The sequence below is a fragment of the Monodelphis domestica genome, chromosome 4 (genome assembly GCF_027887165.1).
Source record: "Monodelphis domestica isolate mMonDom1 chromosome 4, mMonDom1.pri, whole genome shotgun sequence".
NCBI classification, from domain to species: domain Eukaryota; kingdom Metazoa; phylum Chordata; class Mammalia; order Didelphimorphia; family Didelphidae; genus Monodelphis; species Monodelphis domestica.
In genome coordinates this window covers 369,315,606-369,437,501 of record NC_077230.1, presented here as the reverse complement: position 1 = coordinate 369,437,501, position 121,896 = coordinate 369,315,606, and the positions used below count along the sequence as shown (strand labels likewise).

Sequence of the window (121,896 nt, the reverse complement as noted above, 5' to 3'; positions counted from 1 at the left end):
AACTCTCAATAGCACTGGCTATATCCCATGCCAATAATACTGCCCCATCACCTCTGGCTCTCGGTTTCCTTTAAGACTAAGCCAAAATGTCACCTTCTGCTGGAAGCCTTTCGGGATCCCATTCCGCTTGTCCTGTGTTTCCCGTCCATGCACATAGTTATCTGCCTGTCTTCTCCCCCATTAGAGAGTAAGCTCCTTGAGGCTAGGGACCTTTCTTTGTAGCCCCAGTGCCAAACTACATTCCTGGCACATAGTAAACAAGAAATGCTTCTTGATTGATTCACATACACAGGTACCTTTGCTTTAAAAATCACACATCTCATGACAGGGCAGCTAGGTGGCACAATGAACAGAGCTTCGGGTCAGGAGGTCCTGGGTTCAAATTTGACCTCAGCTATGTGGTCCTGGGCAAATCACTTCACCCTAATTGCCTAGCCCTTGTCACTCCTCTGTCTTAGAGTTGATACAAAGACAGAAAGTATGGGTTGTTTTTAAGAAATCATCTCCTGATCTGACCAGTTAATTTCCTGCTTTCCCTGAGGAAATTAAGGAAGAGGAGGCACTTAAACTTGAGCTTTAGGAGTGAAGAGGAATTCAACCAGTGAAGAAAGGTGGGAGGGTTGGCGATAACCAAAGGTCAGGAGGTGGGAAAATATATCGAGTTTGAGGGACAACTAGTTATCTCATTCAGCTGGAGCTCAGGACCCAGGGAGAGGAGGAGGAGAAGCTGAAACCGGAAAAGTTAGAAACTATTGCCTAGTGGGTAGAGAGCTGCCCCCAGAGTCAAGAAGACCTGAGTTCAAGTACTCCATCTGACAACCTAATAGCTGTGTGATGCTGGGCAAGGCACTTAATCACTCAGTCTCCCTAAACAACTAATAGAGGAAGCTGCAGAGGAGATGTGATGAAATCCCAGGCATGGCTAAAAAAAAAATTTTTTTAAGGGATCTGCTAGGTCGTGGAGAGCCCTGGGTGACGGCCTAAGGAGTTTTTTAGTTTTTATTGGGTAGATAATAGGAAGCCATTCCAGAGGTTTTAAACGGAGAGTGACGGGACTAGTTTTTTAGTTAAGCCAAGGCTGAGTATCCACAGAAGACTGGCATAAGGTGAAGCTGGAAAAGCAGAGAGCTATCAGAAAGGGCATGAGGTAAGTGGAGAGACCCCTTGACTTAGCACTAGAAAGTCTTGAGTTTGAATCCTGCTATGTGATCCTATGAGATTACTTGGGGTAGCTAGGCAGCTCAGTGGATAGAGAGCCAGGCCTGGAGTTGTTGGGAGGACCTAGATTCAGATACTTCCTAGCTGTGTGACCTTGGACAAGTCACTTAACCCCAACTGCCTAGCCCTTGCCCTTCTTTCTATCTTAGAGTTTTTCTAAGTCAGAAAATGCCTCCTTCTGTACATCTTCCATAGCACCTAACGTGTTGGAGACTTTTCTTTGACCCATTCAGTAACATTCCTCCCATGGCAGTGTAGTCTGCCCATCATTTTTTGCCCCTTCTTCTTTTGGGATCAGGAGGTCTCCATTCACAACCCCACTCAGAGAGGACCCTGGTCAGATCCCTTCTGATGCTCAGATCTGGGTTCCACAGTTTAAGAAGGATATTGCTGATCTAAAGGAGACCCTAAACAGAAGGGCAAAATGCTCACAGTGAGTTCATGCTACATAAGGAGAGATTGATGGAACTTGGGATGTTTAGCCCAGAGAAGAGATTGAGAGGTCACATGACAGCCTGAACAAATGAGATTTGTTCTGTGTGACCATAGAGCAAGGGAAGGTAAGCTGCAGAGACAGATTTAGCCTAGATTTTTAAAAAACCCTTACCTTCCATCTTAGAATCAGTACTGTTTATTCTAAGGCAAAAGAATGGTAAGGGCTAGGCAGTGGGGGTTAAGTGACTTGCCCAGGGTCACACAATTAGGAAGTGCCCAAGGCCAAATTTGAACCCAGGACCTCCCATCTCTAGGCCTGGCTCTCTGTCCACTGAACCACCCAGCTGCCCCCTAAATTTAACTTTAAATAATCTGTGGACTGCAATTTTGAAATGAGTCAACAATATATGGCTTCCATAAACCTTAAGTTTGGGACAATGTCCTTTCCAACCAAAGAGCAGAGCCTAACTTTAGCAGTTTTTAAAAGTTAAAAGTCAAGTAGGAATATAGCAGGACTAGCAGGAGACAATGTTTTCAGATAGAAACACATTGAGTATATATAAAAAAAAGATACCAAATATTCAGAGATTCAGAGATAGAGTTGATCCGGAGCTCTGATCAGTGTCGGTAGCAGCATCCACTGGATATGGTACCAGGATCCCTGAAGCAGCTGAATTTGAACTGAGAGCTGAGAGTCACACAGAGACAAATTAGATAAAGCCCAGTTCAGGACTCTGAGGGCACTGGCACTTACAGCACAGTTACAGAGCCATGCACACGTGAGGGAACTTCATGAAGATTGCAGGAAATGAGAAAAGGACTTCTTGTAACAAACAGCTGTGAATTATTCCTTTACCACATGGGTTGCCCACGTGTGTACTTCACTGCCATTGTACGATAAATTGAAACCTTCTCTCCCTGCCGCTGACCTTTTGTGTGTTGGGAATACGTCCTCCAATTCTGGGGAATTGTTTCGTTCACAACTGTTCTTGTTGTGTAAATATCCTTTCTAACAGCTAAATCTGATTGTTTATCAATGGGAAACACTCCAGTGGGGGCTCAAAACAGACAAGAGAACCCTAAGAAGGGGCTAGAACTACATACTAATATCATAATCCAGTCAATCCCAACCCTGAATATTGAGTGACTTTGTCTAGGAAAACATTTTTATTTTCAACATGTCTCTCTCAACTCCTAGCTGAACTACTAGAACTAGACACAATACTAGAACCCAAACACCTACAACTCTGAGGAGGAGGTAGAGAAGAAGACAGTCCCCTAATCTTACATGCAAATACAAATGGGAGTTGATTAAGTAACCTAAGAAGGTGCCACATCAGGAAAAACATCCTAACAATTACTCAAAAAAGAAATGAGGGGGGCAGCTGGGTAGCTCAGTGGATTGAGAGTCCAGCCTAGAGAAGGGAGGTCCTGGGTTCAAATCTGACCTCAGACACTTCCCAGCTGTGTGACCCTGGGCAAGTCACTTGACCCCCATTGCCTAGCCCTTACCACTCTTCTGCCTTGGAGCCAATACACAGTAGTGATTCTAAGATGGAAGGGAAGGGTTTAAAAGAAAAAGAAAAAGAAAAAGAAATGAGCCTGCTTTCCTCATCTGTAGAAGAGGGACTATAATACCTGTAGTATCTGCTTGACAGGTATGGTATAAAACTCAGAGACGATGGTCTATGCCAAACCCTTTGACAATCTTTATAAAATTTTTATAGTTCTGAACTTAGACACCATGTGTAGAGTTGAGCAGGAAAGGAGGACTGAAACTATGGGTCTTTATTATATAAAACTCATATTTCCTTTTTATTATGTACAAGATTCAACCTGTAACTTTGAAAGCTGTCCTGCTTGTTGACTTGGCTTTGTGGAGCTTAAATTGCTATATAAAAGCCAGTTGTTCTATTCTGGGTACATATAAGTCTTTGAACCCCATCCACGTAGTTGAATGTAGCTCCTTGAGTGCAAAGACAGGCCTCACCTAGCTCAGTGCCTTCTAGAAAACAGATGTTGTTGTTCAAGCATTTTCCCGTTGGGTCTGCCTCTTTGTTGTTTAGTAGTTTCCAGTCCTGTCTGCTTCTTTGCAACCTTGGCAAAGATGTTGGTGTGCTTTGTCATTTTCTCCTCAGCTCATTTTACAGATGAGGAAACTGAGGCTAACAAAGTTAAGTGACTCGCCCAGGGTCACCCAGCTAGGAAGTGTCAGAAACCAGATTTTAACTCAGGAAGATGAGTCTTGGTGACTCCAGGGCCAGCATTCTATCCTTTGTGCCACCTCGCTGCAAACAGATACGTACTGTAAAGTAGGATACAAAGGCTTTGGAAAGCCTAATAACAATAACTCTCTGAGACGAGCCTCAGAGCAGGGGCTGATCTATATACGTTGTTTCCTCTTGGCCAGTTCTCTATACCGAGGAAGTCCCAGGTTCTTTGAAAAAACATAATGATCCCCATAGAATAGGAACTGTATCCTATTAATAACAGGTCCGATTCACAGAGCTTTAAGACTGGCACAGGGTTTTACACACATGATCTCCTTTGGTCACGGATACCAATCACAGGCTGGGAGGCTTAGCTGACTTAAGAAAGGTCCAAGGGGTGGATATCAAGTTAGGGAAGTGAAAGTCCAGGGCTGGGACTAGGAAGGATACATGAATCCAGTTCTGGGTGTTCAGCTAGGCGAAGCTCTCTGGATTGACTTATCGGAGGCATCTGGGGGGGGGGGAGGAGGGGGCTGCATGGTGCCACCCTTGGTGCCGTTGCTAAGCTGCCCACAGCAAACATCAGAGCTGGCAGCCCGATAAGCTACTCCCCAACTGACAGACTTCTTGAGGCAGCAGCTGGTGTTTCTAGAGTCTCCTCCCCAGGAATAGTTCAGAGGTAAGTCAGGGGATGACCACCAACATCTAAAACCAGCCTTTTCTGTTTCACGCCTTACAAGGTCTTATTTTTGCCAGTCTAAGCACCGGGCATTTATCCTGCCCAGCCTTTGACTAGACAGAGAGACATAACTACAAACAGGAGCCCAGAGGCATAGGTTTAAGCACGGCCCCAAAAATGTGGGCACACAAGCCCTCTGGCACCCTTGGGCATCCTCTCACACCGTTTTCGACTTCATCCCTCTGTTTAAAGATATTTTTGACTCATTAGCTGAGGAATGCTGGGAATTTACAGAGACCAGTCATCAGGAACAGACTCACTAGCTCGCACAGATTCACAATCCCTCATACATTGAGCCTTCACAGACCCACCAGCACACATAGACATACTATCACACAGACAGACCCACAATCCCACTAATCCTCCCAGAAGCCCAGTCATGCATGAGCACTCCCCACGTGGTAAAATGGATAGAGCCCTGGGCTTGAAGTCAAGAAGACTGAGTTCCTAGAGACAGGAGGTCCTGAGTTCCAATCTGGTCTCAGACACTTCTGTCTGTGTCTCTGGGCAAAGCACTTAACCCTGTTTGCCTCAGTTTCCTCCTCTGTAAAAAAAATGAGCTGGAGAAGGAAATGGCAAACCATTCTGATATCCTTGCCAAGAAAACTCCAAATGGGGTCACAAAGAGTCAGATGTGACTGAAAACTACTGAACCACAGCACTCTATCCCAAGTAGACCTACAGTCACACACAAGACCACAAAGGGGAAGCTGGGTAGCACAGTGGATCTAAGGGTCTCAAGAGTTTCTGGCTTCAAACTTGGCCTCAGATACTTCCTGAGCAAGTGACCTTGGGCAAGTCACTTAACTCCAATTGCCTAGCCCTTACTGCTCTTCTGCCTTAGAAATCTAAGACAGAAGGTAAGGGCTGAAAAAAAAGAAAACAACTAATACCCATTATAATCATATCATCATCCTTGGACATGCTGTCCTAAACACGGATTCACAATCTCACACAGAGGTGCACACCCTTATGCAAGTACACTGTCATCCATCCACCCAATCACACTGTACCTCACAAAGGCACATACACACACATGAGCCCACTCTCTTCTTTTTTTTTTTAACTCTTATCTTCTATCTTGGAATCAATACTGTGTGTTGATTCCAAGGCAGAAGAGAGGTAAGGGCTAGGCAATGGGGGTTAAGTGACTTGCCCAGGGTCACACAGCTGGGAAGTGTCTGAGGTCAGATTTGAACCCAGGACCTCCTGTCTCTAGGCCTGACTCTCAATCCACTGAGCTACCCAGCTGCCCCCCTCCTCCCCACTATTTTAATAATCCATGAGCACTCACAGATCCTTACAACCTGGGAACCATTGCTCTTCATGGTTTGAAGCCTGGGACCCATTAACTGTTTTAAAATATATATTGCAATCACTATATTTCCACATAAGTGGTTTCCTTTGTTTGATGGATTTAAAAACATTATTCTGAGAAAGGTTTCACCAGCCTGACTGCCAGAGGGGTCTCTGACAGGAAAGAGTCAAGAACCCCTTGTGTGGATCTTCTTCCCTGGCCTCCCAGTCAATCAAGATTACTTTGCCCTCTCCCCCAGCCTGTGCCTACCCCTGCCAACCTTTGTAAACTGGCAGCATTCCTCAGCTATTGAGTCAAAAACCTCTCCAAACAGAGGGATGAAGTGGAAAATGGGCAGATCCCAAAAGATGACAAATGGTTCCCAGGATTCCTTAGGGGGGGTGGGAGTCGGGGCATTGTAAGGCAAATTCCCCAAGTTTCTGTCCTTACCAAAGGAACTAAACATGACCCCCATAATGGTGCTCATGGGGTTGGGTGAGTACAGTTAAGACTTGGGAAATGATAAAGGGCTGAGTAAAACTTACAAAAGTCTTTTGGGGGGAGAGAACCCCTCCCAAGGAAAGGGGGTATCTACAATGGAACCAGCTCCACAGAGCATCTCCTCACTCTCCAAACTAATGCCCTTTCCCCAATTCTATTCAGTTCAGCAAACATGAACCACCCAGTATGCAAAGCACTAGTGATACTAAGTAAGAGAGGATACAAGACTTGCTCTCAGGGAGCGTACAGTCTATAAGGGGGAATGGCACATCGAATAGGGGCTAAGTATTAAATGCCATGGCGGTGTCAAGGAGGATGACAACAGAAATGATCAAAGAGTGTGAAACAGGTTCAGAGGAGGGTCTTAGGCAAAGTGCTCTGAGGAATTCAAGGAAGAAGGAGAAAGGAAGGCTTCTTGGAGGAAGTGGCACCTGAAATGGCTTTTTTTTTTTAACCCTTACCTTCCATCTTGGAATCAATACTGTGTATTGGTTCCAAGGTAGAAGAGTTGTAAGAGCTAGGCAAAGAGGGTCAAGTGACTTGCCCAGGGTCACACAGCTGGGAAGTGTCTGAGGTCAGATTTGAACTCAGGACCTCCCATCTCTAGGCTTGGCTCTCAATCCACTGAGATATCCTGCTGCTCCCTGAAGTAGGCTTTGAAAGAAGGAAATAATGTCAATGGACAAAGATAGGAAGGAGCAAAGGTATGGAAACGGGAGAAGGTAGGACCGGAATTGAAATGGTAAATAAAGCACCCATGAGTATGCGTTTCTTATTCACCATGAAATGGTAAAGAACTCCAGTTCGGCTGGAGCTTGACAGCAGAGCAGTACAAAATTAGGTTTCAGTGATGAGTTCGAGATAAAATGTGGAAGGCCTTGAATGGCAGAATCAACACATTGTTCAGTGGGTAATGAATGGGAGGGTCATGAAAGATGTTTGAGTAGAGGAGTGATGCCTACCATCATCATTACAGGGAACTTTAATATAAGGAAACTTATTCTACTCACACGATTTATTTAGCTCTTTTTAGAATGACAACCTTAGCTTTATAGAATCCTCAGGGGCACTAAGAGTTTAAGTGACTTGTCTGGGGTCACATAGCCAGTTTGTGTCAGAGACAGGATTTGAACCTAAGTCTTCCTGTCTCTGATGCCAGCTTTCTATCCGTTTGCCTCTCAAATTGATGTTAGAGCAGGATATTGGATTATTCTGGCATCAGTGGAAAGGACAGATGGCAGAGGAGATTCTCAGGAAGTAGGGAAATAGGTTAAGAGTAGATTACAATAGTAAGAGTTGCCACTAGTATTGATAGGAGGCAGCTAGGTGGCATAGTGGATAGAGCACTAAGCCTGGAGTTAGGAAAACCTGAGTTCAAATCTTCCCTCAGACCCTTACCAACTGTGTGACCTTGAACAAATCACTTAATTTTTGCCTGCCTTAGTTTCCTCAATTGTAAAATGAAAATAACAACAGCACCTGCCTCCCAGGATTGTTGTGAGAATCAAATAATATGTATAAAGTGCTTATCATAGTGCTTGGCACATAACAGATGCTTAAGAAATATTTCCTTTCTTCCTTCCTCAGAGGGCAGGGATTTGAGAGTGGATAGATTTGGCAACTGGATAGGAGGAATGAGAGAAGGGGAAGATGACTCTGAGGCTAGGAGCCTGGGTGCCTGGGAAAACAATGGTGCCCTCAAGAGAAAAAGAAGGGGTGGGATTTGGGGACACGATTCCAGTTTTGGACAACTCGAGTTTGTGGGACTCCACAAGGTTTTTATGAGATTCAAATGAGATGATCTTATCAAAGCACATTGTAAATTTCAGGGTTGGATCAATGCCAGTTATCGGCATCATGAGACGGGCAGAGATGTTCAGGAGGTGCTGAACAACTTAGGACTAGAACTCAGGGGAGAGGGTAGGAATGGAAACAGAGATTTGGAAATCATTGGAGCTATGGGAGCAAATGGGATCACCTAGGAAGAAAGTAGCAAAAAGAAGGAAAGTTGGAGAACAGAACCTTAGAGAACACCCTCATTTAAGAGGAAAAAGCTGATGAACTGACAAAATTGTCAGGGTAGAGGCCCTGACGAGAAAATAATGCCAAGTTATGGCAGCCAAGGGAGAATAGATCAAGAAGAAAGAGAGATCAAGAGTCCTTGTTTATTGTTGTTGTTGTTGTTATTGTAGAGATGGAATGTCACATATAATTTCAGCCTTTTAGGATAAGTTAGTTTTACTGAACTCTCCCTTCACTTTTTTCTTTATTCTTTATATTTTCTTATATATATTCTTTTATATTTATTATAATGGCTCTCTGAGAGAAGAACAAAATGATCTTGTTTTTATGGGCAACCTATAATCATCTACCTCTCTACTGATATATTAGAAAATGTAATGAAAAAAAATCCCAAAATATAAAAACATTTTAGATGGCTCAGTAACTAGAGAGCCAGGCCTAGAGATTCAAACGTGGCCTCAGACACTAGTTGTGTGACCCTAGGCAAGTCACTTGACCCCGATTACCTAGTGAGTATGGAGTCAGGAAGTGGAAAAAATCAATATAGGCAATAGCTTCCAGGAGTTGGCAGTAAAGGAAAGGAGGGACATAGAAAATAACTTGAAGTTATTGGGTCAAGGATAAGGATCTGTGGTTGAAGATTTGTGTTTGTTGATTTCTATTTGATTTTAGAATATGGAGGATATGAGAATATTTGTAGACTAAGAAAGCAATAGTGAAAGATATTGTAGCAAGAGAAAAAGGAAAGGGATGATTGATGGAGCACAGACCTAGAACAGGCAGGAAGAGATGGAATCAAAGTCACAAGGGAGGGGATTTAGCTTTTTTTCTTTTCTCTTTCAAGAAGGAAATCCATATTGTCCTCTGAAATGAAGAAAGCTGTAAAGGATGAATGAGGACAATAAGATTTTCAGAGGAGGGAAAAGAGGGGAATTGAGGGAATTCATGTAGTCCAGCCTCAATTCTCTCATTAAAGCGGCTATCGAAGACACTTGCTTAGAAGGGAAGGGAGTAAAATTGGGGTCTAAGATGAGAAGTTTAGAATGACTGCTTTGGAGAGTATGACGGGGATTTCATAAAAGATGACTAAAAGGATTGCCAGGCAGAGGTGAGGGCCTAAATGAGAGGAGACAGCTTAAATTCCCAATGGACCTGACAGAATGGTTTCATGACTCCTTCCAGCAGTGCTCAGCTGGACCCATGTGAGTGAGGATTAGCAAAGTAGAAACTGCTAATAGGAAAGAAACAAATGATTTAAGGAGAGAAATCAGGAAATGATTGAAGTGACTAAGGCTAGGGGAAGGGGAGGTGAAGCCAGAATAAGCTCCCAAGAACAGAGAATAGAGAGATTAGGAATATGAAGAATAGGTGTGGGAGAGGAGCTAGAAAGAAGTGGTGGGACAGGATGGTCAAAGAGGAAACTTCAGAGGTCCACATCCCTTCAGTGACAAAGAAAATGTGGCCGGCTCAATATAAGCCCCTCACCAGGCTTGCTGGGACAACTAAACTTGCATATGGATGTGGACAAATCAGGCCCCAAGAGGGCAGGTAAGGGCTAAGGGCTTGGTTAGCATCATGTTCCCCTTTCCTATTAAGAATCCATCCTCATCCCCATAGTGAGCTGAACATAAACCTGAGGAAACACCAAATCCCTCTTTCTCACTGAGTAGAGAATTGTATCAAAGGAAGGAAACTCAGACGAGTATATTCTAACCTGTCCCTGAAGCATGAATTCTTCACTATGATAGCTGGACAAGTGGTCATTCAGTATCTTCTTGTATCACCAGTGATGGGAAACTCACTTATTGGTTTGCTCTTCTTAGATCTGTAGCTTAGCCCTCGAGAGAATTCCTTTAACTTGGAATCACTCCTAAAGACTTAACAAAATGCAACCCATGCTCCAGGGTCCCCCAAAATCCTTCGAAGGTGCTTAGGATCTGAGAGTGATCTAGAGAACCTTCCGAAGAAGGTCATCCTCTTTTTGCCCTTGTTTTACTATTTTATCGCCACTTAAAATTTACTTTGGGAAACTTTCACATATACCTCAAGCATAGCTTGTGTCTTCATATCCCCAATGTGATTTAGAGAGTCCTCAAGTATATTCACATCAATAGATGCATATTTTGTGGGGCAGCTGGGTAGCTCAATGGATTGAGAGCCAGGCCCAGAGATGGGAAGTCCTGGGTTCAAATCTGAACTCAGATACTTCCCAGATGTGTGACCCTGGACAGGTCCCTTAACCCCCATTGCCTAGCCCTTACCACTCTTCTGTCTTGGAACCAATACACAGTATTGATTCCAAGACGGAAGGTGAGGGTTTTAAAAAAAATAGATGCATTTTTTGTAGGAAAACTTTTCACTACACAAAGGAGAAAAAAAAGCAAATGATGTAAAGGATTCATAGGAACACACACACCATTCATTGTATCTTTTTTTTTTTTGTAGTTTGAGGGTTTATTTAACACAAAAATGTGTAAAACATTTCAGTAGTTTTTACTCCTCAATCTAGCATTGGATTAGATCTTGATGGTGAGCTGAGCTGCTCTCTCAGCAATGGCTTTCTGAGCAATGCTGGCACACTAAGTTTTGATGCACATCAGGAGCAATTCAAACTCTTGGAAATCCGGCACCAAAAACTTCCTGAATCCATTGGCTTCTTCTTGCTTCCATAACCAATGCTGGGCATCAAGATCTGGGCCTTGAATCATCTTCACATTCTTATCAATGTCTCTTGGGTAATGCCAGTTTCTCTTGATCTTGACCCATCTGACTTTGCATCAGATGAACTCTTGGATCATCTTCTGGCAATCTTGGGCTTCACAAGGCGTCTGAGGGTGGGCATAATGCCAGCAAAGAGACAGCTGTTTCTGCCATGGAAGCACTGAAAGAGAGGAAAGCCCTTTTAAAAAAAATTCATCTTAGACACTTCCCAGCTGTGTGACTCTGGGCAAGTCACTTAACACCCATTGCCTAGTCCTTACCACTCTTCCGCCTTGGAGCCAATACACAGTATTGACTCCAAGATGGAAGGTAAGGGTTTTTTAAAAAATTCATCTCAGAAGCAGTACTAATTATCAGTTCCAAGGCATCAGAATGGTAAGGCTAGGCAATGGGGGTTAAAGTAACTTGCTCTGGATTACATAGCTAGCTAGGAAGTGCCTGAAGTCAAATTTGAACCCAGGACTTCCCATTTCTAGTCCTAGCTCTCAATCCACCTAGCTGCTGCCCCTACACCAAATTTCTTTAAACTGAATTTACCCTCTAGCACTCTGGGTGAATCACCAGTGACTGGTGGCTGGCTTTTAAAGGGAAGGTGGACAAAAGTGGCACAGGATGGGCAGGCATGTGTGGTTTGGGATTTGCATTGCTAGGGAGGACTACTGAACTGAGATCAAAGATACATTTAAGTATTATACTTGAAGAGGATCTAAATGACATCACTGGTGATCTGTTTTGATTGGAGCATAAATTAGATTTAAGTGAAGCAGAATTGCCCAAAGTCATCATCAACCTCTCTTCCACTCATCAAAGTCCAGTGGTAAGACAAAAAATAAGATGACTGGTGATGGCTTGGGACGCACTGGTTGATCTTGGATTTTTTGATGCCTAACCAAGCTCTAAATGCTCCACAGCATCCACTTCTACCATATTTTTGGCTATTGAAACAAACTGTTTCATCTACCCATTCCAATAGTAGTAAGTCTTCACATGCTTGAGAAGAGTGGTAAGGGCTAGGCAATGGAGCTCAAGTGACTTGCCCAGGGTCACACAGCTGGGAAGTGTCTGAGGTCAAATTTGAACTCAGGACCTCCCATCTCTAGGCTTGGCTCTCAATCCACTGAGCCACCTAGCTGCCCCCTTATTTTTTTAGTTTGAGGCTTAACACAAAAAAGCGCAAAGCATTTCATTCATTTTCTTCCATCCTTTGTCTAGATTGGTGAATTTGATTGGGGCAGTGGGGGGAAAGGGCATGGCAAACTGCTCTCTGAGCAATAATTTTCTGATTCCCATAGGAAACATTGTGAGATTTGAGACCCTGGTTTAGCCTGACTTCTGAGATGTGTGGCCACTGCACATGCTACAGCTTGGAGCCACAGGAAAAAGCTAGGTGGATACCAGAGGCAGAAAGCAGCCCAGAACAAAAGGGATTGGCAAGCACTCAAACCAGTTACTAGATTTCCCTGAATACCCCATATTCCAGTATTTAAACATTTGCCAATATGCCAGTTTCCCCCAATAAATCTTTCCTTGTAATAAAGTCAAACAGGATCAAAACCCAACTAAGAAAGAGACATGTCTACAGAACAAAGGGATGCCCATTTCCTTCTCTTCTATGACACCAAGATGGGTGATTTTAGTTTCTCCAAGTCTGGTAGCGTTTTATTTTCATTGATGTTAAGGCAGCCACTGTGTCTATGTCTTTCCATACTCAAATGGACTGGGGATCTCATTAACTTTGATGACTACAGATCACTACCTGCCTGGCCACTGGTGCTCTAGACTCCTGTCTAGACTCTCTCACAAGCTCACCCCAATGGGGTTGGCCACTGCTCAGGAGTCTTCCTGGCCTTCTACCAATGGAGCTCAGGTGACATTCCTTTTTTTCCCTCACCCTAACCACATAAGTGCTTACACATACATTCTCCCTGATGACATCCTTTACTCTTGTTTTCTTTCCAGTCGTATATTATCACACATGTAATCAAACCCAAGTCCAGGGATCTTTCTATAACACCATGTTCTGCCTTGGTGTGACCCTGGACAAGTCATCTACCACCTCAATGCAAAAACTGGAGTTTCCCAGGGTGATGCCCAAGGTGTGTTTTTCTACTCTAGAACTCTGCCCAGCTTTTGAACTGGAGGTTGGGAAATTCCTCAGATCTATGACAACTGAGACCATGAAAGAGATGTCCTGGAGTAATGAATTCCCCGCACTTACTACCCACTGGGTAAAGAAATCCTTAGAATCAGGGCCGGACAGGACCTCAGAAGGCTGCACCTAAACAATACCCTCCATGGCTGGCATCACCTCTGAGAGGGTCACTCCAGTTCAGAGCTTGGTGCCAAGATGTCCTGGCATCAGTCATCTCAGCAACATTTGCCATTTTAGCCTTATCTGGCCGGTCAGGCAAAGGGAGTTCTTAGGCGGTCACTGAGTGGGGGTAGGGAGGAGAGGCAGGGAGGTGGCACCTTCTCCTCCCCTTCAGACTCCGGAGTGGAGAGCCCAAGGGTGGAGCCTGAGCTGTGAGGGGTGGGGCGAGGAAAGCATGAGGGAAGGGGAATGGAGCGCGGATGCGGATCCGACCATCCCTCCGAGTTCTCCGACGTTCCCCAGCCAACCAAGGAAGGCATCAGGAGGAAGAATATTGAACTTGGAGACGGGGAACCCTTTTTTTCTGACTCTGCCACTCATTTGCTGAGTGACCTTGGGCAAGTGCTTTCCTGTGGCTGTGCCACGGCTTTTTGTAAAAAAAGGCGGTTTGTTTTTTTCAAAAGGACCCTTAGAGAAGACCTCCAATGTACCCTCCGGCTCTACGACCTATACCTTCCCGGCCAGACGCCCCCAGCCTAGCGTCCCTTCCTCCACATTCCCCACCCACCCGGGGCGGGCAGCGCAGGGCAGAGCCGGCTGGACAGTCTGGGCCGGCTGCTCTCCGCCCCCTGGGCCGAGGCCAAAGCTGGGAGCCAAGTGGGCGCGCCGCCGGGGGAGGGGAGCACGGGAGGGATCCGGTGTCTCGGGGCTGCAAGCTGGTATTGCAGCTGGCGGCGAGGCGAGGCACTGGCCGGGATATTAATAACCCGGGGCTGCAGCTTTCCATGAGACCCTCCCAGCCATGGCCAGCGCGGAGGAGCCCCGGGAGGGCGGCCCCAGCGGGGAAGAAGCTGGAGCCGCTGCTGCTGGCCTGGAGAGGTAGGACTGGCCCGTGGGGAGGGTCTGCCGCGCCCGCCCGCCCGGCTTTGGGGAGAGGTCGGCGGGATTAAGCCTGGAGCTAAGGAACCTGGTGGCCGGCTTCTCCCAAACTGCTGTCCGTTTCTTCTTCGTCCCTTCTCTCTCGCGCCCCCCACCCCACCCCCCAAGAACCCGACTCGAACCGTTAAACGTCAGGCCCCGCCCCAGAACGTGGGGATGAGCCGAGCTGGGCTGCTTGGCTCCCAGACGCCCGGCTTGGGGGTGGGGGCCGAGAAATCTAGAAAAGCCGACTTAAAGGCAGGGGCGCCCAGCCTAGGCCAGGCGGCTTTGGAGAAGGACGATTCCTTTCTCTCAGGCTATTAGCGGGGCGGGGGTCCTCTCCCCAAAAGGGAGTCTGTTGTTTCCAGTAGATATGAATCATCGAATACAATGAATGCAGGCAGGCCAACTATCTGGGCTCATACTGTCTTTTAGGCTTAACTCTGCCCCCCTTTCCCTTTCCCATCCCCCCCCCCCCACAATTCTTCCACACAAAAGCCGTGACCCTGGGGCCCTGAATTAGTGAGGTACTGAAGGAATCCTGCTGCTCCCCAGGACCTGGCCTCTGCCAGTAGCTGTGGGGAAATCACACTAGTTGTTGCTTTGGGGGCTCAGGGTCTTTGCTTTGGGGGGGGGGCGGGAGCGTTGAGGGGAAAGCCTGGGTCCTACCTGTGGAAAGGGAGCTTCAGAAAGGTTTTAACTGCTCCCTTCCCCTCTTATCAGCCAGCCAGAACCCCAGGAGGCCAAGCTTCCGAGGAGGGGTTGAGGGGAGGACTGGGGGGCGCCTCCACCAAGACACACAAGCTAGAAAATCTAAGGGCTGGGCAGAGAGGAGAGGGGCAACCTGAGGCCCTTAGAACCCCAGGAAGCTCCTGCCCCTCCTTCAGTGCTGGGCCTGCTTCTTTAGGGAAGAGAGGAGCAGCTGGGGAAAAAGCTTTTCTGGACCCTCAGTTTATGCAGGAAGCCAAGTCCTTAAAGGATTAATCCATCCTTCAGACACCCCTGCCAAAGGAGAAACACACTGACAAGGTATTGAATTGAAGAGCTGGAAGCTAATACAGTCAGCTCCCAATTTATCTCCTGGACACAAGTAAATCCCAGACAGCAGATAATCCACAGGCCTTGCATGAGGTAGACAGAATTAGTAAGGGGTGGCGGACAGAGAACTAGTTTAGGTGCCAGGAAGTTCAAGCCCAGCCTCTGGCACATTTTGGCTGTGTGACCCTGGGTAAGTCCCTTAATCTCCTGGTGCTCTTGACTCTAAATGGCAGTGAAGGAGCCATTCTTTCTACCAGTGACATCAGAGGGCCTCTCCTTTACCTTTCTTTTCTTTTACACCCTTACCTTCTGTCTTAGAATCACTACTGTATATTGGCTCCAAGGCAGAAGAGTGGTTAAGGGTTAGGCAATGGGGGTTAAGTGACTTGCCCAGGGTCACACATCTGGGAAGTATCTGAGGTCAGATTTGAACCTAAGACCTGGCTCTTAATCCACTGAGCTACCCAGCTGCCCCTCTCTTTACCATTCTAATTGCTCCTCATTCCATTGTTTCAGTTGTATCCAACTCTTTGTGACCCCATTTGGAGCTTTCTTGGCAAAGATCCTGGAGTGGTTTTCTGCTTCCTTTTCCAGCTTATTTTTGACAGATGAGGAAATTGAGGCCAACAGGGTTAAGTGATTTGCTCAGAGTCACACAGCTAGGAAGTGTCTGAGGCCAGATTTGAACTCAGGAAGATGAGTCTTCCTGACTCTTGGCCCAGCACTCTGGGCCTATTTTGCCCTCAATTCAACATTTACCAAGTGCTCACACAGAGCAAAGAGCTGTGTCTTGATGTGGGAAATTAAACATCAAAATTAGTTTGCGTTTCCTGATCTCAAAGCTGAGCAGGAGAACTCAGGAGGAGTTCGGTGAGAAGAGCCAGCCTCACGAAGAGCATCACTGAGATTCATCTTGAAATCAGAAGGCCCAGATATTGAAAAGAGGAGTGAACGGTTTCCCCCCAAGTCCTCCTTCTCAAACTGCTTCGAATTAACGAGGCCATGCCAGAATGTATTCTGTGTCCAGACAGCAACTCTTCCTATGTTGAAAGGTGGCCCATTGGCGTACTGGGCCAAGGACAGGCGGGAACCATCAGATCTGGTTCCGGTCCAGACGGCTATTTACCAGGTGTGTGACCAATCAAATCCTTTCCCTTTTCCTGGGCCTCTTTCTTCACCTACAAAATAAAGGGATTGGCCCCTTCCAGGCCTAAGGTTCTGGGAAGTTGCTGGGCCCTCCTGCACGAATCTATCTGAACAACCTGTTGGGGCCTCAGCTTTAAGGTTTCCTCAGGGGCTGATGAAGGGCAGAGAAAAGGGAGTCCCATGGAAGAAGCCGGGCTACAGTGGTAAAAAACAAGAAGGATCTTGACAAGGAATTTGGAGTAGAAATGGTGAGGATTTATGGCCTAGGCACAAATCTTGAGTTGAAATTCACCTTTCCACACCAGAGGTATTATGGCATAGTGAAAAGAACAGTGATTTTGGAGTCAGAAGATCTGAACCCGAGTCTCAGTTATGCTGTGTACAGGGTGTCCTTGAACCAATCACTCCCTCCTCCCCCATTTGAGTCTCAGTTTCCCAATCTGGAAAGCTAGGACGATGGATTAAGTTCCACTGGGCTCCTAACATTCAATGAAATACTTTGCTATATAGGAAGTTCATTTAGGTGTTAAAGAATCTATAAAAAGAAAACAAGTTCATTCTGTATTTTCTTGTCCCTTCTTTCCAGCCTCAGATATTTACTAGCTGTGTGACCCTGAGCAAGTCCCTTAACCTTGTTGGCCTCCCTTTCCTCATCTGTAAAATGAGCTGGAGAAAGAAATGGCAAACTATGCCAGTATCTCTGCCAAGAAAGCTCCAAATGGGGTCATGAAGAATTGGACATGACTGAAAAGTTGTAACAGTGTGTGTGTGTATGTGTGTGTGTGTGTGAGAGAGAGAGACAGAGATAGAGACAGGGACAGAGAAGAGGGAGAGGGAGAGGGAGAGAGAGAGAGAGAGAGAGAGAGAGAGAGAGAGAGAGAGAGAGAGAGAGAGAGAGAGAGAGAGAGAGGAGAGAGAGGAGAGAGAGAGAGGAGAGAGAGGGGAGAGAGAGAGGGAGAGAGAGACAGAGAGGAGAGAGACAGAGAGAGATGGAGAGAGAGAGAGAGGGGAGAGAGAGGAGAGAGAGAGAGACAGAGACAGAGAGAGAGAGGAGAGAGACAGAGAGAGACAGGGAGAGAGAGAGAGAGAGAGGAGAGAGAGAGAGAGAGAGGGAGAGAGAGAGAGAGAGAGAGAGAGAGAGAGAGAGAGAGAGAGAGAGAGAGAGAGAGAGAGAGAGAGAGAGAGAGAGAAAGTCACCAGAGAACCAGAGGTCAGAGTGGCATTATCAATGCGTCAGAACCCACTCTGCCCTCATACATAAAATCCCATTCTTAGTATGGCTTTCCACAGACCTCAGAATTCTTTTTTTGCAGAGACTCAGGGGCAGAGGACAGTGCTTCACTCCAAGAGAAGAAATTTGAATTTCTGCAAAAAGAAGAGGCTGTGAACCCAGAGATGACCCTGTCCCTCCAGGGAACCATGCACCTAGAGGACATTCTCTACTTTGGAGCCACAGATGATGCTGATGACACACTGTATGTAGAAGAGACTCTGAACTCAGAAGAGGAGGGTGAGCCAGAGGAGCCTCTGTATGTAAGGGAGATGGACACTCCAGAGGAGATGCTGTATGTGAGGGAAACAGTTACCCCAGAGACGCCCCTAAACCAAGAGGAGACAGTCCCCCCAGAAGAGACACTGTATGTGAGGGAAACAGTCCACCCAGAGAGACTGAAGCAGGAAGAGACAATTACTCCAGACAAGACCGAAAGAGATGAGCCGGAGATGCTGAACCCAGAGGAGATAAACACACAGGGGGAGAGAGCAAGCCCAGAGGAAAACCTTGCCTCCAAGGAGAGCCTCAGTGTCGAGGACAGCCTGAGTCCAGAGGAATTGGAGTTGCTGGAAGGCCGTTTCCAGCAATGCATTGAAGCTGTATCCCAGTTGGAGGAGGAGCGGGACCGTCTCATCCACGAGCTGGTGTTGCTTCGAGAGCCGGTTCTACAGGAGGTACAGAAGGTCCACCAGGACATTCTGGCCGCCTACAAGCTACATGCCCAGGGGGAATTGGAGTGCGATGGGCTAAGGGAGGAGATCCGGATGGTGAAGCAAAAGCTGTTCAAAGTGACAAAAGAATGCGTAGCCTACCAGTACCAGCTTGAGTGCCGGCAGAAGGAGGTCGCCCAGTTTGCTACCTGCCAGGACGAGCTCACCACTCGCATTGCCCAGCTATCTGAGGAGCTGACACAACTCAAAGATACGTACGAGAAACAGAAAGGCCAGTTTCGGCAGCAGCTAGAAGCCCCCCGGGGTCAGGGGGACAGCCATTTTCTACAGGAGAGCAGGAGGCTCTCTGCTGAGTTTGAGAGTTTTATGGCGGAAAGCCGCCAGGGCCTGGAAGAAGAGTATGAACCCCAACTTATGCGACTCCTGGAGAGGAAGGATGCTGGAGCAAAGGCACTGCAGAAAACACAGGCAGAGATTCAGGTGATGAAGGAGGCCTTGAGACCGCTTCAAGCAGAGGTCAGACAACTCAGTTTGCAAAATAGGAACCTGGAAGACCAGCTCTTGCTTGTGAGACAGAAGCGAGATGAGGAAGTACAGCAGTACAAGGTAGGCCCACCAAGGGTGAAGGGTTGTTTAACCTGGAGAACTGAAATCTGAAGGGGATTTACATATTTTTAGGATCATGGAGGAGGGAGCATCTGTTTTCCACATATATGGGAAAGCACTAGGGTTATTAAAACAGCAGGAGGGAATGAGGTTTGATATCAGGAGGAAAAAAATACTCCTTGTATTGTATCGCTAACACAAGTTTTGGAATTTCCTGACCTGGGGATTCCAATGTGGTTAGAAAATGAACAAAAGTGGTGTAGGCGAAATTGGGTATTGAGGCAGCAAAAATAGGATGGGATAGGATATATGGGGATTTGTGGAATCTGTGCAGTAGGATTAGATAACACCTAGAGGGCTCTTCTAAGCTTGTCTCTATAAAGCACTTTCTGCCATATTGTTCTGATTTAGTCAATTAATTCACAAGAATCATTAAGTGCTTATTATATGTAGGAAATTGCTACATCTCAGAGATATATTTTTTTAAGTCCCTGCCCTCAAGAAGCTTAGTTTTGAGAGCCAAGCCCTTGGTCTCCCAAAGTGCAGGTCTTTCTGACTAGGTGGAGTGGTCAGGCGAATAAAAGATGAGAGACGACTGAGTGCATCATTCAGTCGTTCTGCCATAGCAGGAGGGTTCATTTATTTTATAGCTTTAGTGAGTACATACTTTTCTGGCACACAATCATTTTTCAACATACATGATCTTCTACAGATAATTGGATATGTCACACATTAACAAATCACTTAATCAACATTCTGTGATCATTCCCTGTGTTGCTACAACAGAAGGATTTGTGATGGAGATGAATGACTTGGACAGAGTAATCTGGAGGTTAGTTCCTCCTGATCTGTGGGATGACCAGCTAGGAGAATCAGTGTTGCTTTTGATCAGCTTTCACAATCAATTAAATTACTTAGGAGATGGGTAACAAAACATTTCACAGCTAGGTATGGGGTTACAGGGTAACTTAAGACAGACCAGAATCAGGAGTTTCCTCAATTTCCAAGTTGCATTTTTCTTGTGTTTCATTAAGGCACCCTGTCGATGTTGCCTGATTATTGTAAGCTTAACAAACCAGCAAAGTGTGTCAGTAACTGTGTTTCTAGAGAAGTGATGGATTGAGGCTTGTGTGTTTGTCTAACAGTGGGTGTGGGGCCTCTGAGTGTACCTCTGCTAAGAGGGAAAAGGGAGGGGTAATGGGTGATGATTTTTGGGTTTTAATTCTGTGAATGTAATCTTTTTAGGGTAATAATCCAGGGGGTTAAAGTGGGGTATATGTGGGCATATGTGTGTTAACCCTGTACATGTTTGCTCTTATGTTATTTCTCCTGTGCTGGGAAGAGAACAATAATCATAACAATTTCATTAGTAAGGGAAATTAGAGGGAGAAGTCACACAGAAGGGGGTTCAGTGGGTGCCTCATCTTTTCTGAAGGCTGTTCTGCAGCCTTCATCATCCCAGATTGCGACTCTGACAGGCAGCGGGGGTATGATGGCTTTCCACAGCTTACATTTTATTTTCCTTATTTTTTAAACCCTGACCTTCTGTCTTGGAATCAATACTGTGTCTTGGTACCAAGACTGAAGAGTGGTAAGGGCTAAGCAATGGGGGTTATGTCAGCCCAGGGACACACAACTAGGAAGGGCCAGATTTGAACCCAGGACCTCCCATTTGTAAGCCTGGCTCTCAATCCACTGAGCTACCTAGCTTATATTTTAATGGGGAAAACATCATGTAAAAGTATCCATACATACGAGATAATGCACAACAGAGAAAATAATCTTAATGAGAAGACTTAGCTAGTAGCTTTGGGGACCATGAAAGGCCTTCTGGAAAAGGTGACATTGTCTTGAAGGAAGCCTGGAATTATAAGGAGAGGAGGGAGAACATTAGAAGCATGGAAAAGACCCAGTGAAAAAGGTCTGGAGATAGAAAAATGGAGTAAGTATCCTTTGCAAAGACTAGCAAGTGGCTCTTTCCTTGCTGGGCAGCTGGCATGAGGAAGACCTGACTCACCTCTCTCCATGCAATCTGGATCCATCCTTTCACCTGGAGTGATCCACTGAGCTCTTGTCATCATGACTGAACAGATGACCCTTCGAGGTATCCTTAAAGGTCACAATAGCTGAGTGACCCAGATCGCCACCACTCCTCAGTTCCCAGACATGATCCTGTCTGCTTCCCAAGACAAGACCATCATCATGTAGAAGCTTACCAGAGATGAAACAAACTACGGTATCCCTCAGAGGTCATTCACATTGTGTCAGTGATGTGGTCATTTCCTCTCATGGCCAGTTTGCACTCCCAGGCTCCTGGGATGGCACACTAAGGCTGTGGGACCTCACAACTGGCACGACTACAAGGCGTTTTGTCGGTCACACCAAGGATGTGTTGAGTGTAGTCTTCTCTTCAGACAACCGCCAGATTGTTTGGTTCTCAGGATAAGACTATCAAGCTGTGGAACACCCTGCGTGTCTGTAAATACACTGTGCAGGATGAGAGCCATTCAGAGTGGATGTCCTGTGTCCATTTTTCACCTAACAGTAGCAACCCCATCATTGTCTCTTGTGGCTGGGACAAACTGGTCAAGGTCTGGAATTGGCCAACTGCAAACTGAAGACAAACCACTTTGACCACGCAGGCTACCTAAATACAGTGACAGTTTCTCCTGATGGCTCTCTCTGTGCTTCTGGAGGCAAGGATGGTCAGACCATGCTGTGGGATCTTAATGAGGGCAAGCATCTATATACTCTGGATGGTGGTGACATCATCAATGCCCTCTGCTTTAGCCCCGGTCGCTACTGGCTCTGTGCTGCCACTGGGCCCAGCATCAAGATTTGGGATCTAGAAGACAAGATCATTGTGGATGAGCTAAAGCAAGAAGCGATCAGCCAGCAGCAAGGCTGAACCTCCCCAGTGTACCTCCTTAGCCTGGTCTGCTTATGACCAGACTCTCTTTGCTGATTACACAGACAATTTGGTGCCGGTGTGGCAGGTGACCATTGGCACTCGGTAAAGGAGTCAACCATAACTCAGATTTTGAAATAAAGACCTTAATTTATGCCTTTTGAAAAAAAATAGCAAGTGGCTAGTCTGCCTTTATGATAGAGTACATGGAGAGAAGTAATGCATGAGAAGACTGAAAAAAGTTAAGTAGGGGTCAAGTTGGGAAGAGCTTTAAGTGCCAAACAAAGGAGATTATATTTGATCCTGGAAGTAGTAGGGAGCCCTTAGAGTTTATAGAGTTGTGGGGAAGATGAAGACACGTTGTGGTTAGACCTATGCTTTAGGAAAATCATTTGGCATCTGGGTAGAGGATGGATTGGAGTGGGGAGAGACAAGATACAGGAAGATCAATTAGGTTATTGCAACAGTCCAGGGGAGATATGACAAAAGCTTGAATTGGGGTGGCAACTGTGTGAGTAGAGTGAAGTGAATGTACTGAGAAATGCAAAGGTAGAACAACTAAAATTTGTCATTGGTTGGATGTGTGGTGTACGAATGAGGAGTTGAAGGGGACACGAAGGTATTGAACCTGGATGACTGGAAGAATGGTGGTGCCCTTGATCAGTAATAGGAATGTTCAGAAAGGGGTGTTTTTGGTGGGGTTGGGGGGACATGGGTGAAAATCTAGTAAAAGAAACTGAGAATGGTTAGACATGTAGAAGGAGAAACAAGAGAGAGTAGTGTCATAAAAACCCAGAGAAGAATACCCAGGAGGAGAAAGTGATGAAGAGTGCCGAATACTGTAGAAAGATCAAGAAGAATGAGGATGAAGAAAAGGCCATTCAATTTGGCAATTAAGAAGTCATTGGCTGTGGAGAGCAGTTTCAGATGAATGAGATCATTCAGAAGGCAGAAGATTTTAAAAAGAGGAAGATGAGAGGAAGTGATAGCATATAACAGCCAATATTATTAAGGCATTTAGCTTAGACTGGGAGGACTGATAAAGGATAATAGCTAGTGGAGATGGTTGGATCAAGTGAGTACTTTTTTTTAAAATCCTTACCTTCTGCCTTAGAATTAATACTCGGTTTTGGTTCCAAGGCAGAAGAGGGGCGAGAGCTAGGCAAAGGGGGTTAAGTGACTTGTCCAGGGTCACACAGCTAGGATTTATCTAAGGCTAGATTTTAACCTTGGATCCCCTGTCTCTAGGCCTGACTTTCAATCCACTGTGCTACCCAGATGCCCCCAAGTGAGTACTTTTTTAAGAAGGAAGGAGAAAGTGGGTTTGTGGCTAACAAGGAAGGAATCAGTAGATATGAGAGAATGACAGTTAAAGACAATCAACTGGAGAAGATGGGAGGGGATGGGACAAAAATGTAGAGGAATTTGTCTTGGAAGGGGAAGGGCCACCTTGACATCAGACGGAGGAAATAATGGGTGATGATATCAGAAGGAATGTGAAATGAAAAAGGGAGAACTTGGCAGACGGCCTCTGTTTTTTTTCCAGTGAAGTATGTATGAGGCAAGATTCTTAGATGAGGAGTTGGGGGATAGGCTATGGGAGAATTAAGAAGTGAAGAAATTTAGAACAGCCACCATAGTGAGTAGAATAGAGAATCAGGGAGAAATTGAAGGACCATCTTGTTGCAATGGATCCAGTTGAGAAGAGATCACATAAATTTGCAATGGATCCAATCAGCTTCTTTTTCTCCTGGACTTTTTTCCAGCTGCCAATGACATACGATCAGGAGTAAAGAAGGCAGATGGTGGGAGTAATCCAGGTTTGGCAAGGAATGATCAGTGACAGGATAAGGGAGTTAGAGATATGAGAGCAGCATATCATAATAAATAGCATTTATATAATGCATTAAAGTTGGAAAGCACTTTACAAATATTCTCATTTTATCTTCAAAACAACACTGGGATGTTGATGTTATCAGCCCCATTTTACAGATAAGAAAACTGAGGCTGGCAGAAATTAATTTTCAAAGGGTTACATAAATAAGTATCTGAGGCTAAATCTGAGCTGACATCTTGATTCCATCCACTATACCACCTAGTTGCCTTCAGGAAAATGTAGAGCTGAACTGGTTATAGGAAGGAGGGAAATAGTAGCCAGGTTGGAAGTGATAGTCTGGGAAAGTTTTGAGGGGTAGGGGATTTTGGGGGGGACACAATGAAAACCAAAACCAGGGATAGGGGTCCCATTGCAAAGGAAAGCTGGAATGATGAAAACTATAATGATCAGATAAAAGTTCATGAAAAAAAAAGTTTACAAGCAGGGAAGTGAGTGATGATAGCAGGTTCAAAGGTATGAACATCCATCCCCATGTGTAGCTGAAAGTGGAGTGGAAGAATAGGTCTTGGAAATTGTGTATGAGAACTTGGGAAGTTAGGGTATTTGTATAAACATCAGTTTACATTAAGAAACCCCCTGGTATGAGGCAGGAGTTGGGCTAGAGAGCAAGACTGAGAGAGGCACTTAACTCAAGGAGGAATGAGGAAAATGGCCTGGGATTTGGTAGATAAATGGCCAATGGGGTTCTGAATCAGGTGAGATATATATCTATATCGATATCTATGTCTATGTCTATATCTATATCTATATCTATATCTATATGTAGTGTGTGGACCTCAAAAGAGAATTGATTTGTGAAGGTGACAGAGCCTGAAAGTGGCATTGGGAACAAAGGGTATTCCAATCCCTCTACTATGAGCTGATAATGGAAAGGGTGGCCAGGGACGTGGTATCATCAGAAAAGATCCAGGTCTCAATGAATGACAGAAGATGGAAAAAAAGATGGAAAAGTTTAAAATGAAACAAAGCTTAATTATGGATCAGGGACAAGCAAGCTGCTCTGGAGTGGGACATCAAAGTGGATAAGAAGAAGGGAGCAAGGGGGCAGCTGGGTAGCTCAGTGGATTGAGAGCCAGGTCTAGAGATGGGAGGTCCTATGTTCAAATCTGTCCTCAGACACTTCCCAGATATGTGACCCTGGGCAAGTCACTTGACCCCCATTGCCTAGCCCTTACCACTCCTCTGCCTTGGAGCCAATACACAGTATTGATTCTAAGATGGAAGGTAAGGGTTTAAAAAAAGAAGAAGGGAGCAGATTGTTGGAGTTGGGGAAAGGAATTTGTTTTTCCAGAGCTGGGAGTTCAGTGTCACCAGAGAATAGGGAGAAGGTAGGGGAGCAGGAGTATGCTATCCAATGAAGAATTCTCCCAGTCAGAGCATTCCTGGGAGGGGACTATTTGGGTCATTAATTCCGGGACTAAGGACAGGCATTCTCATCAAGCTACCAGGTTCCTAGAAGGCTCTTCTGAGCTAGCACCACTTCCCCCTGCTGGAATGAAAGCTGCATTACAGGAGATGCTAAAAAGGGATCAATAAACACAAGGTTGACAACCTTCCAGTGAACTGTAGTGCTGAGGACACTGACTACACTCCTCCTAGGTGATTTCTGCTAATGCTCTTCCATTTCAGGGCTACCACTCCTCCCACATGTACACTTCCCCTACCTCTCCTACCGGCTCCCCTACTTTACAAGGACAGCATTGCCGCCCTCCCAGTCATCCTAGAATGAGTCCTCCTCCTCCTTTAGCATTCCTGCCTTTTCCAGTCAGTTGCCAAGTCTTTTTGTTTCTACCTTATCTTTTCCTGTCTCTCCCATCTCCTCTATTCCCACAGCCATCCATTAGTTCTTTTAAAAAAAATTTTTTTTTGGGGGGGGGAAGCTGGGTAGCTCCACGGATTGATAACCAGGCCCAGAGACAGGAGGTTCTGGGTTCAAATGTGGCCTCAGACACTTCCCAGCTGGGTGACCCTGGGCAAGTCATTTCACCCCCATTGCCTAGTGCTTACCGCTCTTCTGCCTTGGAACCAATACACAGTATTGAATCCAAGACGGAAGGTGAGGGTTTAAAAAAAAAAAGCCCATTTCAAATTTGAATCCAGGACCTCCTGTCTCTGGACCTGACTCTCAATCCACTGAGCCACCCAGATGCCCCCTTATGTTGTCATTTCTTATAGCACAATGGTATTCCATCAGTGGTATAGCGTGACTTGTTCAGCCATTCTCCAGTTGATGGGTATCTCCTCAGTTTCCAATTGTCTTACCTCTTGCTTAGCTTACTGTGGTAGCCTCCACATTGGTTTGATCCTTGAGCCTCTAAACTAAATAGAAAGCATGTATCACACAGCTAGCTGCCTACAGGCAGGATTACAGCATCACCTTGCTCAGAAAATCTTAATCCCTGTTACTAGTTACAGGATAAATTCCAAACACTTCAGCCTCCCATCCAAGCCCTTCCAATTTGACTCCAGCCTTAACTCTGTGCACTCTATGCTCCAGCCAAAGCTTGCTGTGTGGCTTGCCGCCCCCCACCCCCATCTTATCTTGCCCTCTCCAGCCTCTGCCCCTTTGCATATGATTTCCTCCCTTTTATCCTCAAGCCAAGCCTGAAATGGGTTCCTCTTTCTCAACCCACCCAGACGCTTCAAGGTTCAGTTCCTATGTGCCTTGACTCACTCGTTAATGAAGCATTTGCTGAGCTGGCTCATCTCTGTTTAGGGCGAAGGTGTGCCACCTCTTCCATGCCCCATTCCTTGGTCTTCTTGGTTAAAAGGCAGCCTCTCCATGAATTACTGGTCATTGTTCCACTTTTCTAGGCATTTAATCACGTTTTGATTTGTACAGTAGTTATTTGTGTAGGTCTCAAAGTCCTTTCTAATCCACCAAACTGTAAGATCTTTGAGGGTTGCATTTTATCAGATCTCCAAGTCTTTGCACAGAGTAGGTACTTGTTGAATCACTTCATCAATACATTTTTATTTTAAACCCTTACCTTCCATCTTGGAGTCAATACTGCGTATTGATTCCAAGGCAGAAGAGAGGTAAGGGCTAGGCAATGGGGGTCAAGTGACTTGGCCAGGGTCACACAGCTGGGAAATGTCTGAGGCCAAATTTGATACATTTTTACCAAATAATCTTGTCTATGTTTATGGCCTGGTGACAGATCCTGAGAATACAAAGAAGTGTTAAAAAAACGTCTCTAAAGGGCTTGGATTGAGTTTGGTCAAACAGAATACCTATAAGATGCCTTTATACAAAAGGATTTCAGAGCAGGAAATGACTGAGGGGTTGGGGGGGGAGGGGTCTACACAATTGGGAAGTCTTTGTAGTAGAAACAGTGCTTGAATTAGTTGGTAACTGCAGGACATGAATCAGACAAGGATTGGGGAAGCAGCAGAAGGAATACACATGGTATGTTCCATAACAATGAACCAATATGACTGGCTCAGGATAACTGGTGTGGAGGGGCACTGGAGAATAAAGGTCAGAGAGACTGGGAGGACACAAACATTGAAGAGCCTTCTGTGATAGTCTAAAGAGTTTAGACTTTATCTGCAGGGCAATATAGTAAGCCACCAAAGACTTTTTTTTTTTTAAACCCGTACCATCTATCTTAGAATCAATTGGTTATGGGGGCAGCTGGGTTGCTCAATGGATTGAGAACCAAGCCTAGAGATGGGAAGTCCTGGGTTCAAATGTGGCCTCAGACATTTCCCAGCTGTGTGACCCTGGCCAAGTCACTTGACCCCCATTGCCTAGCCCTTACCACTCTTCTGCCTTAGAACCAATACACAGTATTGATTCCAAGACAGAAGGTCAGGGTTTTATTTAAAAAAAAAAATCAATTGGTTCCAAGGCAAAAGGTAAGGGTTAAGCAACTGGGGTTAAATGACTTGCCCAGGGGTTACACAGCTGGAAGTAAAACATTTTTTCTCTATCATGAATTTTTTTACCCTTATTGTGGATTGGTAAGGCAATTTGGGGGTGACTTGCCCAGGGTCACACAGCTAGGAAGAGAAGGTTTTAGAACAGGTAGTGCTTTAATATGATAAATCTGGTAGCAGTTGTGCAGGATAAACAGAAAGTGGCCCTCAAGCTATTGCCTCAACTCTTCCTCACAATAAAAACGCTTAGTTCTTTGTCAGTGATAAGGGTTTCCTTCGTCTGCATAATTGCTTGAAAGATATTTTAGTAGGTAGACTAAGACATAGAAAGAATCAGTACTCTACAGACTTAGATTTAATGCTCCCGGATGGTTGGGGGATTGGGCATGTATGATGCCAAGAACAATCAGGTATTGAATAGCTTCTGAAATCCAGGCAAAAATCCCCCACTCAACAAATATTTGAGTGCTCAATGTGTGTGATCTCCTGGGAAAGGTAGAAAAATGAGACTTGGTGACTGTCCTTAAGGAGCAGGCAGGTGGCACAGTGGACAGAGTTTAGAATCAGAAAGACTGCTCTTCTTGAGTTCAAATCCAGCCTCAGACACTTACCAGCTGTGTGACCCTGGGCAAGTCACTTAACCCCATTTGCTTTGGTTTCCTGATCTGTAAAATTAGTTGGAGCAGGAAATGGCAAACCACTCCATTATCTTTATAAAAAAAAATAGGGTCATAAAGAGTTAGACAGGACTAAAATGACTGACTAAGCAACAAAATACTGCCCTTAACAGGCTTAGAATGTAATAGGGGTCATTAGATTTTGCTCTTCCTCATCTATATGGTAGGTACTAAAAATGGTGTGTGAAGTGCTGACATCAGATGAGGGAGTTATCTCTTCTTCCAGTTTGGGAGATTAAGGAATGTTTCATGGAAGTGGTGACTATTTTACCTGGGCAGGATAGAGGCAGAGAGCATGGCATCAAGGAGTAAAATGCTCTCTCTACCGCTATGGACTCATTGCTGTATCACAGGTGCGGCACCAAGAATGGCGCAACCAGCCAATATTTTTGGCCCTTCTAAGGGCAAGATGGACCAAGGCTAGATTCCTATTCTGTTAGTCAGAGTATGTAAGAACAGGAAAAATCCCCAAGATAATCTAATGCAACCCCTTCGATTTTGAGAGGAAAAACTTTTAAGCCGAGAAAATGGAAGGGCCTCGGCGTCAAAGTCTGAGGATTGTGAAGTCACTGCCCTTTGAAAATACACCTTCCAGCCCCCCCTCTGGCCTGGGTCTGATCTGGCCCAACAGCTAGCCTGCTGAATGGCTGACAAACACCTCACTCACTTGGCGATTTCTCCAGGCTAAGCTGACTTACTCAGTTGCTGCAGGGATCTGGTCAAGGTCTCAGATAGTGTTATGGGAGAGTAGCTTCTTATTACCGTCAACTTAAATTAATTCTTGGACAAATTCCCATAAATTCCTGGCTCAGTAGATGTTGCAAGTGAAATTCAGTTCAAATGCCTGCAAAGGCCACCATCACAAGTGTTGTTTTGTAAAAAATCCTTGATTTCTATCTTAGTATCCATTCTAAGACAGAAGGGCAAGGGTTAGGCAAACGGGATAAGTGACTTGCCCAGGATCACACAACTAGGAAATATTTGAGGCCACGTTTTACACTCAGGTCCTCCTGACTGCAGGCCTGTTGCTCTATCCACTGCCCCTCATCACAAGTATTTATTAAGCTACAACAATTCAGTAGCAAATAGTAGACAATTTATTAAGGTCAACAATAACAATTTATTAAGCTTTAACAATTCAGTAGCAAATAGTAGACAATTTATTAAGGTCAACAATAACAATTTATTAAGCTTTAACAATTCAGTAGCAAATAGTAGACAGTTTATTAAGGTCAACAATAACAATTTATTAAGCTTCAACAATTCAGTAACAAATAGTAGACAATTTATTAAGGCCAACAATACAGTAGCAGATAGTAGATACTCTCTGTCCTCTAAGGGTCTAAAATGTAAGACAGAGCTGAAAGCAACCCATAAGAAGATCCAAAGAGTATACAAACCACCATCTCAGAATCTTGGAATTCGAAAATATCTCAGGGGCTTTCCAGTTAACTCCTACCCACCACACTCATATGGCTTATCACTAAGCAACAAAGACTCTCCTGCTGACTAGTCTTGAACCATGTACTGCCCGAGACGTGCAAAGTGACAAAATGGCAAAGACTTTGACTTTGTCACTAGCTAGCCATGTAGCTTCAGGCGAGGCCCCTCACTGCTCCAGGTCTGCTTCTTCCTCTATGAAATGAGGAAGCTGGACCAGAAGGTTTTTTTTTTTAAACCTGCACCTTCTTCCTAGCATCAGCTCTGAGACGGAAGGACAAGGACTAGGCAAATGGGGTTCAGTGATTTGCTCAGTCACAGTGTCCGAGGCCAGGTTTCTACGCAGAGGTCCGATGCTTTATCCACTTAGCCCTCTACCTGCCCCAGCAGTTTGAAGGGTTTATCACAGACCCTCCAAGGCTTTGATGCCAACTCCCTTGCAGACAGAGGTCTGTGGGACCCAGTAGAGAAGCCCAGTGGAGACTCGGATTCCTCCCTAGTCATGCTCTCTCCTAGGCTCATTAGAAATTCTCTTGGCTCTCCCCTACAGGAACAGATGGAAGAAATGGAAGACAGACAGAGGCATCTGAAAAGCAGGGTACAAGTTCAGCAGCAGAAGAACAAAGAGATGGAGGAGCTAAGGATCAGCCTCACCGAAGAGCTCTCTATTTATAAGTCAGTTTTCACCACTACTCAAAATTTGTCCATAAATGCTGGCTGAGGGGGTGGATGAGGGAGGGAGCTCAAGGGGAGGCTTGTGAAGGATTGCTTTTTTTAGGGGAATGATTTTTTAAATTCTGGTCATCTGCACTCAGATGAAAACCGGCTTTGTGTTTTTAAAGGGCCATGCTGTCCCAGAAGCCAGAGCAGCTCGAGGCACCCACTGATCAGGGAACTGGAAAGGAGACACAGTCTCAAGGTGATTTCTCTGGTGGGAGATCAGTGCTTGCATCCTCTGACTGCTAACCAATTTAACAATACTAGTTAGTGTTGCTTTGGATCAAGAAGCCTGTGTACTGTTATGGATGTCTTTTAGATCTTAAAGACACAGGCATTCTAGATGCTCAGCTCAAGCCATACACAACCGAGAGAAATGAAGTCACAGTCCAAGATGCCCCTCTGTCATGACTCAGGTCATTTCTGTTTGGTACACCAGAATCACTGTCTTTAGTTGGGACACTGAAAAGTTTAAGAAGGAAAAAAATCTCCAAGTTTTGTCCCTCTAAAGAATTTTCAGGCAGCTGGATGGCTCAGTGGTTTGAGACCTAAACCTAGAGACAGGAGGTCCTAGGTTCAAATCTGGCCTCAGATACTTCCAAGCTGGGTGACCCTGGGCAAGTCACTTAATCCCTACTGCTTAGCCCTTACTGTTCTTCTATCTCAGAATCAATATTGATTCTAAGACAGAAGACAAGGATTAAAAAAATTTTCCCCCCATCAGGAATATTGCTCCAGGAGAAAATAACTATTAGAGTCATTGTTTTCCCCATATTCATTAAATAGAACCATATAATTTATAGTAGAAGCAAGACAAGTTTTGCCATCTATAGTGGCCAAGGAAAGGGTCAGATGAATGAGATTGACATTCAAAAAATACCACATAAGGACAATATTATTTACAGGCCAAAGAACATGATTATTTAAAATCTGAGCCAACTGAGGCAGTCTGCTACTAAGCTACTACCCATTCTTTTCCTAATTAGTGACAAACTTCAAAATACTGGATATATATGAGGAGCTCAGACTTTTCATTATAGCTTAGGACTCAGTAAACACCTTCTAAGAGAATTTTATTTCATAGCTGACAAAACTGAACCATTTTACCTTGTGAAGTCATAAAGAACCAGTTATCCACTTCGATATGTAGGTCCCAAATTGAAATATCCATGACTAGTCATTTCACAGTGGCCTAAACATCATTTTATTTATTTTTATTTTTTTTTCTATACACTTCTAATCCTTTAAAAATTTTTTTATTTAATTAGTCAATTTAGAACATGGTTTTCATATTCTTTCCCTCCCCTACCTCCACCCCCTTCCTGTAGTTGATGCGCAATTGCACTGGGTTTTACATGTGTCCTTGATAAAAACCTATTTCCATATCATTGATATTTACACGAGAGTGATCCTTTACAGTCTAAGTCTCCAATCATGTCCCCATCAACCCACATGATCAAGCAGTTGTTTTGCTTCTGTGTTTCTACTCCCACAGTTCTTCCTCTGAACGTGGATAGTGTTCTTTCTCATAAGTCCCTCAGGATTGCCACTAATGGAGAAGCCCATTAAATTCGATTGTACCACAGTGTATTAGTCTCTGTGTACAATGTTCTCCTGGTTCTGCTTTCACTCTGCACCAGTTCCTGGAGGTCATTCCAGTTCACATGGAGTTCCTCCAGTTCATTATTCCTTTGAGCACAATAGTATTTCATAACAATAAGATCAGATACCACAATTTGTTCAGCTATCCCCCAATCTAAGGGCATCCCCTTATTTTCCAGTTTTTGCCACCACAAACAGCTCAGCTATGAATATTTTTGTACAAGTCTATTTCCTCTTTGGGGTACAAACCCAGCAGTGACAGACAGTCTTTTAGTGTGTTCCAAATTGCCCTCCAGAATGGTTGGATCAATTCACAACTCTACTAGCAATGCAATAATCCACATCCAACATTCATTACTGTTATGTTAGCCAATCTGCTAGGTGTGAGGTGATATCTCAGAGTTTTGATTTGCATCTCTCTGATTATAAGAGATTTAGAACACTTTTCCATGTGCTTATTAATAGTTTTGATTTCTTGATCCGAAAATTGCCTATTCATGTCCCTTGCCCATTTATCAAGTGGAGAATAGCTTGATTTTTTGTACAATTGATTTAGCTCTTTATAAATTTGAGTAATTAGACCTTCAACAGAAGTTTTTGTTAGGAGGATTTTTTCCCCCAATTTGTTGCTTCCCTTCTAATTTTGGTTGCATTGATTTTGTTTGTACAAAACCTTTTAAATTTAATGTAATCAAAATTATTTATTTTACATTTTTTGATTTTTTTCTAACTCTTGCTTGGTCTTAAAACCTTTCCTTTCCCAAAGATTTGACATGTCTACTATTCTGTGTTCACCTAATTTACTTATAGTTTCATTCTTTATATTCAAGTCATTCACCCATTCTGAGTTTATCGTGGTATTGGGTGTAAGATGTTGATCCAAACCCAATCTCTCCCATACTGTCTTCCAATTTTCCCAGCAGTTTTTGTCAAATAGTGGATTTTGGTCCCAAAAGCTGAGATCTTTGGGCTTATTGTAGACTGTCTTGCTGAGGTCACTTACCCCATCTATTCCACTGATTCTCCTTTCTGTCTCTTAGTACCATATTGTTTTAATGACCACTGCTTTATAGTATAGTTTGAGATTTGGTACTGTAAGGCCACCTTCCTTCACATTTTTTTTTTCATGATTTCCCTGGATATCCTTGATCTTTTGTTCTTCCAAATGAACTTTGTTATGCTTTTTTTTTTCTAATTCAGTAAAAAAGTCTTTTGGTAGTTCTATGGATATGGCACTAAGTAAATAAATTAGTTTGGGTAGAATTGTCATTTTTATTGTTAGCTTGTCCTACCCATGAACAATTAATGTTTTTCCAATTGTTTAGCTCTAGTTTTAATTGTGTGGAGAATCTTTTGTAGTTGTGTTCATATAGTTCCTGTTTTTGTCTTGGCAGATAGATTCCTAAGTATTTTATATAGACTAGGGTGATTTTAAATGGAATTTCTCTAATTCTTGCTGCTGAGATGTGTTGGATATATATAGAAATGCTGATGATTTATGTGGGTTTATTTTTTATCCTGCAACTTTGCTAAAGTTGTTGATTATTTTGACTAGCTTTTTGGTTGGTTCTCTTGGATTCTTTTTTTTTTTTTTAATATATTTTATTTGATCATTTCCAAGCATTATTCGTTAAAGACATAGATCATTTTCTTTTCCTCCCCCCCACCCCCCATAGCCGACGCGTAAGTCCACTGGGCATTAGATGTTTTCTTGATTTGAACCCATTGCTTTGTTGATAGTATTTGCATTAGAGTGTTCATTTAAAGTCTATCCTCTGTCATGTCCCCTCAACCTCTGTATTCAGGCAGTTGCTTTTTCTCGGTGTTTCCACTCCCATAGTTTATCCTTTGCTTATGAATGGTGTTTTTTTTTTCTCCTGGATCCCTGAAAGTTGTTCAGGGACATTACACCGCCCCTAATGGAGAAGTCCATTACGTTCGATTATACCACAGTGTGTTAGTCTCTGTGTACAATGTTCTCCTGGTTCTGCTCCTCTCGCTCTGCATCACTTCCTGGAGGTTGTTCCAGTCTCCATGGAACTTCTCCACTTTATTATTCCTTTGAGCACAATAGTATTCCATCACCAACATATACCACAGTTTGTTCAGCCATTCCCCAATTGATGGGCATCCCCTCGTTTTCCAGTTTTGGGCCACCACAAAGAGCGCAGCTATGAATATTTTTGTACAAGTCTTTGTGTCCATTATCTCTTTGGGATACAGACCCAGCAGTGCTATGGCTGGGTCAAAGGGTAGATATTCTTTTGTCGCCCTTTGGGCATAGTTCCAAATTGCCCTCCAGAATGGTTGGATCAGTTCACAACTCCACCAGCAATGAATTAATGTCCCTACTTTGCCACATCCCCTCCAGCATTCATTACTTTCCTCTGCTGTTATGTTAGCCAATCTGCTAGGTGTGAGGTGTCTCTTGGATTCTTTAAGACCATCTGTAAAGAGTGATAGCTTGGTCTCCTCATTGCCTATTTTAATACCTTCAATTTCTTTTTTTTTTCTAATTGCTACTGCTAGTGTTTCTAGTACAGTGTTAAATAATAGAAGTGATAATGGGCATCTTTGTTTCACTCCTGATCGTATTGGGTAGGCTTCTAGTTTATCCCCATTGCAGATGTTTGCTGATGGTTTTAGATATATACTATTTATAAAGAAAGGCTCTTCTATTCCTATACTTTCTAGTGTTTTCAATAGGAATGAATGTTGTATCTTGTCAAAGGCTTTTTCTGCATCTATTGAGAGAATCATGTGACTTTTGTTGGTTAGCTTCTTAATCTGGTCAGTTATGTGGATGGTTTTCCTAATACTGAACCATTCCTGATATAAATCCCACCCTTGCCATCTCTTGCTGGAGCCTTTTTGCTAGTATTCTATTTAAGATTTTTGCATTCATGTTCATTAAGGAGATTGGTCTGTAGTTTTGTTTTTGACCTACCTAGCTTTGGAATCAGTACCATATTTGTGTCATAAAAGGAATTTGGTAGAACTTCTTTGCTTATTCTGTCAAATACTTTGTATAATATTGGGATGAGTTGTTCTTTGAATGTTTGATAGAATTCATTTGTGAATCCATCTGATCCTGGGGACTTTTTCATAGGGAGTTCTTTGATAGCTTGTTCAATTTCTTTTTCTGACATGGGGTTATTTAGGTATTCTATTTCTTCTTCTGTTAATCTAGGCAATTTACATTTTTGTAAATATTAAATCATATCACCTAGATTGCCATATAATTGGGCATAGTAGTTTTGAATGATCACCTTAATTTCCTCATTAGAGGTGATATCTCCCTTTTCATCTTTGATACTGTTAATTTGGTTTTCTTTCCTTGAAGTATCTGAGGCCAGATTTGAACCTAGGACCTCCCATCCACTGAGCCACCCAGCTGCCCCCTTCTTTCCTTTTTAAAATTAGATTGACCAGTAGTTTGTCTATTTTATTTGTTTTTCCAAAGTACCAGCTTCTAGCCTTATCTATTAAATCAATCATTTTTTGACTCTCAATTTTATCAATTTCTCCTTTAATTTTTAGGATCTCTAATTTAGTTTTTTGTTTGCAATGTTTTTATGCCCTAGTACATGGCCTATCTTTGTGAATGTACCATGTGTTGTGAAAAGGTGTATTCTTTTTTGTCCCTATTTATTTTTCTCCACATAACTACTTTTTCTAAGACTTCATTCACTTCTCTTCCCTTATTTTTTGGTTTGATTTATCTAGTTCTGATAGAGAAAGGTTCAGGTCTCCCTCTAGTATAGTTTTTCTCTCTATTTCATCCTTGAGCTCCATTAGTTTCTCCTTTAGAAATCTGGATGCTATGCCTTTTGGTGCATACATGTTGAGTACGGATATCTCCTCATTGTCTATATTGCCTTTTATCAGGATGCAATTACCTTTCCTATCTCTTTTGATTATATCTATTTTTACTTTGGCTTTGTCAGATATCGTGATTGCGACACCTGCCTTCTTTTTCTCATTTGAGGCCCAAAAGATTTGGCTCCATCCGCTTACCCTTACCCTTAGTGTTTCTATCTTCCTCATGTGTATTTCTTGTAGACAATATATGGAAGGATTTTGGTTTCTAATCCACTCTGCTACTAAACATCATTTAAAAAACTGGCCAATAAATGCTATTATTGCATGCTTAAAGAAAAAAACAACCTCATTTGGGGTTCCTTACTGCTTTGTCCTGGGGCTGTTTCACTATTTTAATAATTGTTCTTGACAATTGTTCAGTAATGTGAGTGACTAAGATTTCATTCCAGATGGAGAAGCTGAGGCATAGAATTCCCTTAACCAGTTCTGGGTTTATATATAAACAAGCATCAATGCCATTCAATTCACTTTCTAATTAAGCTGACAACCTTGAAAGTAACTTTTTGAGGCTTTTCCTGACCCACACTTTCTACAGATAAGTTTGTTTTTGGAGTAAACCACTTGTGCATCTTTTTATCACTAAAGAAAAATGATCTAGTCAGCTGATTTTTACTGGGGTTATTGGTGGCATTTTATCATTGTACACGACTCATCTATATTTCAAGAACATTTAAGAATCTATGTTAATTCTTAAGGAATAAATTGCTAATGGTAGAACCGCAGATATTCTAGCTAGATGAAGGAAGATTAATTTTATTCAAGATATCTTTTGCTGGACACAAGAGGCCAGTTTACAAGTAGCAGGTGATTTTTTCCATAGAAACATAACACAGCACCCTCTCTCTTTTTTTTTTTTTAAACCCTTACCTTCCGTCTTGGAGTCAATACTCTGTATTGGCTCCAAGGCAGAAGAGTGGTAAGAGCTAGGCAATGGGGGTCAAGTGACTTGCCCAGGGTCACACAGCTGGGAAGTGTCTGAGGCTAGATTTGAACCTAGGACCTCCCATCTCTAGATCTGGCTCTCAATACACTGAGCTACCCAGCTGCCCCCTCCTCTAACTCTTAACATACCAAGAGCACTACTAACATCTTCACAGACTGCAAGGATAGCTGGTCCAAGGCAATTTCATCTGTGTATTTCCACTCCAAGGGTACGGCTTCAGTCTTAAGAGTTAATTCATTAGTGTTTCACTACATTTTATTTCACTTTGTATGATGTATTATTCTAAACCTGCCTTTCTCTCAACTTTACAGGAACTGTTTAGAAATCTATGGCCGACTCTGTAACCCAGAAACAAAAGACAAAATCTCTTACTGAAGGAGCACTAAAGCCTCAGTGGACGTTCTTTTCTTTGCAGCGAAAAAGAGAATGTGAGGGAACCTGGTAAAATGGGCCATCTTGTGAAAGGAATAGACATTGGCCTATCAGTTTTAAAGAGACTTGCTGCCCCCTGCCAGAAGCAGAATACCAGACAACCCTCAGCTTATAGGGCATAGAGCTTATTGCATTGAAGAATGGAAGCTCCTGCTGACTCGTAGTAGACTCATGTACACACTATGAAAAGGATACATCAACAGTGACTAAGTTTAAGCCTCCAGTGTTCTGGAGCAGAAATTGTTGCCTTATTTTGACTCAAAACTCTAAGCCTTTGTAAGACAGAGCCAATGTCAACAAGGCAGCCCATTTTAAGTTAAGTGGAGTTTTAAAGTTTGATTTCTCTGTGCCACAAGTGTCTGACTTTAGAAATTTCTCTTAAAGCATTTATAAGGGTGCTGCAGGCTCCAGTAGCTTTGTTTCCTTATTCATATCAATAATTTCCACTACACAGACACGTCATCCTGAAAATAAGGGACCAATCACAGTTTTGAGACCAAAATGGTTTAAGGCCATTTGGATTTGGAGAGTTTTATCGTCATGAAGACAACTGTGGTACAAAGTGATGCACTTGGCTAATAAAACAAAGGTATCTGGAATACTATCTGGTATTATAAGGTCTTGGAGATTAAGACCATCACAGCCTATTATTATATATCTGTCAAACGCAAGTCCCATTGGGGAAAAACCAAAATGTTCTAGGAGGGCTAGCCTCTCCTTTATCAAATTTAACCTTTTTTTCCCCTGGAGTGCTCTCTCTCTCTCTCCCACTTTTTTTTTTAAATCCTTACCTTTGTCTTAGAGTCACTACTGTGTATTGGCTCCAAGGCAGAAGAGTGGTAAGGGCTAGGCAATGGGGGTCAAATGACTTGCCCAGGGTCACACAGCTAGGAAGTGGCTGAGGCCACATATGAACCCAGGTCCTCCAGTCTCTAGGGCTGGCTCTCAATCCACTGAGCTACCCAGCTGCCCCCTCTCTGCCACATTCTTAAAGATCCATGTATTTATTTAGGGAAGGATGAGCAATAAACTTCAAAACAAAAATATGGCAAAACTGTATCAGAATAATGCAGGTCCTGATGATACTTTGCCTGATGTCTCTTCATTTACAGCCATGAAAAGCTGAGTGTTTTTCTAAAACCAAGTTTGTGTCTGTCAGATTTTAGTCCTTGATGAACTCTAGGTATAAAATAAAAACCCACAGCTATTTTTATGTAGAAAAACAATTTATTCCATCATAAGCACTTACAGTTAGTCATGGACAGTAACAGGCTGCTGGTTGGACAAGTTACCCCAAAAGATGTCGTAGAAAACGAGTGGTCATGGACTAATTCCGTTAGTGTGGGGTTTGTTCAAAAAATTTTTTTAAAGAAAGGAAAAAAAGAAAGAATACCATTCAGAATTAATTTTAAAGTATGTCAGCTACCAGTTGCTTTGTTTTCAGATTACTGTGCAGTCTACCAGGGGTACATCTGTCAGGTAAGAACATATACCTTCTTTGTAACCTGGTGGTCCCAAGTTTAAAACAAAAATTCACAGAAAGCAAAGAAATAATATGAAAACATAGCTCAAGAAATACACTAGAGAGCAAAACTATATGAGAAGGTGAACAAAGATATTTTGTAGGTACAGCTATAAAACATTTCACATGGCTGTTTGTCCCCCCTACCCCCATCAGATGAGAAACGGAAGGAGACACTAAACAGTCACTAGGGGAAAAAAAATTAAATACAACAAAAAAAATTTTCACTAAGAAATTTTGACCAGGTACAGAGGAAACCAAGGGTAGCCTAGAAGGTTAGCCATGCCAATTTTAGTCTCTGAATTTCTCTATAAACAAGGGAAACAATTCAGACATCTTACAATGCTAATACCTCAGTGGCTCAGACTCCTCACTTGGATAGAAATACTATCCCATTCTAATTTTAGTTAAATTAGCCTGAAAAACTTACAGTTATAGCTTAGGAAGAAAAAAATACTCATGGTCCATTTTCTGTGGCTAAAATCAGATTTTTGAGCTGGATTTGCTCATAAAAAGTTCTTGGGGGAAAAAAAATATTAAATATGGGTGTGTGGCTCTGCTGAGTCAAGCCCCCCCCTTCACCTCAGTTAAGAGTGAGATCACTTGCTGTCTGGGTTAACTGGTGCCTATAGAAGGATGTCTCGACAAAACATGTCTGTCTCAAAACCAGTGTTGTCAATCTCAGTTTGGGAAGTAAGGGGAGTCTAAAAATCAGCACCAGTGCAGACAAGTCTAGGACCCCTGTCCCTCTGGATCCACACTTCCTTCAGGGTCTTCATCATTGTATATGTTCTCAGCCTGTACCACCAACAACAAAAGTCAGAACACAGACCACAGACATTCGAATACAAGATTTTTCTCAAAGACAAGCTTTTCATTGAAATGTATCAGGTTATTTTTGTAACCATGGGCTTCACTAGTTTTCAACTGGCAGTCAATACCTTCAAGCCTATTTATTTTTACAGGTATTACTATAAATCTCAATTTAGAAAGCAGGTGAAACAAGGAGATACTCATCTGCATCCCAGAAAGATACTGTGCTCCAGGGCAGCTAGGTGGCTCAGTGGCTAGAGAGCCAAGCCTAGGGGAAGGGAAGTTCAAATGCGAAATCCTATCACTTAACTCCAATTTCCTACCCCATATCACTTTTCTGCTTTGGAATTGAAAATTAGTACTGATCTCAAGACAGAAGGCAAGAATTTAAACTTGAGAGACCCTCCTTATTTCATGTATAATCAAAATGGATTAACCTTCAACTTTTAAGGGATCCATTGACTGGATAAAGTAAGGCATAATTCCATAATTACAGACCACTTAACTGGGGCCATAATCTACACCCTGCAAAGACAGGAGTTTTATTTCACTACTCAATAGTTTTTCAATATATTCAATAAAAGGCACTTCAATTTAGAGTGTTTACTACTACAACAATGTTTTCCATATACTAAAGGTTTGTCAGCAATATTTTCATTAGTCCAGTCTTTTCAGACTGAGGCATTAAAAACTCTGCCAAGACCACAAAGTTTGTTGGTGCCTGGAAAACAAGTCTAATATTCCAGGCTTTCTGCCTCTAGCTACTGGACAGGTAAGTGATAAAGGTTTTCAAAAAGACAAATAGAGACTTAGCTCACTTACCCTGCCAACCTACCTGACTCCTCTCTTCCCACCCTATGACCAAGAGAATGAAAGGAAAACACTCACCATTTGCCAGACTTGCATGATATTGTCTTCTGATACAGAACAAATAACCCATGGTTCATTTGGGTTCCAGGAGAAATCAGATATTTTGGCAGTGTGACCACCATGAATAAACTGAAGAGAAGGAAAACAAGATGTTAAAAGCAAAAGCCCAGTTAATGACTAGTTCAGAGTACTTCAACTTCAGAAACCTACCAACAATTCTGGTGGGCCATCTTCTGCATCTTCTGGGGACTGCTCCTCTCCAATTTTACTGGAGGAAGAAAACAAATCAGAACAAGCTTCATATCACATAGACATGTAATTGGAAATCCACGTGAATAGCACAAACCGAAGTAATCCAAATGATGTACCTCAAGTCCCAGACGTTCAGCCTTCGGTCAGTGCCGCTGGAAGCCAAGATAGTTTCATTGTGAGGAGACCACTGAACCTGAAATGAGGCATACAGGAAATAGAAACGGTAAGGAATAGAAACTTGGTAGTGAAAAAAAAAACAATAAACTCTCAAGTTTTCTAAATATCTTTTAAATAGAATAATAGAGATGATTAAATTTGGTCAGGATTTTGGAGTTATAAGGTACCTTAAGGGACATCTAGTCTAATCTTCACTGTTTTTGTTAAGATGTCTCAGGCATGTCCAACTCTTTGGGACTCCAATTGGTAAAGATATTGGAATGGTTTGCCATTTCCTTCTCCAGCTCAATTTACAGCTGAGGAACTGAGGCAAACAGGGTTAAGAGACTTGCCCAGGGTCACAAAGCTAGTAAGTGTCAGAGGCCAGATTTGAATTCAGGCCTGGCAGTCTATCCACAGAGCCACCTAGCTGCCCCTCCTCACTGTGCATGAGGGAAAAGGAAGGGGGAATGAAAGCCTAAGTGGTAAAGTAACTTATCCAAAGTGACATGGGTAGCAAAGTGGTAGAAGTGAGATTTGAACTCAGACCTAACTCCAAAATTCAAGTGTTCTTGCTATCACTCAAGACATTTGAAGTCCTTCCCCATATACCTTTTTCCAGTCTTATAGTACACTACTTCCTTTGTTCTTTAACAAGTTTTTATTAAACACTAAAATCCAAATCTATGCCACATGTTGAAGATACAAAAATGAAATCAAGCTAAGATATATAAGAGAAAGGATGTTAATAAAAAGGAGAAATTAAAATAAAATGCCAAGAAAAACTTGAAGAGGGAAAAGAACTCCTAGCTGGATGACCTGTGATCTGTTTTGGTGGCCAAAAAAAAAAAAAAAACCCACCAGCTAAAAACATGAATGTAGGGGGCAGTGGATTAAGGGCCAGGCCTGGAGGTCCTGGATTCAAACTTGACTGTAAATACTTCCTAGCTGTGTGACCCCAGGCAAGTCATTCAACCATCATTGCCACTGCCTTGGAACCAATACATAGTATTGATTCTAAGGTGAAAGGTCTTAAAAAATAAAAAATAAAAACATGGGATCTACAGAAAGACAAAAAGTATTTTTACATTCAAAAACACATCAGAGGTCTTGTGTTTTAGTCTATATAATTTTCTTTGTTAAAAAAAAAAAATAGACCAAATGGCTACTCTGTGTTCTATTAGTCTTACAACTATAATTTATGGAAAATAATGAGGGCTGGAGTTGTTAAAAAATGCTTCATGAAGGAGTAGGGCTTCATCTGGCACTTGATGGAAGGGTAGAAAAGCAGGTTTAATGGCTCGGAAAAGAATTCACTCACTATACTAGGTTATGGACTTAAAAAAGAATGGTAAATATAAATTGGACAGGCATCATGGGACTAATTCATAGGCAAATGATCCTAAAACCTTAACAGTAGGCAATAGTGAATGAACTATTACAAGTTATTGTTGTTTTATGTGCACAATGACATTAGACATTATGGTAATAAGAATAATGGAGTTGGAGTCAAAAGACTTGGGTTTGATCATTTATTACTCGCTACCTGCGTATTTTGGGGCAAATCCCTTCATGTTCACAAGCCTTAGGTTTCCTCAATCAAATAAAAGAAAAAAAGAAAAAAAAAGAGTTGGTCTAGGTAATTTCTAAGGCCCTTTTTTCTAGTTCTAAATCTATGATCCAAACATGTTTATGGACTATTGATCAGTATTGCTCTGAGAACTAGACTTTAATTTACTTTAAAAAGTGCTTTATACACAGTATCTCAACAATTCTGAGAAATGGGTACTACAGGCATCATCCTCATTTTAAAAGAAAATAGGAAACTCAGGGATTAAATGACTGATTACATGTGCCACATGAATCGGCACAAAAATTCTTTGCTATTTCTTCATTTTATTTTTCTAGGTTATCTGTTTTTATTCATTTTCCCTCTGTTTCTGCTCTGTAACTGCCCTGCAGTATTAGTTAGAAATGAAACTTGGCTTCTCCAGCATTCTTTTCTCAACAATAGGCTGGTTTTATCCTCTCCAGGCTAAGAAAAGTGTGAGGCTAGAGGCCACATCTGACTTGCTTCAAATGTTTCAACCTCTGTCTACAGCCATTAATAATTTATATTTATATAGCAATTAATGTTTATTTATCCAAATGGGTTCGAATCTCTAGCCATCACTTCACATCTGGATTTATTCAACAGCTTCCTCCTTTGCTCTTTTCCCTTGGGTAGTTCCACAGGAAATAACAATTAAGCCAAAGCCCTATCCCTGAGGAAAAAAGCCTTTTGAGAAATTATAATCACTTCTACTGCTTATAAACAACAACTTCAAAACAAAAAGAGCATAACTAATTCCAATACAAATGCAAGCATCCAAATCTGACCCAACACCATTTCAAGAACCTGTCATCTCACTGGTTTTAAATAATCCTTCATGACACAGACTTTGACTTCTCTAGAGGTTAGCAGTCTGTCTTATAAGAGTCACTGTAGGGGGCAGGTAAGTGGCTGAGTGGATGGAGAGCCAGGTCTAGGATCTGGAGGACCTGGGGTTCAAATTTGGGCCTCAGATGCTTCATAGCTATGTGACCCTAGCAAGCCACTTGACCCCAATTGCCTTTACCACTCTTTTGCCTACAAATACATAGTATTTATTCTAAGACAGAAGATAAGGGTTTTAAAAAACAAAACAAAACCTTTGGTAATCTCTTCATCACAATGAATCAACAGCAAGACTTTGTAGAACTAAACCAGAGCTTTGCCTTTTCAAAACACTTTAACAGGGAACTAAAGTAACAAAGCTCCCCAGGAAAGCCCTCTGCAGGTTTATTTATGTGGGATAAGAGAATACGACTCTCGTTCACAAGTGGAAAATTTCCCTTGAGAACACATTTTGTTATGCAAAGTTGGAATCAGAAGATAGATCTACTTTTGTTACCTAAAATCCAGGAAAGATCCCCAGTAGTAAAGTGATTGTTCTTACCTGGAATATTTCATCCTTATGTGACTCAAAGGAATGCAACTTCAATTTCAGATTTCTAAGATCCCACAATGCAACTGTCTAGATATATTAAAAAAAAAAAAGCAAAGAAATAATTTCACAAAAAGGGGGAGGAGAGGAGACAAACACAAAACCAAAAAAGTCTGCATTCCCTAAATATCTAAACGCCTATTTATTCAACACAGGGAAATTTGGAAGAATTCATTCTTTGAATTTAGGTAGGAAAAATTAAAAAACAATAACAAAAAACCCCACATCTTACCTTATCAGCTGATCCTGTGGCAAGAATGAACTCACTATAAGGATTAAAAGAAAGACAATTTACTTCAGCAGTGTGGGCATCCACTGAGTGGCTTGGTTTAGAAGTATTATTTGACCGTGTGTCCCAGCTAGAGCCAGAGGGAAGAAACAAGAACAAAACAACAAGTTTAAGATCACCTAATTTAAGTCTAAGTTATTTAAATGAGAGTAAATGAAAAAAATCTATTTACATCATAAGTTTCTGATCATCAGCAACTGATCCAAAGAGAGATTCATGGAGGAGGTGCCAAGAAACATCTTCGACTACTGCTGTGTGTCCTGTGAATATGGTCTTTGCATCCACTACTTTGCCTTCCTTTGGAACAGCACTGATGTCCCACAAGCAGATGGTCTTAAAAAGTAAAACAAACTTTTAGATAGAAGGGACCTCACCACCACCCACACTCCTCATAAAAACCCAAATGATTAATCCCAGTGGCTCACTACAGGAAGCTTCCTGGGGCAGGGAAGATACTTACATGATCATCTGATGCACTAAGCAAGTGTCCACTGAGATTTGGGTTCCACGACAACCCATAGCCCTCTTTTTGATGTCCACGGAGGCGCAAGTCTGGATTACACTCCCCAGAAGGGTCTGCAAAGGGATAGAGAAATTAGTCTATTGTCACTTTAAGCAAAATCACCATGGTCAAGAAGCTCATTATTTTTAAGAGAGCTTCCCATTAAGTTTATATTCTAATGGAATTACTATCATTCTCTCTATTTTGGTTGAAGAACACCCAGACCAAATATGAAATGCATATGTAATGGAAATTATCAAGTCCTTCCAACTCTAGAAGATACTTTTTTAAACAGAAGGGAAGAATCTCTACCCACACACTGAATACAAGATGCTAAATCATGCAAAAAAAATAATTAGCAATTAGGCTAGATTGAAAGGAGCAACATAATCCCATAGTGATTCATTATTTGGAGAATTTTCCTTTGCCACTAGGCATTTCTCTCCCAGTTGAACGCACAAGTGTGTCTATATGGAAAAGAGTATATACCTGGCTTTGAAGGGTGCTTGGTATAGTCAAAAACAAGGACATCACTGGATGGAGTCTTTGTTGCAATGATGCAAGGATTCTGGGGCATATAACGTGCCCTGTTCACTTCTCCTTCATGGTTAATCTTGATTTCAATTTCAATTTTCCCGCTAACTGAGCCAAAGCCTCCAAATTCTGTAAACACAAGAAAAACTACTAGGAGGATGTCAAAGTAAGAAGAAATAGCATACATATGCTAATCAAGGATATCAGCAAAGTGCCAGTATTATGCTAGAAATATTCAGAAAAATCTTATTGTTAAATGTGGAAAATTAATCATTAAAAATCAAGGATATCAATACTATAAATTTTACTACAAAAAGGCACTTAAGAAATCACATGAAAACATTCATGAAAAGTTGTGAACCACTAGAGAAATATTAGGTATTATTATTGTAAGATATTAAATCTAAAGAATGCTGGGCATATAAGAATTGCTATTAAAAATTATTACTTTCAGGGGTCAGTTAGACACAGTGGATAGAGCCAGGACTGGAGACAGGAGGGTCCTGGGTTTAAATCTGGCCTCAGATACTTCTAGCTATGTAAGGGTTAACACACACACACACGCGCGCGCGCACACACACACACACACCATATACATACATACACGCACATATAAAAATATATATAAAACACACGACTTCTCCCAATAATTCCAATTTTCTGATTATCTTGAATTTCAATTTGTGCTTTCTGTTTGAAATTCTAATCATACATCAAATTACAAAAATAAAAACACTGCTATACTTTTCTTTTTTCTTCCTAAGGGACAGACAGAGGGCCGACCTGCAGCCAGGAAAACCTTGGTTCAAACTCTGGCCTCAGATACTTCCTGGCTATGTCCCTGGGCAAATTGCTTAACCCCAATTGCCTAGTTTTCACCATTCTTTTGCCTTGAAACCAATCCATAGTATTGATTCTAAGATGGAAGGTAATGGGGGGAGAGAATAGGGTTAACCAAATTTGCTTTTGATCCCAGAGCCAAAGTTTTCCAGCTATTAAGTGAAAACATAAACATGACCCAATCAATATACTTCAATCCATCTCTGAACTCACTACCATGGAACAGAACTTATCTATGCATTCTCTCATATAATAGTAAAAAAGCCAAAAGGGGAAAATAAGAAGTAGTACTTCCACTGTGGAATGGCTTAAACAAACTATGATGCAAGAATGTAATAGAATTTTATTGTACATAGAAAAAATGGCAAATACACAATATACCCAACAGCAACATAAAGGGAAAGAATGACCACTATAGAATTATCAAAAGTGAATGTTGTGAAGATCCCCCATCCCACATCATTCCAAGGAGGCAGAAGTGTACAAGTATAATGCATTACATGTATTTTTAGATTTTTTTTTGATGTATCAATCAGGTATACTTAAAATTTTCCTCTTTAAAAATAGTTTATTATAGAATTGTTCACAGAAAGGGTGCAAAGGGAATACTGAAACAAATTCTGATGATGTAAAAATACCTCAAAAGATATCAGTAAATTATCTTTTTTTTTTTTAAACCCTTACCTTCCGTCTTGGAGTCAATACTGTGTATTGGCTCCAAGGCAGAAGAGTGGTAAGGGTAGGCAATAGGGGTCAAGTGACTTGCCCAGGGTCACACAGCTGGGAAGTGTCTGAGGCCAGATTTGAACCTAGGACCTCCCGTCTCTAGGGCTAGCTCTCAATTCACTGAGCTACCCAGCTGCCCCCAGTAAATTATCTTTTGAAGAGGAAGAATATTTCTCTCTATAAGACCAGAGGATGGCCTCTAACATATTGGGGAGACCATCTATGGCAAATGAATTTTGGGACAAGCACACACCTTTAATACCCATGCATACACATCCTCACACAAGGTTAGGCCAGGCTTACTGCCTCTCTGAGCAAAGCAGATGGATGCAGAGGAATTCTTTTCATGTTATTGTGTAAAGTCCAATTGTACACAGGCAGCAGAATGAGACACATACATGCTACCTCATACAATTTTGGGAAATTAGCCTACAATGCAAATTTTATTGCCTGATACTATTTAAAATATCTTACTACAAAATATTGATGTTTAAACCATACAGTTAACTCAGCAAAAGTATCTTAAAAATTTTGAGTAGGCATCAAAGATAGTCATTTGTATAAGAAATCTTTAGGCAAAAGGATCATACCCAATTCCGAATCTATAGAATTCAGAAAACTTAACCCAATTTCCTCAATCAAGAAACTGAAAAAATTGAGAGCCCAGGCCTAGAGTACAGGTAATCCCTCCACATCACACAACTTTCTCCATTGTGGTTTCAATATAAAAAACTAAAGTTTGGTGAGTTTTGTAGAAGCTGTAGATGACATGTGAAAGTCAGCAGATGACACTGAAAAACTTGAGAAACTCATTTTTACTTAACATTGACCTACATATAACCTAAGACCAAATACTTAACTCATATCTTGGTGCTGCAAATGCTCCATGAAAGAAAAAATTCAGACTTTTCTGGTATAAAGGGCCAAAAAATTTTATGTGGATTTTTCAGATCATGGGGGCACTGTGCCCTTGTGATGTGGAAGAGATACCTTTATTCTGTTATATAGATATCAAACCAAATTTTAAAAAAATACATGCAACCCAGATAATTTCACATTTTATAATGCTTGAAAGTTTACAAATCACTTTATATACATTATCACATTAGATCTGCATAAATCTATGAAGGAGAAATTACAGGAGTATACTATTCCTATTTTATAGAGGAGAAAACTGAGACAAATTAAGCAATTTGCTTAAGTCACAAAGTTAATGTGCACTGGAACAAAAATTCCAACCCAGATCTTCCTGACTCCCACAATTCCAAACTCATTCTCTCACTAAGTACCTATTCTGTTCAATGTTCTGCTAGGACTTGTAGTGATAGAATGCAGCATACCTATACAAGATACCTACACTGAGGAAGTTAGCTGGGGCAATAAAACAAAAACATAACATACTGAAACAATGACAACAGCTCAAGACTACAACAGTGGCAGTGCTTGTCATTAGGCAATATATGACTTGCATTTCAAAACCTTCAGTGCTAAAAACCTCTCCAATTAAAGACAGTAGATACTGTACAATCTCCAAAAACTACAGGCTCCCCTCATACCCCTCATGATTCTGGTTGCTTCTACAATTCTCAAAGGTCAAGATGTAAACAGAAGTGTCACTCACTTCTCCAAAACTTAACCAGATTACAATGTAATGGGGAAATACTTGACAATGACAAAATAAAAAGAAATTTTAAAATGACAAAATAAAAATATAGTACAACATAGATAACATTAATTTGTAGTTTTCTAAGTCAAAATGCTAGTGCTGGAGGGATCCTTTCTCTTTGAATTTGACATCATCCTTTGTAGAGGACACTGAAAACAAGAACCATTCCTCATCTCCTACTCCAGTCAATGATTACAGGAGCCAGGATGGAGGTTATTGGCCAAAACTTCATTATTCTAACATGGATCATACAAAGGGATACACACTCCAAAAGCTACCAAATAGTAGGGGAATGGATAATTTATATACTGTAGTCACATCACAGCTACTTCTTGGAAGAAAGGCCCTGGAGGGCATACTATGATTTTCTGCATTATGGAGAACACCTGTAGAATGACATTAAGTTGAGAGGGTCAGAGTGCTTAAAAACAGAACTACTGTTCCATAGGAAGCTAAAGCAAAATAACTATTGCTCAGAAACCTTAAGATTCTTATATTACCATTTTGCTTCCAGCTCTCCCTTAAGGAAAGTTCTTACATATTCATAATATCTTAAAAATAATTAGTACCAATGCATTTTGAATTCTACTCAAGTGTCAATTATGCAATTTTTTGGGGTTTTCTTCAAAATTTATTATTAGTTTACTAACTAAATAATCAAGAGAACACTAGATGATGACCTAAAATCATGATGTCAAAAAAGGGAAATGGTTCATATCTGGAAAGGTACACTTTATCTGGTCTGAAAATTTCCACCTAAGCTCATATACACTATTTTCAGTTTATATTATTTTATTGTGCACCCAGGCAGCTTTCAATACAAACACAGGCATTCTATTTTATGACAGAAGTAGAACTTCAGCCCGTCTTCACATTTTCATTGCTTTCACATTTTAAACAACTGCTTGCTACCATTTACCTGAAATTGAAAAGTGATCAAGCAGGCTTTGACCAATCATTCTATCCCCCATTAATCAATTACAGGACCTTGGAGAGAGAACAGAAGACTTCAACTGGTTATTCTAGAACCATAATGGCGAACCTAAAGACATGCATGCCAAAGATGGCACACAGAGACCTCTCTGTGAGAACGGGCAGGCCCCTGATTAGGCCTGCAAGGAGCCTGGCCCTGCTCCCAAACACAGGGGGTGGGACATTCTAGCCTTCACTTCTAGCCTCTCAGGGGCTTATCTAGGCCAGCCTGCCCCACCCCATCCACCTTGGACAGCCAGCCTGAAGCCCTGCCCTGCCCTCAATGCAGGGGTAGGTGGGACATTGCAGGCAAGGGGCGGGGCATGGCACATGGTCCCCAAAAGGTCCATCACTGGTTTAGATGATGGTAAGGAGCTACCCTCCTTAGTGCTCTCTAATAAGCTAGACTAATTGTAAGGAAACCTCAACCAGAACCACCAAGGTATCTTCACTGCCAGGATAACCTGCTTAAGACCATAAGGACAATGAGAATCAGTTTCCTCTCTTTTAAGCCTCAAGCTTATCCTAAAAATCTCACCAACTTTAATGGTAGCCTAAACTACCACTGAAAGCTAAAGATTTTGTTCTGTTACCAGTAAAACACACGTTACCCTTCTAGCTTTACAAGGCTCTAAATAGTATTTAGTTTAAAATTTTTAATGAAATAGAAAAGCTAAAACTGACCAAAAAACCCCACACATTGGCAAAAAAACCCCCAATAACCCAGAACACTTCAGTGTGTATGTGTGCACACACACACGTGTGTTTTAAAGACACATGATTTCATCAGCATGTATACTCCCTTTACCATAGCAGATTATGAGTCCTCCACACTATTTCAATAGTTCTTATGAATGTAAGCTACAGCCTGCCTCCAAATACTCATCCTATGGTGGCCAAAGTTCTGCTGAAGATTTTGCCCTTCCTTCTTCCTAAATTCCCTCTATCCTTCGAAGGTACCATTAACCTAATCACCAGGTTAATAATGTTGGTCATCCTCTGCTCTCCCTCAGGTACCAACATCCAATTAGTTGCCACGTCTTGCCAATTCTACCTCTCCAATCAATGCCTTTCATCCATGCCCTTCTTTCCACTCAGAACTACCAAACTAGTTCAGGGATTCTTCACTGTACTATTTTAAACGCCTCCTGTCTGGTCTTTCTGACTTCAGTTTCTTTCCTCTCTAACCCATCCTTCAGTCCTACTATGTCATTCTCCTACTTACAAAGTTTCCATTGCTCCCTCTTGCCTCAGGGATAAAACAGAAAGTCCTGTTTGGCATTTAAAGCCCTTTGCCTTCTGGCTGGCTCAGGCTTACTACACATCATTCCCTTTCACACACCCTATGTTCCAGCCAAACAGGTCTTCTCACTGTTTCCTGTACATGGCATCCCACCTCCCTTCTCTGAGTCTGTTTTCCAGGCTGTTCTCCATGACTGCAATATTCTCTCCCTCCTCACTTTCTACTCTCTAGCTACTCTCAAGACTTAGGGAGTTCAAGTGATACCTTGTATCTGAGGCCTATCTGTAATGTGCTAAAGTCCTTTCTGGCCCTCTGACAAAATTACTTTTATGTTCCGCATTGGTCTGTGTACGTTTCCCTTAGGAGAATGTTACCTCATTGATGGCAGAACTTCTCTGATTTTGTCTATATAATCCCAAGGTCCAACACAAAATAGGTACTTAATAATGCTTCCTTAGCATTGAATGAATGAATGCACACTTAGCTAATTTGGCCCTTTGATAATTCAATATAAAGCCATTAGGAATTGAACTACAATGGCCTACTTTTCAAGAACTCAACTTCCATACCCCAATGAGAAACTGGAATAGAATTCCAAAAACCAGGGGGAACAAAGGAATAAAAAAGCAAGATGAATAAGTAAAAGGAACTAGGAGAAACAGAAAAACACTTAAGCCGTTATAATACATACAGGACTACAAAAGTTCAAATTTGGCAGAGTTAACTGCCAAGATGCACTTAGAACAATTTTCAGGCACATCAGAAAACAAACCTGCTTTGGCCAGTGGCCCATGATCAAGACATACACAGACCTTGATCAGAGTTCCTTTTGCCCCTGGCAGTACTCTGCTAACCAAAGAATCAAAAGTCTAGTTGCACAATTATTTTGACAAAAGAATGCCTAGCAAACAACTAGAGTAGAAAGTATATGTCTTAGATGAAAGAACTGCTTATGATTAATACACATCTATATAGGAAATATTCAACAAGTAATTTTATTCAAACAAGAGATAAGGGAGTTTGTAAGATCTTCAATGCTTTGCCAATGATTCAATTTCTTCCTTTTCCAAGGGAAAAGTGTTAATATAATGCATCAGAAGTACTCAACATCTTATGACCAATAAGAATCATATAGCTGAATGGCTGACTTTTAATGAATGCACACTGTCCTTGCCTTATAAACTTAATTTCCTTCACACAGAATAGTTCTTTGTCATAGAGATTATGAATCCATGGCACCAACAACACTTCTGCACCATTTCATTAGAGGCATCCTATCCAAAAACACATTTCCATCATATCTCCGCTATTGTTGGAGGCTTGATAACATAAACTGGAAAGAAAACTAAAGCATATTGCCTTGTACACCTCAGGGGCAAAATAAACACCTAAGTTGAATGAATAGAAAAAATTCAAAAGAGGTAAAAAAGGTTGTCTGCACACCTACTAACCCTTCCCATGTTGCTAGCAACACCATTTAACACAAAGAACCCTGAATGGAAGTCAAGATATCTAAGTTATTTTCTGATTCGGGCATTTTTAAATTTTGATGAAGTCTAATTTTCTCTTGGCCAAATTGTTTTCATCTGAAAAACTGGGTTAACACTATCTGCCCAGCCTACTTCTTATGATTGTCCCAAGGTTAACAATTTCAAGAATTTTTAAAAATTTATGTATTGCACAATGCAATATATGCTACCATTAGTCCAGACCCATAAGCAGACAAAAGCAATCTAAACATAGTTCCAACTCAATGGCCTTCTCTCAACTGCCACTATCATGCCAGGGCTGGTATTGGCAGGGGTCAGTTTTATGATAGAGGAACAGGGTCAAGCAAAGTGAAGATACTTAACACTTTTTTCTCCATTGTAAACCAACATGGATACAGTATATTTTGCTTTCCTAACCTAGAGTAACTAGCATATCTTGTTTTAAACAAAAGTAGCCCTTTTATTAAGTATGTTTCCCACCACCTTTGCAAAAACTCAAGAAACAAAATTGCTGTGAATCTTACCTCCTTTTTCACTGTCATAGTGAGAGGCATCAAACTGAGCATCATCATTGGGGAGCTGCACACTGGCTATCACAAGATGATTCTGTTCATCAGATGTGTGTGTACCCAGGACAAGTCGATGAATGCTGAAATCTTTCCCTTCGGGTCTGCAATAGCAAATTGGGTTACTAAATTATCATATTGCCAATTATATCCAGCTAACCCTGAGCACTGGATTACTCCAACCCTTTGTAGCCTTCATTCTTATATGTGCTACTCTAAGGTGGGGGAAAAAATTATGCAACTGTTTTCACTAAGTCCTCTACAAAGGTGTTACACAACCGTAACTGGGTCTTCATTGCTACCAGGCAATCCTACTATCATCCCCATTTTATAGATCAGGAAACTGAGGCTTATAGAAGTTAAATGAACTGCCTGTGAGTATATAACTAGTATAAAAAAGCAGAATGTGAAACCAAGACACTGATTCCAAGTCCAATATTCGTTCCACCATTCTCTTCAAAAAGAAACTAAATTAGCTCTAAAAGAAACAAGATAGATAAAATTTTTATGATCTATAACTTTAGGTACTCTACTTCCTCAGAATATTGATGACAGACAAAGGCAATGAGCTTTGTGGTTATGCTTCTAATAAAGACTAGAAATATTTTTTGAAAGCTGGGTAAATGTAAGCACTATCTCTGTACATGGAAGCCTCCTGGTCAAGTGCTTTATAGATTATTCAGACTTAAGATTTGGAAAGGACCTTGGAGATTGTCAAGGGATCTTGGAGGTCTTTTTAGACCAATTACTTGTTTTATAGATGAGAAAATTATACAGCTAATTTATTTGCCTATGGGTCTCAAACAAGGAAATAGTATGGTTACTTTAATTAGGTTCTTCTCACTACAAATCCACAATTCTTCCTAAACACACACACACACACACACACACACACACACACACACACACACACACACACACACACACACACATACACAAGCACACCATATTAATAATTTTTAAAAAGTGAATAATCTTATAAAACCAAAAACCCCAACACATATACCCAAATAAAAAAGTAAAAAATCATGTTTTCATCTGCATTCCTATTCCAACAGTTCTTTCTCTGGAGCCGGATAGCATTCTTTTTCATAAGTCCCCTAGAATTGTCCTGGATCATTGCATTGCTGTTAATAGCAAAGTCTGTCACATTTGATTGTTTCATGATATTGCAGTTACTGTGTATAATGTTTACCTGGTTCTGCTTATTTCATTCTGCATCAGTTCACAAAGGTCTTTCCAGCTCTTTTTGATATCATACTGTTTATCACTCTTTACAGCACAATAGTATTCCATCACCCTCATATACCACAATTTGTTCAGCCATTCCCCAATTGAGGGACATCCCTTTAGTTTCCAATTCTTTGTCACAACAAAAAGGGCAGCTATAAATATTTTTGTACAAACAAGTCCTTTCCCATTTTAAAAAATCTCTTTGGGCTACAGACCTTGTAGTGGTGTTACTGGATCAAAAAATATGTATTTTTTTACAACCCTTTGGGCATGATTCTAAATTGTCCTCTAAAATGGTTGGATCAGTTCACAACTCCACCAGCACAGTGCATTAGTGTTCCAATTTTTTTGCCACATCCCCTCCAACATTTATCATTTTCCTTTCTGACAGGTGTGAAGTGGTACCTCAGAGTTGTTTTAACTTACATATCTCTAATCAAGAGGGATTTAGAACATTTTAAGACATGATTATTGATAGCTTTGATTTCTTCATCTGCAAACTTATTTGACTATTTATCAACTGGGGAATGACCTGGCAAATCCACTGTTCTTACATTTACACTCTACTTCAATTTGCTACTACCTTCATGTGACTACTCAGCTTACCAAGAAAATAAAAGCCATAGTATTTTCTCTAGATTCACAAACTGTTCACAGTAGTGCTAACTTGTGGGCAATTACCCAAGCTATCTTGCCCATATCTTTCTACATACAAGAACTGCAAAGCAATGACTAGTCACATATACATAAATAGCTAACCAATTTAGATCAGGTTAGTGTGGAATAGAGTGCTGGACACAGAAGCAGAACCTACCCTCAGAACATTACATTTAATCTCACTTAGCCCTAGTTTCCTCTTCCATGAAGTAGGGATAAGAAAAGAATTTACCACATAGGGCTATTGTCAAGATCAAATAAAATCAACAAACATAAAGCACCTTGGAAGTCTTACTATTGTTATACCACTCCCCGATTTATTGGGAGAAGAGGGACATATCTCTACCCCTTGATTGATAGGAACCTAACTGGAAAAAAACAAAACTAACAATCACAGACCATATCCTTAAATCCTAGGTGGTATAGTAAATAGATGGGTGGAGCTGGAGTCAGAAAGACCTGGTTCAAATCTAGCATCAGACCCTGGATAAGCCACGTATCTGCTTCAGATTCCTAATCTGTAAAATGGAAATAATAGTACCTACTTCCCAGGTTTGCTGTGAGGGTCTAATGTGATAATATTTGTAAAGTTCTTTGCAAATAGTCAAGATGTTGTTGCTGAGTAGATGTGTCCCACTCTTCATGACCCCATTTGGAGTTTTCTCAGCAAAGTTACTAGAATGACTTTCTATTTCCTTCTCCCGTTTATTTTACAGATAAAACTGAGGCAAACAGGATTAAATGACTTGCCCAGAGTAACATAACTAGTAAGTGCTGAGGCCAAATTTTAACTCAGGTCCTCCTGATTCCAGGTCTGGTGCTCTGGTCCATTACACCACCTAAAGACCTATGAAGAAGCTATTATTTTTATTATAATCCTGATGCCACTCCTAGTCCTTTTAACCATTAAGATACTCAAATCACCTTGTTACATCTGGAAGCCACTGTGCAGTCAGGCTGGGCCATTCTAAGGCATGGGTCATTACTAAATCATAGAGAAAAGGAGTATTTTTTTTCCATATTTTATACTCCTCGTTGATCACTCGTTCTTCTACAGCATCATCAAAGGCTGCTAAAAAAAAATAAATGAATGGAATTAACCTCTAGGTATAAGTACATTGAAAAAAGCACACACATTTTCCCCACCCTGGGGCAGCTTGAGGGGGATAGGGATATCCAGCCCCCCTTGTAGAACGTATGAGCTCTCCAAATCTTCCCCTTTTACAAGAGCAAGGAACTAACTCCAAGGGTCATTTTATAGGTTTAATGGCTGGAAAAAACTTTTTGCAAATTGAATTCAACCCTCCCTCTTCCAGAAGAGTAAACTGCAGCCCAAAGAAGTGAAGAAAAAAAAAAGGAATTGAGCCAGTTTAAATACCCAAATATTACTTTGTATTTAATACAAGAAAGCACTAAGGATACAAAAGTTAAAAAAAAATCTTTCGGAAGCTAACATTCTAGGAGGGCAAGGATATAATGCATATAATTAATGAGATAATTTCAGGTTGGAAAGAGCATCAAGAGAACAGGAAAAACCTTTCAGTTCTACTATGTAGATACAGAAATGTCCACTTCATTTGGTGTTCGGAATGAAACTTTTTTTTTTAATGAAAGCTTCTCATAGGAAGCAAGAACTTCATAAGAAGTCAAGAATTCGAAGATATTTAGTTGAGCAAAGTACATTTTAGGCATAAGCTGACACAAAAGCATGAAAGAGACGAAATATAGAATTAAGAGACCAGCAAACAGGTAAATGTGACTGCAGCACAGATGCTTAAGGATTAAATTGAAAGATGTTTGAAAAGGTTAGGTAAGTGCTGGAGTAGGTGGAAGAGACTGAAACACAGTGAAGTATTTTTTCTTGTTTTATTTTTTTTAATTCTAGAGGCAACTGGAGAGACATTGGAGTCTTGGGCAAGGTAAGATTCACAATCACATCTGTATTTTAGAAAGAGATTTAAAGAAGCAGATAGGGAAGCTTGAATGAGAGTTCGTTCTACTCAAGAGGAAACACTAGAACCCAAGATCGCCAGCACTGCACCCCCCCCCCCCAAGTCCTATCCCTGCGCCTTACAAATTAAGCCACTTGCCCAAGGTCACATAGCCAGCAGAGTAAGCAGCGCTTCGAGTCGGGGTAAGTCCCGGCTCCGCGGTGGCATGGGCATGTGTTCTAATCCTGCCTTTACTACTCGCTACCTCGATGAACTTGGGCAAGTCTCTCAGTCGGGAGCGGCCTCAGTTTCCCCAACTGTAAAATGCAGGGAATGAAATGCGCTATCGCCCAGATCTCGTTCCAGTGCACCCCTCCCCCCCCAGCCCCAGGTGGAACAGCGTCGGTTCCCGGCCTCCTTCCTGGGAATAGACACGTAGAGGAGGCGAAAAGGCCTGCGGGACGATGAGCTTCCCGCAACACTGGGGAGGGCCGGGAGCCGCAGGGAGGGAGGACTTCTCTCACACCTCTGCCTCCGTGAGTCAGGGAGGGCTGGCGTGGGCTGCCGCGGAGGCCCCCTCCCCCGTGCTCAGCCCCCTTCCCTCCCTTGGCTCCGCTCACCTTCCTTGTCGGCCATGGCGGGCGGAGAAGCTGACGGACGGAATGACGGGCGGAGGGGCCAGGGGCTCCCGGGGTCGCGGCGCAGCGATGGGGGGGGTGAGGGTGAAGGGGTGGGGGGCGGGGGAGGGCTCGAGGACGCTCGCTCCGCGCGCGCGGCCTCTATTGTTTCCTGCCGCCCCTGCGTGTGGCACGAACCGCGCACCTTCGCGCCAACGCCGGCCAATCGGAACCGACCGGAGCGAAACGGGAGGGGAAGGGGAGGAGGGCGCTCCGGAAATGGCCAATCAGAAAGCGCGTCGCCGCCGCGAACCGGCTCCGGCATCCCCCTCCCCACCACGGTTTAGCACCGCCTCCTCCGCTCCCCGCGCGGTCGGGTTGCGGGGATTAACGAGCGCGCGCAACCCGGTCGCCCGGGAAAAACGGTTGGTGGTCATGTGACCACCCATCAGGGGGTGGGGGGAAAGGGGAAAGCTGGAAAACGGAGAGGCTCAAATCTCCTTTGGGAAGCGGCCATTTTCCAAAGTGGACGTCCACAAAGCTCACTCGAGGTTCTCTCTTTGACCTCCTTCGACAGAAGAGATCCAGGATTTCCCTCCATTGAGGCGAGAGGGAACCCTTTACTGAGGGAAACCCAACTTCCTTTGGGGCGAAGGCAACCTCGCCTAGACCCACAGTTATGTAGAGGCTGGGGGCTAATTCAGCTCCCACTGACCTCCCCTCCACTCCCCCCCTCCCCCATCAGCTCCTCACTACTAAGTGATAGTGTCTAGGATTAGCGGCCGTAGCTAAGGTGGATGGCAAGAACTAATGCCTGGCCCTTTAAGAGCCCGCATCGAGGGGAGGGGACTCCGGGCGGAAGCTGCGTAGGTGAAGGACGGAAGTGGAGTCTTAGGTGTAGCAGTCATGGCGCAGGATGGAGAAGACGAGAGGGACTACAATCTGAATGAAGAGCAAAAGGCAATCAAGGCCAAATACCCCCCAGCCATCCGGAAGTACGAGTGTGAGTGCACTTTATCAGGTTTGGGCCTTGAGGCAGCTGCTGCCATACAGAGGGGGGCCGCCTTTGGGTGGAGAACTGGCTACAATGGGAGCTTCCTCCTAGATTGCTTTTGAATCTTATACTGTATCTTACTCCACACCACTTTTACAGAGGTGGAACTTGAGGCTCAGAAAGGGCCTAAAGTCATACCGATAGGATTTCCGGAGCCCACACTCAAGTCCAGCATACTGCCCCCAACAGCGCACTGTCAGAGTAGTCTTGTCCAAATTTACTGCTATCTATATGACCATAGACAAGTCCCTCCCCCGTTTGAGCCTCAGCGTCTTTTTCTGTAAAAGACTAGATCTTAGGATTTTAGATTTGAAGTCATAAGAGCCCTCAGAGGTCATTTAGGCCAATCTCATTTTACAAATGCTCTAAGAATCTTTCAAGCTTTACATTTTCTGATCTTCAAGAGCCCTTCCAGCTTTAAACATTTACTGAGTGCCTGTTGTGTGCTAGGCATTCCTGTAGATACTACCCGCCACAACTTAATCAAGTTGAGAGAAAAACACTGTAGAACAACTTGAGTTCAGTTTTTAAATAGCATAAAAACAAGTAGGTTATATACTAGGAGAAATAAGGGTATAGATACTAACGTTAGGCCATCAAAGTCTTCCCAAAATAAGCAAATCTTCATTAATGAATAGAATGACACAGTAGAAGAAACATGATCTTCAAGCAAAGGACATGAGTTTGACTCATTCTCTGCTACTTATTTATCTGTGTGACCTTGAGAAAGTCACTTAGCCTCCCTGATTCTCAGTTTCCTTAACTGTAAGATTCTGTGACCCTTTGATCCATTAGTATGGTGTATTGAATGGAAAGAGTTGAAATTAAGATTATTAGTCTTAGAGTCAGAAGTCTAGACTCAGTGAAAAACTGTTATCCTGGCAAGCCTGAGAAAGCAAACAATATAATACCCATTATACATATGAAGCCATGCAAAACATTTCTATATTAGCATTGCTTTACAGAGTTTCTTATTTTTAAAGCTTGAGGTTAAGTGGATTATCAAATATAAATGTGTATACTATATATTTAAAGTTCTTTTAGTGTATACTATATATTTAGGTTTTAGGCTGAGTCACAAGATCATAAATTTAAAAGTTAGAAGGGATTTCAGAAATCATTAGTCCAAACTCCACTTTGTAAAGACACAGGGATCCGGAGGGTTGAACTGACTTGTCCAAGGACACACAGGAATTAGAGATCTTTGCAAGCAGAGCTTTGAACCCACATTCTTTCTATTGCACTTATAGTACTCTACTATTGTATTCCCATTGTAGGGGATACAAAATGAATGAACAAATATTCACTATATACAAAGGATTGTACAGGTGTTTTCCTTTGAAGAGTTTATAGTCTAGTGGGGAAGCCAGCACCAGTAGGCATGAAAGATTAGAGAGCATTATAATAAAATGTAATTGAGTGTTAAAATTGTAGGTTGCTACAAGAGTTCAGTGAAGAGGGAGATCAATGAAGACTAGTCAGGGAAGATGTCTTGGAAGAGGAAGAGTCTGATTTGGGATGGAAAAGTTTTGACTAGGCAAGAGGAAAGGAGAGAGAGCAATCCAGTTGAGTGAAACAACCTGATGGAAAGCAGAGAAATGAGCAGGGGATGTCTATGGGATATTGTAGAAGCTAGCTAGACTAGAAAAAATGGTACCCTTTGGTAAATAATAAGGGATAGGTAGGATAGATAGAACCTTGAAAGCCAATGAAAGCAGTTTGGATGGAAAGTATGTAATAGAGTTCATGCAATATTCAATAGTCAGCCCAGGAGGAATTACATTCTATGAATTTCCTCTCTCCCAGTACTTTTAAGTGGGAGAAATATGACTAAAGAAACCCTCTAGGGCAGCCTTACTTAGGAAGGAACATAAAAGTCTTTATACAATGTAAGGTTTATAGAGGAGTGGGGGAAATATCCAGTGTCTTGACTTTTCCAATTTGATTAGATGAACATCTGGGTTATTTCTTTAACTTTAGCTAGCTGTCTAGACCATAGCACTCTTTTGCCTTAGAACCAATATTAAGTATTGATTTTAAGGCAGAAGGTAAGAGTTTAAAAAAGAGAAAGTAGTGAGGACTTGGCAATCTTGGCATCAGGGTTAAGTGACTTGCCCACAAGTCTCACAGCTAGAAAGTATCTAAGGTCAGATTTGAACCCAGTCCTCTTGACTCTAGTCCTGGGGCTGTATCCATTATGCTACCTAGCTGCTTCTCCAAGCACCATTTTTTAAAAGCAGTTTGGCAGTGAATTAATTGTAGAGTGACTTGGAGAGAAGAGAAGCATTAGAGGCAAGAAGAATAAGTTAATATGATAATCTGGATAATCATTATGACACATTTATGTAGCTAAATGCCAGCTATTATGTAATATTTTGAGTTTTCTAAAAGACAGACTAATGAGGCCTAGACTAGCTGATGATAGTGAGAATGGAAAAGAAGGAACAGAAGTGAAAGATACTACAAATTTGAATCTCAGAACAATCCAGTAAAGTATATAGAACAGGTATAAACCCCAGAAAGTGAACCACAGAGGTATTAAGTGACAATCAAATTTATACAGATAGTTAAAGACAAAATTGAGTAGAAATGAAGTCTTTTCATTCCTAGCCTAGTGCTCTTTCATTCTGAAGGAGCTCCAGCTTGAAACCCCAGACTACTCTTGGAATTTTTAAAGACCATTCCTTTTCATCACTTCCTGTGACTTCCTTCCATTTTGCGTGTACCAATTACAGCTAAAGCTTTGCTTAGGACTGCCCAGGGGTTAGTCAGTAGATTCTGATTCATCACTCACTATCCCACATGTGGGTCACAGACCTCCCCCATTCAAGTGTAAGTGGGGAGTATACCTTTCTGGTGATTAAGTCTAAAAATGGGCAGGGGAGAGTTAATCCCATCTTCACAATTCCCAATATGCAGTTTTACCTACTGTTCATAAAACAGTAACAAAAATTATTCCTATTCTTTCCTCTAATTGTAACTATTAAGCTGTTATAAATATATATTGTTTCGTTTCTATTTTTGTGTCTCATCTTTGAGCAGAACTCTTTAGATACAGTAGAAATTGTATATATCATATCATATATACATATACATATACATATAGTATATCATATAATATATGTATGTTTTTGTTGGTATATGGATATATATCTGTATACAAAGGAATATTACAAGTACTTTGTAAAGTGTAGCTTTGAATGCTTTTATGAAGATCATAAAATATATAAAATCTGGTTTCTACTTATACAAAATTTTTATTGTTCAGTATTTTAACTATCTAAAAAAAAGCAAAATTTAATAAAAGCTTTTCACTAGTCTTCCATGGTAAAATTGTAATTCCCTGAATGATATTGTACCCAGAAGTAAAATCTAATTTTCCTTGTTGGGGGAAATTCAACTATACTCTATTAGTTATACTAGTGTATACTCTACTATGTTTTTGTTGTTTACTAATGATAGGAAATTTCACTTGGTTAGATGTCTTTTTCTTATTGAGAAACAAGTAATTTCTTAGATACTCTCTAGATCACAGAGAAAGAGCATAATTGCTGCCATTTCCTTTAGGAATTGTCAGTTATTTTAGTTCCAGACTTGACTTGTTAAATCTGATAATACCAATTTTAAATTGAATTCATAATTTTATCATTGCAGATTGGCATCTTTTCACAGCAACCTATAGTTTTAGAAAGTTACCTAGGGAACTGAATTTAGTTCCTTGCCCCAGCCTAGAACTTGAACTCATCATGAGGCCAGCTATCAGTTTACTATACAGTACTTCCTGATACAAAAATAACCAGATGGATTTAAACCTTTATTAATAACTTTTTGTACAAATTGGTAAAGAGTATGAAAGATGTAATATTCTGTTAGTCTTCATAATAATGAACCAGGTGTAATTTTTATGTCTTATATGAACTTCAAATTTAGGGTCTCATTAGTATTTTTCCCTCCCTTAGATCTGGATCACACAGCTGATGTACAGTGAGTATTACTGGAATTTAAGGACATAACATTGCTGCGTGTATTCCTTTGAAAATCTACATTTAAATTGCAACTAAAAAGGAGGTCCTTTATAGTCTACTTTCATCCTTTTTTCTCTTATCTAATTTGATTCCTCTGGAATAAGAAAGTGGTGGTTTCAAAGCACTGACTGTCAGTGCAGTTTGTCTTTTTGTGCTTAGGCTGGTCTGATATCCCTTTGCCCTGAAGTGATTCTTTTGCAGGGGTGACTTGAACCCATTTCTATAGGTTACATGCTTGGGGAGACACGTTGGAAGAAGCATTTGAGCAGTGTGCAATGGCCATGTTTGGTTACATGACAGACACAGGAACTGTTGAACCGCTACAAACAGTTGAGGTGCAAGCAGAAGGTAAAAATGCACTTTTCTTTCAAAACAAAGGCATCTGAAATTTGGTTAAATATAGTGACCAACTAGTTTCAGAGCCCAAGGCAATGTCACCTCCTTGGCAGAGGTGAGAGGCTAGGGGTATAGAAGATGCACATTTTGCTAGACATGGCCATTCTTTCTGATGTGCTTACTACTTTTTGCTTCAAGGGAGGGTTCTATGGATCGGGGAAAACAGTAAGCATTTAGTAAGCATTATTAAGCACCTACTATGTGCTAGCACCAAGCTCTTCACTTTGATCTTCAAAACAACCCTTTGAGGTAGGTACTATTATGATCTCCATTTTACAGTCGAGGAAACTGAGGTAGACGGCAGTTAGTGGCTTCCCTGGGATCCCACAGCTAAAAAAATGTGTGTCTGAGGTCATATTTGAATGGCTGTCTTCCTGACTCCAGGCCCAGCACTTGATGTCCTCTCTGCCGCCAGTTGCTTTACATGCTCCCTTGGTGGAATATATTGGGAAGCATATTGTGGTAAAAAACCAAAAGGTATGAGGCAGCTAGATGGACAAGTTCTAGCTGTATGATCTTGGGCAAATTACTTAACACCCTTATTGCTCATCTACCTTGGAACTAATACTTAGTAAGGGAAGGGTTTTTTTGTTCTGTTTTTAAGGCACCATTAAAACTTTTTTCTTCTAGGAAAAGTGCATTCTTCAAAGAGTGAGTTGCTATAAATATGGCATTTTATGTTATTGAATTTTTTTTATGATATAAATGAGAAAAAAGCTAATCAGCCAAACATACTCTTTCTTTCATATTATGTAGGCACAGATAAGTAGTTTGTTGCTGTTTTTTATTCAAGGTAGAAAATGTGGAAGCAAGAGTTGCTCTTAAGTAGTTTTGCCATTATCCATTCATTGACTGAGCACATGTACTGTGCTAGGGTCTGGAGAGAGGAAAAGATAATCAAGACATTTATAATCTAGCAAAGATGCCCCATACATCATTATGCAGTACTATATAATAAATATATAATAGGCAAAGTGAAAAATATAAGATGGGTACAATCTACTTTGTTAGGACAGAGGAAGGAAAAATCATTTCTGAATTTGCGCAACAGTAAATTTATAACCCTTTCTGGTTTGATTTTTGTAGGAGATGACCTACAGTCTCTTCTCTTTCACTTTTTGGATGAATGGCTTTATAAATTTAGTGCCAATGAATTCTTCATACCACGGGTAAGCAATAATCTTCTCTGTTCCTGAGCAGAGGAATTTTTATCCACTGCACAGAATCTCAGTTGGAAATTACCTCAAAAGCCATATTGTCCAGCCTCTACACCAGCACAGATATTTGTGGTTATCCAACCTTGATCAGAATGTCTACAGGGAGGGAGAAACCTGTACTTTCTAAGAAAGTGCATTCTACTTTTGGAGAACTCTTGTTAGGAAGTGCTAGTTAATATCAAGCTTAAGGTAGCCTCTGCAGTTTTAATTCATTGCTACAGATTCTGCTGTCTGATATTTCTTTACAACACAGATGTTTTAAGAGCCTTTCAAATACTTGAAGATAGCAATCCTGTTCCCTGAACCTTTATTTCTCCAAGCTAAACATCCCCAATTCCTTTAATTAATGATCACATGTCATGAAATCACAACTTTTCACCTACCTGCTTCCTCTGCGGTAGGTACTCTTGCTTATCAAAAATCTTCTTAAAATATGATCTTCAGAACTGAATCCAATACTTCAGGTGTGTTCTGACTAGGGCACAGTACAGCATTAACTATCACCTAATTCTGGACATTGGACCTTTCATAATGCTGCCTAAGATTACATTAGCTTTATGGATGCCATATTGTACTGTTGACTCATTTCAAAATTGCAGTCTATAGATTGTTTAAAGATAAGCTTAGGGGGCAGCTTGGTGGCTCAGTGGATTGAGAGCCAGGACTAGAAAGGGGAGGTCCTGGCTTCAAATTTGGCCTCAGACACTTCCCAGCTGTGTTACCCTGGGAAAGTCACTTGACCCTCATTGCCTAACCCATACCACTCTTCTGCCTTGGAACCAATACAACAACGTATTGATTCTAAGATGGAAGGTAAGGGTTTTTAAAACAAATAAAGTTAAGCTTACTCAGACTATGTAAATATGTAAAAAAGGTAATAAATCAGAAATTATCTTAATTTTTACTAGAAACATTTGCTTTTCCCTGGTTACTTAACATTTGAATTCCTTTCGCTTGAAGGCAAGGTTCTGACAACCATGGTCACTTTTTATCTAGAAATGTTAGTATTGGGTAATTCAAACAGACCTTCTTCTAATCTTTCTCCTTAGGAAGTGAAAGTACTATCTATTGACCAAAGAAACTTCAAATTACGATCAATTGGGTAAGTTGAAAAAGCCTAGTTTTGTTTTGATTGCTCTTTTGTTCTTATATCTTACTTTCCCACTATGTCTCTGATGGCCTCTTTTATCTAGAAAGCTACCTGTTATAACAGAGAATAGAAGAGGAAGAAAAAAGCAGTTCAGTGAAACAAACTGAATTTGGTGTTAAAGGCAACATTCTATACCTATTGAAAAGAAGGGGGGAAGTATTTCACATATCTTTTCTTTGAGACCAAGCTTATACCAATCAGTAAGCATTTATTAAGTGCCTTTTATGTGCTAAACAATGGGGATAAAAAGAAGGGCAATATATATAGTTCCTGCTTTCTAGGAGTTCACAGTTTAAGTGGTGAGACAGAATGCAAACAGGTTGGTAAAAGGAAGTGATAGGCTAAAATGGAAATAATTGTGATATGTCACCAGCATTAAGGGCAGTCAGGAAAAGCTACAGGTATATAAGCTAGGAAGTAGATAAGGGAAAAAAGAGAATTCTAGGCTTGGCGGAAAGTGAAATACATGAAGTATCTTCTGTAAGAAATAGCCAGAAGACCTTTGTCATTGGATTGCAGAGTACTTGGGGGTAAGATGTAAAAAGCCTGTAAAGATAGGAGAGCAGGCTATAAAGCATATTGAACTCCAAATAGGATCTTCTTTTTGGTCTTGGCAATGATGGGGAGTGGTTGGAGATTATGAAATGGGGAGTGAGATAGAGGGACCAGAGCTGTGATTTTATTGGTTTAGGGAACTCTGATTAAACTCTCATATCAAAGCAGGTGCAGTACTTTATGTGAGCTGATAGTCTTAGAAAGCATCTGTGATATGTAAGAGGTCAAGGGACTTGCTTAGGGTCACCCACCCAATATGTGTCTGAGGCAGTCCTCCAACCCAGGTCTTCCTGGTCCCAGAGCCAGCTCTTCATCCATGATACTTGACTATCTTAAGGAGTCACATCTAAAAGGATGAATCAAGAAAGATAGCATTGTATAATTTTATAAAATTGATAAAATAGAAACTGTGTTCAGACCTCAGTTTAAAGATACACATTTACCCACCTGTAAGGGGGAAAATTATGAGACTGGCTTTATTATTTTTATTTTTTAAACCCTTACCTTCCATCTTGGAGTCAATACTGTGTATTGGCTCCAAGGCAGAAGAGTTGTAAGGGCTAGGCAATGGGGGTCAAGTGACTTGCCCAGGGTCACACAGCTGGAAAGTGTCTGAGGCCAGATTTGAACCTAGGACCTCCTGTCTCTAGGTTTGGTTCTCAGTAACTGGCTTCAGATTTAATGATTTTATTAAATCAGAAAGGAGTAAGGGAAAAGGATGAAGGAGAAAGATTACTTTCCTTGCTTCTCCATTTGTTTTTCTACTCTGCAGCAGCCATGTGGACCCCCTGGCTAGCACCAAACATGGAAGACTAGAAAATGAAATCTCCTCTTGCCTCAGTTTATCAAACTTTCTCCTTCCACTGACTCTCACACTAGGAGCCAACTATGGCTTTCTCTTTTGCCTCGGCCGTCCGGGGGGGGGGGGGGGGCAGTCCAAAGGACATCTTGCCTGCCCCTGTCCCTTGATCTCTTGACTCTATTGTTGCCTTTTCCCAGCTGACTCCTGGGGGCACCAAAACTGCCATTCTATCCTCATGACCTAAATCCTCTCATTTTCCCCTCTCAATCCTAATCTTCTGAATATTCAAGGAATAACCAGTAGATGTTTTGTTTCCCTTTCATTTAAAATCTCATTAGGGAAATAGTTGTATGTTAAAATAGCATTTGTCAAGCACCCTCTGTGAGAACTTTGTTCTATACATTGGGTTTTCTATCTTCCTGGTACCAAAGTGCTTGAAAAACTGGGATATACAAGGATGATAATAGAAAATAAGTATTGTTTTATTAGGTTAGAGATAAGAAGTAGTGAAGCTGGCTTAAGAAAGAATTGGAGTTTGAAGCAGAGATGAGAGAACATGTTAATTTCAAATGTTGACAGTTATAACCCTTTTTCTGTGTCAGTTACTTTCTCTGGGAGTGGCAGTTGGCCCTGGCAGTTGGCAGAGTTACACACACAGGGACTCTCTCAGGGCTGGAGGAGGTAATATCTTTGCCTCTTTCTCTGTCTGAAGGCAAGATCTGAAGGAGCTTAGTGTTTTCCTTTCCCAACTTGGGAAACACTATTCACTATCTGTTGTGGTGTTTATAGATTGATTTAACTCTGAGAAGACCAAAGAAAAACCTGGTCTTTGGTTGGGACTCTGAGTCTGTTAAGGCTCAGAGTCCTAACTTGATTCTTGTTGAGACTCAAATCAGCTAGCCTTTGTTGTTTTATAATTTGAAGGCAAAGTTAAGAAGTTAAGGATACTCCAACACAGCTCAGCAGCAAGAACTAGAAAGAGAAATCCCATTCAAAATCACCTTAGACAAAATAAAATACCTAGGAATCTACCTCCCGAGACAAACACAGGAACTATATGAACACAACTACAAAACACTCGCCACACAACTAAAACTAGACTTGAGCAAATGGAAAAACATTAACTGCTCATGGATAGGACGAGCCAATATAATAAAAATGACCATCCTACCCAAACTTATTTATCTATTTAGTGCCATACCCATTGAACTACCAAAATACTTCTTCACTGATTTAGAAAAAACCATAACAAAGTTCATTTGGAAGAACAAAAGATCAAGGATATCCAGGGAAATAATGAAAAAAACACATATGATGGGGGCCTTGCAGTCCCTGACCTTAAACTATATTACAAAGCAGCAGTCATCAAAACAATTTGGTACTGGCTAAGAAACAGAAAGGAAGATCAGTGGAATAGACTGGGGGAAAGAGACCTCAGTAAGACAGTATATGATAAACCCAAAGATCCCAGCTTTGGGGACAAAAATCCACTATTTGATGAAAACTGCTGGGAAAATTGGAAGACAGTGTGGGAGAGACTAGGAATAGATCAACACCTCACACCCTACACCAAGATAAATTCAAAATGGGTGAGTGACTTAAACATAAAGAAGGAAACCATAAGTAAATTGGATAAACACAGAATAGTATACATGTCAGACCTTTGGGAGGGGAAAGGCTTTAAAACCAAGCAAGACATAGAAAGAATCACAAAATGTAAAATAAATAATTTTGGCTACATCAAACTAAAAAGCTTTTGTACAAACAAAACCAATGTAACTAAAATCAGAAGGGAAACAACAAATTGGGAAAAAATCTTCATAGAAACCTCTGACAAAGGTTTAATTACTCATATTTATAAAGAGCTAAATCAATTGTACAAAAAATCAAGCCATTCTCCAATTGATAAATGGGCAAGGGACATGGATAGGCAGTTCTCAGATAAAGAAATCAAAACTATTAATAAGCACATGAAGAAGTGTTCTAAATCTCTTATAATCAGAGAGATGCAAATAAAAACAACTCTGAGGTATCACCTCACACCTAGCAGATTGGCTAACATAACAGCAAAGGAAAGTAATGAATGCTGGAGGGGATGTGGCAAAGTAGGGACATTAATTCATTGCTGGTGGAGTTGTGAACTGATCCAACCATTCTGGAGGGCAATTTGGAACTATGCCCAAAGGGCGACCAAAGAATATCTACCCTTTGATCCAGCCATAGCACTGCTGGGTCTGTACCCCAAAGAGATAATGGACACAAATACTTGTACAAGAATATTCATAGCTGCACTCTTTGTGGTGGCCAAAAATTGGAAAACGAGGGGATGCCCATCAATTGGGGAATGGCTGAGCAAATTGTGGTATATGTTGGTGATGGAATACTATTGTGCTAAAAGGAATAATAAAGTGGAGGAGTTCCATGGAGACTGGAACAACCTCCAGGAAGTGATGCAGAGCGAGAGGAGCAGAACCAAGAGAACATTGTACACAGAGACTAATACACTGTGGTATAATCGAACGTAATGGATTTCTCCATTAGTGGCGGTGTAATGTCCCTGAACAATTTGCAGGGATCTAGGAGAAAAAAACACTATTCATAAGCAAAGGATAAACTATGGGAGTGGAAACACTGAGGAAAAGCAACTGCCTGAATATAGCGGTTGAGGGGACATGACAGAGGAGAGACTCTAAATGAACACTCTAATGCAAATATCAACATAGCAATGGGTTCAAATCAAGAAAACATGTAATGCCCAGTGGATTTACGCGTTGGCTATGGGGGGTGAGGGGGGAAGAAAAGAAAATGATCTATGTCTTTAATGAATAATGCTTGGAAATGATCAAATAAAATATAATTAAAAAAAAAGAAGTTAAGGATAATATAGTTTTATTTAGAATAGTAATAAATTTGGGTTAGTCAGATCAGGGAGGATTAGTGTAGCCTGTGAAACACAGGCGAAGTGGTTCCTTGCAGAACAAGGGAGTTTATTTGGGTGGATTTAGAATCCCTTAGAATTAGAAATCCTTGTTATCCTTACATATTTCAATAAGTATTTTATTTTTTATAAGAGTCTCTTTAGCATCTTTGTGCCTGGCCCTGAAGGGAAGTTCACATTTGAGCTTCATTTCATTTTATCCCTGAACATACTTTTGGTTACATCTATCAAAAATCTCTAAACAGTTTTGAACCTCTATTGGCATATTTTCCCAATCTATTTTTATAACTGACCATTATTATTTTTACAGATAATAGACCTGTCAAAATGAACTAAATAATGTAACAGTTAAAATTTAGGAAACTGAGGCAGGAAGAAATTAGTTTCTCTCTGTAAAGAGTATTATTTTTTATGAGGTTTATTTAAAGAAATACAGAATAAGAAAGCACGCATCTAGGCCCAGGAGCCTAGACAATAGACAACCTCACCTAAATTACAAAAAGTGACCCGTCTGCTCCAACACGGAAGTCCAAAGAGAGCCTATTCACAACCAGGTTTAAATACCCCCATCTCGCTCTCGGCCCAGGTGAGATTACAAAGCATTCTGGGGAAGTGGAGCAAGGGCTTCTGGGGATTGAAGTCCTGGATTCAAGTCTATTTTTACAATAGGCACCTATTTTTTCCTCTCTATGTGCCTACTTACTGACATTTCAGGTCACTTATTGAGGCAACTAGGCAGCATAGTGATTAGAACACCGGGCCTAGAGTCAGAAAGAGTTCAAATTCAACCTCAGATACTTACAAGGTGTGGATGACCATGACAAATGTCTGCCTTGTCTCAGTTTCCTCATCTGTAAAATGGGGATGATAATAATACCTCTCAAGGTTGTTGTGAAGGTTAAATGAAATAATAGTTGTCAAAAGCATTTATCACAGCACCTGGATTCTTAATAGATGCTATATATATCTTAACACCGCCACCCCACTCTCACTTCAGACATATATGCAATCTGTCTGTGCTTGTTTTTCATATCTGTGTAGCACCTACCTACCTCATGAAGATCAAATAATTATAAAATAATTAAATTTCTATGATTAAATAATATATGTAAAGGGTTTTGCAAACCTTAAAGTACCATAAAAATGTTCACTGCTATTTTATAATACAAAAATCCACCGGAAATTCCTATATTTGTGGAAGATTTAACCATATCTTAATTTTTCTTTAGGTGGGGAGAAGAATTTTCTTTGAATAAGCATCCTCAGGTATGTAAAAATCAGTAACCTTAAACATTTTTTTACCCAAAGCAAGAGAGATATGATATAATTTTCCTTCCCAGTATTTTATTTTTGGTTTGTTTGTTTTTTAAATCATACTTCCTATCTTAGAATTGATACCAAGTATCAGTTCCAAGGCAGAAGAGTGGTAGGGGTTAGGCAATTGGGATTGAATGACTTGCTCAGGGTCACACATTTAGGAAATGTCTGAGGCCAGACTTGAACACAGGACCTCCTGTCTCTGGGCCTGGCTCTATCCACTGAGCCACCTAGCTGCCCCCTTCCTAATATTAAGTGTTTCAAATAAAACTTCTACCTCACTAGCTGTAATGAACAAGTCACATTCACAGAACATCCTTATAGACAAATTTTCCCAGAAATTGCATGACTTGCCTGGACATAAATGGCCAATGCATGTGAAGCATGTTGTAAATGTGAAAGCCCTGTAGAAGTGTGAGTTATTAGAAACCACATGGCTGAATGATACACAGTAATCCAGGTAACTTTTGGCACCCCCAGGCAGCTCTGAGTAATAATAAATCCATAAGCAGCAAAGCAGTTACTAATCTACATGTTGGTAGAGGGAATCACAGGTATGGACCGAACAGCATATTGTTAAATAGTTTTTATTAGAACAATATGATTTTAACTATATGCTAAACATTGTTTTCTGAGGCTCTGTGGTATAGGATCTCTGACCTCTGGGGTCAGAGGACCTGGGTTCTAATCTTGCCTCTGATATTACTACCTGTATTATCAGAGCCAAGTCACGTAGTATTCCCCATTCTACCCTTATCCTCAGGCCTAGGTCTCCACATCTATAAAATATGGGGGTTGAACTAGATGGCTTCAGAAGTTACTTTTAGCTCCAACCCTGAAATTTAAGTTCTTTCTAAAGAACAAGTCTTGGGGCAGCTGGGTGGCTTAATTGTTAGAGAGCCAGACCTAGAGATGGGCTCAAATCTGGCTTTGGATACTTTCTAACTGTGTGACTCTGGGCAAGTCACTTAGCCCCAATTGCCTAGATTTTCTTGCCCTCTTCCTTGGAACCAATAATTAGTAACAATTCTAAGACAGAAGGTAAGGGATTAAGGGTGGGGGAGTGGGGAATAGCCCAGGATTGTAGAGGCCATAGATGAGAACCAAAATAGTTGAAGCCACTCCTAGCAAGTTTTGTGCTCTTGATGGCTACTTGGTAGTTTTACTGTCACCTAATCAATTAGATCAGTGGTAAAAGTGGAGGTCTGAGGAGATGAGCACCAGAGAGTGAGAATAAAAAGTAGAGCATTCATGCAGCACTTTAAGGTTGCAAAGTACTTTGCAGATATTAGTTCATTTCATCCTCACAACAACTGGAGGTAAATGCTATTGTTATCTATATTTTACACATGAGGGAAACTGAGGCTGGAGGCATTTAAGTGACTTTCCTAGGATCACACAGTAAGTATCTGGATTTGAATTTGGGTCTTCTTGATTTCTAAGTTCAGTGCTTTATCCAGTGTATTACCTAGCCTCAGAAAGGCAGTAGAAGGAGGTACGTAGGTAGAGGAAGAGAACAGCATAATTTTTTTAGTTTTTATGCCATGTTGTTATCAGAGTTTATGATTTCATATTTTACTGTTTCCTTTTAAATTTAACTTTAATTTTTTATTTCTAATCACTGTTTTAGGGAACAGAAGTCAAGGCAATAACATATTCAGCAATGCAGGTCTATGATGAGGAGAAGCCAGAAGTTTTTGTGATTATTGACATTTAAAACAATCAAAGGAAATTCAAAAAGAACCATTGTCTCTCTTCCCTGGAGGAAAAAATACAGTGATTGACCTAAAAAAAAGGAGAGAAAGAAGAAGGACAGATATGGACAACTAGCCTTCTTTATAAGAAACTGAAAAAATTGGGGAACAGATATATTCCATCCTCTCTAGGAAAACTTGGAGAAAAAGTCAGGTGACAGTATGTTGCCTATTTACAAATTCTTGGCTAAAAGTGACAAGAAACTTAATCTTCCCTATCCCAACTATTGACATTGAAGAATACTAGCCCTATGGGCTTTTCTTCATTTTCCATTTTTGAAAATGGGTCATTGAGAAGATAGGTTTCAGTAAATTTTCCTTGTTATCCAATTTGCTAAGATAGTTTTAATTTACACATATATATGAAACATTTAAATGATGAGCTGCTATGAGATACTATGTCTCTTGTAATCCATCTGGAATTTTTACTTGTTTTTTTAAATTACATGTAGAAAACCGTTTTTCACAATTATTACCTGATATTTTGTAATCCAGACTTCTTCCTTTCCTCTCTGCCACCTTCCTGAAGTGGTAAATAGTCTTGACAAATCTGGAAACCCTAGATAAGCAATAGGAAACAAACAGAACCTAATGTAATGGGAAATGGAAGAATTCAAAAGGGCTTTGCAATGTGAACCTCCAAGTGATTGACAGGGACATGTGACAGAGAGTATTTCTGAACCTCTAGGAGCTGAGGGGGAAGGCCCAAAAGAATTCTGAGGGCTTGGCTTGCCTAGGGGAGTCATTTTGACAGTACCACATGCTCTTGGCAGCCATCTTGGAGTGGTCATTTTGGGAAAACTGTTTTTTGAATTTTTTAAAATTGTAACAACCTGTTCAAGTTTATGTATAAAGGACATTGTAATAACACTATTTAATTCTTCAGTAATAATGGATGTAAACATGTCATCAGGCATGTTAAGCAATATGTTTATGTTATGGGAATATATAATGTATATACCTTATGGTATATTTGTAAGTTTCCCTAACTTCTGGTCACCTTGTATTTGAATTGGAATGTATGAAATCTGTAATGACAGATGTTCCCCTTACTATAATCTGTAGGTTTGTCTTGTACAAGTCTCATGCTTCTGTGTGTTTATGGAAATCGGCTAAAGGCACTGATTGCTTGGTTTAAAAAGGATTCTGAATTGAAGCTTATGGTAATATACATGAAACAACAACTTGATACAATGGAACACTTTATGAACACCATAACTATAAACCCGGGATATGGAAACATTGCTGGTGATGATAATAGCAATATTAGCAATAATGGTAAAAGGCTTAAACAGGTTGGAACAGGAAGAAGCAACTGGAATAGTGAATCTATGTCCCCTTAGAGACTTGCCAGTGGTGACAAAGGATGAGGCACATAAAGTGAGAACTCATAAAAGATTTTCCCCGGAGGACCTTGAATCTATTAAAAGGAGAACCCCAAATTTTACTGATGAGCCCAATAAAGTTATCAAGGAGATGCGAAGGGCAATTGAATTGTATGACCCAGATTTTAATGATTTTGCTCTCCTAATGAAAGAGGTCCTAACAGAGAAAGAGAGAGAGAGAGAGAGAGAGAGAGAGAAATAAGTTCATAGAGGAGACTATGATCAGACCCTCGGTTATAATCATGGCCAGAGGATTTAAAACTAGATACTGCGGACAATGGGGTATATGAGATACTTATAGAAGCAAGGGATACAATACTTGAAGTCATGGGGAGATATACAAAGAGGCCCAATTCTTGGTCCAAGTTTGAGGCCATAAAAGAATGAAGTACCTGTGGTTTTCCTAGAAATGATAACTGAGGCAGCTGAAACTCTCCTGGGAATAGATGCACTCAAAGGCACCATTGCCCACATCAAGTGTATATTTGTGAAAAATGCAGTACCATGGATCAGATAATACTTTAATTACCCAGATTGGGAAGAACTTTATCTGAAGGAATTAAGGAGAAAAGCCACATATTTAACTAAAGATCCAGAAGAAAAAACTGATGACAGATTCCATTGTAGAAGATTTAAAAAGGAAACTAAGGGAAGCTGAGTTAAAAGTAAAGGAAAGTGAAATTAAGGAAGTAAAGGCAGTAGCTGCTTTGAGATCTGTGCAGCCAAGGTATAATAACTATAGGCTTAGTGAAAGGAGATCAGGTCCTAGGCTCTGTTTCCTTTGTGACCGGATCAGACAGCTATACAGGGAATGCCGTTTCAGAAATCAATTCAGAAGTGTAAGAATTGGAAATATTTCTACCCAGATATATATTTTTATAAAGTTTACTGGAAGAGTAGACAAACATTCCTATAAGTAACCTGACTGCATGGTGCCTAGCCTACCAGTCTCTGTCCTCTTTCCTTCTCTTACCTGCCTCCTCTGTTCTCTGTTCTCCCCTGATTCTCTTTAAACCTTCACCTTTGTTGATGCACCACACATTGACCAACGCAAAACCTGCCATAACTGTGCTATCTCAGAACTGTTTGATGGACAGACTGCTCAGGAGGGGGAGGGGATAAAACTTCATTGACATAATCCCTCTGTGATCCTTTGGGAGGCCCGTCTCCAATGGATCATTTAAATATAACTAATAACTAAATACCTTCTAGCTAAAAGTACATACAATATTACATTTTTCTAAGAGGAAGTTACAGTAGTTGGAGATGAGAGTAAAATACAAAAAAACTGATTGATAGACACATTGACAAAATGCCAATTAGGGAGTAGTCCCCTTTGGCATAAAAGTTTATATTCAGAATAAGTATGTTCAACCCTCTTCAATTCAGTTCATTATATCCCAAAGTTCAGTCTGGATCTTTTGATGTAGTGTTTGGCTTCTTCAAGCATCTTTACAACACCTCTGAATCCACTTTTTTGATTTAGGATGTTGTCAAGTTTCTTTTCCTGAAATTTTCCCAAAAAATGTTAAATCTTGGATTTTTAGGATAATTACACAATCCCCCCCGAGGAGGGTGTTGACAAACACCAGAATCCCACTGGGATACATGACTGAGTTAATATGAAATAATTGTGAAAACAAACCACCCCAAAAACCAAAATAAAAGAGTAAAAATTAAATTCTGTATAAAAATAAGTACAGAAATGATATAAAATAAAACTCTTGTGTATAAAAATTCTGTGTAAAAACCAAACCTGTAACAGGTTCTTGAATCACAACAAGGACCAATTTAAGTGACTTCTGTCTCACAAGCCTGTAGAACAATAGCAGCAATACAGCACTATACCCATTAGCAGAAAATTGCCAAACTGTAAGAGAGAAAGGACTTAAGTTTCAGCAGCAAATTGGGGAAAAACCATTCCCTGGTCTGATTTTACTGTTATTGTCTGTGCTACTTGGTTTTGTATAGTGGCTCTTTTGTTCCCTTTTCTTGGAATCAGACATAATCATTAAACAAAGTCCCATAATATTTATCAATAAATGGCAGGTTTCCATAGTCGAAAGCCTTTTGGGTATGTGTATTACTAGAGCTAATAGATACTGTAAACTTATACTGTAAACTTTATCCTTCAAGTAAAAAAAATTAATACTGATCTCATGTACTTCAAGTATCACCAAGGTTAAGAAAAAAGAAAAAAATCAAATATCTTATTACAGACATAAAGAGAAAAAAATTAAAAATCATAATTTCACAGTTCATATTCCATGTGACAATGTATTAGCCAAGCAAAGGCATAACACAAAAGGTGCTCACTCAAAAATGAAATTTATATCACTCTTAACTTGGCCAGGATCCACAGTATGAATTGTAACAGTTAAATTAGTTTCTCTACTAAAAAGTATTATATTTTATGAGGTTTATTAAGATTATTAGAAATCAAGGAAATAAAATACAAAATAAGAAAAGTATATGCCTAGGGCACATTAGCCCATTCACAGCCACTTACTACATCTTGCATGCCAGGTAGAGAGACACGTGTGCTTAGGAGAGGAAGAAGAGAGACCAAGTAGGCGGTTCAGTCAGTTTAAATACAAATTTTGTTCTTGGCCCAGGTAGGGATCTCAGGTGAGATTATAGGGCATTCTGGGAATTGCCAAGGACTTCTGGGGATTGAAGTCTGGGGTTCAAGTCTCCATTTTTACAGAGTGTACATATTTTTTTTACCAGGTAAAAACCTTTTAAAAAAACAGTAGTACAACAACTAATACAGATTCTAAAAAATACTAAAATCCCAAAATTATGAGCCAATTTAATGACAATAGCAAACAAACCAACTATCATTAGGATTCACATGAGTTGCTGTGTGATATAAAAAAAAAAACTATAAACATTAATATTTGTCACAAGTTCTACAGATTTAGCCAATCTTTCAACTTTGGCAAAGGTATTTTTAACAAAGTCTATTATTACCATCATTCCAAAATTTGGTGGGTGAGAAACCCAGAAAAACCTCTGTAATGGTGATGAAGAATTACAAATACAAGAAATCCATTTTGAAGCTACTAGGCTTCACAGGAAAAATCATTCCCAACTACTGGATGGGGTTATAATACATCACAGGGTATAAGCCACTTCAGCACCTCCCTCCCTCTTGGTATGAAACTGTTACAGTGTAACAGAACTGTCTCCAATATGTCCCAATCATTTGTACGTGGAGCTGAGGACTAAAAAGTGAAAATTACTTCAGATATGTCATCCATTACATTTACATTAAATGCAGAGATGGGAAATTACAGCAATACCATTTCATTTTACTTCAACTACAAATGGACCCTTATCTCTTGTTACAAATAACTCAGAGGCAGGCAAATAAGTGATCAGAGGTAGTGATGCTCCCAGATATCTGAAAAATGTGTCTGAATACCCATTAAAGTCAATTTAAATTATTAGATAAGTAAATTCCCAAAGCTTATATACAGGTTGAAACCAATGTGATGGAATCCATCCATCATCAAATATATGACATTTAACAAAGGCAGAAAAGGAACAAAATGCTGTTCATGGGCTTTTTACAAAGATATTCTTCAGTATAATCATAGTCATAGGGTAGGTACAAATAAAGACAACGTAACAGAAAATTTATTTTGACAACTCATGAAGCAGTTGACAGTAAATTACATCATGTATTTAGAATTGTGTTACAGAGACTTCATTCTGGGGCAGGGAACAAACTGAAACAGTTAACATAAATAAGGCAATGAGGTCTGAAAAGGCTTAAGATTCATCTCCAGACTCTTTGAGGTTCCTTCCCCTCCCAAGTACTATCATTCATCACAATTTCTTTGTCCACACCTCTGGGGTTCCCCATACTGAGGGGAGTTCCCACATTGAATACAGGTTTTTTGGTGTATTGATTTTCATCATTGGAATAACTATTCCTCCTATCACTATGATTATTCCTGAAACTTCTGTTCCTATTCTCCTGATTTCTCTTACAATTCATAATTACATGACCAACCTTCCCACAAAAGTAATGTTAGTAGTTTTGTGGATTCTTGTAAGGGAACTATGATCTCTCCTTGCTTTACCTTCATAACTGTTTCAGTTAATTCTTTTATTTCCTTCCTCAATGTCTCTACTAAAGTAGCATTCTCTTTATCCTTCTCACCCTGTTTAGAAGTCTATTCCTTTATTTCCTTCCTTAATGCTTCCACTAAATCAGTGTTCTCCTCCTTTTCCTTATATCCCTCAAAAGCATAAACTGCCACTCTTTTCAATTCTTCAAGGTCCATAGTAGGCCAGTTTGGACAGCTAGTCATAAAATACTTCCTAACTACCTTACAACTGTTTTTGACAATTTGTATTCTGATTTGTCTAAGGTCCCGTTCTCTACCCAGATCAAGTTCAGTATATCTTCCTACCACCTCAATAAGTCTATTCATAAATTGGGTGGGATTGTCACTGCCTTCTTGCTTAAGATTTTCAAATTTTGTCCATATACCAGGCCTATCAGAACAGGCTCTCATAGCTTTTATCAATGCATTTCTAGCCTGGCATAGTTGTAAGTAATATTGCTCTGAATTTGGGTCCCATTTGGGATCTTCAGTTGGCCAATGAACTGTTCCCTCTCCTTGGGCCTGATTAACAAGAGAAAGAATCTTATTCCTTTCCTGTTCTGTTAGCAAGGCCTGGAGAAAATCTTCTACATCAAGCCATATAGGATTATATGTGCAAAAAATGCTTTCAAACTTATTTATCACCACCACAGGATCAGCTCATATGAAGGTATTTTTTTCTTTGAATCTCTCAATGTCCTGTGGAGAAAAAGGTATATGATATCTAATGTTTACCAAATCTCCAAATCTATTATATGTAGGGACAACTCTTAGAGGGAAAAGACCTTTATTTGGATCATCTGTGGCAATTGCTGCTTGGCCTGTGTTCTGGAGTTCAATGGAATGGGTTGTAGTGAGACTGGTAGGGGAAGGGAGTGGAGCTGGTCAGCAGGTGGGGAGGCTGAGCCAAAGGATCGGGGTTGGGGCTGGAGGAATGATGGAAAGGAACAGGGGAGGGGCTGGGGGCAGGGTGGAGAGGAACGGGTGAGAGGTTGAGGGTGGAATGGAGAGGAGCAGGATGGGTAAGGTCTAGAGGAGTCATAGTAAGGTGGGTAGCAAGGAGGAAAAGGATTGAAGTAGGGATGGTATGGGTGAGGATAGGGGACATGGGTGGTCACTGGGTAGTTAGGGTAGAGAGATAGATTGGGGAGAAAGGGGTTGGGAGGAGTAGGGGAGGAGTGAGATCTGACAGGGAGAGGAGCTGAAGGTTTCAAGTCCTGGTTTGGATCAGTATGAGGAAAAACCTCACAGGCCAGGAGGGATGATATAGTGTGTTTCTTGCTATATTTCACTGAAGGAGTTAAGCTAGAATGGTTTGGTTACAAAGAAAGAAAGGTTTCCTCACTGGAGGGGATGGTCGATTTATCAGCATGATATGCCCATAAATACCAGTATTTATAATCTTAGGAATCTTTGTTTTTAATGGCTAACTTCAAATCTTTTAAGATCTTGAAGTCAAAAGAACCACATTTTGACCAGGTAAAAGATATGTCCATCCATGCCTTCCAAAGTTTTCTAGCTTCTTTTTTTTTTTGTCATCCAATTCTCCTTAGGCAAATGAGGATCACTCCAGAAATTTAGAAATTTATGCAGGGGTGACTCAGAAGGAATAGTTTCTGATTTCCTGTGATGTGTTCCAATATTTCCCATATTGTCTAGTCTGTATGTCCTATGCAAGCTATTTAAGCTAGTTTGAGTATTACTAAATGGTTACTTTAACAATGAAAGTTCCTAAAACATTAAAAAAAAATGGAGATACAAAGTTTTTCAATGTTATTGTGGAAGGCAATAAGAGGAGGTTTAAAACAAAAATTAATGTAAGGACACAGTAATTGTTGCACAGCAATAGTATCAATAATGAATATCTATTTAGTTTAACAATTATTGTTATTAATAATTAACAATATGCATTTATTATAATTAACCATGGTGTTATTAATAATTAACGATATGCGTTCATTATAGTTATGGTTATGAATAATTAACAACCACAAACCATAAACAAGTATCAAGCAATAATAACCATTAGTAATTAATAATAATAACTAATAATAGTTACTGAATATTAATAATCATTGTTATTGATAGTATTAATATTATTGTATTCTAAAATTCCTTAATATTGTATATAATTAATTTTATTTCATGTTGATTCTGTTCAATTTTAGAAATTTGGTTTTTAAATATTATTATATTATTAATTATTTATATAATATATGAATAATGTAATATATAATAATAATAAATATTATTAATATTATCTATTAATAATTCTTTTATTTTAATGTATTCAATTTTATAGCATTATTTTAGATCACTAGTAGCAGTAGCAAAGGAATTCTTTTTATATTCCTGCAGTTTTAATTCTTGACAGTAGGTGGCACTATAAGTGCATGTAGAGGGGAAGTGTGATAAAGGATAAAAGGTTTGCAAAAACTGTTGCAAAAATTGAGAGATGCAAACCTTAGAGTATGATTAGGGTATGATAGGGTAGGGAATGATTAGGGAATGGGTAGGGAAGGGTAGGGAATGATTAGGGAATGATAGGGTAGACCTATCTAAGCAAGCAGTCAGATAAAGAGAAAGCAAAAATAAATTCGTGGCTTTTAATATGCTAAAGAAGGCAGGCAGTCTACAAGCAAAGTTTGAATCACTTTAGACATGCTAAAGCAGGCAGTTTTCCAGGAAAGTTTGAGAGTGGGGGAAGGAGAGAGAAAAAAATGCAGTCTGAAGAAATGAATTCCAAAAGAACACTTCCTCTTAACCCAGTTCTAAGGATTATTTTAGGGAGGGAAGGGAGAAAGTAAAGAGCAAAATGGAGTTAAATTACTTCCCTAGCCTTCCAGGTTCTTTCCTCATTCCTCTCCTCACCTGCCTCCTCTGTTCTCTTCTCCGTTCTGCCCCAGTTCTCTCCAAAACTTCATCTTTATTGACGCACTGCACATTGACCAGTGCAGAACTTGGTGCAACTCTGCTATCTCAGGACTGTTTGATGGACAGGCTACTCAGGAGGGGGGAGGGGATAAAACTTCCTTGACAGAGAAGGCAAATTAATAGGAATGGTGGCTTTAATAGACAATATAATAATAACTGGAGTAATAATTATAATAAAAACTAATGTAATAACAATAATAAAAACTGTTATGCTAATCAATGTCAAAATGCCTGCTGTCAGGGACAACAAAAACCAGATCTAGATACTATGCAATCATGGGTAAATTCTGGAGCTAGACCAAAGTATAGACAGGTAGTAAAAGGTGATCAGAACAGAGTGCCTGCATATTATGAAGTTTTCCCCTAACACATATGAAAATGAATCAGGAAATGAGTGTGGTATAAATGAAAATGAGTTGAAGATAAATAAAATTGAGAGTAATGAAAAAAAGGTCGATGGTGATACAAATCAAAGGAGGATATAATCAGTGTAAATAATTGATGGAGAAAGAACATTGTAATATAAATTTAATAGAAAATCCTAATGAATGTAGAATAAGAGAAATTAATGAATAATATTATCTAAATAATAATGAAATTGTAAATGAGAACAATGATACTAAGATGGAGAATTTAAGGACCAATAAGAGAAATATAAAAGCTGATGATACAAAATCCTGGGAAAGTCATGTAATTCAAACAGATGTACTCTTGGATGGACAGGAAATGACTGAGCTGTGTACTGATGGTACTGTGCTTGCACCAATTCTTGAAACCTTCCAACCTCCAAATAGCACTGAATCCTATGTTTCTGTAACTATAGGGGATCATATATATGATCTTTTGTTGGATACTGGGGCCAGTAAATCAGTTTTGCAAAGTCTTCCTAAAGATTGTAAAGTTGTTGGTACTATGGAAGTGATTGGAGCTACTGGAAAACTAGAGAGAGTAGCAAAATTACAACCTAAAATGATAACTTTAGGACCTTTATCTGTGGAACATGCATTTCTTTGAATGCCAGAATGTCCAATAAGCCTTCTCAGGAGGGACTTGCTTTGTAAATTATGAGCAACAATTCAGTGTACTGACATTGGGGATATATCATTAAAACTCCCAGAAGAATCTCTAAAAGCATTTCCATTGCTGTTCTTAGTTTCAGTCAATGCAGAGAATGAGTTGGATTCCATCTATCCTATTCCTGAGGATATACCAGAAGATTTATGGTCAAAGTCTTCCACAGATGTAGGTCTATTGAAATCAGCTACTCCAGAAACAGTGAGAACCAAGGAAGGACCAGTTCCTTGTGTTCCTCAATACCCTTTGAGTAAAGAAGCTATATAAGGTATAAAACCTATCATTGAGTCCCTAATTCAACAAGGGGTCATAATACCATGCTTCTCAGAATACAATATGCCCATACTTCCAATAAGAAAGCAAAAGCTAGATCAAGATGGCAAAATTGTCTACAGATTCATCCAGGATTTGAGAGCTGTAACAATCATGTAATAAAGACACATCCTATAGTACCAAGCCCAGCTGCTATAATCTCATCCATCCCAAGTCAAGCAAGATATTTAACCATGGTAGATTTATGTTCAGTGTTTTTCTCAATTCAAATTCACAAGGATTATCAAAAAATCTTTGCTTTTACATGGGGGAAAAACATAGTGGACTTGGACACATCTTCCACAAGGATTCTGCGATAGCCTGGGTCAATTCTCACAAATTTTGAACAGAGATTTTAAAACAATATCATTCAAGGAGAATAAAATAGTACATTTTGTTGATGATATCCTCCTAACATCTCCATCTGCTAAAGTGTTTTTAAGAGATAGCAAGATTCTTTTGATTGAATTATATAAATGTGAACATAAAATCTCCAAGGCAAAACTTCAGTGGGTATTGCCTTATGTTGACTGTATTGCTTTTGTGTTGTCAGAGGGTTCCAGAAGTATCACTAAGAAAAGAATAGCTAATATCCAGGAACTGAGTGCACCTAAGACCAAGAAGCAACTCAGAGCTGTTCTTGGAACAACTGGTTTTTGTAGACAATGGATACCTGGGTATAGTGAAATTACTAAATGTTTAACAGATCTAACCAGGAATACAGAATCAGAACCTCTGAAACTCAAACCTGAACATCTGCAAGCCTTAAGTAAGCTTAAGGAAGTGATTTTATCTGCACCAGCTCTTGGAATCCAAGACTATACTAAATCTTTTCAATTATTTGTGAATGAGATGAAAGGAATTGCATCTGGTATACTGACACAGACTTTAGGACAAAGTTATTGTCCAATTGGATACTATAGTCAGCTAGATCCAATTGTTGCAGGTACAGTCCTTTGTTTAAGGAGTGTAGCAGCTGTAGCTGTGTTAGTTCAGAAGTGTGAATTTTAAAACTACTCCATCCTTCTCAGACCATACTTTAGAAGATTGGATTTAGCTATTTCATGATTGTAACAATGGAGATACTTGATCAGGAATGCCTTGGGAAGTTTACATTGCTCCACCCTACTTAGTCTAACAAGGTCACGAATGTCTGCACCCATACTTAAGAATTAAGTATCTAGGAGGATGGCCTTTGATAGACATGTGCTAAAACAGTTGACAGACCCCTGGGCTGTCCCAAGTCAAGCTAAGCTACCATTGTTGCAGATAAGATGCAGGAAAGTGATGTAAAACCTTCTATATAGGGCATGTCACCTCTTCTCTTCTCTCTCTTTCCCTGGAGAGGTGGATATGGCTGGTGATTTTCCTGTGAGCAGGCCTGGGTGCCAGTTCAATCCTGGAACTCAGCCTGGAGGAGCTCCCTCAGACAGCTTCCTTGGTGAGTGATAAGACTGAATTCCCTTTCCCTTGGCTCAAGGGAGGCCCCATTGGCCAAGGCCTTTAACTCCTGCCTGGCTCAGCCTGAGCCAGAGCAGTTTAAATTAATCTTTCCTCTCCTTCTCTCTTCTCCTTAATTCCTTCTCTCTATATTAATTAAAATCACCATAATTTCTAGCTGACTTGGGTATTTTATTATTTGGAATATCACATGGTGACCAGTTAATTTAGATTTTAAGTCACAATGCTAAAATTATCCTTTACAGAAGTCATCAGACTTAGTTTTGGGATATCCATTGATGGTATTTTGTTCACATCAAATAGAAGCACTAATGAGAAAATTTTTTACTCAAGCTTATTCCAACCAACGCATATCTAAGTATGAGATTATACTCCTAGGTAGTGAAAACATTGAGTTGAAGAGAGGTAGTGTATTAAACCCAGTTATACTTCTTCCTAATTTGCCAAAGAATGGTGAACCATTACATGAATGTGTAGAAGTAGTAGACCTAGTGGATGTGCTGAGGACGGATTTAAAAGGCATTCCAATCGAAAATCCAGATTTGGTTTTATTCCCAGATGGTTCTTCATATTTGTGTAATGGAATTAGATGTACAGGTCCTGCAGTTGTCACAGAATTTGAGACACTGTGGTATGGATCATTACCTAGTAACCTTAGTGTTCAAAGTGCAGAGTTGGTCGCCTTAAAGCAAGCATGTCTTCTGACTGATGGTAAAAGTGCAAATGTGTATATAGCCTCGCATTATGCTTTTTCAGTATGTCATGTTACAGGAAAGAACTGGGAAAATGAGGTTTTATTACTGCATTGGGAAAACCAATTGCTCATGCAGAAATGATAACTGAGTTGTTGGATGCTATCCAGAAGTCTAAACAGCTGGCAGTAATCCATTGTATAAGTCATACTAATAGCAGAGATTCAGTTGCTAAAGAAAATCATAGAGCTGATATAACTGCGAAATTTGCTACCAGAAATGCTCCTGTGTATGTTATGAACTTATCAACTATAGAATCTGATGGTCTAGAAAAATGTTATATAGACTCAGAAATACAAAAATGGAAGTAGAGATTTGGAGGAAGAAAAAACCTTGGTATATGGTTAGCAGATACTGGAATGCCACTGGAATAAAAGAATACTGTTACCAAAAGACCGTATACTGATTTGTTTCAAGCCATCCACACAAAAGGTCATTTTGGTACTAAAGCTGTAATTGACACTGTAAAGAGACAATAGGTAGCTCCTGGAATAAGTACTGTAGCAGATAAGATCTGCTGAAGCTGTTCTATTTGCCAAAAATCAATCAAGGGGCATTCAGACAGAAAGATTTAGATGGTAGACCAGTAGCATATTGTCCATTTGAGAGTCTGTAGATTGATTACATCAGCATGCCAAAAGCTGGAAGATACAAGTTTTGCTTGGTAATTGTTGACAGATTAACCAAATGGCCTGAAGCTTTTCCATCAAATACAAATACAGATAGCTTGTGGTGAAAGTGGTAATTAAGGAAATTATACCTAGATTTGGAGTACCACTATCCATAGAATCTGATAAGGGATCACATTTTACCCAAGACATCCCAAAAAGAGTCTATAAAAATCTAGGAATAATACCAATATATCATGTGCCTTATCACCCACAAAGTTCAGGGCAAGTGGAGTGTGTAAACAGGGAACTAAAGACTATGGTAGGGAAGATCTGTGCTGAAACTCATCTCAAATGGCCAGAGATTCTTCCCATAGCTTTGTTTTACCTATATGCGAGATCAAGAACAGATTTGCATATATCATCCTATGAAATGCTCTTTGGACATGTTCTACAGGCAAAAACTTGTAAGATGGTCTATACATCTCTCTTAGGAGGAGATTGTCAACTTGCTTCTTACTTAAGTGCTTTACAACAAAGACTAAAAGAATTACATAATATGGGAGAATTAATTCAAGCAGGTCCTTTGAATTATTCTCTTCATAATTACAAACCAGGAGATATGGTATATGTCAAAAATTTTGCTAAAACATCAGCAACACAAGAGAGTTGATTAGGTCCTTACACTATTGTATTAATTTCTCCATCTACAGTAAAAGTTTTGGGTAGAGATTCATGGTATCATTGTTCACATATAAAATTAGCACATGGTATTAATAACGGAAATGTGCAAATCATCAAAGAAGAAGAAAATGAAGAAGAGATTGCAGAAAGTTAGAATAATCAGTCAAATTGAGTCTGAAGTAAAAAAGATCAGTAAGGAGAGGACCATCCCTGTGGAAGAGGATAGAAGAGGACAATGCAGATGAAGAGAAGAATTCAGGAATTAATGGACATTGTTAAAAGACTGAAAATTTATAAATTTAAAAACTGAAAAATTTGCAATGAAGAGGATTACAGGATTAATGGACTAATGAATTAATACTTTGGGGTAATGTATTATAGTACAAAATAACATAGCATTTATTCACATACAAACACAAATATATTTACTGCAATGGAATTTCAGAAGAAAAATACTTCATGAAGGAGGAGAGAAGAGAAGGAAAGATCTGAAGTAGGGGTAAGTATATTGCATACAACAGTAACATAAAACTAACATAACTAACACTGACATTAAAATAGCAAAACAACAAGACATAGCAATAGTAACATAAGACATAAACACAAAACATGAACATGGTTAGGTTACATTGAATCACTACTTAAATAAGTGAAACAATGTATAGTTAGGGTACTAACAGTATTAGAATTAGCTATAGCTAAGTTAGTTACTAACAAAATGTAGTTAGATACTTAGATTTCGTTTAAGTATAGAAATCTAGTTAGAAGAATTTTAAAGATAGGGATTAGTTAGGTCAGATCATTATAAGAAAATTAGATACTGACTTGTACTACATACATTACACAACACAAACAACATATATCACATATCAAACAAAATTGTAAATAAATATGTAAATATATGTAAGTAGGATGTATAATAGGATTATAAATTAATTATATCATCATGTATATTGTTACAAGGGAATCACTTTAAAAGACTGATATATATATTAATTTAAGGTCGCCAAGGAATCAGCTATGTAATTCCTAAATGAAAAACTCAAGTCAGCCGTCAGCCTTTTTTGGAGTTTAATTACAATAGGAGCAAGAAAGGAATTAGAGATATATAGAGAGAGAGAAAGGGGAGAGAAGGGAATAGGGCTTAAATACCCCTTCTGTTTAGGCTGGGCCAAAAGGCCCAAGCCCTTAGATAGCTGGGGAAAAGAAAAGAGATCAGTCCCTATTACTCACGTGCCCAAAATGGAGAAACAGTCTCAGAGGCCCCCACCTTCAGCTTCCTTCAGAGCCCAGGAACCACACCGACCAAAAAACTCCACCACCCCCTTCAGTCTCCAGACCCTCCTATCTTTAAGGAAACCATCCAAGTTGCCTCCCCTCAGTCCTCACATCTACCAATCACTCTTCATCAATTTCCCTGTCAATGGAGGCTCTCGCTTAACCCAGGACCGCCCAGAGGTTTCTGGCTTTTGCACATGTCTGTTGAAGGTCATATTTTTCAAATGATTAAATCTTTACTCCTTTGTTACAGCCCTTTCTAAATCCTGTTAACTTGAGTATGGTAGAGATTGGAATAATTAAATTTTGATCTAGGCTGCAGCCCTTACTCAATCCTATTAGGATTGAATAGGGTGGAGATTTATTCCAAGTATCTCCATTGTATCAATTCTAAAATCAATCAAGACTCAAAGAAATTCCTGTTCTATGCTTAAGCATAGGTCAAAGTCCTTTCCATTGTTCAGCAAAGGGTTTCTGTCCTAAAGTAATCTTAAGAAGGGAAGAGAAGGAACCTCCCATGCCAATGGGGTTCCCATTCCAATAGACTATCAGTAAGAAATTTTCCAAGTATGAAATATCCCAATGGTGAAATTACCAACATTTATAAGTCTAAGGAAATTTGAGGTTTACAATCCCCCCTGATGATCATTGGGAGACTAGTCTCCCCATTGATCATTTGACATAATCATTTTGTAGTTCTAAATTCACTTCTAACTAAAGATATACACAATATTCAATTTTCTAAGAGAAATTAGAATAGTGAAAGAGGAAATAGAAAAGAAAAGAAAGCAAAACCAATGTTTGCTATGCGCATTGACAGAAAGCCAAATTTAGGGGCAGTCCCTTTTGGCATAAATGTGTACAGTTACAATAAATGTTCAATCAAAAGTTCAGTCCAATCAATCACATCCAAAGTTCATTCTTGATCTTCTTGATGAAGTGTAGGGTTTCAGCATCTTTCTGCAACAGTTCATTCTCTGGATATAAAAGTTTCAAGCTTCTTTCTTGAAGATCTTTTCTCGAACAAAATCAAAATCTTTGAATTTTTTATAAAAGTAAAATCTTAAACAAAAGTCTTGGATTTTTATAAAAATAAAATCTCAAACAAAAAAAAATTCAAAAATTCTTAGATTTTAAATTAAAATACAATCCCCCCTGAAGTAAGTATTTAAAAAAAATTATCAAGTTTAGCTCAGAATGCAATGTTCAGTTATGGGGGTGTATGTGTCAATTATCAAAAGAATAGAAAAATAATCAAAAACATAAGAAAAAATTCAAAATAGACCTTGTATAGGTCCAGTTTAAAGTAATTTCTATCCCACAAGTATGTAGGACAGAATGCAGTAATATTTCACTTAGCCATTTGTAGCCAAGACTACAGGAAGTTGCCATAATATAAGAAGGAAAGAATTCTATTTTGATGGGGAAATGTCATTCCCTTGTCTGATTTTTCCTCAGGGATATAGGGAGCCAGAATGATAGTCAAGCTTTTTACTTGTTTGAGTACTTCAAAAGGAGTGTAGATACAAGGAAGTCCTACGACTTAAACATAAGTTAAGCGTCACAACCTTGAGTCTCACTTTAATATTTCATGTGTGCTCTATTGGCACTATTCAGGTTTAGTCTGTGCTCCTTGTTTTTATCCCTTTTCCTGGAATCAGACACAAACATTAATCACAGTCCTATAATATTTTATCAATAAATGGCAGGTTCCCATAGTTTAAAGCTTTTAGGCATATATTGATATTATAGCAAGAGTATATATATTAACTTGTATTACTGCAGGGAAAAAAAATATTAATATTAATTATGTGTACCTTCAGTACAAAAAATGAGAAAAAATTCAAATATTCTGATAAAAAATAAAAGAAAAGAAATAAGAAAAAATAAGAAAAAAAATCAGTAATTCAATATATTCTTGAAAGAAAAAAAACCAGCATCCATTTGTCTATGGATTATTATCTCCAATTCTTATGATAAGATAGAGTCACAATTCATATTATAAGATAGAGTTAATCAGTCTCAGCAGAAGATGCTTTCTTCACATGTGAGCAGTGAATCCAAGAGTCTCTTTCTCCAATCTTTATAGATGTTGGAGTAGTTAATAATATTTGGAATGGTCCTTCCCATGAAGGTTCAGTTGCTCCAGTTCACTTGAAATTCTTGATATAAACTTTATCTCCTGGGTTCAGGTCATGCAGAGAAAAGTCTAATGGTCCAGCTTGTACTGCAGCTCCAGATTCATGAAGTTCACGTAGTTTGTGCTGTAACTCCTGTATATAGGAAGCAATAGTAATATCTCCCCCTAATAGCGATGTATAAGCCGGGGAGAAAGGCTTAGCCTGTATAGGCGGATGTCCAAAAAGCATCTCAAATGGTGAAATATGTAAGTCTCCTCTAGGCCTGCTTCTAAGATAAAATAGGGCCAGAGGGAGAATTTCAGGCCATTTTAAATGGGTCTCAGTGCATAATTTGCCAATCATAGTCTTAAGTTCTTTATTCATCCTCTCCACTTGGCCTGAGCTCTGGGGGTGATATGGAACATGGAATTTTGGAGTTATCCCCAAGCAAGAATATATTTGATTTAAGACAGAATCGGTAAAATGACTCCCTCTATCGGAGTCAATACGTGCTGGTAGGCCAAAACGAGGAATAATTTCTTTTAAAAGTATCTTTGCAACAAAATCTGCTGTGGCTCGGGTCGTAGGAAATGCTTCCGGCCATCTGGTTAGTTGATCTACAATTACTAGACAAAATTTATAACGTCCAGCTTTTGGCATTGTAATGAAATCTATCTGTAGATGTTCAAAAGGTGTGTAAGCCAGAGGACATCCCCCAAAGGCTTTTCCACGATATGCATGTTGGTTATATGCCTGGCAAATAGGGCAGGCTGAACATACTTTAGAGGCTACAGTAGTTATACCAGGGGCTATCCATACTCTCTTGACAGAGTCCACGATGCCCTGGGTGCCAAAATGACCATTTTTATGAATAGATTGGCAAATTTGGTTATAGAAACTTCTAGGGAGCAGGGGTTTTCCTTCAGGTGACACCCATACTCCATTAATTTGTTTTGCTTTAAATTTTTGTTTCCATTTTTCCACTTCCTTTTCATTATAGGAGAGTGATAAATTTAAATTATCAGTGGTTGTTAATGTTAAAATTAATCCAGGTCCTTCTATGGCTGCTAGTTTTGCAGCGGCATCTGCTCGGTCATTTCCTCTAGAGACAGGGTCAGAGCCACCTGTATGGGCAGAGCAATGAACTACAGCTAGGGCTTTAGGCAGTTTGAGAGCAGAAAGAACTTCATTAATAATTTCTGCATTAGCTATGGATTTTCCAGCTGAGGTTAAAAATCCTCTTTGGAGCCATAGCATCCCGACTGAGTGACAAATGCCGAAAGCATATCTAGAATCTGTATAAATTGTTGCCTTTTTATCCTTGGCAATTATACAAGCTTGTTTTAGAGCTATGAGTTCTGCTCCTTGAGCGCTAATGTTAGAAGGTAGTGAAGCTGACCATTCAGTGGCAAATTCTGAGACTACGGCAGCTCCAGTGTAACGTATGCCATCCCTCATAAAAGAGGAACCATCGGTAAATAAAATCAGATCTGCATTGTCTAAGGGAGTGTCCAAGAGATTATCTCGAGGCTTTTCTGCCATGGACACTAATGTTTCACAGTTATGTAGTGGTTCTCCTGAAGTGGGTAAATCTGGAAGCAAGGTGGCAGGGTTAAGAGTTGAACAGCGTTTCAAGGTAATATTTTCACTATTTAATAAGGTTATTTCATACCTTGTAATTCTCTGATCCGAGAATGCCTGTGTTCTATGTTTTACCAATAATGCTTCAATCTCATGTGGGCACATTATTGTTAATGGACATCCCAATACTAAATCAACGTTTTTGTTACTAGTAAGGCTGTAGCAGCTACTCCTCTAAGGCATGGTGGTGCTCCTGCTGCTACTGGGTCTAGTTGGGCAGAATAATAAGCAATTGGGCGCTGAGAAGGTCCCAAAGTCTGAGTTAACACACCAGAGGCTACTCCTCTTCGCTCATGCACATATAAAGTAAATGGCTTGTTGTAATCTGGGATGCCTAGAGCAGGGGCAGACATGATAGCCTTTTTCAGATCTGTTAGAGCTGACAAGTGTTCAGGCTCTAATTTGAGGGGTTCAGGAACCGAATCCTTTGTTAATGCTATAAGGGGTTTAGTGATTTCCCCATAGCAAGGAATCCATTGTCTACAAAACCCTGTTGCTCCTAAAATTGCTCTCAGCTGTTTCTTAGTGGTAGGAGCACTCAATTTTTGAATGTTCTCAATTCGTTTTGGAGAAATATAACGAGCACCCGCAGTCAAGATGAATCCCAAATATTCTACTTTTTGGAGACACCATTGAACTTTATCCTTAGAGATTTTATGTCCTCTTTTGTGCAATTCCAAAAGAAGGTGTTTGCTATCTTCTTGACATGTTTCTGCATCTGTTGAAGCCAAGAGTAGATCATCTACATATTTGATTAATTTGCTATTTTTAAATGTTATATTGTCTGTGTCTTGGCTCAAAATTTGCTCAAATAAGCTCGGACTTTCGACATAACCCTGTGGCAGCCGACACCAGGTATATTGTGAGCCCTTCCAGGTGAAAGCAAAAATATGCCTGGAGTTTTCATGTATTGGTATGGAAAAGAAAGCTGAACACAAGTCTACTACTGTAAAGTATGTAGCTGTGCTAGGAATAGATGAAATAATAGTATGTATGTTAGAAACTACGGAGTGTCTCTTTATAACGTGATTATTCACTGCCCTTAGATCCTGTACGAATCTATAGATGTGTTTGCCATCGGGTCCTTTTTTTGGTTTTTTAATTGGCAGGATGGGCGTGTTGTATTCAGATTTGCAAGGGATTATTATTCCCTGTTCTATTAATGAGTTAATAACTGGTGTAATACCCTCAATTGCCTCCTTTGAGAGGGGATCCTGAGGGATAGAAGGAGGTGGGCTAGATTTAGTTTTTATCTGCACAGGAACAGCAGATTTAAGTAAGCCTACATCAGAAGAAGATGTGGCCCAAAGAGACTCCGGTATATCTTTAGGTATTTCAAAAATGGAAGGTTCTTTTGCCTCCTGGTTTTCCGAGAGAAGTACAGGGAGTAAATTTAAAGATTCCTCTGGTACTTCTAATGATAATGAGCCATCTGGGGAGCAGGTTATTGTGGCTCTGAGTTTGCATAGAAGGTCCTTCCCCAGCAAATTTAAAGGGGAGTCAGGCATCAAAAGGAAGGAGTGTTGTACCTCTAAGGGTCCTACAGACACCATTCTAGGAGGAAGTCTTTTAACTCTTTGGGTTATTCCTGATACTCCCATTACATTCTCTGAGCCAATAGAATAACATTGTAAATCAGGTGTTCTCTTTAATACAGACCAGGAAGCTCCGGTGTCTAATAGACAATCATAATAGGTGTTACCCACTTTTAAGGTAACATGGGGTTCATTAGTATGGGGAGGGCAGTGGATAGGGACAACAGGTAGTAGGACATCAGGGTCTGGGAAATCAAAGGTTGTATCCTCTGATTCCTGTGCCCCAGCCCCCCCCGGGCACCATCATTGTGTTTGGGATATTCCTTGGGCACCCCCCTGAAGGGCACCTCTCTGAGGGTCATTAGTACCTCGAGTAATTTTTGGACGAGCGCCATTTCTCATATATTGTTGAGTATTATCATTAAAATTTTCTTCAATTTGAGCATTGTCATTAAATTCCCAATTCCTATTTCTATAATTCTGGTTTCTAAAGTTCTTATTTCTATATTCATTATAGTTATTTCCATAGTCATTATTATAATTTCTAGAATTCTGGTTTCTATAACCATTATCATAATTTCTATAGTTATTATTTCTAAAACCATTATTAAACTGTGTATTCCTTCCAAACATCTTAAGAAAGGTTCTACATTCCATCATTTTGTGGCCCTTCTTCTCACAGAAGTGGCAAGTAATGGATTGATAATTGGATTTCTGGAGAGGGGCAATTGTCGTTGGTTCATTATCATGCCCACTTTCTAATTTAGTTATCCTATCTATTACACATCTCATTTTTTTCTTCATTTCCTCCATGTCATCATTATTCTCTTTCTCCTTTTCTTCGTTTCCCTTAAAAACATATATAGCTGTTTTTCGCAATTCTTCAAGGTCCATATCTGACCATCTTGGGCATTGTGTTTTAAAATAATTTTTAATTACTTTGCAAGAATTGTTTACAAAGATTCTTCTAACTTGTCTTAAACTATTCTCTTTATTTAAGTCCCAATCTAAGTATCTGTCCCCAAACTCGATAATTCTGTCCATAAATCTGGAGGGTGTTTCGTTTTCCTTTTGCTTAATTTTTTCCAGTTCCATCCACTTATCTGTACTGTCCGCACATTCCTTCATGGCCGTGAGGATGGCCTCTCTACAACGGTATAGTTGTAGATAGTCCTCAGGATTATTATAGTCCCATTCGGGATCCTGAGATGGCCAATGTGCTGCATTACGCCCCCGGGTTTTGTTGACATGAGCAATTATTTTATTTTTTTCACGTTCACTTAAAAAAGCCTGTAGTAAGCTCTCAACGTCCTTGTAAGACGGATTATACTGAAAAAATATGTCTCCCATCTTTTTTGTTACTAGAAAAGGATCTTGTTCATATGTGGGGATATTTCGTGTAAATTCATTTATTTCTTGGGGAGTAAACGGTATCCTATGTCTTAAAGTCACCACATCCCCATTTCGTCCTATTTCAGGTACTTCTCTTAGAGGAAACAGGCCTCTAGTTGAATTTTGCACCTGTGGGTCAGTTTGACAAGGACAGGTTTCTCTAGGAGGACAAGATCTCCCTTGCATTGGAATTTGGTTTTCTGTAGGAGAAGGAACATGAGAAGCTGGGATTGCAGGGGAAGGGTTTTGGGGATTAAATTCAGACAAGATTTGCACTACACGAGAGAAGCAGTCTGTTAACTGGGCTATAGGGAAGGTGTTTTCCATCTCTATTTCAGGGAAGGAAATTTCCTCATTCAAAGGTTCAGAAACAGGTCTGTTTCTGGTAGAGTGGGTGTTTGCCCATTGATCCTGTAAGAAACATTTTAGATCTTCTAATTGGGCTTGCATTTTATCCTCAATTTTTCCTATTTTATCTTCCATATCTCCCATTTTATCCTCAATATTTCCTATTTTATTCTCAATATTTCCTATTTTATCCTCAAGTTTTTCTATTTTATTCTCAATATTTCCTATTTTATCCTCAATTTTTTCTATTGTATCCTCAATTTTTTCTATTTTATTCTCAATTTTTTCTATTTTATCCTCAATATTTTCTATTTTATCCTCAATATTTTCTATTTTATCCTCATTTTTTTCTATTTTATCCTCAACATTTTCTATTTTATCCTCAATATTTTCTATTTTATCCTCATTTTGTTTTATTTTATCCTCATTTTGTTTTATTTTATCCTCAATATTTTTTATTTTTTCATCTCTAAATATAGTATTGAGGAGTACAAAAATGACAGTACCTATTAATATAAAAATTTGGAGGTATCCTTCATTCCTCAATGCCCCTACTTCTTCAGCTGCCATATAATTGTCAAAGAATGTAGTACTCATTTTTATATGTATATTTTGTAATTTCACAAAACACGTGGGGAGCAGGGCAAAGCAACAAACTTTCCACAATGTTTTTTTTTTAATCCAGGAAGTTGTTCCTTAAGGGAAAGGATATTTAGAAACAGTTCTTCCAGCCAGGACTTTAGAGTCCTGTTGCTGAGATTTAAAACAGCTGTTTTCTGTCTATCAGAGTCACACAGCTGGGAAGTATCTGCCTTACTCAATCCTATTAGGATTGAATAGGGTGGAGATTTATTCCAAGTATCTCCATTGTATCAATTCTAAAATCAATCAAGACTCAAAGAAATTCCTGTTCTATGCTTAAGCATAGGTCAAAGTCCTTTCCATTGTTCAGCAAAGGGTTTCTGTCCTAAAGTAATCTTAAGAAGGGAAGAGAAGGAACCTCCCATGCCAATGGGGTTCCCATTCCTATAGACTATCAGTAAGAAATTTTCCAAGTATGAAATATCCCAATGGTGAAATTACCAACATTTATAAGTCTAAGGAAATTTGAGGTTTACAATCCCCCCTGATGATCATTGGGAGACTAGTCTCCCCATTGATCATTTGACATAATCATTTTGTAGTTCTAAATTCACTTCTAACTAAAGATATACACAATATTCAATTTTCTAAGAGAAATTAGAATAGTGAAAGAGGAAATAGAAAAGAAAAGAAAGCAAAACCAATGTTTGCTATGCGCATTGACAGAAAGCCAAATTTAGGGGCAGTCCCTTTTGGCATAAATGTGTACAGTTACAATAAATGTTCAATCAAAAGTTCAGTCCAATCAATCACATCCAAAGTTCATTCTTGATCTTCTTGATGAAGTGTAGGGTTTCAGCATCTTTCTGCAACAGTTCATTCTCTGGATATAAAAGTTTCAAGCTTCTTTCTTGAAGATCTTTTCTCGAACAAAATCAAAATCTTTGAATTTTTTATAAAAGTAAAATCTTAAACAAAAGTCTTGGATTTTTATAAAAATAAAATCTCAAACAAAAAAAAATTCAAAAATTCTTAGATTTTAAATTAAAATACAATATATATGTAAAATATGTATAAATATGAAGTGTACATAAGTGTATACATGTAATATTTATAGCATACACGTATATATTGTATGTATATACTAAATATATATGTGTGCATTATGTACCTAGCTCACTTATATCTATTGTTACATGTATTTGCATAGGTGAGTTTAATGTTTGGTTTGATTTTCAGTGTAAAACTTATGCAATGTTGTGTTTATTGTAATTTTCAAAATTTTTCTCTAAGTTAGATGTTAATGTACTGCAATAGTAGTACAATGTTCTGTTTTAGCTGATAAGAGTATTTTGAGTTTGATGTTTGCATGGAAGCTATGTTCATCTTTTTTTAATGTTATTTTCTGTTTTGCTTTTGCTTCTATTTGATAGTTCTACTTATTCATCATTTAATTCCTTTTCCTTTTTCCTTGTTAAATTCCCTAGAATAGGTTGGTATTAGTTAGAGTAAGATAGTTGAGTGTAAGTTGTTTGTTATTTTGGGTAGATATCTTAGTTTAGGTAATTGGTAAGTATTGTAGATTGTGCACAAATGCAAAAATAGTGTTTCCAACACAATTTTTGCTTCATGCAAAAGGGGGGAATGTAATAGGAAAAGGAAGAATGCAAAAGGGCTTTGCAATGTGGACTTTCAAGTGATTGACAGGGACATGTGATGGAGAGTCACATCAGAGCCTGAGTCAAGATCTGGGTGAAGATTCCAAGGTCCCAACTGAAGAAAAATTCTCTTGAAGGTTTTGGAGATTGGAGGTTTTTCCATCTGTCTATCAAGTTTCTGGTCTTTTGGGTGATACCAGCTTGAGTGAGAGGGATCCTGCTTAGACTGGCTGCTGGCAGCTGGACAGAGGACTAAAGAACCACTCCTCTACTGGACCTGCTTTGGACATTTTCTTCTGAAGATCTTGACTCATATACCGGACTCCATTTGTGAAATTCTGTTTGGGGAAACAATGTTTTCAGCTTAGATATGTTAGTTATTAAAATAGGTTTATAAGAACTGGGTTTTGGGATTAATTATAATAATTTTCCCTTACCCTTTTACCCTCTTTCCCTCTCAACCTTCCCCAAAATAAGCCTGATTATATATGTTTCCTTCTTGTTCTTTCCCCTAACAAATCCCACTATAACACTAGGCAACAGGAAACAAACAGGCCCCAGCTAGGCAACAGGCCAAAACACAACAGTTGCCATGATTGACAGTTGCCAACAACATTCAACCCCCTAATACCATAGGATCTTGTGATTACCCTGCTCAGGGGGGATTCTATAGCCAATAATTCTCTTGGCACCAGGGTCACTCTTCCTGCTTTCCTACCCCCTCCTTCCCCCATGGGATTCCCCAGCAGGCTCCCCTTTGCTGTCTCTTTCTTCCATTCTCCCACCCTGATGAGACTTCCACTTCTCCTTCCCTCCATTAAATCTTTGCTTTATTACCTCACTCTGTTCTCATTGTCTCATGTCAAACTGCCATCAGTTAGACTGACAAATTTGATCTAGGTTATACCAGTGTGGTCATGATACATATTTCCAAATTCCTCATAACATGAAAGAAGGCATAAATCACACATACAGTAAAAACTCAAGAAGTAAATAAAGTGAAAAAAATGGCATGCTTTGATCTGCAATCAGACTCCAACAATTCCTTCTTTGGCTGTGGATAGCATTCTTCATGAGCCCCTTGGGAGTTTTCTTGGAATCTTGCTTTGCTGATAATAGTTCAATACTTCACAGTTGGTCGTTGTATAATATTTCTGTTACTGTATATATTGTTCTGGTTTTGATCACTTCACATCAGTTCATGTAAGTTTTTCTGAACTTATCCTATTCATCATTTCTTATTCGACAATATTATTCCATTATAACTATATACTGTAATTTGTTCAGCTGTTGCCCAATTGATGAACATTCCCACAAGAGTGGATTAAGAAGTAGGGTTAAAAGAAAGAAAGAAATAGGGTTGATTGCAATAGATAAATATAGAAATTTGAGAAAGCTGGATTTCTTTAAGCTAAAATAGAATTTTCAAGAGAGGATCATTGGAAATAAAAAGAATTTCTCAGAGTTCTTGAAAAGGACAGTTAGATCAATGAACTCTCACTCTTAGTCTGTCCTGACTTAAGGAAGGAGGTCTAGGGTTTTTTGGCTTGGTGAGTCGGAAGTTGGAGATGATCTATTGAATTTTCTATTTGAGAAATATCCTAGGAGGAAGGAGATAGTGGTGCAATATCATTCCTTTGCTAGTGGTGGCAGAAGAGAGCAAAGCTGTGAAGATTCTGACTAGCTGTTTTCTCATCCAAATAGCAGGGGGGGAAAATCCAGTCATTTTCACAGTGATAAGTTACAGTTTTTAGTTTTAGGGTAGAAAGTTAGAACTGGGTTAATAGATAGGAAGATAAGTCAGCCTTCATTTTTTTTTTAATCAAGGAGAAGCAGGTTCTTGTGAGCCTTGAGTTGGGGTTTAAATTAGAAAATTTAGATTTAGGGTAAATATTATTCTTACTTATTTCCATTTTCTTTCTCTTTTTCCTAAAATTTAATACTTCCAATAAAGTTTTTTTTTTAAACTCTTACCTTCTGTCTTGAAATCACTACTGTATATTGGTTCCAAGGCAGAAGAATGGTAAAAGCTAGGCAATGGGGGTCAAGTGACTTGCCCAGGATCATACAGCTGGGAAGTGTCTGAGGTCAGATTTGAACCTAGGACCTCCCATCTCTAGGCCTGGCTTCAATCCGCTGAGCTACCTAGCTGCCTCCCACCCAACAAAGTTTTTTATATAACCTGGCCTGTGCTGGGACTGCTTGGGACTTTAGACTGAATGGGAAGCCATCTTTCCCAATGGTCAAATTAACAGCCTGTCCTCATAGGACACAGGTATTGGGAATATCTATAAAAATACTAATAATTATAAGGATAAATAATCCTTCTGACATTTGGTGAGCCAATTTTGGAAAAGAAAAGAATCTACAAAACAAGAGAATTACTAGTTATATTTTCAAACCAAGTTAGATGCAGGCAGATAGTTCTCAGCTGGTGGAATTTTCAGGTGCAGTTCAACTTGAGCACCAAGGAGCATTCCAAAGCATAGTATCTCCCTCTGCCAGAACCACCTTATATAAAGCAGGGTCTGCAGTGACTGAATATTTTTAGGAATGTGGATTGCCTTACTATTTTTGAACATGAGGAATCTTACCCAACTAATTAATACAACGATCTCTGGGTACACCAAGGGAATAATACCTCTGCCTAATCCCATATACCAGCTGCTGACTTTATTAGTTATAGATATCATATACTGGACTCCATTACTAACTGTAGTCATACTGGCACTGCTTTCAATTAGGATGGGTTTCTATTGCATCCTAAATATGTTAACAGTTTGGAAGAGAAAGCAGATCAGGGAATATGAGAGACATTTTCAGACGAAGTACTTAGTAGAAATGATAAATGGTCAAGAGCAGGATCTGGCACTATTGAAACAACAAATTAATAAGGGCAATAATGTTGGAGACAAAGTAGCACTAACAAAACTTGAGCAGGAAATAGCTGAGCTGGAGAATGCTGGGGGTGGGGATTTTTCCCACTGTGCTAGGTGCCCATAGTAACTAATCACAAGAAACTTGTCATGGTTAAAAGAAAAATTTCACCCAAATGAATATCAATTCTTTAAAGAAAAATACTCTATCCTTTGACAAAGGGCCTGTAGCCATAATCAGAAAATATAAAAAGATAAAGCAATATCATCCAACTTACACAGACATGGACATATTGATGGACAAATTATTAACAAAAGAGGAAAATCAAAAGATAGTTTCAGAAACAGCAGAATGGCCAGAATTTTCCCCAGGTTGGAATGAGAATAATTCTGGAGATTATGAGGAACTGGTGAAAGCTAAGGAGGTGCTCATTACCACCATGAGGCAACACTCCAATAGACCCATGGCACAGACAAAATTTGAATGGCTATGGCATTAAGTAGGGGAGGGGGAATCTTCAAAATACACAGATATACTTATTGACATGGGAGAACTAGACATTGCAACAGACAAGGACATTAAGCAATTATGAAGGCAATTTGTAAGAAACTCCTCTAAGGTGATCAGGCATTATTTCCAGCAAAATTGTCTTGACTGGCTAGAAATATCTCTGGAAGACAACTGGAGGGTTGCAATATATATATATATATATATATTGCAATATATATATATATTGCAATAACATATGCAATGATATATATATATATATATTGCAATATATATATATTGCAATAACATATGCAATGATATATATATATATATATTGTAAAGATTAAAATTTAGGGGAGATGGGGAGACTGAGGCAGGTAGAAATTAGTTTCTCTCTGCAAGGAATATATATTTTTTAGAGGTTTATTAAAGGTTAAAGATTAAGAATATACAAGTAAGAAACATGTGCCTAGGCCAGAGGCCTAGACAAAATAACCTCACATCATGGAAGAGACGCCTCTGCTCCAAAAACGGAAGTCCAAAAGGGCCGAGCCCTTCAAAAGCCTTTGCTTAAATATCTTCTCCATCTCGGCCCAGGTGAGATTACAAGGCATTCTGGGGAAGTGGAGCAAAGGCTCATGGGGATTGTAGTCCTGTATTCGAGTCTATTTTTTACATCCCCCCGTGTGATCATTTGTGGAAAAATTAATTTTTCCCCAAAAGGATCATGAAAACAAAATCAACTTAAAAGATTACAATAGTGTGAGGATAAGAGAAAAAAGAATAAAACCAATAATTTCTGAACACATTGACAAAAAGCCGTTAGGGGGCAGTCCCCTTTGGCATAAAAGTATACATACAAATAAATGTTCAATCAACCACACCCAAAGTTCAATTTTGTGCAACTTGTGGTCTGGAGGCTTCTTCATGGTGGCTTCTCCAACAGTTCAGTTCTGGATTCAGAGAGGTAGCATCTTCTTCACCTAAAATTCTTCTCAAAAGGAATTTAAACTTTGCAATTTAAATAATGATATTTTTTACATTCCCCCGTGTTGTGGGTGATTGAAAGATTCAGAATCAGTTAGGGATGCATGGCTGAGGTATGAGGTATATGAATCAATTGGCAAGAGATATTAAAAAGACATCAGAAAATCCAAAAGAAAAGAAAAATTTCTGGATGAAAATATAGACTATCAAAGTCTTATGTGTAAAAATTCCAAGTAGAAGAAAAATAAATCTATGACAGGTCCTTCAATCAGGGCCCAATCAAAATGATCTACGTAATGATGCATTTACCCAGTCAGTGCCAGGACTACAGAAAGGTACCACACTATGAGAGGCAGAAAAGAAAGGGACCAGATTATAGAAGCCAAGTAGGAGCCAAGGTTTCGGGGATACTCATTTGTGAGTATTTTCAGAGTGAGTGTAGATACAAGGAAAGCCTATGTCTTAACACATGTTAAACATAGTAACCTTGAGTCTTCACACTAGGTTCAAGACCTTTGTATTGGCTTAGAAGTGCATCAATCCATCCTAGATTGGCCTTTCTTTGGCCCTATGAAATGGCTCTTGTGTGTATCTCTTGTCCTGGAATCAGACAGAATCATTAAGCAAAGTCCCATAATTTATTTAAATAATTAGTGGCATCAGTTTCATAGTCACAAGCTTTTTAGGGCATGCATTAGCAAATGTATCTTAAACTTGTAGTACTGAAAATCAAAAGGTTAAAGAAAATCTTAATACTGGTGACATGTGCTTCAAATATAAAAAGGAAAGAAAAAATAATTAAAAAACTGAAAAAGTATATTGCACATGCAAGAAAAATATAATAATAAAAGAGCTTTAAAAAATTCAAAAATATAGCTTATAACCATTGACACTCTGTGTCAGTTAAGAAAATATAAAATACAAGGCTTTCTCACCAAAAAATGAGATCCATTTCCTCTTTGTATCTGGCCATGATCACTGTGAGTAGAAGGCAAATGAATTGAACAAGGTTAACAATTTTTTAATCTTTAAAAATACAGTAGTACAAATATGTAGATATCAAAATCCCCAAAATTCTCAATAGCCCAATTAATTACAATAGCAAACAAACACACTTTCATATTTCACATAAGTTGCTGTGTGACATTTTTAAAACCTATGAATTGATGGACATTTGTCACAATTTTTACAAACGTAGCAATCTTTCAACCTTGGTAATAAACATATTTTTTTTTTAACAAAGTAAAACTCATCTTGGGTTAAGAACATAATCAAGAAATCTATATATCATTCTGGTACAAGTAAAGTAGTGAGCTGAAGAGTATAAATAAAGGGTGCTCCTTTTGGAGGCTTTTCCCAAGGGTACAAATGCCCTGAAATTAACTGCCCAACTTCCATTCACATGTGGGAAGGTTGGGGGTTATAAAATACATTTCACTTCAGCTACTAGAATGGGCCTTACCTCGTGGTAGGGGCAGGCAAAAATAACCAGATTGTTAAAAAAAATTCCAAAAATCATATTTAAAAACCCTTAAAATCAAATCATTTGAGGTATTTAGCACATTAAAATTCCAAAGGTTGTTAATACAATTATAACCAGTTCTGAAGTCCATCTATCCTCAGCAAAATAGAAAAAAGCTGTTTTTTCATATATGGGCTTATTCACAACAATATTTGTTCAACAGTTATAGGGGAAAAACAACAGAATTTCAAAACTCAGTACATTCAAAATAAATTCAATCAACCTTCAGTTCACAGAATAATATTCAATCCAGTAATATATGAACTTAAAATCACAAAGTTAAACCTTAAACAAAACAATGCAATAGAATACAGAGATTTTTATAAACCATTGGAGTTTGAAATGCCTTAGAATAGCCTTTAGTCTCTTCAAAGTTCCTTGGGGTTTTTTTGTTTGTTTGCTTGCTTTTAATTATCCATTAAAATGTCTATTGTCCGAAGGTAGAGTAGTAACGGCTAGGCTATGGGGTTCAAGGGATCCGTCCAGGGCCCCATAGCAGGAAAGCATCGGAGGCCAGATTTTAACTAGAGACCTCCCGTCTCTGGGCCTGGCTTCCAGTTCGCTGGGCCACCCATTTTCCTCCCCAAAGTTAAAGTTGAATCTTTGGGCTGAGTCTGCTCCCAGATAGGCAGGCAAAATCAATGAAATTGCCAGAAGAGTCAAAAATCCTTTTAAACAGCCCATTGTTTTTAGGTTTCTGTTTGAAAAGTACTGTTTCTTCTCTCTAGTCTTTTCTCTCTTTCCCCTCTCTGATACCCCTGTGGCCAATACCCCCAGCCACGTGGAGGCTTAGCCTAAGGGAAAATTGCCCGGTCTCCTTTCCCTCTGGTCTCTCCCCTCCGCCCATGTGGCCAATACTGTTACCAGCTGGTCGCAATGAGTCCTCAGCGATCTGCTCCAAGGATCTGGGTGATGAGCCGGCTGGGTCGGAAGCCAGATGGGTGAGAGACAGACTGCCGGGGTGGGTCGGGCTGGGAGCTGGAGCACAGCTCAGGCACCAGGTGAGAGGCCAGGAGCAGAAGCAGGAGCTGGAGAGGGCCGCAGGCAGGAGCTGATCAAGATGGTTTTCTAAAGAGCATCTCGGAGAACCTTGGCTTTAAAAAAAAATTCTCTAGGCTAAAAATTTTTTGAGAAGTTCTCATCCAATCTAGTGGTCGCCAACTGTAAAGATTAAAATTTAGGGGAGATGGGGAGACTGAGGCAGGTAGAAATTAGTTTCTCTCTGCAAGGAATATATATATTTTTAGAGGTTTATTAAAGGTTAAAGATTAAGAATATACAAGTAAGAAACATGTGCCTAGGCCAGAGGCCTAGACAAAATAACCTCACATCATGGAAGAGACGCCTCTGCTCCAAAAACGGAAGTCCAAAAGGGCCGAGCCCTTCAAAAGCCTTTGCTTAAATATCTTCTCCATCTCGGCCCAGGTGAGATTACAAGGCATTCTGGGGAAGTGGAGCAAAGGCTCATGGGGATTGTAGTCCTGTATTCGAGTCTATTTTTTACTATATATATATATATATATATATATATATATATATATATATATATATATATATATATATAGCAACCCTCCCCTGGATTTAGTTGATCTAAAGAAAGAGATAAGAGTCTGAAAATGGAACTAAATAGATCAGACAAATAAAGAAAAGGCCATGATAGTTCCCATGAAAGAATTCAAAAGACCTAGGCAGTTCTTTACCCAGTAGAGGAATTATAGCAACAGAGGTCCACAATGCTACTTTTGTGGAAATTTTGGACATTGCATGAAGTAGTGTCGATCCTGGGCTAGACATATTAGAGGATTTTACAGGGGCAATAGGAATAACTATAGTGGAAATTGGTTTTCTGAAGGGGGTAAAACAACTGCTATCAAGGCTATAGAGAAAATGGGTTCCCTGATAGGTTTCAGTCTCCACAGAAAGACAGGTGACCCAGTTATCCTGGTGACTATTGTAAAAATTAAAATTAATGTACAATAATAAAAATATTATATTTTTAGAGATTTATTAATGATCATTAGAAGTAAAGGAAAAATGCAGGGAGCACTCAGGGATGCATGGCTGAGTTAAGAGGTATATGAATTGAGGGAGATCTGAGTTGAAAATTGCCCAAGCCTTGAGAAATTCAGCCAGGAAAAATGCCAAGGCCTCAGCTGCAGACAGATAAACTTCGGACCTGACCAAGGTCCCCACTACAGACAGATAAACTTTGGGACCTATCCAAGGTCCCAACTACAGACAGATAAACTTCGGGACCAAGGTCCCAGGTGCAAAAAGACCCGGCAACTTTCCAACAAGGGCATGCAACAGATAATGGACTGGAAGGAGGAAGGGAGGGGGACTATTCATGCTGAAAAGTATTTAAGACTGAATCTTCAGGAACTCTGATGGCAGAGGTTCCCACTGGTGCGCGTACAAGTTCCATAATAAACGGCCCTTTCTTTGCCTGATTGCATTGTCCATGGGTCTTCCTTGGTGGTGGGTGAAATCTCGGACCTTAACATTTGGTGGCTCGTCCCCATCCCCCCACCTTGGAACCCCCCAGACAGGAGGGCCTAAGGCACTGCCTTGAACCAGACCTTCAGGTGAGCTGAGTGTGGTGTGACAGTGTGTGTGAATGGAGTGACCAAATGTGTATGGGGGAGACGAGGACCCTTAATGAACATAAGGCTTAGTGGAGCATTCGTTCTTGCGGTTTGTACAAGATCTCCTATGCCAAGCTCCGAGGCCCGCTTTTTTCTAAGGCGAGGGGCTTTTTAGCCCCGAGTCATTGGTCCAACCCTCCCACCTGTTTCTGAGTGCGGACTCTGTAATTGTCGCAGTTCTTTGTCCCTCGCAAGAGGGCCAGTCAGCTCCCAGAAGAAGCATTTGTGATCAGGGGTGGGGAAGGAATACAGTCCAGGGCATGTCCCAAAATTGGAACTTTCAGGGGTTAGAGGCCCTTGAGTACGAAATTCAAGTCTTCGTCTGGCTGTCAGGGCCCTGAGCACGGGATTTCGCATCTCTGTCAAGTACCCTGGCACTTTGGGGGATTTCAGTTCCCCAAGTACAGATTTCGAGACTCTGTCTAGTTTGGGAAAGGGGTTTGAGTCCCCTTTTTGGGAAGATATTTCACCCCTAAGAGAGATTGGGGGATGCCCCACGATCTCTAGGTGATTTTTAGACACACTGAGGGTTTTTTTGGCCACAGGGAGGGATTTGGCGGCCCCTGACGAGCAGTTGCTGGCAGCCGGCCCCTGACAAGCAGCCGAAGGCAGCCGACCACTGACAAGCAGCTTCGAGCAGTTGTTAACTCTTTCCTTGCACACAGGGGAGGAACAGCCCTAGGTGGCTCTTATAGCCCTGGTTACTTTATATAGACACACTGGGTCTTTTTGGCCGCTAGGGAGGGACCGGGCAGCTGGCCTCCGACAAGCAGTCACCGGTATCGGGGTTCTTCAAACTCCCCAGTATCACTCCACTCCTTGTCTTTCTCTCTCTGATCTATCTCTTCATTCTCTACTTAACCTCTCTACCCAATATGGGTCAGGGCCAGTCCACCCCCTTGGACCTGGTCCTCCAACATTATGATGACTTTAAATCTAGGGCTGCAAAACTGAGTCTGACAGTTCATAAAGGAAAGCTGCAAACTTTCTGTAATGTGGAATGGACCTTCCTTGGGTGCGGGTGGCCCAAAGGAGGTACTTGTCAGAATAGCGTCATCTCTGCCATTTGGAGCTAGACCCTCCTCCCTGGACCGGAAGGACACCCAGACCAGGTCCCCTACATCCTGACCTGGCAAGCTCTAGCCTTAGACCCCCCCACCCTGGTTGAAACCTTATACAGAAGCCGTCCGTGTCTTAGTAGCCTCAGTGGACGATAAGAACACGGGTCTGCCTGAGAAACCTAACCCTGAAAAACCGCCCCTCCTGCCTCCGGTCCTCCAACCCCCCGAGGAACCCCTCCCTGATTCTCCCTTGCCGCCCCCTCCCTATAACCCCCAGCTATACCCTCCCCTTTCCCCCGATGGAAACAAGGCAGCAGCCGTGTAGGGAGCAGGCTTGCCCAGCCCCCCTCCTCACCACACCAGAAGTCAGGTGCCTTTGGCACAGTAGTCGCCTCTTCCAGTAGAAACCCCCTCCTCTACCACCGTCCTACCAGTACGCACCGTTGGGCCCATGACAGTAGGGGGCCCCCTTGTTTTCCAGTATTGGCCATTCACTTCATCCGACTTGTATAATTGGAAACACCAAAATCCCCCTTTCTCTGAGCAGCCCCAAAATCTAATAGACCTGGTCGAGTCTATTTTTCTCGCCCATAGTCCCACCTAGGATGACTGTCAACAGCTGCTCCGCACACTCTTCACTAGTGCACTAGTGCACTAGTGAAGAGCATGATTGGATCACTGCTGAAGGTAAAAAACTGATTCTCGGAGATGATGGGAGACCCATCACTGACCCTGCATGCCTCGCCGCGGCATTCCCCAACAAGCAGCCTGACTGGGACTTCACCACTGACCAAGGTAGGGAGCATCTTCAGTCCAACACCAGACTCTCCTTGCTGGGCTTTGGGCAGCAGCCCGCAAACCCACTAATTTGGCTAAAATTGACTCTGAGGCAGGGCCCCGAGGAGACCCCCGCCACGTTTCTTGAGTGGCTGTAGGAAGCTTTCTGCATCTATTCCCTGGTGGACCCGACAGCACCCAATAGCCAGACAGCTGTTCTTCTTGCTTTTGTCAATCAGCCAGCCCCGGATATTCGCAGGAAGCTCCAGAGGGCTGATGCATTTACAGCCCAATCACTAACCGAATTGCTTAAGATAGCAGAGGAAGTTTTTAACTCCCGCAAAACCCCTGAGGAGCAAGCTGAGCAGGAGGACATTGCTAGACAGGAACAGAGACAGAAAGAGGCCAAAGAACGGGAACTCAATCGATTACAGGACCTCCAGTCTAGAGAAGAGAAGGCTAGGAAACAATGAATGCGGACCCAACAACAGACAACCCAGATCCTCGTGGCAGCCTTAACCCAGACCTTCCCCCCTGATGGGCACCCACATGAGCAATGCCCACGGGGCCCCTGTTTCCTCTGCGGGGAAAACTGGCCACTGGCAGTGTCATTGCCCCCAGAGAACACAAGGCGGGATGAGGCAAGGCAGGCAAGGCCCCCCTCCCCCAAGGCGCTGGGATAGCTCCTTCAACGCAGACTGGGGACGGCCTAACAGTAACATTATTGCCCTTGCTGAAGATGATTGAAGGGGACGGGTCTTAGGTCCCCTCCCTGAGTCCTGGGTAACAGCTTATATTGAGGGGAAACCCCTTCCCATGCTTGTGGACACTGGAGCCGAACACTCAGTCCTCTGGTCTCCCTTAGGGAAGACCAGTTCCAAAACCTCCTTGTTCCAAGGGGTGATGGGGTCCAGCAGATACCCCTGGACCATAGCGCGAACTGTCAACGTAGGAGCCCGGCAAGTTTCCCATTCCTTCCTCGTCATTCCTGAAAGCCCTGCTCCCCTTATCGGGTGGGACCTCCTCCACAAGATTGGGGCCCATATTCACTTTTCCCGCGGGACTGTGTCCCTTACAGATGATTCAAGGGCCCCCCTCACGGTCCTCACTCTAGCCCTCCAGGATGAACATCTTCTATATTCCAACCCAGCCCCTCCGGACATTCCCCCACCATGTGCAGCCGTGGGTGGACTCCATTCCTAAAGTCTGGGCTGAACTTTCGGGAGTTGGGCTGGCTATAAACCAACCACCCATTATCATCCCCCTCAAGAGTGGGGCCACCCCTATACAGGTAAAACAGTACCCAATGTCAGCTGAGGCCAGAGACGGCATCCAACCTCACATTAAGCGCCTTCTGGCCTCTGGGATCCTCATGCCTTGCAAATCCCCATGGAACACCCCATTCCTCCCTGTCCGTAAGCCAGACACAGGGGATTACAGACCCGTTCAGGACTTGCGTGAAGTTAACAAGCGGGTGGAGGATGTCCACCCCACCATCCCAAAACCATACACTCTCCTTAGCAATCTACACCCTTCCCTGACCTGGTACACTACCTTAGACTTAAAGGATGCCTTCTTCACCCTCCCACTGGCCACAGTCAGTCAGTCCTTCTTTGCCTTTGAGTGGTTCTCCCCTGAAACCCACTCAACCATTCAATTCACATGGGGGTGCCTCCCCCAGGGGCTAAAACTGAGCCCGACCATCTTTAGCAACACATTGGTGGAGGACCTGAAACCCTTTCGCCAACTCCACCCTACGGTATGTAGGGTATGTATATGTAGACCACTTGCTGATTGCCTCTCCCACAGAGGAATCCTGCAAGGAGGCTACAAGGGACCTCTTGCTCTGCCTCGAGGCCGCCGGCTATTGTGTCAGTGCCAAGAAGGCACACATAGCCTGCCGGGAGGTCACCTTCCTTGGCCATTGCCTGCACGATGGCCTCCGCTGGCTCACCCCAGCCATGACCCAGGCCATCCTCTCTATCCCCACCCCCTCATCACCCCAGCGGGTACGGGAATTCCTGGGATCTGTGGGATACTGTCGTCTTTGGGTGCCCAACTTTGCAGAGACAGCAAAACCCCTCTATGCTGCCACCCAGGAAACCTCGAACTGGGTCTGGCCTGAGGACATGGAAATCGCCTTCCAGGATCTCCGAAAGGCTATGCTGCAAGCATCGGCCCTGGCCCTACCTGACCCAGAGAAACCTTACCAGCTGTTCGTTGATGAACGTCAGTGGGTGGCAAAAGGGGTCCTGACCCAGAAACTGGGACCCTGGGACCGGCCGGTGGCCTACCTGTCCAAATGGCTCAACCCTGTCTCGGCAGGATGGCCTTCCTGTCTCCGCATCATCGCAGCAGTGGCCCTATTGGTCAAGGATGCTGACAAACTCACACATGGCCAGCCACTGCTCATTGCCACCTCACACGCCACTGAGAGCGTCCTCTGCCAGCCTCCGGCGCGCTGGCTGTCCCACGTTTGGCTGACCCACTACCAATCGCTCCTCCTGAATGAGGCTCGGCTGTCCTTCCAGGTAGTGTCCACCCTGAACCCCGCCACACTTCTCCCCGCTGGGGATGACGACACCGAGACACACTCCTGCCAAGACATCCTTGTGGAATTGATTTCTGCAAGGCCTGACCTTAAGGACGTCCCTCTGGCCAATCCGGACCTCCTCTTCTTCACTGACAGCAGCAGTTTCATGTCCCCGCAAGGTAGGAGAGCCGGAGCTGCGGTCGTAGATCACACTGGCCAGGTCATCTGGGACGCCTCCCTGAGGGGACATGGGCACAGAAAGCTGAACTGGTTGCCTTGGCAGCAGCCTTGCGGGCAGCAAAGGGCAAGCGAGTCACTATATACACTGACAGTTGCTACGCCTTCGCGACCCTGCATGTGCACGCACCGATATAGCGGGAAAGGGGGTTTGTCACTTCAGCTGGGAAGTCGGTGGCCCACCTCAAGGACATCCAAGACCGCCTCGCAGCCATCTGGGAGCCCCGTGCGGTTGCCGTTGTCCACACCTCTGGGCACCAAAGTGGCTCCTCCCTCCCCGCCACGGGAAACTGCTGGGCAGACGAGGCAGCTAAGGCAGCGGCAACGCAGGATCGGGCCCATACCCTAGTGCTGCCCATCCAGGCCAACCCGGAGCCACTAGGCCCCCCATCTCTCATCCCGAACCCCCCACCGGACCCTCCATAATATTCGGACAGTGACCACCAATGGATAAAAGGGAAGGAAGGACGGCCGGTTGGATCTTTCTTCCAAGACCCTGCTGGTAATTTGCTTTTACCTAGAATTGCTGGTCAGCTTTTGACCACCCACCTCCACCATCTCACACACAAGTGCCAACAAGCTCCAGGAACTGCTCCGGAAAGGACGGATTCGTTTTCAAGGCTCTCGGTCCTTCCTGACAGAGCTGGTCGACAAGTGCACCGCCTGCCAGTTGACCCGGCCAGAGAACCCGAACTCGCACCCTGGAACCCACCTCCGTGGCACTCAGCCCTGTGAACACTGGGAACTCGATTTCACTGAAGTACGCCCTGGAAAGTTTGGATTCCGGTATCTTCTGGTTCTTGTAGATACCTTCACAGGGTGGCCTGAAACTTTTGCAACAAAGACTGAAACTGCCCATGCAGTTGCTAAGATCCTGCTGGAAGAAATAATTCCCTGGTTCAGGGTACCCTCCTCTCTAGGCTCGGACAATGGCCCTGCATTTGTGGCCAAAACCCTACAGGCGCTGGCAGGGGGTCTGGGGTCAAATGGAAATTACGCTGTAAGTATAACCCCCAGAGTTCAGGGCAGGTGGAAAGATTGAATCGGACCCTAAAAGAGACTCTTACTAAACTCTCTTTGGAGACTGGCCGGGACTGGGTGACGCTCCTTCCCCTAGCCCTTTTTAAGGCCTGCAATACCCCTGGGCCCCTCTCCCTCACCCCTTATGAGATCCTTTATGGTTCCATCCCCCCCTCCTCTCCACTTTCCCGACTTCGACCCCCAACAGCCCCTCGTTGCGGGACTTTGTCCTCTCCCTCTCTCAGATCTCCTACCTCTGGCCGAGGCTCCAAGCATGGTTCCAACCTCTTCCCCATGACCCTCATCCTTTTAGACCTGGGGATTGGGTCTGGGTGAAGCGGCACCGCAAGGCCAACCTTCAGCCACGGTGGAAGGGACCCTCTTTGTCACCCCTTCCACTCTTGGTCCTTGGATCCACCACTCCCATGCGAGAGCCACAGATCCACCAAAGGCTTCCGAGTTCTGGACAGCCACTCCTCATCCCGACACTCCCCTGAAGCTCAAACTTCAGAAGAGGGCGACATGACCCGCTCGCTTCAATTACTTCACCTTCTCCCCCACCTTTTTGTTTCCTCCTTCCTCGTCTGGTTCCTCTCTGTTCCCCAGGGCGGAACCCCCCACCAGCCCTGGAAATGGACCCTGACCCCCGTGGAATCCCCGCAAGCAGCACAAACCATGTTGAGCAACCGAGGACCCACCTTCTCCGTCCCCAGCTGCACGCTGATATTGGCCGAGCACTGTGAGGGGGGAGAGAAGAGCCCGGGACCCTCCTCAGGGACGGTCTCATCCAAGGAATTAAAGGACATGGCCTTAATGGGCCACTACATGTGCCCCAGTCCTAACCCCAGGAGGTCATACTGCGACCAGCCAGGTCACTACCTCTGCGCCTACTGGGACTGTGTGACTCTTGGGAGGGACGAGGCCTCTTATTGGACCGTGAAAACGGATCAGTTCTTGGGGTTGAAATTGATCCTCAACACAGGAAGCACCTGGGACTGGGTTTTCCACTCCCCCGCTTCCAAACGGCCCGCTGTACCCAGCTAAACCTGACCGTCCTACGCCCGGACGACCGGGGACTCCGCAGATTTGAATCTGGATACGATCAAGGGGGATTTTTTACCATCCGCAAAGAACCTGCCGCCGCTGCCGCCGCCCCGGTGGCCTTGGGGCCCAACCTCATACTCAACCCGAACCCCCTACAGCTCCCCTACCTAACAACCCCCGCCCTGCAAGCCCAACCCTTCCGACCACCCCCAGATCCCACGATCCCCATCGCCCTGTTGAACACAACCCCTATCTTCCCTTGCTGCAAGCCTCCTTTTCGGCCCTCCACCATTCCTCCCCTAACCTCACAACGCTGCTGGCTTTGCCTAGTCGCATCCCCGCCCTATGAATGCCTCCTGTAACATCTCACAGGAAGAAAACACCCCGCTGTGCCGCTAGAGTGACACGGGCCCTGGAAACCGGCCGTGGCTTAACCCTTTCTGCGGTGGCGGCAACTGTGTAGCGGGAAAATCCAGCCTCCCCGAGAATCCCTCAACCGGGAAATACCTTATCCCACCCGCAGGAGCGCACTGGCTATGCTCCGGCTCTGGCCTACGGCCCTGCGTCTCCCCTAGCTCCCTCACTGCCCGCGGCGACATCTGCACCCCCAATAGTACCCCAAGTGACCTACTATGCTGAGCAGGACCTCCTTCAAACACGGGGCCACATATCGTCTAGACGATGGAGGCGAGAGCCAGTTACTATCGCTGTCACCACAGCCATCTTCTTAGCAGCGACAGGGACGGGGGTGGGCATCGCTGCCCTCGCCAAGCAGGCTCAGGGGTACCACCACCTCCGCAAGGCAGTCAATGAGGATATAGAGAATCCTCTATTAACTTCCTCGAGAGGTCTCCTGCTTCCTTAGCCGAGGTTACCCTTCAAAATCGACGAGGCTTGGACCTCCTCTCCCTCAAGGAAGGGGGACTCTGTGCAGCCTTGGAGGACGAATGCTGCTTCTATGTTAACCACTCTGGGATCATTAGGGACTCCCTGAGCAAGCTACGAGAAGGTCTAGAAGCCGACGGAAGGAGAGAGAAACTGCCAGCCCCTGGTACGCCCACCTTTTCAATTCTTCTCCCTGGCTCACTACCCTAGTCACGTCTCTTATGGGGCCCCTTTTAATCCTAATCCTACTTTTAACAATTGGCCCCTACATTTTCAACCACCTTGTTCAGTTTGTAAAAAACTGTATAGCTTATCCTCTATGACAGCAATGTTCTGCCCCTGCCTTAGCCTTAGTTGCCATTTCTTCATTCAAATATCACCTACTGCAGGAAGCCTTTCTTGATCTTCTCAGCTAATGGCGCCTTCCCCTTTGAGATTATCATCCATCCCCTCCCTATCCATCTTCTAGTTGCCTTGTTACTTACATGTGTAAGATTTAAATTAATATCAATAACTCCAAATATTATATTTCATAAAGTTTATTAATAATCACTTGAAGTAGAAGAAATAAAAGAACAAAATTAGAAAACCCAAGTAAAAACATGGGGGCAAAATTCTCCTGCCTGACTCTCACCCAACCTCCACAACCGCCTTCCCAGGAGCAGAGAACACGAGAAAGGAGCTACACAAAACCTATATCTTCCCTATGTTAGCATGCAGGGTGAATATGCAAATGGGATGCTGGGAAAGAGAGTTCTGGGGAGCAAATTCTAATTATTCACATGCTATCTCTCCATTAGGATGTCCTTGAACTCATTTTTGACTTTTTATTTATTTTTTAACTCTTACCTTCCATCTTGGAATCAATACTGGGTATTGGTTCCAAGGCAGAAGAGCAATAATGGTTAGGCAATGGAGGTCAAGTGACTTGCCCAGGGTCACACAGCTGGGAAGTGTCAGATTTGAACCCAGGTCCTCCTGTCTCTAGGCCTGGTTCTCAATCCACTGAGCCACCCAGTTGCCCCCTCATTTTTGACTTTTTAAAGATTTCCCTAGCACATGGTATACATCATCTGGCGCATTAAAGCACTTAATAAAAGCTGATTGATTTACTAAGCAATGTGACTTGTCCAAGTCCCTTCAGGTATTTAAATGGCAAAGATGACATTAGAACCTGGGACCTTTGACTATGAATCTAGTCTACTTAACTACTGCACTGCATATACGTGTATCGATAGTGTTATCGCTAACTGACACAGAAAATCAGCTGTAATATGAATTTAACTGTATTCATATATCATTGTAACAAAATTGTTTTATTTTCAAATCAGTATTTTATACAAAAGGAACTTGCTTGTAAGTCTATGTAACAAATGACATGCCACTTATTGATAGATTGATTTGCCCAAGGTCACCCAAGGAATATTTCTTCTAGCTATTACCAGTGCAGGTTAGTTGTATGTCTGGAATTCTGTTTCCCACAAGCATACAAAAAGGCAAAATTTATTGCTTAATGAACAAGTAAGGATGTATGAGAGAACAGCTAGATGGTACAGTGGATAGAATGCCAAGTTGGGAGAACCTGAATTTAAAGCCAGTCATAGGCACTTACTGGTTGTGTGACCCTGGGTAAGTCATTTACCGCTATTTGCCTCAGTTTCCTCATCTGTAAAATGAGTTCAAGAAAGAAATGGCAAAACTCTCCAGGATCTTTGCCAAGAAAACCCCAAATGAGATCACACCAGAATGAAATGACTGAACAAAAAGGATGTAGAGTATACAATTTATCCACCAGATGGTGCTATGTTCACAAGGCACCAGCCCAACAATTCCATCAGTGTGTATCCAGTACACATGGGTGGGCTTCCTCAAAGGCAATTATAATAACTTTGTTCCTCAAGAGCAATAAAAAGTCCCACTTTTAGATTATCCTCCCCTTTCACTGACCCGAGAGTATCTAGTTCATGGCACTGGAGTCTAACCTTGAATCAATATTGATCTGGTGATATAACAATGAATTCAATTCTGAAATATTAATCTCGTGAAACTCTCTCTGGTTCCATTTCTTTTTTTTTTAACCCTTACCTTCCATCTTGGAGTCAATACTGAGTCTTGGTTCCAAGGCAGAAGAGTGGTAAGGGCTAGGCAATGGGGGTTAAGTGACTTGCCCAGGGTCACACAGGTGGGAAGTCTGAGGTCAAATTTGAACCTAGAGACCTCCTGTCTCTAGGCTTGGCTCTCAATTCACTGAGCTACTCAGCTTCCCCCTCTGCTTCCATTTCTGAACTACCTGAAAATCGACCCTTCAAGGTAACCAGCCCTCTACATTTCTATTACACAGTAAAATCCACCTTGTGGTTGTACATGTTACTAGACTAGGTAAATAAAACTAAAGAGAATGATTCACTCAACCATCTTTTATCAACCAATGTTTATGGTCTATTACACATCAAGGCAGAGGCAAAAATGAAACGTTCCCTGAGCTCAAGGAGTGTGAGAACATGGGGGATAATATCAACATCTAGATTGATTTAGATAAAGAGGAAGGAGAAGGTGGATAGAGGGGTGGGAGAAGAGAAAGGGAAGGGAAGTAAAGAGTAAAGAGCAAAGTGGGGAGAGGAAGAAGGGGAGAAAGAACTACTTCCACAGCTCATGGTTGTTTTGATTTGAAGTTCTCTTCTTAGTAATTTAGTAGTAGTAATAGCATTCTTTCACGTAGTTTTTAACAGTTTGCAATTTTTCATTTGCTAATTGTTTACTTATAGCCCTTGACCACTTATTTATTTGGAAATAATTTTTGGTCATATACATTTCTTTTTTTTATCTGTTAAATTGGGGGAAAAAATACAGAACTACTAAGTAGTCAGAAAAACCAAGTCTTCAATCAAGAGAGGGATAGTGTTCAATATTTAGACCTCCACACAGAATTAAGTGCCCAAAACTACACAGAGCTGGAGGCTCTGGCACTGGCAAATGTTTTCCCTGGCAGAAATCACCACGATAGATGATAATAGCTCTAAGGAACAATAGAATTTGGGATACTTATATACCTTTTGGGGAAATGAGGATAGGGAAATATGATTGATTGACATTACCATGGCTACAAGGAAATGGGAGTGTCCAAACCATGCTGATAGGATACAATCAGACTGGGGAAAGAAACCATAGCTGGAAGCTAAGGCATGAGTGGTTTACTCTACAATGTATGCTAAAAGGATGGTCCCTGCACCTGTGTGAGTCTTCTTGGGAAGGATCTCTGGGAAAACTTCCAAGACTAAAAAAGTGTTTAGCATTTTATTGAGATCTACTAGCTCTACTTAACTAGGGCCATTAAGTATTTAAAGGTCTACTATTCAATCTGAAATAGCAAGTCTGAAACTTCCTTTGAGGTGTATTCTGAAGGAAACAGGGACAAACTTGAGGTCTCTAGCTTTCAAGCTGACTAAACCTGGGGTCTCCAGATTTCAAGTTCACATATCTATATATCTTAGGCACCAAAACCTTTTCAGAGATATTTGATACTGTATAATTTTCATAAAATCCAAGATTTAAAAAATTTTTGAGAGAAGTTTGCTAACTCCTTGAATCAAGAAAGTGAACTGTTTGAAGAAAGTGCCATAAAGAAACCTACACTGCACCAGAAGATCTAGAATGAACTTTGGGATGTAATTGATTGAACTGAAGGAGGTTGAACACATTTATTCTGAATCTAAACTCTTATGTCAAAGGGATCTGCCCTCTAAATGGCTTTTTGTCAATGCACCTAACAAACATTGGTTTTGCTCTCTCTCTTTTATTTCCCTCTTATCTCCAACTATTATAATTTCCTCTTAGAAAGTGCAATATTGTATGTACCTTTGGCTAGAAGATCTTTAGAGGCATAAGCTCGTTATGTTAAATGATTCATTGGGGAGACTAGTCTCCCAAAGAATTACAGGGAGGATTGTGAAGAGTGAATCAAATTCTCTTTGTCTATCAATCAACGACTTTTAAGTTAATCAATCAAAAACTTAAGTACCCCTACTTAGTACCTTACCAGTGTATATCTTGAAATTTCTTAGACTTGTGAATGTTAAAAATGTCCACATTGAGGAATCCTCCATTGGAACAAATTCCCTACTGGAAAACATTCCCCATTTTGATGTGAGAACTCGCCAGGATCAGAAATGGGAGGACCTCTACTCCACCCGTACTTAAGACTGCTGTAGGGGAGAAAACTCCTTGCTAAACAATGAAAGTACTTGGACCCATGCTTATGATAAGGCAAGGAGTTCTTTGAGCCATGGCTGTTTTTAGAATTGATAAAATGGGATGCTAGGTACCTAAAAAAGGTCAAGCAACTTGTAAACTTGCCAGGAGCAAAGAGGTGAAAACTTATTCAGAGGTTTTCTCTTGAGGAGATTAGTCAGCTCAGCTGTGTTTTCTCTGGTTCAGATTTACTGAGGGGATTAGTCGACCCAGCAGTGTTTTTTCTGATTCAAACTTACTAAAGGGATTAAGTCGACCCAGCAGTGTTTTTAGAATGGGTTTTCCTTTGGAAAACATCTACAGTGATTGGTAGATGTAAGGACTTAGGGGAGGTGACATAGGAAAAGGTATCTCTTGAGCAAGGGAGGCTTGGAGATCCTTGGAGACAGATCGTTGGAGATAGATACTTTTGGAGGAGGCCCTTTGAAGATCTCTTGAGAAAAAGACCCTTGGGAGGCTGACTCTGGCTGGAACTCCTTCTGGGGAGACTCTGTTCCCCAGACATCCTTGCTTAAGACAAATCTTGTGGTGAGTGATAAAAGACTGATTGACTGATCTCTCTCTCTTAAGACTCAGGTCTAGGCCATGTTGGCTTAAGGCCCTTCATACTTATTTCCTTTTTCTCTCTTTCTCTCTTTTCTTTAATTCCACATTAGTATTAGTTAAATTCTCTATAAAACCCAGTTGACTTGGACATATTCATAATTTGGGAATATATTCCCTGGCAACCACCTTATATTTGATTTAAAAACCAAGACACTGTAGTGAAACATATTTTCTGCGGTCACAATTTACTCACCCACTCTTATGTCTATCACAATTTATACCTCAACCATTTAAAATGCTACAGTTTATGGCATCCACTTCTTTTAAATGATACACCAGTCACTATGAGCATTCACAAGTCACTTGCTAGAGTGGGTGACAACTCCAAAGATGCCCCCTCCCCCCCCCGCAACCCTACCCCCACTAGTAGTGCTAGGTGAATTGAAAGACTATTGTGGCAGAGTGTCTGCACTCTGGGAAGAGTGACAGGCTGAAGAGTTGATGGATCTGATCACCTTGACAGGGGAGGGGTCCCAGGAGGTCTGGAATGTTGAGAAGGCAGAAGATTCTAGCTGGGATTTCAGTGGGATTTCTCTCTCAACCTTGAGAAGCCTAGGAGGAGAGGTCTGGCCAAGCCTTTCTCCTGGGATATACCCATCCCTTTCCTCTCCTGGTGACTGGAAATTCTCCCCCCTCCCCCAATTACCAACTGAAGGAACATCTGAAGAAGACATTTGAGCCTCTGCAAACTTTACCTCACAGCTCCTGGTGCCCTGGGTCTGAACTGTGGCCAGGGGGCCAAAGACCAGAGTCAGTCAACCTGACTATCTCTCAGAGGGCTCAGACTGCCAAGGCCTGAGTTCCCCAAAACTCAAGGAGGGAGGGAAAGGGGTATTTAGAGAAAGGACACCTTTCCCCACTTTCCTCCCCCATTCTTTTCCTGCCAGCCACTTTCTTTGTGTTACCTAGTTGACTTAATTTATACCAAAGTGGTTATCCTTTCCCAAATTGACTCAAGTGTGAGTGGGACAGTTTGAAGGGGGAGAGACATCTTCCTGAGAAGAAACCTTTTAGGATCTAGTAGTGGAGGTGAACAAGAGCCAATCTGTGAGAGCAGCCATAGCTGAGGAGGGAAGGTTAAAGGGGGAAATTAGTCAAAACCCCCTCTTCTCTCTCTGAACCAATCTTAAACCATCAATTGCCTCTCTTGGATCCTATTTTCTCTTTACCACCAACCAATCCTCCATTACACTATAATTGATTCCCATAAAGTGAGGAAGGGACAGGAAGGGACTATAAAAAGTCCTGAATTTCCTGTCCAAGAGACTTCTCCTTGAGACTTCTCCTTTGGAGTTCTTCTTTGGAGTCCTTGCTCCTTGGATCTTCTCTTTTGGACTTCTTTGGAAGACGGCTCCTTGGGGCTTTTGGACTTTGACTTGGACTTTTGACTTTAGAGCTTCTTAGAGTTAGGGGCTTTCTTGTTGGGCTATTGCTGTCTCTGTGAGCTTAGCTCAAGAGGGTTTTTCTGCATTGGAACTGTGCCTGGATCCTGCCCAGCTTGTTGGTGAGTGACTAGGATTCCCACATGGAGATTGGGGAGCTCCCCCAACTCTGTTGGGGAGCAAGCTTCATTTCACCAGATTAGCATTTATGGTAGGCTAGACAGTCTCTTTACTTCTTTCCCTTCCACATTCCCCTCTTTTTACTAATATTCCAATTAAACAAAATTCCTAAAATCTGCTAATAGTTTTCCTGACTTAAGGGATAATAATTGGTAACCACTTTTTTATAACTTATTTATTCAAAATCCCAATTTAGCCATTATAATACAAAGATTCCAACTCACCTCTCCTTTACTGCTTCCTTTTTTACCCTACTTTTTGTGTACAAAAGTTTTTCAATTTCATGTAATTCAAATGATTTTATCTTTTGTAATTGCTCTATCACTTGTTTGGTTAAGTGTTACTCTCTTATCCATGAAAGGTAAATGATCTGTTTCTCTTCTAATTCTTTTTTTTCATGGTATGATCTCTAACATTCAGATCAAGTATTGGCATCTAATTTCTGGCATGTTTTTTCTAGTTTTCCCCAGGTTTTTTTTTTTTTTGGTCAAATAAGGAATTCTTTCCTGGATAATTTATGTTTTTAATTTTTTTATTAAATGCTGGGTTACTGAGTTCCATGATTTGATTCTTCTTTTCCTAGTCTGTTTGATTGGTCCACTTTTCTATTTTTAAAATAGATCAATCAAATGGTTTTGATTATCCCATATTAATTATATTGCTTAGGGTCTAGAAATGATATTCTCCCTTCTTTCCTATCTTTTAAAAAATTATTTCTCTTCACATTCTAGATCTTTTATTCCTCAAAATGAAATCTGTTATTTAGTTCACCCAGTTCTACAAAGTGTCTCTTTAGTTTGACTGGTGTATAGTATTAAACCTGTAAATTAACTTTGATAGTATTATAATTTTAGTCTTATTTTAGTAGTCGTTAAAAGTTTTCTATTATATTGACATAGCTCAGCCAGGAGAAGTGAATATTCCTTCAGCTAATCGAGCTTTTCTTTACGTCTTTAAGGGGTACTTTGCAAATGAATATATATACAAGTATTGAATTTCTTCAATGGATTGATGTATTTTGTACTGATTTTCAATGAGACTTCCTTTGCTATTGCTTTCTCATCATTTTTGTTATTTCTATGTAGAACACAATTGATTTTGAGTTTGTTTTTTTCTATTATTTTTATGAAGTTAGTATTTCAATTAGTTTCTTTAATAAATTTTCCTTGCAAATCCTGTTCATATGTAGTAACTTGTTTAATAAATGTTGATTTATCAATTACTAATATTTTAACATTTTCTAAGTAAATTATCATGTTATAAGCTTATAGGTGGAGTTCAGTTTATTTGTCTATGTTTATGCTGTTGATTAGTTTCTCTTATGGCTTCCTGGCATTTCTAGAACTATGTCAAATACTAGTGAAAAAGAGCATCCTTATTTTACTCATGTCTTCATTATAGAAAACTTCTGTTTTTTCATTGCATATTACCTTTTTATTTTAGATTAGTACGTTGTATAATATTTTTAAAGGCTCTTGGCTTATGTTTTACAAGATTTTTAATATGCTGAACTTTGTCAAAGACTTTTTCTGCATCTATTGATATAAATATATGCTTTGAGATGTTTTTGTTCTTACTATTATGTTATATTGTTTCCCTTTCTTAACATTCTTTGTCAAACTTTTTTCTTTTAATTTTTTTCCAATTACATGTAAAAAAATTGGGTTTTTAAAATTTCTAGTTCCAAATTCTCTCCTTTCCTTCCTCTTCTCTTCCTTCTTTGAGATGGCAAGCAATTTGATATAGATTATACATGTGCAGTCATAGAAAACTTATTTCTATATTCATCATGCTGTAAAAAAAAAGGCACAGACTTACCATTACTAGGCCTATATTCTATAGAGATCAAAAAGACAGAAAAGGACCTACTTTTACAAAAATATTTATAACAGCTCTTTTTGTGGTGGCAAAGAATTGGAAACTGAGGAGATGCCCATTAGTTGAGGAATAGCTAAACAAGTTGTGGTATATGATTGTAATGGAATATATATAGTAGTCTCTCGGTGATCGAGAATGACTATTGTCTTTGTGCAGTTTCATCTACGGTGTACCCTCATGTGGCTTTGGAGTCCAAAGGCTGAGGCGCACAGTTTGTGGCACATGGGGCAGGGAACGCCAGTTGTTACAGGAGGTGCAGTTGTGGCCTGGTGTCTGCGTTCACGCGCAGCGGCAAGACGTCGATGTCGCTCATCTTCAAAGGTGGTGGCGGCATGGCTAATGTGGGTTCACCAGCTGCTTCTGTCAGAGGCAGCGAATTCTAGTTGCTTTGGTGTAATGCCAGCCCACTTCAAGTTGGACTTTAGCTGATCCTTGAATCTTCTCTTTGGTCGGCCTTGTTTCCTGAGTCCAGCTGACAGTTCACCGTAGAATACCTGTCTTGGTATTCGCTGTGGGTCCATGCGGATGACGTGTCCAGACCATCGTAGCTGGGTTTTGAGGACCATGACTTCGATGCTGGTGGAGTTAGCTCTCTCGAGGACTTCCTGGGTGGTGATTCGGTCCTGCCATCGGATCCTCATGATTGACCAGAGGGAGCACTGGTGGAATTGCTCCAGCTGTTTCATGTGCTTCCGGTATAGTGTCCATGTCTCACAACCGTACAGGAGCGAGCTGAGGACCACTGCGTTGTACAGTTTGAGCTTTGTCACAGTGCTTACACCTCTGTGTTGGAGGACTTTGGAGTGCAGCCGCCCGAGTGCCTGGCTGGCCTTTTGGATCCTGGCATTAATCTCATGATCTAGGGACCCATCGTTGGCAATGGTGCTGCCCAGGTACTTGAAAGTGTTGATGTTAGAAAGCTGCGTGCCATCGATTGTAATGCACAGCTGGTTAGTTGGCCTCCCTGGTGCAGGTTGGAACAGCACCTCTGTTTTGCTGAGGCTGATAGTCAGGCCAAACGGTTTTGTTGCGGTGGAGAACCTG

General features: G+C 40.9%; 3 protein-coding genes and 2 pseudogenes across 14 annotated transcripts; 3 read left to right on the top strand and 2 right to left on the bottom strand.

The window, feature by feature from the left end:
• Positions 1-10,840: 10,840 nt before the first annotated feature.
• On the bottom strand, positions 10,841-11,264 carry LOC103106121 (60S ribosomal protein L32-like; annotated as a pseudogene).
• A 2,766-nt stretch (positions 11,265-14,030) lies between these two features.
• On the top strand, positions 14,031-37,841 carry SYNC (syncoilin, intermediate filament protein). Of its 5 annotated transcripts, none has more exons than XM_007492895.3 (5): positions 14,073-14,333; positions 17,870-19,106; positions 30,461-30,585; positions 30,753-30,829; positions 37,366-37,841. In XM_007492895.3, exons 1-5 carry the CDS (start codon positions 14,257-14,259, stop codon positions 37,374-37,376), a joined length of 1,527 nt encoding a protein of 508 aa, XP_007492957.2. In that variant the 5' UTR covers positions 14,073-14,256; the 3' UTR covers positions 37,377-37,841. The 5 variants fall into 5 exon arrangements, with proteins under 5 accessions (XP_016278015.2, XP_007492957.2, XP_056651270.1 ...); XM_056795292.1 differs by lacking the exon at positions 14,073-14,333 and adding an exon at positions 14,520-15,401; XM_056795293.1 differs by lacking the exon at positions 14,073-14,333 and adding an exon at positions 15,410-15,600.
• Positions 21,171-22,185, top strand: LOC100617837 (receptor of activated protein C kinase 1-like; annotated as a pseudogene).
• Positions 37,842-38,693: 852 nt separating the features above from the next.
• On the bottom strand, positions 38,694-57,830 carry RBBP4 (RB binding protein 4, chromatin remodeling factor). 6 transcript variants are annotated; one of them, XM_001366455.5, is made up of 12 exons: positions 57,395-57,830; positions 55,768-55,915; positions 52,912-53,057; positions 45,406-45,579; positions 44,875-44,990; positions 44,587-44,747; positions 44,358-44,484; positions 44,078-44,155; positions 41,060-41,136; positions 40,902-40,959; positions 40,710-40,820; positions 38,694-39,806 (listed from the first exon to the last, which is right to left on the bottom strand). In XM_001366455.5, exons 1-12 carry the CDS (start codon positions 57,714-57,716, stop codon positions 39,741-39,743), a joined length of 1,584 nt encoding a protein of 527 aa, XP_001366492.4. In that variant the 5' UTR covers positions 57,717-57,830; the 3' UTR covers positions 38,694-39,740. The 6 variants fall into 6 exon arrangements, with proteins under 6 accessions (XP_001366492.4, XP_007492956.2, XP_056651265.1 ...); XM_007492894.3 differs by having other exon boundaries at positions 55,768-55,912; positions 57,395-57,629; XM_056795287.1 differs by having other exon boundaries at positions 45,406-45,600; positions 57,395-57,575.
• A 121-nt stretch (positions 57,831-57,951) lies between these two features.
• On the top strand, positions 57,952-73,679 carry ZBTB8OS (zinc finger and BTB domain containing 8 opposite strand). 3 transcript variants are annotated; one of them, XM_001366515.4, is made up of 7 exons: positions 57,952-58,394; positions 62,405-62,429; positions 62,697-62,818; positions 63,953-64,035; positions 65,133-65,185; positions 70,758-70,794; positions 72,476-73,679. In XM_001366515.4, exons 1-7 carry the CDS (start codon positions 58,298-58,300, stop codon positions 72,560-72,562), a joined length of 504 nt encoding a protein of 167 aa, XP_001366552.1. In that variant the 5' UTR covers positions 57,952-58,297; the 3' UTR covers positions 72,563-73,679. The 3 variants fall into 3 exon arrangements, with proteins under 3 accessions (XP_001366552.1, XP_016278014.1, XP_056651272.1); XM_016422528.2 differs by lacking the exon at positions 62,405-62,429; XM_056795294.1 differs by lacking the exon at positions 65,133-65,185.
• The last annotated feature ends 48,217 nt before the right edge of the window (positions 73,680-121,896 follow it).

Bases quoted from the DNA above. Each gene is read 5' to 3' on its own strand.
- SYNC (XM_007492895.3), top strand. From the start codon at position 14,257: ATGGCCAGCGCGGAGGAGCCCCGGGAGGGCGGCCCCAGCGGGGAAGAA. The intron at 14,334-17,869 runs GTAGGACTGGCC...CTTTTTTTGCAG, and splicing joins GCTGCTGCTGGCCTGGAGAG to AGACTCAGGGGCAGAGGACA. The intron at 30,586-30,752 runs GTCAGTTTTCAC...GTGTTTTTAAAG, and splicing joins GAAGAGCTCTCTATTTATAA to GGCCATGCTGTCCCAGAAGC.
- RBBP4 (XM_001366455.5), bottom strand. From the start codon at position 57,716: ATGCCGGAGCCGGTTCGCGGCGGCGACGCGCTTTCTGATTGGCCATTT. The intron at 44,991-45,405 runs GTATATACTCTT...ATCCCTTTGCAG, and splicing joins CAAGCACCCTTCAAAGCCAG to ACCCTTCTGGGGAGTGTAAT. The intron at 44,156-44,357 runs GTAAGATGTGGG...TAATATATCTAG, and splicing joins CCACAGGATCAGCTGATAAG to ACAGTTGCATTGTGGGATCT.
- ZBTB8OS (XM_001366515.4), top strand. From the start codon at position 58,298: ATGGCGCAGGATGGAGAAGACGAGAGGGACTACAATCTGAATGAAGAG. The intron at 62,430-62,696 runs GTGAGTATTACT...CCATTTCTATAG, and splicing joins GATCACACAGCTGATGTACA to GTTACATGCTTGGGGAGACA. The intron at 62,819-63,952 runs GTAAAAATGCAC...TGATTTTTGTAG, and splicing joins AGTTGAGGTGCAAGCAGAAG to GAGATGACCTACAGTCTCTT.